Below are 137,978 nucleotides of genomic sequence, written 5' to 3' on the forward strand. Positions count from 1 at the left end.
CTTGTGCTGCCTGATGATCCCTTTGAAGTATCCAGTGAGGGCTCAGGATGCTTAAGATCAACACATTGCCCATTTTATTGTGTGTGTATTAGCAAGAGGCTATAAAATTCTGCTGATGAATAAATTTGACACACTCTTCTCTGGATAATGGAGAGGGGTCCCCTGTGCTTACCATTGTGTCTTCTCTTTCTTCCAGCTCCTCAGGGCCCTGTTTGACTTTGGGGCTGGACCCTACAGTTAATATGATGGCAAAAGCTATAATTGTAGAAGCTATAACTGAAAGTGGTCACGGGGGAGTTAATTATTCATGGATGAAAGAGACAATGGCTAGGCAAGCCATAGCGTGGACTGTGGTGACTCGAAATTGCTGACTATGGCTCTTCTATCAATAGTCTTTTGAATTCCCACCAAATAATTGAACAGGACCATGCAAATAGAGTGTGTGACACACTAGTAGAGGGAATTGGTCAATTTTGCCATTTTACCAGATATATAAGTGAGCCCTATCAGAAGTGGGACAAGAGGAATCCCCAGACTATCTAAAAAGAAGAGTCATATACTATTTTCAGATGATGTGATCCTATACATAGAAAATTCCAAAGGCCCAACAACAAAACAATGGTTGGAACTAATAGAAAGATTTGGCAACATGGCAGGGTATGAGACCAGCATACAAAAATTGATCAGATTCCTGTGTATTAACAAAAAAAGTGCTTAAAAGGAAATTAAGAAAATAATACCACTCACAATAGCTACCCAGAAGATGAATTACTTAGGAATAAATCTAACTAGAGAAGCAAAAGATTTATACAAAGAAAACTAGAGAATGCTTCTATTGAAAAAACAAAAAAGACCAACACAAATGGGAAAATATACCATGTTCAAGGATTGGAAGGCCTAACAGTGTGAAAGTGTCAATACTACCCAAAGTCCTCTGGAATGTGGTAGTTACACAATCTGGTGTAAACTTGAGACTTGAGAATGAAGGGATGGAGTTTAGCCTGCCAATCAGATCACAGTTTGATGACTTCATTTTGAGGTGAGAAGGAGATAACTAGCTCACTGGAAGCAGGACACATACTCAATCCCTAGGAGACATTGCAGATGACAAAACACACGGAGCTACACTAGAGCCCTGGAGCTGGAGATAACACCACTGGATCCACAAGTCTTCCCACCCACTGGTCTGTGATCTTCCCCCATTCAGCATGATAGCATATGCTGCCTGAGTTTGAAGAACACTTTATAGATTGGTATCAGACATATAGTCTATCTCAGACTGATAGACTTGATCTGGACTGGGCTGGGATGTTTTCTCAATATTTGATTGCTCTTGTATATAAAGCTTTTTCTTCTACACATGAGTGTCTATAAATTTTGTTCCCTAGTCTACCCAGACTAACACAGTAAATATAATGTGATTCTGATTCAGGTCCTAGGATTATTCTTTAAAGAGATGCAAAAATGAATCACTAACTTTATATGGAAATGAAAGAAACCCAGGATAAGTGAAACACTACTAAAGAAGAAGACAGTAAGAGGCCGCTCACTTTCAGATCTCAAAACCGACTTCACAGCTACAACAGTCAAAGCAGCCTGGTAAGGATACAACAGGAGATGCATAGACCAATGGAACAGAATCGATAACTCATAAATAAATCTACAGAAAACTAATTTTTTCTGTTTATCATGTTATTGCTTATGATCTATTTGTGAAGATTTTTTGTTTGTTTTTATTATTATTTTATTTTAGAAGACTAATTTTTGACAAAAGGACTGAAACACATTAAATGGAGAAGAGGTAGTCTTCAACAAATAGTGCTGGAAAAATTGGATATTATTTGTAGAAGAATGAGTCAGGACCCACACCTTACTCAATATAAAAACATAAACTCAAGATAGGTTAAAAACCTAAATGTAAACCCTAGAACTATAAATATCCTCAATAACAATATAGGAACAAAATAATTCAGAGATGATAAGAACAGGACTGATGGTTCCAGGGAGATATGGGAGAAGGGGAGGTGGGAGAAAGGAAGTGGGGGCGGGGGGAACCAACCCAGGGACAAGAGAACAACAAGTGAACTAAAATCAATGGAGAGAAGGGAGTAGGATGCCTAGTGGGACTTAATCAAGGGCAATGTAGCAGCAAGGAATTATTAAACCCAAATGAAGGCCAAACATGATGTTGGGACAAGAGGAAAGTAAAAGGAAATAGAGGAAAGAATGAGGAGGCAAAGGACATACAGAGTCTAAATACAGGCATATATAAAATGAGAGCAGAATAGATCTATGTACTTAAATCTATGTGTTAACAATTAAGGTTGCAGATGGACATTGGGTCTCAATTCTTGTACTCCCTCAACACAAGAACTCTTTGTTCGACTAATAAGGCATTCTGTGATGCTCACATTCCCATCACTGAAAAGAAAGCGGGTGTGTAAGTAAATGTGGTGAAGAACTTTAATGGTTGCCAGCTCTCAAAAGGGATAGCATCTGGGGTCTTAAAGGCTTGAAGGTAAACAAGCGGTCATCTAGCTGAGAAGCAACAAAGCTCACATGGAAGAAGCACACCAGCCTGTGTGATCATGAGGTGTCGATGGGATCAGGTATCAGGAATCTAAGACCCAGAACAAAATCACACCCAATGTGAATGTGTGTGTGTGTGGGGGGGGCAACGAGGAGTGGAGACCCAGTGCCCCTCTGTAGACAGTTTGACATCCCCTTACAGGAAGGGTCACAAGGAAGAGATGAGCCCGTCAGGGTGCAGTATAGCACCAACAAAGCACACAACGTTCCTCTAGTTCCTTAATGCTTCCTCCCCCGCTACAATCATGACTTAAATTCTACCTTACAAATCAGATTAGTGTAGAACATGCACACTGCTGCAGATAGGAGCCCCAACACAGGGAATGCAGGCTACAGAACCCCTATGGCCAACAAAGAGATGCCAGGAGGATAAGGGGAAGGTGGGGGAGAAAGGGGAATTGATTACAAGCATTAAAATATAACCACCCCCTCACAGGGCAACGAACAACAGAAAAGTGGGTGAAGGGCGACAGAGATGATGTAAGATATGAAAATAAGACAGCACTGAATCTGCAGCTCCGGGAGAAGGACATGTCTGATCAGAGCACACGGGAGCAAATGAAGGGCGAGGGAGAGAGATGGGAGCACATCCTGGTCCACCAAGCCTTGAGGACAATATTCCCGCTCAGAGCAGCCAATGCACAGAGAAGACCAAATAGCTGGCCCCACTATGAAATATGATATCCCTCACTGACCCATATCCCTACAGGGGACAACCCTGGAGACACATTGTGGGAATTCCACCTGATCTGATCCCAACACACCGAGGCAAAACACTAAGGATGTGCAACAGAACAGCAATGGGAACAGAGCAACAAAGTCCCCAGGAAATACCAAAAATAGACTTTGGGGCCAAGGCTTGGTGCCCCATCAGACTCAACTGGAAAACAGTCCTAAAGGCCAACAAAAAGTCCTTGAACTAACTACAAGCTTTTCTTCCTTGTTGTGTTTTGTTGTCATTGGTTTCTTATTGTTCTTCTTTTGTTTTATTTTGTTGCTTGGTTTTGTTCTGTCTTGTTTTTGTGCATGTTATCATCTCTGCAGGTCTGTCTAAATAAGTTGGCTGGATGAACAATCTGGAGGAGAAAACAACGGGACCAACAGTTCCGGGGGGACATGGGAGAGGGAAAGGGGGAGGGAAAGAAAGTGGTGTTAACAAACCCAGGGACAAGGGAAAAACAAGTGATCCAAATCTGGGTGCGGAAGGTGTAGGAGGCCTGGTAGGGCATGATCAAGGGTAAGGTAACCTAGAGGAAGTACTGAAACCCAAATGAAGACTGACCATGATAGTGGGACAAGAGGAAAGTAAAAGGAAATAGAGGAAAGAGCTAGGAGGCAAAGGGCATTTATAGAGGTCTAAATAAAGGCATGTACATATGTAAATATATTTATATATGAGGATGTAGAAATAGATCTATGTGCGTATATGTATAGGTTTAGTATTAAGATAGCAGATGAACATTGGGCCTCCACTCAAGTACTCCCTCAATGCAAGAATACTTTTTTCTATTAAACTGGCATTCCATGATGCTCACCTTCCCGACAAAATCGCTGAAGACAAAGCGATTGCATAAGACAAAGCGGGTGCATAAACAAATATGGTGAAGAACTTTGATGGTGCCCGGCTCTCAAAAGATACAGCATATGGGATCATAAAGGCTTGAAGGTAAACAAGCGGTCATGTTGCTGAGAAGCAACAAAGCCCACATGGAAGAACACACCAGCCTGCGTGAGCAGGAGGTGCAGAAGGGATCAGTTATCAGGCATCAAAGAACAAAAAAGTCATATCATTGTGTGCTCACTTCCCCACAATAGCTGAAGACAAATGGGTGCATAAGCAAATGTGATGAAGAAAACAGATGGTGCCCAGCTATCAAAAGGTATAGTGTCTGGGGTCTTAAAGGCTTGAAGGTAAACAAGTGGCCATCTAGCTCAGAAGCAACAAAGCCCACATGGAAGAAGCACGCCAGCCTGTGGGATCACGAGATGTCGAAGGGATCAGGTATCAGGCATCATCAGAACAAAAATCTTATCATTGCGAATAAGGGGGAGTGTGGAGTGGAAACCGAAAGCCCATTTGTAGGCCCCTGGACATCCCCTTACAGAAGGGTCTCTGGGAGAAGACCTGTCAGTCAGGGTGTGATGTGGCAACAATGAAACATACAACTTTCCTCTAGTTCCTAAATGCTTCCTCCTCACCCCACCCCCACTATCATGATCCCAATTCTATAAACCTGGCTTGACCAAAGGATGTACACTGGTATAGATAGGAACTGGAAACACAGGGAATCCAGGGCGGATGATCCCTTCAGGACCAGTGCTGAAAGTAGTGATTCTGGAAGGGTGGAGGGAGGGTGGGTTGGAAAGGAGGAACTGATTACAAGACTCTACATATAACCAACCTCCTCCCTGTGGGACAGACAACAGAAAAATGGGTGAAGTGAGGCATTGGACAGTGTAAGATATGACAGAATAATAATTTATAAATTATCAAGAGTTCATTAAGAGTATAAAGAAAAACCCAGACTGAAGGGTGTGTGTGGGGGGTGGGAGGGGGAGACAGTAATGACATATTGGACAGGGGACAAATCTCTAAAATCTGTAGAAAACTTCCATAGCTCAACAAGAAAAAGACAAATAATTGAATTAAAAATTGGACAAAGGAGAGAGGAGGGGAGGAAGGGGGACCTGATCACATGGACACATAATCACACCCTACCCCCAGGGGAATGAACAACAGAAACCATGGGGGAAGAGAGACAGCGGTTGGTGTCAGATACGAAAATAATAATAATTGATCATTTTCCAAGGGGTCACGAGGGTGGGGGGAATGGAAGGGGAAAAAGAAGAGCTGATACCAAGGGCTCAATAGAAAGTAAATGTCTAGAAAAGAATGATGGCAACATATGTACAAATGTGCTTGATACAATTGATGTGTGGATTGTTACAAGAGGTGTAAGAGTTTCTAATAAAATGATCTTTAAATTTTTTTAAATGGTTGTATTGGACAGGGTTCTCTAGAGAGACAAACCAGATTGCTAGTAATTATATATAAATATATTTATAAAGATAGATATATAATTCAAGAAATAAACCGTTAAATAATATACAGATAGATAATACAAGAAATTAAGAGTTAAATTATAAAGCAGTGAGACACTAGCAGTTCTTCAAGTTTTGAGAGCTGCCAGTTGCCAGTCCCCTTCTGTAGAGAGCTGGGCTATATATACTCAGGCAGCAAACAGCAAGGCAGGTCCCCAACTGTCATCAACTGTCAGTCCCCAGCTCCAGAGATGAACATTCCAATCGTGTGGGCTTAAAGGGACCTCAACTTACAGCGACACAGTCCACAGGCTAGGCATCCCACAGGTAGTGTACCCCTTTAAACTGAGGCACAGAACACGCAAGGTGAGGCTCACCGAGCCATTTATCCCTCTGCCCTTTAGTTAATCCTACTTGTGTTTATTGGCCAGGTTGACACAATAAACTATAGCAATGGTCAAAGGAAATGAATGGACAATTTTCCAAAAAAGTAGTTCAGGTAACCAATAAACACATAAAGCAATGCTTGCCAATGATAAGCCTTCAAAGAGATGCAATGAAAACAACCATGAGATACCATTTCACATCTCACTGATAGCCAAGTTCAGAGAAGCGGCAAACAACAAATGCAGGGAGTCTCATGCTCTGCTGCTGGGTCTGTGAAACAGACAGCGCCTGTGGACAACACTTCCTCAAGGAGGCAGTGGGCATTTATAGAGGTCTAGATAAAGACATGCACATATGCAAATAGATTTATGTATGAGGATGGGGAAATAGATCCATGTGCACCCATTTATAGGTTTAGCATTAAGGTAACAAAAGGACATTGGGCCTCCACTCAAGTACTCCCTCAATACAAGAATACTTTCTTCTATTAAACTGGCATTCTATGATGCTCACCTTCCTGACACAACCGCTGAAGACAAAGTGGGTGAATAAGCAAATGTGGTGAAGAAAGCTGATAGTTCCTAGCTATCAAAAGATATAGTGTCTGGGGTCTTAAAGGCTTGAAGGTAAATAAGCGGCCATCTAGTTCAGAAGCAACAAAACCCACGTGTAAGAAGCACACCAGCCTGTGTGATCGCGAGGTGTTGAAGGGATCAGGTATCAGGCATCATCAGAACAAAAAATCATATCATAGTGAAAGAGGGAGGAGTGAGGAGTGGAGACCCAAAGCCCATTTGTAGGTCACTGGACTTCCCTGTACAGAAGGGTCTCAGGGAGCAACGATGAAACACAACTTTCCTCTAGTTCCTTGACCACTATCAGAATCCCAATTCTACCTTGCAAATTTGGCTAGACCAGAGGATGTACACTGGTACAGATAGGAATTGGAAACAGGGAATCTAGGGCGGATGATCCCTTCAGGACCAGTGGTGTGAGGGGAGATACTGGGAGGGTAGAGGAAGGGTAGGTTGGAAAGGGGGAACTGATTACAAGGATCTACATGTGACCTCCTCCCTGGGGGACGGACGACAGAAAAGTGGGTGAAGGGAGATGTCTGACAGTGTAAGATATGACAAAATAATCATTTATAAATTATCAAGGGTTCATGAGGGAAGGGGGAGTGGGAAGGGAGCTGTTGCCAAGGGCTTAAGTGGAGAGCAAATGTTTTGAGAATGGTGAGGGCAATGAATGAACAAATGTGCTTTACATGGTTGATGTATGGATGGATTGTGATAAGAGTTGTATGAGCCCCTAATAAAATGATTTAAAAAAAGATTATCTAAATGAAGAACTAATGATAAAGAAAACTTGAATGCAGTGACTCAGAGGTGTCCTAGCAGCACCTGCCCTGCTCAAATGCCTTGGGCGAAAAGGAGTCATCAGGGCAGTTTCAGAAGCCGCCGGGGTCCTTGCAATCGTGATCTGAAACAAGATGTGTACAGATTTTGGGGGGAGGATAATTTACTCTGAACCTGCAGCCCAGTCACAATAAAAAGCTCAAAAAGAGGGGGGGGGTGTAGGGGTGGGGGTGGGGGGAACCTGCACACGTGCACAGGGAGAGACCAGTGAGACCAATGATCGACACCATGTCACTTCCCCTTGGTGGCCTTCTCCCCAGTCTCGGTGGGAACACTGCAGAGCCCTCCTCCTGGGGTTTAAGAAAACCTGCCAGGGCCTCCCTGGGCTCGGGGAGCAGCAAAGGAGTACAGACAGTTCTTTGGCTTCTGTGCCCAACTCCTACCTGAGTCCTTCCCTCCAGGGGGCCTGGGAAAGGCTGCTCTCAGGCCCAGCGGAGGCAGCAGTGAGGTTGGCACCAGTCCTCAGAGATCCTGAGGCTCCAGGGACTGGTCCCCTGCTGCTCTGTGCACCAGTAACAGGAAGCCCAGAGGCTGGGCTTGCCTCCCCTGCTGCTTGAACAGCCTTGGCAGGCAAAAGACCACAGCAGGCATCTCCGAAACGGGGCCCAGGAAGTCGCTCCCATCTTTTTTCTTTTTCTTTTTTGGAGTTGGGCGCATCCCTCCTCACCTTTTGCATTGTTCTCTGGCTGATCTACTGTCACCTTCCCCTCCCCCCCCACACGCACGTCACTGTGTTCTCCCTTCTCTACAGATGTGAGCAGCTCCCTAGCCTTCCCCCTCCTGCTGGCTGATTCAACTAGGTGGATGGGCTGGGACCCCTCTGGGGTGCAGGCTGGGGTGCCCTGCTGGTATGTGCCCTAACAGGTTTTCCTCTATCCGTCTGGAGATCAGCTTGGAGCCTGTCGGACCTGCCCCCTAGGGAGCGAGAGCCAGAGGCAGAGCCAGGTCAGAAACTGGACTTAGAGACCGAGACTGGTTCTCTGTGGACCCACCTGGCCCCACAGGGGCAGAAATGCACAAAGCCTCCTGTGTCTGCACCTAAGCTGCTGAGAAGCCGAGCGGCGTCCACTCAAGTGGGTTGAGGCCCAGCTCTTGGGAGGAGAGATGCGAGGTAGGCAGAAAGGTGTTGGTCTGTGGAACCTGGTACAGCCTGGTCCTCTCCCACACCTGGGAGGGGCCAGGGCTGGAGGCAACTGCTGGCCAGGTCTGCAAGGGAGGTCATCTGACTGGCTGCCCCGCCTGGGCTGCACAGCCCCCTTCCTCTCCAGGAGGCTTCACAGGAGCGACACCACCACCAGGCAGGCGTGAGGGGAGCCACCCAGCCAGCCCCGGCACCTCTGGGTAAGTGCTGGCCCCGGGTTCTCCCCTGGACGGGGTCTTGTTGATCGTTGCCTGCGTCCACTGCCCAGTACTCCCGTGTCCACAAGAACACATCCGTGCAGCAGCTCAGAGAGTGCACGGACTGAACTAACGATTCCAGCCCGAGGCTCCAAGGGCAAAAGGCAAACAGCAGGCAGGTGGTTGGATGGGCAGAGATCTGGGGCTTGCTAGTAGACTGGGGCTGCTAATCTTCTGCCTGCAGCTCGGCTACCCCACTCTGCCCCAGGGCAACTGAGAATCCTGTCAGGCCATGGAAGCAAGGGACGCGACCACAGGAGGAGAGCTACCATCTCAGACCAAGGATGGGGGCCCTGGAGTTGGAAGGGTTTGGGGGGGGGATGCAAGTCCTAGCGTCATCATGATCAACCCTTATCTCCTGAAGCCAGGGGCAAGGGTGAAGAAGGTGGAGGCTGGCCGCTGGCTCTCTACCTTAGCTCCGCTCTGGCTCCCAGACTCAGTCAAGCAGGCGGTCATGGTTGTACAGTTCTGTTTTTTTCTGAAACAGGGGAAAGGGCTAGTCTTAGGGCCCAGGGCCTGAGGGTCATAAAGATGCCTTGGAAGTTGGCCAGTTTACCTCAGTTGGCTTCTGTTTCCTTCCTCCGGGGAGCCAGTTGTACCATGTCTGTGACCGGCAGGACAGTGGTGCCATCCTTGACTCAGGAGATCCTTGGCTACCTGGGTCTTGCCCACAAGGTAAGGAACCGCTGGGATTTAAGGAATCTTTTTTTCTGTGTGTTTTTTTTTTAAATATCAACTTGAGGACTGGGAGAGAGTGAGGGAACAGGCCACAGGAGAGCATGTCCTACGGCTGCACAGATGCACAGGGGAGGGTGTGAACAGACCTGTGGTACCCCCATCCCCTCCAGTTACTCCCTCTGCTCTTACAGACTGCAGCATGGGGCACTCTGGGCACCCTTAGGACCTTCTTGAGCTTTGGTGTGGACAAGGATGTGCAGAGACTGCTGAGGGCCATTGGAGGACACGGTGAGCACCCCTATTGGTCCTGTGCCATCGACCTACGATAAACAGCTCTGTAGGCCGAGGAGTCCGATAGGAAGAACTAGCAATGCTCAACATACAAATATTTGTATGTCAACATGAATTGCTGTATGTCAAATAGGTGTGTCATCCTAGTCTCATAACACCCCTGTGAGGTCAGTCCTATTATTTCCATTGTACAGAGGTGGGAAACTGGGACTCAGGGAGGATAACAGCCTTGCCCAAGGAAATGCAGTCCGTAATGACTGTGCTAGGATTCTCAAGTCTATTGTTGTTGTTGTGACTGTTTGGTGCCGTGAAGTCAGGCCGGACTCATCTGTATACAACAGAAACACGGCTGGTCCTGTGCCTTCCTCCCACTTGTTCTTATGTTTGAGTCCATTGTCCCAGCCTCTGTGTCCATCCATCTTGTCAAGAGCCTTCCTCTTTTTCTCGGCGCCTCTGCCTTTACACCAAGCACGATGTCCTTTTCCAGGGACTGGTCTCTCCTGAGAACCTATCCAAAGTCGCACCATCCTTGCTTCTGAGGCGCACTCTGGCCAGACTTCTGCCAAGACAACTTTGCTTGTTCTTTGGGCAGCCCCTGCCACTTCCACGATTCTTCACCAGCACCGTCATCCAAACACATCAACTTTTAGTAGGTCTTCCTTATTCCATGTGCAACTTTCACAATTGTATGAGGCAATTAAAAATACTCTGGCCTGGGTCAGGCACAGTTTAGTCCTCAGAGTAACATCCTCGCTTGTCAGCATTTTGAAGAAATCTTGTACAGCAGATTCACTCACACAAAGCATCGTTGGATCTCCTGACTGCTGCTGCTTCCTGAACATGGTCTGTGGCTGCAAGCAAGAGGATGTTCTTTGCAACATCCATCTTTTCTCTGGTCATCGTGATGCGATTGAGGATTTTATGTCGAGTTCCTAAGTTAGGGTCAGATTTGTGTGTCCTTGTAGCATCTTTTTTTTTTGGAGATCAAATAGAAACGAGGGTTCAGGTAGCCATGGATCCATCCTTTCCCAGCTCTTGTTTGTTCTCCCCTCCTCTGGAAGCTCCGAGTCAGTCAAGGAGAAGGATCCCAGCCGTGGATCCTGCCCAGGTGGTAGCCCAGCTCCCCTCTTGATGTAGGCGTGGACCACACCACCATCATGGATGTACTGACCAATCGGAGCAGGGAACAAAGGCAACTCATCTCCAGGGCCTTCCAGGAGCGCACCCAGCAGGTGAGGGGCTGGCTTCTCAGGAGCTGTGGCCTGGGGGTAGGGGGGGTGAGAAGCCCCTTGGAAGACTCAGGTCATAGCTGAAGGCAGCCTCTGCTCTCTGCCAGAATGGGCTGGTGCTTCGGGTCTGTCTGGAAACTGGCCAGTGATCTTGGGAAGTGCCTAACCCTTCGCAAACCTCTGCACACTCTGGGCCTTCTCTTCATGTGGAGGCTTTCTCTCGCAGGACCTGCTGAAGTCCCTGCGGGCAGCTCTCTCCCACCGCCTTGAGAAGATCGTGGTGGCACTGATGCAGCCCGCAGCCCAAAACGATGCCCAGGAACTGAGGGCAGCTCTGAAGGTACCAAGAGATGAACCTTTCTGGGATGCCTGAGGGCACCCCTGAAGGAAGGAGAGGACTGACTGCCTCCGGGTGCCCTCTGCCCTTTACCCTTCCTCCCTTCCTTATTGGCTCAAGGGGCTTGGCCCGTGCCCCTGAGGAGTTGTCAGCGTCTGCTCGCTGTGCCTATGCCCGCCATCCTAATGACACCCAAACCAAAGCCCTGTGCCATCCAGCCGGGTCCCACTGAGAGCGACTCTCTGGGACAAAAGTGACCTGCTCCTTAGCTTTACCGAGAGTGGACATCTTTATGGGAGCAGACAGCCTCAGCTTTCTCCCGGGGGGTGGGGTGACCATGTGGTCAGCAGGCCAACGCCGACCCCACATTGCCACCAGGGCTCCTCCTAATGATACAGGGCCCTCAATTCCTCACAGGGCAGAGGTTCTCCTGAGGACACTGTGGCCATGGAAATTCTTGCCACCCGAGCTCCAAGCCGACTGCAGGAGTGTCTGGCAGTCTACAAGCGCGGTAAGCGGCAGCGAGAACTGGAGAGGAAGCCAGGGGATCGTCCACTCCTATGCCGCGCTCCTTAGGCAGCGAGCCATCTGGGAACCTATCTGCCAAGTTCTGTTCCCTTGGGGGCTCTCCTTCCTCCCCACCCAGAGCCTCCCTCCCTCCCGGGGAGACCTCCCATGTGGTGATGAAGGGAATGAGGGAACAGATGAATCATTGTAGTCTGGGGCTCCAGGCAGATTCCGAAAGTAATGACAATGTTGGGCTCTGGGACAGTCCCAAGGGTCCTCTCATCTCATCTCCTTTCTGGCTCCTTGGTGTCCCTGCTGTCGCACCACGTCCCAGCTGACTGGAGCCTCGTGCAGCCTGGGGGATGAAGGGAGCCAGCTCTCCAAGGCATGGGTGTCACCGCTCAGGCCTCTGGCTGAGGTCCCTGCCTGGCTGCCACCCACCACACCCACCTGCTGATAGCCAGTTTTCCTCCTCCATATCTCACCACCCTGCTCTCTCTTCTCTACCCCCATTCCCTGTTCTTTCCTTCCTTCCTCATATCCTACCTCTCTCACCGGTGTCCCTCGCCTCCAGCCTGTAGCCATCTGACCTTCGACCATGGCTCTCCCCACCCTCTCTTTCCTGTCTGGCCTCCTGCCTCGGGCAGGGTGTTTAGCACTGAGGACCCCACCCAGACTCCCACAGTGCATGAGTTAATCTCAGCAGAGAGATGTTTTTTCGGAATGGCCATGATGAATTCTACCTTACACCCAGGAGCCAGCAGCCACCAAGCTGCCACAAGCAGGAGCCGACAGAAGGGGCAGGGCACAGTAGCTTGGTCATTTGGGGGTCTTTTGTGTTGGGCTGCTAACCACAAAGTCAGCAGTTCCAAACCACCACCCCTCCTCAGGAGGAAGGAGAGGCTTTCTGTCCCATCAAGATGCTATGAGTCAGCGCTGACTCGATGGCAGCGAGTTTGTTTGTGTTGTTGTTGTTGAGAGACTGGGAAATGTCAGGAGGCTTCAGAGAGCTCTGGACTCCACCCCAGATTTCCAGGTGGAGGCTGAGGAGGACGTCAAGTCTGAGACCAGTGGCATCTTGCGGGACCTGCTCCTGGCTTTGGCCAAGGTGAGGAGGACGGGCTGTGGGGAAAGGAGCTGCCATTCCAGTACTGTGGTGCTGTAGACACGAGAGGGCTTGGGGTTTGCTGTCTTGGCCTGGAGATCAAAAACCGCCCCTCAAAGACCTTCTGAGAACAGTCTTTTCTCACAGGGGCGTCGTGAGAGCTACGCTGGGATCATTGACTACCACCTGGAGGACCAGGATGTTCAGGTGAGCAGAGGGCTTGGGGTGTGCACAGCCTTGCATAAGACCCCGTCCCCTGCCCTCTTGTGGAGCCAGGGACGTGAACACCTCTTTGTCCTGCAAACCAGTCCCTGCCTTCTGGAAGGCGTGCTCAGGGATTGGGATGGAAGTGTCAGCTGATGGCACACTCCAAGCCTTTTCTCCCATCTAGCCTCAGACTCCAGGAGCCCTGGAAGCACAAGGGCTACGCGGTGAGCTGCTAACCATGGGGTCAGTGGCTTAAACACCCACCGCCCTTGAGAGCTCCCCTTGGTAGAAAGAAGTGGCTGTCTGCACCTGTACAGATTTCAAGTCCCAGAATCCTTAAGGGGCAGTTCTGCTCCGTCACTGAGTCGGGATTGATGGCAGTGAGGGTTTAAGCCCCTGACTCCTGCGCTCACGGGACGTGAGCTCATCAACTGGCAGACTGGACTCTCCTGTCATGGCAGTTGAGGGGGTGGGGAGGACAGCCCTCCCCAGGCCTTTCTTAGAGATTATTCAACTCCTTGGATACCAGGACTTTTCCAATTTGAGGTCTCCAGCTTTAGGGGAAATGCTCCTCTTTCAGTCGTGACTCTTGGCTGTTGTTTTGAATCAACCTCAAATAAGCCAATGAAACCCACTGGTGTAGAGCTTCCAGCACCGTTCGCAACTGTTTAATTCCATTCCATTGTCAAGATGATGGCTCTGGGAACATAAGCAGCTCTCCTCAGTTCTCAACCAACGGTCTCACCAAATAATGACTATGAATTCAACGTCCGTCCCTCGGAGATGGCTTGGGCAGAACTAGGCATTTACAAAGGAAACGAAACCATTGTCTTTTATGCCCACTGGGTTAGGATAGGGCCCTCCCGCTCTACCTCACACCCTGTACCTCAAACCCCAGATCTATGTGATGTTCACTTCAGGGTCTTCCTCCTCATGAATGAAGGCTGCCAGCCTCCTTCCATCTCTAGTTCCTCTGCTTCAGCCTGGGAGAAACATCAGGGCTTGATGGGGAAAGGTAGTGGGGCAGAGCGGTTCGGTCAGCGTGGTCGGAGAGGTCAAGAGACATGGCCAAGAGGCAGATCAGGGACCTGGACTGACGGTGGCTGGGGCAGAGCTCTGAGTCCCAAACGCCAGCGCTTCCGACTTGTCTCCAAGCACCGCGAGAATTGGAGGGTGTGTTGGAAGAATCCACAAGCAGAACAGGCTTTCCCCCTGATGGCCACCTAGGCTGAGGGGGACCCTGACCTGGGAGAGTGGCCCGTGCCTAAACACTCTTTCCTGTCAGGCATTACAGCAGGCTGGAGAAGCTGGCGCACCGGGCACGTGGATCCTACTTCTCACCCAGAGAAATGTGGAACACCTGGCTCGAGGTATGGTACGGGCACAGCCCCTTCTCCAGGTGTGCTGCAGGGATGAGGCTGGGCTGAGGGACGCAGGGAATGGCCCATCCTGCTCCGAGATAACTAACCCCGCCCCTCCTCCCGCCTCCCGCGCTCGCTCGCTCCCATCACACCACAAGTCTTTGAGCAGTACCAGCGGCGCACCGGGCAAACGGTGGAGGATGCTGTCCGGAGCCGTTTCCAGGGCGAGGCCCAGGCGGCACTACTCAGTCTCGGTAAGGGCTTGCTCGGGACACGTGGCGGGCAGGGCTGGAGAAAGTTGCCCCGCAGCCATTTCTCCCATCTTTCCCTTTCTGCTGGCAGCCTCGGTGATCAGGAACACACCACTGTACTTTGCTGACAAGCTTCATCAAGCCCTCCAGGTGAGAGGAGAGGAACGTTCTTTCCCACGCCCTTTCTAACCAAAAACCTGAACAATGGACGATTCCAGGCTGCTGCGAATGGCACAACCTGGGGTGTTCTTTGCAAACACAGCGCTTCTCCTTCGGCGGGCTTACAGTGGTGTCTGGCAGCGCTTTGGCCTCCTTAATGTGGAGGTGTGAATGTGGGCTGGAAGCGGCCCCTGGCCTGGTTTCGGTTGTTGCTAGAAGGATGGTGACAACAGTAGTTAAGACTCAGCGCCACCCACTCCTGGAGTTCACCTTTCAACAATAGACACTGCCACCCGTGAGGAGGGGCACGCTCCCCAGAACGCTCGGCCATTGACTCCAAATGCCAAGTTCAGGCCGCATGAAGGGGCAAGGAAGATGGGCGGGTGCAGGGAGAGCAAGAACCCAGGGAGGAAGTGGGCACTGAGGCCATGGAAACGAAGGGAATGGGAAGCGAAGGGGCTTCTCACACTTGACCCAGACCATCATGGAAGGTTACAAAGAAACAGGAAGGGCCACTGACAGGCGCCAGCACATCTCAGGTGCTCACTGTGTGTTGGGCCTGCGGGAGCTTGTTCCACACATGCCCATCACTCCCCACAACCACACTCCAGCAGGTCAAGAGCCCCACTCTCATTTCTATAGATGGAAACACGAAAACACAGAGGAGGGACGTTGGTTGCCCAAGGTCACACAGCGGGCAAGTCAAACAGTTTCTCTTCCCAGATGTGGGCATTCCACTGTCATGTGTCCATCCCTAGTCGGCTGCTAGGCTATCATGCTCTGAGTCCCCGGGGTCACCCTTCCATACTATGATCAGAATTTGTCTCGTATTCTCAAGCAAACTCACTGCCATCAAGTTGATGCCCACTCAGGACAGGGCTGAACTGCCCCTGTGAGTTTACGAGACGGTAACTCTGTAGGGAAGTAGAAAGCCTCACCTTCTCCTGTGTTCCATATCAGCTGTCTTTACACTGGAGACCTGGGTTAGAGTGGCTTCATCAGAAGGACACAGTTATTGTGTTCATTGAACTGCATGTCCCAAATAGAACTATCCTCAAACCTAAACATAAAAAATTTTAAAAATTTAAACCCTCACCAATTTCGAGGATACGTAAACTTTGAAGATTAAAGTAGGTTTCAATTGACAGTAGTTGTTTCTGTATGAACCAAACTCACTGCCATCGAGTCGATGCTGACTCATAATGATCCTACTGCACAAGGTAGAACTGCCCCTGAGAGTTTCAGAGACTGTAACCCTTTTAAAAAACATTTTATTGGGGGCTCTTACATTACAGCTCTTCTAACATTCCATACCTCCATTTGTACATATGTTGCCATCATTCTTCTCAAAACATTTTCTTTCTACTAGAGCCCCAGGTATCGGCTCCTCAATTTTTCCCTCCTTCCCCCACCTCCCACCCTCATAAACCCTTGATAAATTATAAATTATTATTATTTTCATATCTTACACCATCCGCTGTCTCCCTTCACCCATGTTTCTGTTGTTCATCACCTTGGGCAGGTGGCAGGGGGTTTATACATTGATCATTTCAATCCATTCCAGACAAACTCTTTACAGGAGTAGAAAGCCCTGTCTTTCTCCTAAAGAGGAACGGCTATTGAGTTCAAACTGCTGACCTTGCAGTTAGCAGCCCAGTGTATAACTATGCCAACTAAGTGTTTTCTTTATGTGAGCTGAGAAACCATCATGACTTGTGGACAGCTTTTCGGAAGAGAGTACATACAAGCATTTGTCTTGTCACCCAAAGACTGCCATCATGACAGTAGCTGATTTTACTTACCCAATAAGCCTGTGCTATTCAACATGAGGCAACATTAAGTTCTCTTGAAAGTTATGGCTATTTGTCCAAATTTCTGTCATCAAAACAAATTTGCAATCCAGCAATAAGTGGTTGAAGTGTATCTGGGTTATACCACACCCTTGGGTATAAACAGCAGATTTATTTTAGGATCCAGAATAATAATATAAATCCACTTACTTTAAATTCATTTTAAAAGCTGAAGCTCAATCAAGATACTTCTGTACTATTATTTTTCCTTTTATTATTATCATTATTATTATTGGTGCTAATTTTTCACGAGGAGCCACAGTGGCATAGTGGTTTGCATTAGCTTGCTAACTGCTAGGTCAGCAGTTCAAAACCAACAGTCACTCCAAAGGTGAAAGATGCGGCTTTCTACTCCTATAAAGAGTTACAGCTTTGGGAACCCACAGGGTCAGTTCTACCCTGTTCTACAGAGTCACTATAAATCAGCGTTGACAGGATGTCAGTGAGTTTGGGGTGGGGTTTTTTTTGTTTTGTTTTGTGCTTTTTTTAATGTTTTATTGACACTTCCCTCACATATCATACAATTCAATAGCTCAACTATATGAAGAAAAGTAGTACAATCTTTACCACAATCAATTTTAGAACATTTTGTTTTTCCCCTTACTCGTTGTTATTCATGTAATTATTTATCATTTTGATATTCTTTCATGAGATCTGTGGGAAAACAGGTTATGTCAGATATTTTTTCAGAATAATAACCTCCAACAAAGGTGAGCTCAGGGTAAATGTGGGCTAAATGAACCATTTACTACGTGTTCCAAGTGCATTCTGAAGAATCAAACAGATCTTGTTTAATGCAGCTTTGTGTGTTGTTAGTTGTTGTCCAGTCGATGCTGACTCCTGATGACATCATGTGTTGCACAGAACCAATCCATAGGCTTTCCTTGGCTTTAATCTCAATGGAAGCAGGTCACCAGGCCTTCTCTTCTGCATACCCCTGGGTACGCAGGGATTGGTTTGAACCACCAATCTAAGGTTAGCAATAGTGCGCAATCTGTACCACCTAAGGACCTAGCTTGAGGGGCCCTGGTGGCATAGTGGTCATTCATTGGTGTGCCAACTGCCAAGGTCAGTAGTTCGAAGCACCAGCTGCTCCCAGGGAGAAAGACAGGGTTTCCTACTCCCATAGGAAGAGTTACAGTCTGGGGAATTCACAGGGCCAGTTCTACCCTGTCCTAGAGGGTCACCATGAGTTGGCATTGGCTCAATGGCAGTGCATTTTGTTTTTGAAGGACCTAGCTTAAGGGGTTAGGAACTGGGCAGCTTACCATGAGATTGGCAGTTCAAACCCAGTAGCTGCTCCAAGGGAGAAGGATAAAGCTATCTGATCCCATAAAGATGTCGCCTCGGCAGCACTGCACAGGGCCACGGTGACTCAGAATGGACAGCATGGCAGTGAGTTTAGGGACCTAGCTGTGGTGTAGAGGGAATTTCATTTTACTCAAAGCCTTTGATAATGGATCTCCTGAAGAAGGTATAGATGAGAAGTCCACCAGTAAATGAATTCAGTTAATGAATGATTCCTTCTCCAATTACACAACTTTGGAGTTACACAACTTGGAAGAGAAGACTGGATATTGTGGAACAATTAGCAACCTCTAGCACAAGATGAAATTGATATATAAACTCTAAAATGAAGTAACCATCAGGTCTATTGACAATGAGCTAGAATGAAATAACAGCACCCTAGTTTTCACCTCCTCCTTTCCCCTAGTTTCTTCTTGGGAGTTGATATGTGGGCAGGCCCCAAGAGTGGGTTACAGGCAGTGATGGGAAGAATCTGACAAGTCAGGACACTCGGCACATTTCATGATCCAAATGGAATTTCCACAGCCATGTTCAGTGAGGCCCAGTGATCAGAACATTGCTAAAGGGGAAACACTCAATCAGGACACTTCTGCCCTATCCTTGTATGAGGAACATGGAAAAACATAGATGATGTAGAATATTATTTGGAAAGCCTTCGTAGTATCACTACATATTGTAAGTCATGATTTGATCATTGCTCAGTGATTTCTAAACTGAACCTTCCTTCCTTGACTTCCACCAAAAGGCCGGGGGTGGGTTGGTAGAGGTACAGCGGGAAGAAACCTCAAGGGTTCAGCCAGGAGGAGCAAATATGTAAAGATGGTGATGTGACATGAGCCCAGTGGGTCAGGATAAGAGCAGAAGTCGCCTGGCACTAGCCTTGAGGCAGTTTGGGGGCAGCGTACTTGTATCTTCCTTGGGCACTCACTGGGAAGTTAGGCGTCTTGCTGGTTTGCACACAGCTAATCTTTTCTAACCTTTTCAACATACCTGCCTTTGGCGCTAGCTGAGCTCCAGTGAAACTCTACGCCAGTAACAGGGTCAAATGCCACAGGGGAAGGGGTGAGAGAAGCACTATCGCAGCCCACCCCCTCCATCCCCACCCCCACCTCACCCCGGAACGGTTTTCCTCCCTGTTATCCGGTTCTAGACAGGGGCGATTGTCCCATCGTTTCAGGTATATTTCTCTTTCCCTTCCGTCCCACCACCCCCTCACTTCCCAGAATGATTCATCGGGCCACCCCATCCCGAGTCTCAGGGAGAATCTCCCCTCAACCCCTTCCTTCCTCTGCCAGCAAACAGAGCCCAGTTACCAGGTCCTGATACGCATCCTCATCTCTCGAAGTGAGACGGACCTCCTGAGCATCCGGGCCGAGTTCAAGAAGAAATTTGGGAAGTCCCTTTACTCTTCTCTCCAGGTGAGCTTTGCACATTCCTGGCCTGCAGCTCCAGAGCTGCGCCTCCCCGTTCCCCACTCCCACTCCTTGCCTCCGCAGAGCCTCCGACTAGAGAACTAAGGCTTTCCTCCCAGACAAATGGCAGAGTTCTGGGGCCCTGGTAGTGATGGGTCTTCCTAATGTTAGGTGTCTGGGGTGGTCTACCTTGGTTCTTGCTCTGACCCGCTGAAAGAATTCACGCTATGGAAGCACTTTTGTAAATCCAAGTTTTGTGAGGGAGAGGGAAGTTTCGGGTAGTACATCCTCAGACTGTGTATGCTATCCCTGGAAAGCCTGCAAGGCCTCCTGGAAGGGGGCCGTGGGAAAGTTCACGACCGAAAATGGCCACTTCAGGGGAGAGCTCGGGGCAGAAAGTGAGGGGGCCCAAGGACCTGCGCTACGTGCACACAGAGGAGAGATCCCACACATCCACCTGCAAGGGAACACCTGGAAAGGGGGTGGCTGGCCCTCAGTCTGCTATGAATTCCCTCCAATCCCCACTTGGGGGCGGGGACAGGGTTGAGGGTATTGGCCAATCTTAGTGGCTGAGTTCAGGCACACCTGTGTGATGACCATAATGTCACTGGTATCTGATGTGTGCCCGCCCAGGTTGATCACCTGGGCCTAGGTGACCTGGGTCTGAGCATGCTCAGCTTTGGCTCGTCCCCACAGGTGTCTACTACGTGCCTAATTTCTTTGCAACCCCGTTATTGTGGCACAGCCAGCTAATTTTCATTTAGCTAGGCATTTGGTGGAGACAATCCCCTTTATCCCAGATCTTTCTACCTGTCATTAATACAGACCTCTCTTGTCTGCAGGATGTAGTGAAGGGGGATTGCCGGTCAGCTCTCCTAGCCCTGTGCAGAGCTGAAGACATTTGAGCCCCCTCTGCCAGCCCCCCACATGACATTCAAGGACCGGAGTCTCCACAGTTTGGCTGAACCCTGCTGACTAACTGCTGGGTCTCCAGACAGGCTGCCCCACCCTGAGCATCCCAAACTCTGGCTTCTGATTGAGGCTGAAAGGCCACATTTCATTTAAGGTCCATAACCTCTCATCCCAAAGTGATGTCCCCTGGCTCTATCTTGAGTGTGGGTCATGGAATCTCAAGTTTCCCATTCCCCTGAGGCCAGTACATTGGACCGGTACTTGAACTCTTTTGGCAAGCATCCCTGTAGTTTGTGTTCCCTGCTGGGGAGTCTGGGTGGGGCAGGACATGGGTGGGGAGGGGCCTTGGCCTTGGAGTGCCTTTGATGTTCACTTGGTCGATCAGAAGGAATGCTGTGTGGGGCCTATTACAGCAGCGCCGTCGGCATCACCCCCTCCGCTGCCCACTCTTCTATTACTGTCTCTTCTCCAGGAAACTTCAGGCAATATAACTGAGAAAGCAAGCACCAGGGTGAATTCAGGAACCAGGAAAAATGGTTAAAATGAGAGGCAGGCCCAAATCTGCAAAGGCCGATATGTATGAAGTGGGAGCAGCGGTGGCCTCCCTAGCCCTGTGGGCTAGCAGGAAGCACAGCCCCAAATTCACCTGTTCAAAGGGAGGGCTTGGAACCCCGCCCCAAATTAGAACAGGATTTCCCAGAGGAGGGGCCCTGGTGGTGTGATGGGCAAGGTAACAGCTCAGCTCTTCACCCAAAGGTCAAGCGTTCTAACCCACCAGCTGCTCACGGGGGGGGGGGGGGGGGGGGCGGGGAAAGCCCTGGAGGAAGATCTTCCCTAAAGGGTTCGGCCCCAGAAACCCTGGTGGGGGGAGGGGCAGTTCTTCTCTGTCGAACCAACCCAACACACACAAGAACTATCCAAAAACCCGGAAACACTGGCTTTGGGGCAGGCTGAAGGAGGTGGGGGAAGGGAGTGGGCTTTGGTTCCTCCCGCTGGCTCTATTGGAAATGACAAGCAACCCAGCAGACCTGTGAGACAACCACAGCCAGGTCACAGGGCCACCCGACAGCCCTTCACAGGGATGCCTACTCACAGGTCAGCGAACTGCCCTGGCCGTACATGTACCGCCGCATCATTCTCCCACAGAGCAGCTGGTACACAAACCACAGCCCTCCCTCTCCCCACTCCACTCCCCATACCCCTGGGACCCTATGGGCATTCCAGGTGGGTCACACTTTTACCCCGAACGCCGTGGAGACCGGCAAACACTAAGTCTCAGGAAAGCAGTTTTATTTCCAAACCCAGAGGAAGACATTACAAATAATGGAGCTAGAAATCGACATCAGACCCTGAAACCCACAGCCCCATTAGCCAGGGCCCTGACCCTGGCACCTGAGTCTGCATAGTAGTGTGACTATTCTGGGGCAAAGGGGTCGGGGAGCAGAACTCCTCACCCCACCAACCCCAGTGTTGCCCTGTGTGGTTGGGGGCGGGGAGAGAAGGTCGCAGCACGTGAGGGCAAGGACTTGACCAAGCCCGCCTGCTCTAGTCCATAAATAAATACCCCTCCCATGGGGGGCGTGGTGGGCCAGCAAGCAGTAGGATGGTGAAAAGCTTCTGAGAGAAGGGGCAGGTGGGCCTGGTGCTGGCCGCCGGGCTAGAGGAGAACGCAGTCTGACTCCTGCTTCGCCCTGGGCCGCCGCTCCGGGGCTGGGCGTCCGGCCGTGGCTCCTCTGCCCTGGGGTGGATCCCACCATGGTTACCTACCAGCCCGGGAAGAGGATGGGGCCCCTCCAGGTGGGGTGGGAAGGATAGGATGGGGATGGATGGGAGAAGGGTCCCCAACTGTAGGAGCAAGAGCCAAGGAAGCATGCATGGGCTGACCCACTGGGGACAAGGGAGCAGGCCCCGGAAGTAGGGCAAAGGGGCAAGGCCAACAGCAGGCTCACCTGTGGCGATGGGGCGCGCACCTCTGCGGGCTGGCCCACCTGCTGCTGCTGATACTCCTCTTCCTGAAGCTGCTGGGCCAGCTCCAAGTCACTAAGGCCCAAGGTGCCCTGTGGCTGCTGCTGTTGCTGCAGGGATAAGGCGATCAGGTAGTCCTGGGGGGGCGGGGGGTACGGAGAATGAGCACGGGGAGGTAAGCTGAGGCCTGCGGGCACATTCACGTCAAATTTCCAAACCAGTCTTCAAATTCTCCAGAGCCTTCTCCCTCCAGGATCAAACACAGAGGCTGTTGTCTTGTCCCACCCGACCCCTCCACCCCCCAGAGCACACAGCCAGCACCTGAGGGGAAGGTAACAGGGAGTGTAAGGGGCCTGGATGTGGGAGGTAATAGTCCCCAGAGGACTGAATGCTGCCCACACACCTGGTCTACCTGCCGCTGCTTCTCTGGGGAGTCACTCCCCCCTGCTGCTGCAGGCTCCTTGACCAGCGAAGGACTTAGATGGAAGTCGGAGTCACAAAAGCAGCTGTCTCCATCCACGTTGTGCAGGCTCTCCCACACTACTTGCTCCTCCTGGAGAAAGCCCTGGTCAGTGACCAGGAGGTAGAGGTGGCTCTGCAAAGAGGAGACTTTAGACAGGTGACGTGGAAGCAGTTTCTGACCAGAAACTGAGCAGCATCGTTAAAGGGTATTTAAATCAGCTGGTAACATGTGTGAGTGTGTGTGTGAGGTTGGTGGGGGGGCTGTCCTTGAGTGTGTGTCCAGATGGGTATGAGGATGGTGGGAGCTGAGGTCAAGTTCCTACTTTACACGCTACTTCCAATGGTTCTCTGGGCTCACCTGATGGCTCTGAGGACACCGCCGCCCTCACCCCCCCAACCAATGCCTTCACTGTCTTCCTACACCATTCCCAGAACGTTTGAATAGTCTTTAACCGTGGCAGACTGAAGTATTGTTTTAAAAATAATTCAACGGCACATGGCTTAGCCCTGTGGCTTGTTCTGACCAATGAGATTGAGCAGAAATGACATGTGCCACTTCAGGGCAGCAGCACTAAGAGCTACTGCCGGTGGGGGGGTGGTGGTGGTGTGTGTGTGTGTGTGTGTCTTCATTCATCTCGCCTACAGAAAGGGGGTTCTGTCAGCCTGGATCCCAGAGCAGAGCAGATGGAAGCAAGGTGCTGCCAACCCCCACTGGGCATGCAGCACTGCCAAGAAACAGCCTTTGTGGTCGTAAACCACAGGCATGTTCGGCCTCTTTACCGACCACAGCTTATTCGAGAGAGGGAGCCTTGAGGAAGTGATAGCATGCCAACTACCGCCCCCCACCAAACCTTCATCACCTTGTGCTTAGTCATGGTGCTGAAGTGGTTGTTCCGGAAGAAGACGCTCAGCTCCCCCTCCTTGGCAGCTGCCGTGAGCTCACACAGCCCGTGGTAGGTCAGCTGTGCCGCGGTGGTCTCCAGGAACTGCTCTGCGATCAGGCCTGCGAGAAGGGCACAAGAGGGGCCAGAATTGGCTTAAATCCAAGTCCACGGTAGGAAAGATCCTCCAGAGAATCCCTGTCAAAGGTCCTCGGGGTCAGTCCCCCCTTCCGAAGTCTGATGTAGTCACTCAACCAGTTCTTAGGAACACTGCCTGGTGCCAGACACAGCGAGAGCCCGGGGCATACAATCAGTACGCAGCACAGAAGAAGCGGAGCTTCCATTCGAGTGGGTCTGAGTGGGAGGAGGCGGATAATAACTCACAATCATTAGCATCCAGCTTCCCTCCATCTAAGATAATAGTAATAAAAACCAGACCCGTCCCAGGAAAGTTGACTTCGACTGATGGAGACCCCTTGTGTTACAAAGTAAACTGCCCCACAGGGGGCTCTTGGTTGTAATCTTGAAGGAAGCAGATCAGCAGCAGCCCTTCTGCCATGCCACTGGATGGGTTCGAACCGCCAACCTTTAGCAGTCAAGGGAAAACCACGAGCACCACCCAGGGGCCACCCTCCACAGAGAGCAAAAGGGTAGAAGTTCCTTGGGGAGGGAGGAGCACCATCACCTTCTGTCACAAGGTTGGTGTCACTGGAGTGCTTGCAAGTGATGATCTTTTCTACCAGCTGGTTGTAACTCAATTTCCCCACTGCGCTCACAGCCTCAGGACTCTGCAGGGGTGGGTGAGGCAGGGTAGGAAGCAAGTGAATCAGGTCCATCAGGATGGCAACCCTCTGACCACAGGTGCCTGCATTTATGACGATTGAAGAACTATCCCTGTCTCTGTGTCTTCCTTACATTACATTAGAATCTCACTCAAAAGGAAGGGATTTGTGGGAGAATAGGAAGAGAGTGCATATGGATGAATCCTTTATCGTGTATCAAGAAGCCTGGCAGGTTGGGTTTCTGGGGTGGAAGAAGGCCTTCCCCCTTGGGAGTTGGAGGTGAGTCCCAATCACATTCTCATCATAAATATTGTTCCTCCCTGTATCCTCCCATAATAGTACAAGCCCATGGCTGACTGCTGTGTACCTCCAGCTTTATCTATAGGAGCAGACACGTGCTATTGCTCTCTAGGCTCTGAAGACAGCCACTCCCCCTTACCTGCCTGGACACTGGTGTTAGGTTACTCCAATAGACTCAGGGACCTTTAGAGTTAGGGTACAACCCACTTTGTTACCTATGTGGTTACCTGTAATTAGGGGGCTTGCACTCCCCCCGAACATATATAAACCTTAGTTGGAAATATATTCTCTTTCTCTGCGCAGACCTGGCTCCTGAAGTCATGGCAGCCCCTGAGGTGAGCCCTTGCATGCTTTATCTTGTCTGATGTCTCTTTAATTTTACCCCTCAGTTACACAACCGCCCCTTGGAGCCATTGCATTGTGAAGGCTGATGCCCCCAGGAATTCTGCACTAGGTTCATCCTTTAAGCCAGGCATCTTCAAACTACAGCCCGCCAAGGACATTGATCCGGCTCGCCAGGTGTTTTTGCCCTGTTTGTTTTTTTTTACTTCAAATTAAGATATGTGCAGTGTACATAGGAATTAGTTCATAGTTTTTTTTAAAACTATAGTCCGGCCCTCCAATAGGTCTGAGGGACTGTGAACTGGCCCCCTGTTTACAAAGTGTGAGGACCCCTGCTTTATACCCTCCACCTCTTGTAACTCAACTCTAATCACTATTCCCACCCCCATGCAAGTCTGCCTCTCACGTGAGCTGAAGTCGGCTGTGCCTAACCTCACCTGTGGGTCAACGAGCCAGCCATGGTACAGAGGGATGCCAAGCAGGTCGAAGACACTACACTCAGGCGTGTACTCAAAGTCAGAGACGCCCGTGAAACGCACATTGACATCCAGACCAGTAGCCAGTTTAGGCAGCACTGTCATCGCATCATCTACATTCTGGGGACAGAAAGAAAATCACAGATGTTCTAGCTTCCCCTCACCCCACCCCAGTCCGCACCATTCCACTCCCACCTCCAGCAACAAAGAAATAAATCCTGTCGCTTTTCTTCCCTGGTCCTCTTACAAGCCATTCCAGTCCCTCCTCCACGCAGCCTTTTTATGCCACACACCACATGGACATACTTTCCAGGACAGTGACGTCCCACTGCCTCCGGCAGAAAGGGCTCCTGATTCAATTGCAGAGAGCCTTCTGTCCGTAACTCTGGGTGGCCCTTTATAAATCTGCAAACCCTTATGTTTGGAGACCTTTGACCTCCCTCACCTGCTGAAAATTGAGTTGAAGTCCCTCTGACTTCTCCTGGGGCTTGATGGACAGGAGGCAGTCTCCTACAAGACAGGGTCCCTTATCAACAAAGGCCCCCAACCATCTTCAAACCTCAGCTCCTTCTGCCCTGGAAGAGACTCATGCAGCGCCCTCATTTCTCAGACTCCTATAGGTGAAGGGCCCAAGTGTAAATGGCTTGAATTGTGTACCACCACCCCACCCTACATAGGTGTGGCAAATTCCAACCTCTGTGCTGGGATATCTTTGTTATGTGAATGAGATGGGTGTAGGATATTATTCAGTCTACCACTTTGAGGTTTAAAACACTGAATAAGAAAAACCGGGAGAGAGGGGCAGAGGGTATGCCACTGGAAGATCTGCAAAGAGCCAAGGAACAAGGATCAACTCCCTGAGCCAACGGAGGAAAAACCTTTTGGGGCTTGCACCTGGGTTTGGGTTTCTGGACTCCTGGAATAAATCAATGTGCTTGTTAAAGCCACCTATTATGGTATTGCTGTTGGATGGAGTTGTACTAAATAACAAAGACAAAAGGTCACGTGGGAAAACTAAGGGCAGAGCTGGTCTTACAACATCCCAGAATTCGACATCATGACTTCTGCTTGTCATTTAGAGAAGTTCTATGGGCCCCTCAGCTTCCCTGCCAGGTCAGAGCCCCAAATGGGGAGTCCCTCAACACTCTGGATTTCTGGTTACACAGAAAGCTCTGGGACCCCTGGGGTAATCCCTCTTCAAGGCCCAGTCACTCACCCAGATGGGCCATGAGCTCAGCTGATGTGATCACTTCCTTCTGAGGCGGCAGCTTCACCTGGAGGCAGCAGAGGTGATCAAAGCGTTAGCCCCATGTGTGTGCTGTCCCTCAGGAATGATGGAGGCAGAGCCCAGAGAAAGAACGTCAGGTCAGGGTGGGCTGAGCAAGTGGTGGAAGAATGTGCACTCTGCATGACAGTCAGTTCCTCCCATCTTGCCAGGGACTAGACACTGGGCTAAGAAAAGAGCCCTGGTGGTGAAGCGGGCTCACATTGGACTGCTAACCGCAAGGGCGTTCTGCTCTGTACCCAGTACAGTCTCAGAAACCCACAGGGGCAGCCCTGCCCCGGCCTACGGGGTCGCGATGGGTCCCGATCCACAAGTTTGGAGCTTTGGTTTTGGAGGAAGGAAAAGAAAGTTTTTATTTTGTTCTTAAGAATATCTTAACTTCTAAAAAAAAAGAAAGAATTTAGGGTTAGGGTTAGGGTTAGGGTTAGGGCTAGGGCTAGGGCTAGGGTTAGGGTTAGGGTTAGGGTTAGGGTATAAAAAAGAAAAAAAAAAAGAAAGAATATCTTAACTTCTTTGTTCAAGCTGAAGGGATAGAGAGGATCATCTAGGGGTTCCCTCCCTAGTTTGTGCAAATCAGCATGATCAAAGAAGTGGGTGAGGGACAGGAAGAGCACACTTCCCAATATTTCTCTCTCTCTCTTTTTAAATTTAAATTAATTTATTTTAAAATGTATTTTTAATCAGGAGTCAATACATCTATTACTCCACAGTTCAATCATGTCCAGCTGAATCGCACAATTCCAGTGTTCTCTGAGCCCTCATGCCAACCTGCTCTTACCTTCCACTGCAGAAACAGGATGTTCATGATGGCAAGGAGAGGGCACGGGCCATTTGCATTCTGGGTGATGATGGGTGTCCGCTCTTCCTTCCAAGAGATCCACTTCACACAGTAGAAATCTAGTTCTGGCTGTAGGGCCCTGGGAGACTGGGGAGGCTCCTGGGAGCCGTGGCTTGCCCCTACTGTCTCACCTTCAGCCTGAGCCCCACAGACTGTCTCCCCTTGGCTTGAGCTGGCTTCAGGTGGAGGGGACTCTAAGTTTTCCTGGCCCTGAGCAGACAGTGAAGCTTGATCTGTTGGATCCTGCTCTCCAGCCACCCCGTTAACATCTCCTCCATTCTTGTCCTCTGGTTCTAACAGGACCTCATGATTTTCAGGGCTATCTGCCTCTGCCGTCTGGGCCTCCTCAGAGTTTGGCTGCGTAGGTGTGTGGTGCTCCATCGTCAGAAGGGAGTAAACAGTAGTCAACTAACAATGTTTCTGAACCTCAGGGAGTTGCCTAAGGCAGGCTTGGGCTTCCAAAGAGGAGAAAGCCCAGGATGAAGGAAATCATGGAGGTGGGACACAAAAGGATCCCCCGAGAGTCTTGGGGAAAGAATGCACTGTGGGAAGCTAGACAGCTTGTGGGTTCTCACGCTGCCCAAGAGTAGCACAGGTTGTTCTCAGCTAGTGTAAACAGAAGGGCCTCCGGTCCAGCTCTTTCCACCTCAGACTTGCTGTGACCAGATAGAACCAAGGAAGGTGTAGGCGTGGGAGGGCTGGTCCTGTGAGATTGAAGACACTGGGCGTAGTCAACTTTCCTGAAACAGACAACACAGGAATGAAACAGAAGTGAAAGACAGGAGGGAAAGAGATAGAGAAATAAATAATCTAAATAAATGTTCAAATTAAACCTACAGGTATAGATTGCTTGTATGTGGCTTGCTCACATGGTCTTATAACTCCCACCAAATGACAGGGTAGGATAATACAAATAAAGGGCTACCAGTAATGTAAATAAGGTGCATGACAGCCTTGGGGAGGTGGTGCAAATAATAATGCTATTGAAGGGATCGATCACTTGTGCCAACCTGCTAGGCTTAAAAAGGAGAGTCAACCCTAGTGGGGCACATTCTGGGAATAGAGCGCATCCTTAGGACCTAGGGTTCCTGCCCTGAGGGTGTCCTAGACCCAAGAGACATCAAGGGAGTTGTAACCTCAGAGATGGTTTGAAGAGGTGAAAAACAGCAGCCAGAAGACTGATGGAGAAAGGCACAGTGGCTTTCCCAGCCCACTGAGTGACATGGCTACAGTGGGTATGACAACCCATAAAGCCAAAGCAAGGGACCCGAGTGCCTTTGGGTACGAAGCTTTCTAGCAGAGTGGGGTAGCTCTGGAAACTTACTAGCAGAGCTAAAGAACTTTGTACCAGTGTCCCAGAGCTGTGCAGAGGCTGGGCCCAAGGGCCTAGGTACCAAAGGCGAAGATGCCTGAAGCCACAGCTGCAGTTATTCTGATTGAAGAACTGTATCTTGAATGGTTCCTGATCCTGAATTGTAGCCTTTTGCTTCCCCCATAAACCCCCTAATTGTGAATATGACCTGTAAATTGTGCAATAAATTACGTAACCCAGCAGAGCACTGTGGGAAGAGTAGATGTCAGAAATGGTCAAAAGATTGGACTGAGGAGTTCTGTCTGACCTCTACCTCATGGGAATCAGCATTAGGCTCTTGATCTCAATTTCCCTTTCCCTTTGTGAAATTCCATGATTCAGCCCCGACACTATTTTTAAAAACAACAACAAAACAAAGATCTTTAATCTTTAGTTCATCCTATACTTGGTATCATGTCAGGAATTCCCACCATAGTTGGGTCTTCAGTAATCTCTCTGCCCTTCACCAAATCCCACCTCAGACTACTCACAGAACATCCAGAGCACAGACTCCTGGTATCCTCTGGAATAGCTTCTTGTTGCCTTGTCCCAAGGGGCCAAAAGATTAGTAGTTACATAGTGCTTGGGGTGAAGGGTAGTGACCCAGAATTAGTAACTCCATGGCCCTAAAGACCAAACACTGGTAGGAAGTATTTTTCTTCAAAGAACTTCACTAAACCTTACACAATCCCAAACCACAGCACAAAGATCTTGGGAGGGGCTTCCTGTTGGCAGAGAGGGGGAAATGTGGGCTATGTTGTTAGTTGTCATCCAATCAGGTCAGGCTCCAACTCACAGGAACCCCCAGGGTGCAGAACAGACCGCTCCAGCAAGTTTTCAAGGCTGTAAGCAAACACAATTGGGGCCTTTCTCCCCTTGTACCTTTGGGTGGTTCAAACCAGCAACCTTTTGCCTAGGAACCCTAAGGGTAACCATTCACACCCTGGGGCTCTGGGGACTGAGTCAGAGACTGTTTCTGATAAATAACCTCAGATGAGGCACAAACACCACTCCCTTCAAATTCCTGCAGGAGCACATCTGACTGCTGGAATTCAGGTGGCCCCTGCCCTTCAGCTCAGTGATTCTTTGTCCCAAGCTGGCCTCAACCTGACATGCTCTCTTCCCCTCTGTCTATGAAACACAACAACGCCGGTTTTACTTTACTTAAAAAGCACTTCCTCAACATTTATCGGCCTGTAGGTACATTCTTTATCTTTACCTCATCAGAGAAGCCCTGGTGGCGCTGTGGATTAGGCATGGGGCTGCCAACTGCAAGGTTGGTGGTGCAGCCATACAGGCTGCTGCTCTTCTGGAGAAAGATGGGGCTGTCTGCTCCCTTAAAGATTTACAGGCTTGGGTCACTGAGTGAGTCAAGCTACTGGCTAGCATTGGGTCATGTGTTGTTATTCCCAAGTAGCTATCTGGATCGTTTAGGTCTGAACCTGCTTAACCTGTTCTCTACCAGCATTAAGCCCCAGTCAAGCAAGTACAGACACTGAAATAATGCTATCATGGTTCAAGATGAGAAGGCAGAAACCCTGCCCTCTAGAAAACATTTCCTTTGAACCTCCTAGTTCAGGGTGAAAAAGGAGGAGAGGAGCTAAACTTAGAAATGTAGTATTCCCCTCAAGACCAATAATGAGAGTAGCACCAGGAAGGTAAGGGGAAGGTAGGGGAGAAAGAGGGAATGGATCACAATTATCTACATAGAACCCCCTCCCAGGGGGATGGACAACAGAAAAATGGGTGAAGGGAGACAGTGGCTGGTGTAAGACATGAAAAACAAATTAGCAAGGGTTCATGATGGAGGGGGAGGGAGGGAGAATGAGCTGATACCAAGGGCTAAAGAAGAAAGAAAATGTTTTGAAAATGATGATGGCAACATATGTACAATGTGCTGGACACAATGGATGTATGTATGGATTATGATAAGAGCTGTACAAGCCCCAAATAAAATGTTGGGTTTTTTTTAAAATGTAGCCTTTTCTTCACCCCAAGACTCTACTTGCCTCTGGTAAAGGGACAGGAGTTTGGGGCTAGAGGCAGGTCCTGAAGACAGAGTCAAGGAACCCCAAAGTTAGGAAATAAGCCTTGTCATCCAAATTGATCATCTTCTCGATTCAAATATCACCTGTGCTCACTGCATCTAATTTCCATGTTGTTAATTGAGAATCAGAGTGGCCCAAAAGTGCCTGCAGCTTGTACCTGTAAGTGGTGGCACTTCCAGGGGAGGTGGCCCTTGTGACTTGGGCCAGGGACATTTTCAAAAGCTTGGTGAGAAGCAGCGCTGGTGTTCTTACTTTTCTGTCCAGCACCAAGAATCATCAATAATTAAAAGGGGGTTGGGGAGCCGAGAGGTAGATGCCTGAGCCCAAAAGAAGCAGCAGCTGGACAGCCTAGGGCGCTGGGTCTGAAAGAGGTCGGCCAGGGCCAAGTGGGCTGAGTCAGGACAGGAAAGGTGATGGGCGTTTCCAGCAGGTGCGGTGGACACGGGCATTGAAAGTAGAAAGATGCATGCTTTCCCTCTTCCCCGCTCCATCTGGAATTATCCTCAGTCGTGGGTGAGGGAGTGAAAATAGCTCTGGCCCCTCCCTAGGCAGCGGCAGAAAATAGCCAAAAGAGGAAAGCGGAGAAGTGCGTAAATCGGACATGTAGCTTCAAGAAGCCCCTCCAGGTAGCTTCCCGGCTCTCCCCAAGGCCTGCCCTGTCCCCGCCTAAGCTCCTGCTCCGCCGGACCAAACCCTCCCTCCCTCGTGCAAACAATGGTTTGGATTTTCCCTTCCAAGTCCGCCACCACCGCTCTGTCCTGTCTACTGGTTCCTATGAAAGAGGGAGGACAGGAAGGCATCGGACAGCACCCCGATTACACCCCCCCCCACTGCCTCGCTGCGCCTCTGGGGGCGGGGGGCAGTCAGAGGCAACTCCCCAGAGCCGGGGAGGAAGAAGAGGGGGAAGTGGGCGAGGAGGTGAAGAGACTGCCTCACCAAGTTTGTACCTTAACGAAGCGGGTGCTGCTCCAGGACTGAAAGGAGGTTCGAGCCCAGCAACAGTGAGGGGCGCCGCCCCGCCTCGCAGCTGTCAGCGCGGAGCGTCCCCGCGTCCCCGCTGGGTTGCGGCCGCTTCCGGACTCGCCCACGCCGGGCGGGGGCGGCGGGGGGCACAGCCCGGGTGCTCGGGGCGACTGCCCGCCTCCTCGGGATTCCGGGCGCCGAGGCCGGGCGGGCGCTCCAGGCCGGGAGCACGGGCGGCCGGGCGGGCTTTCAGAGGAAGTTTGCGGGCTTGGCGTCTTTCCTCTTGCTCAGCCTCTCCCTCTCCGCCTCCATCGGGACAAAGGGAGATCAGTCAAGGACGAGCGCCCCGCGGCTGGGGGGCCGGCCCGGCGCTGGAAGGTGGCCTTCAGGGCTGGCCGACCGGGTCAGCAGCTGGGAGGTCCGCAGGGATGGGCCGGGACCGGCAGAGATCGGCAGAGGGAGGGAGAGGGAGAGCAGGGCGAGAGGACAACCACAGAGCCCTTCTCTTTGGCCGCCTGCCGCGGGAGGGACGGGGCACTTGTGCCTCTCTGGTGAGAACGGGAAGAGCAAGGCCTCGCGGAGCCGGGCTGGACAGCAAGCAGCGTGTCCTCCTCGGCACGCTCAGGGCCCTCCTTGCATGGACGGCAGGTCCTTAGCCCCGGATCGCCGAGGCCGGGCCACGGAGCCCGCTCCTGGCGCCTCCACGCCCTGAGTCCACGCTGCATCCTGCGCCTTTCCCCTCGGAGCCCTCAAAGGGCTCCTGGTCAAGCCCCAGTGTAACTTAGGAAGCGGACCCCATCCCTGGCGATGCGGGAGGCTGTGAAGGACGGCCCGGGACCTGGGAGCCCCAGAGCCAGCACCCCTGGGTTCGGGTCCTCGTTCCCACCCCAGGCCTCGGCTTTGCCGCGGTCTCCTTCCCTCACGTCTCCGCGGGGGAGTTGGACAAGCTGGCGGGAGGCCGGCAGGGACTAGGGGAGGGGTTGAAATGACAGTCCCTTTCTCGGCAGCCCTTGGTGCCGCTCTAGGACCGGCCAGGTGGCAGTTAAGGGAGTTGGAACCGAGCGCGACATTCCGAAGGGCCTTCCCAAACCACGGGCAGGGCAGGGCGGCCGCCATTGGCCAGGAAAGGGATGGATAGGCCACCCGGTTTGTAGCAGAGGCATCACAAGTTGTCGAGAGAGCGCTGGCATGAAGTTGGGAGGACACAGGTGTTCTCATGTTTGGGGCTTTTAAATTTTTTTCCCAGCGTGGGCAACCACAAAATTCGGGCTAATAGCGGAGAATTTCAGTCAGGAGACTGAAGAGCGGTTTCGCCCCGAGTATTTTAAAATGTCAACAGGATGCTCGGTGAAATGAGTATAACAGGACGAGAAGAAAGAAGCTTCCGAAGTTTCGAAGATGGGCTTCTGTGACACATAGGTGTCCAAGGAGCCAGCCCTCAGAAAGTCGTCCGCCCCTCAGGGTGGCGCACGTTTGCCCAGCAGCCGGACTACACTTCCCAGAACTCCTTGCGCCGCGAGTCACTTCGCGCCTCCAGAGTCTCGGGGCGCAAATGGTAGTGTCCACCGCTTGGGGGCGGGGCGACGTGGGACAACGGGAGCGTCCGCTTACGCACTTCCTGCCAGGTCGGGGCCCGAATCATCGTGTGGCGGGTTCGAGTCCCGCCTCTTGACTCTCGCCTCTTGGCCCGGAGTCCGGGGCGGGGCTCAGTGGCGGAGTAACCTCGCCTCCGCGAGAGGCAGCGGCGCAGCTTCGGCGTCGCCATGGAGGAATACCTGCAGGGTTGTCGAGCCGCTCTGCAGGTAACTGATCTCTCCTGCGGCTGTAAGGACAGGCGCGTGGGTCCTGGAGGGACGGAGTCGTGGGACCTGGAGAGCCCCGAAGTCCCTATGGAGTCGTGGGGAGGGGGCGTGGACGATGATTCGGCAGGGGCCTGAGGAACGAGCACCCGGGTTTGAAGGGTGAGAATGTCCCTCGTTGCCCCCGGTTAGGCTCCCGCCTTGGGGATCCGCCTGAAGACGGGGAGAAGGGGTGGGGCTGGGTCCTGCGGTGGAGCCCCAATTCCGCGAAAGGACCAGGCTGAGCCGCCACCAACCATACCCCGGGAGGTGTTCCTCCCCGCCCCTCTCAGGTCTCCGCGAACGAGGCTTCTGTGGCCCACGGGCCTCAGGTGAACCCCGGGGGTACCGAGGGAACTTGCGTCCACGGACGTCTTTCCCTAGGGCGGCGGTTTCCCTCCGTCGGGCCCCGCACACAGCCTCGGTACGAGATGGCGATGGCGTTTTGTTTAGTAAGCCTCTGTATTTAAGCTAACCATACGCAATACATCAGGCATATCGGCTGGTCCCAATCGGCATTGTTTGCCTCCAGGTTTTTTCTTTGGCCCGAACACACAAAACTACACAGAAACCCCCTGCCGGGAAGGGATAGGCACGGAGCGTGTCTGGAATCCAACTGTAAGCATGGCTCCCGAGTGCTTTGTGGTTTATTTTTGGTACTCGCCCGGCCAGTTGGACGCCCCCGCCCGCCGTGCTGACAGGTCGGGCAGCATTAGGCTGCCATCCCGGCTTATCAGCAACCACCTGGCCCGGCCCAGTGGGGGCGGCCCCCAGCGGTTACACTGCTCCCCAGAAATCCTAGACAGATGGGTTGGCTCCGCTTCTTTTTTAAAATGTCATGAACTCTTCAAATGCCCCTAGGCAAGAGACTCTGGGTTTAGTAGATGTAAAAAGTCTCCTCATTGGAGCAGTGGGGATAAATGAATGGCTTCATTTTTGGACATCAGTTACCGCGTACCACATTTTTTTCTCGTGACATGCAAATGTGGGGGAAATTGCCCTAATTCGTCAAGTGTTACGGTTTTGATTCCTGGGATTCCACCCCAGCTCTTTAGAGGACTTTGGGGCACTATTCTAAGTGCCAATCAGTTGCATTCCTCCCACCCCCACTCCAGTAGACCCAAAGGACTAGTCATTGTTCCACTGTTTGAACCTGAATACTTGGACCTGAAACCTTCAAAAGCACCTTTCTTTGTTTGCCGGAGCTTAACCATGTAGCTGCCACATCACAAGCAGGCTCTGTGGGGTGAAACTCAAGAACATTATGGGTTGCTGGGCTCCTGGCCTTTCAGTCCCTATAGGAATCCCCCCGGTGCAAGATCTAGGTCTTCCTTTCTGTAAACTTGAGAATTTCTCTCTGGAAGTTCTCATCACACAGCAGGCCCAAGAGAAACGAGAAAACTTCACCCTAGGAGAGTTAACAGGGGAAATTGGTGGCAGGATTTACAAATACACAGCAATAATTTGGATCACTTGTAATTATTTGAAGTAGTAAGTGCACATAGGGGGGAAATACAAATACAAAGAGAGTCTAAAACACAAATAAACAAACAAAAAATCCTTTCCCCCGCCCCATATTTCCCCATCTAATTCCCTAGAGGCTACCAATGTTCAGATTCTTGTAAAGAAAGGTGATTTAGACAGAGATACTGTTAAATTTTGAGAGCTTTCTGTTAGCTCATCTATATATAGTGTAGCTTTCAGAGCATCGTGTCTTTTGTATGGGTTAGAGACAGCTGATATTCCAGCCAAGTCTGCTGGTCATCATATTTTTAGCATTTGCTGCCAGAGGAACTCTGCCAGTGACAATACAATGTTCTATTAAAAAAAAAAAGGGGGGGTAGTCCGTTTAACTGAATGTCCTATTTGAGGTGACTTGTCTTTCAGTTACAGAGAAATCTTTGTGGTGGCACTGCATCCAAGTGTACATATTCCCCCTGGAGACTTTGGGTAATGTGTAGTTTCTTTGCCTCTCAGGCTTGAGGCAGGAGTTTAGCAGTGGCCCGCTATTCTTAGAAATTTGAGGCCCTGGCATCGTTCCTATTTTTTCTGGCGGATGACTTCTTAGTTTCTCGCACCCTGACTCCTTTTTTCCCCCTCTCCCTCATTCACTATATTCAGACCACATTCAGCTTCAGACAAGAAATGGTTTTCTTAGCCAGCTCTCTGATCATCCCGACCTCCCAGGGAGGGCACAAAGAAAAAACTGAGCAGGAGTCATTTAAACTACGGGGTACACGTGATACACATACACACATGTATATTTTAAAGAATCGTTCCTATTTAATTGTTCTCAGATTGCATTTCTCACATCTGCAGCTCAGATTTCCTCATGTAACTAAGTATAGCTATATTTGTTCTGAACGCTTCCACGGATGGCCCGCGCTCCGGGGCGGTTTGGCTCATGATTTCCCCTGTGGGGAGATGAGTTGGGAATGAAGAGTTATATGTGTTTTGGAAAATGAAGAAATGAGGGATGCTGTATAAGTTGGGCAATCAGACACCTGATTTGCCCAAAACAGTCGGCTTACTTACAATCACTACTAGTACTCCATTTGACTCTCAAAAGTGTCCTACTTTGAAAGACAAGTAGATAGTCACCCAACCCTAAAGTCACGTTAAGGATAAGGAATACAAAAACAAATCCCAAACTCACTGCCATGGAGAGAGGCTGACCTTGCAGATGGCAGTGCACTCAGAAGGATGTGGTCTACACACCTGGAAAAAGGTAGTGCGCTCCTTCAGGTAGAAGTGAAGTTCTACCTGGCAGCTACAAATGGTGGCCGCTGGAGGGGAGCGGAGGAGGATTGCTCTGACTTGGGTGGTCAGAGAAGGCTTCTCAGAGAAACAGGATCTGGGTCCTGCTCGAATGGACAGAAGGAACCTAGGTGACACAACAGTTAAAGCATGTGACCACTAATCAAAAGGTCAGTGGTTTGAACCCACCTGCTGCTCTGTAGGCAAAAGATGTGGCAACCTGTCTCAGGATCGCTTCCCCTCTGCCATGTGGGGTCCCTGTGAGTCAGAACCAGTTCATTGGTGGGCTGAGGACTAGGGGTGAGTTTGAACGAACAGGGATGGGCAAAGAAAGGAGAAATGGAAAGGACCTACTATTTTTGGAGTAGACACTTATGTGTTATTGCATCTCATTCTCTACTCCACGAAACTGGTTATAGAATTATCCTCATTTTCTCCTGAGGAAGTGTAGGCCGGCAAAGCCACAACACAAGTAAGAAGCAGGGCAGGGACTCAACCCCAGCACCTGTGTTCTTTGCAGACTGAGCCTCAGCTGCCATCAGAAAGGGAAGAACAGAGAACGCAAAAGGGTGGAGCTGGGAAGGTGCTGTGGGGGCAGCGAAAAGAGCAGCCAGAGTCAGACTGGGTGCAGGGTGGGTGCTGGCGCAGGTCCTCCTTTGGTCACCCCCATTTCCAAACTTGCTAGGAGTCCCTCGTGTGTTCCTTCTGCACTGTGTCCTTGAGCTTGCTGAAAGGGTTTGCTGAGCACAAGGGGAAAGGCAGTTAGGTGCTCAATTTGCAGAGATCCCGTCTCTTCACCGGAGAGCCGAGTTGTAGTTTGGTGCCGACGTTCTGCTTAGCCTTCTCTCTCTTTAAAAATTCATTTTAATTTGTGTCTATATCAACATAATTATTTAAGATTCATTTTGAGCTATAGCGAGTGTACCACACAGTTCACTAGTTGAGTCATATAAGAAGGAGCTGTCATGACCACCATCACCCTTGGAACCTTTTCTTCCTTTGTGTACCCAGTGCTGTTGACTCCTCAGTTCCTCCACCGTCCCCTTCAACGCCCCCTGGTAATTATTATTTCAGTGACTGTCTTCATAAATCCAATTATCCTCGCTTCCCTATAGAGAAGAGCATTTTTATTTTTCAGAGACCATTGATTATAGTCCTAAACTGGACAAGTGGAAAACAGAGAGCAAGATGTGTTATCCAGGTTGAGGGGGGACCATTGTGATAGGGTACAATGGTGTCCAAGGCTTGTTGAGATACAGAACTTTAGAAAGGACATGGGAGGGTCGAGGAAAACTCTTGCACATGCATGGCAGGTAGCAGGTCAAAAGATCATGGTTACATGCAGGGCGACCTGAGCGGGACTGGGACCGTGAATGGAGTATGCACAATAAGGTAGACAGATAGCTTCCGAGATGGGCACAGGGGGCTCTCCAAGGCAGTCAAGGGCATGTCTCATGTCTGTGTGACAGCCCAGTACGATGGGGTCCATCAAGGACATACCCAGGCAAGCCCCAAGGGAGACTGCCCCTCCACAGTTTAGCCTTCTCTTGATCTTGGATATCCGACTCACCCTCATTCTCCAGCCACTTGGAATGCAGAGCATGGATCTAAATGAGTCTGGGGTAGGTCCTCTCTGTGCCCAGTAAGAGGTCTCTTGCCCTTGCCCTGCCTTTTCTCTGTTCCTCTGACCTTCTTTCTCTAGTACCAGGGGCACTTGTCCCCTCATGTTTATATAGTTACCTTCTACCCCCACTTACTGCTTCAGTGAGCACATTATCTCTGCAGCCACTTATCTCAAGTGCTTTGCTGTCACTTTGGTCCACAGCCCTTCTGGGCAGTTGTTGGTGTCCTGGAAACAGAGCCTTCTCTCGTATCAGGAGCAGAAATTGCAAGTGAGGTGGGGGTTGGGGGACTGTAGGGCTGGGACCTTGGGTACAGAATTCGCTTATGTTGGAAAAAGAGTTTAACATTGACAAACAACAATCTGTCCTTTCCTGTATGAATGGTCCATGACTGTCCCGCTCATAGAGAAATGGGTGCATGGGAGAGCCGAGAGGCAAATTCCTCCCGGGCCCTCTGCCCAAACCTGCAGCACATGACCTCTGCCATTTCTCCTCGAGAGCGACAGGAATAGGGGCTGAGTACGAGGGTGGTTTCTAAACAGAAAGCTGCCTAGTAACTAGATAGGGCGATTTTAGAAGAAATTTTAGAAGGCTCCTAGTGGTATCAATTGCCCTTTCTGGCAGGGGCTGCTTGGTTTGGGGATGAGAGGTGGCCTACAAGAGAAGAGGATTTTAGGTTTCTCTAGATTCGCCTTTTTCTAAAGTTATATTACTTGGTTGTTTTCTTTTTAAAAATTTTAAAAAACTTCTTAATCATTTTATTAGGGGCTCATACAACTCTTATCACAATCCATACCTACATCAATTGTGTAAAGCACATCTGTACATTCACTGCCCTCATCATTCTCAAAACATTTGCTCTCCACTTAAGACCCTGGCATCAGCTCCTCATTTTCCCCCTCCTTCCCTGTTCTCCCCTCCCTCATGAGCCCTTCATAATTTATAAATTATTATTTTGTCATATCTTGCCCTGTCTGATGTCTCCCTTCACCCACTTTTCAGTTGTCCATCCCCCAGGGAGGAGGTCACATGTAGAGCCTTATAATCGGTTTCCCCTTTGCAGCCCACTCTCTCTCTCTACCCTTCCAGTATCGCCACTCACACCACTGGTCCTGAAGGGATCATCCACCACTGGTCCTGAAGGGATTCCCTGTGTTTCCAGTTCCTGTCTGTACCAGTGTACATCCTCAGGTCTAGCCAGAGTTGCAAGGTAGAATTGGGATCATGATAATGGGGGTCGGGGGGAGGAGGCATTTAGGAACTAGGGAAAGTTGTATTTTTCATCGTTGCTACATCGCACCTTGACTGGCTAGCCTAGACCCTTCTGCAAGGGGATCTCCAGTGGCCTACAAATGGGCCTTGGGTTTCTACTCTGCACTCCCCCCCTCATTCACCATGGTAAGAGTTTTTTGTTCCGATTATGCCTGATACCTGATCCCTGACACCTCAGGATCACACAGGCTGGTGTGCTTCTTCCATGTGGGCTTGTTGCTTCTCAGCTAGATGGCCGCTTGTTTACCTTCAAGCCTTTAAGACCTCAGATGCTATACCTTTTGATAGCCGGCCACCATCAGCTTTCTTCGCCACATTTGCTTACGTACCCATTTGTCTTCAGCAATCGTATCAGTGAGGTGTGTAGCCAATGATATGATTTTTTGTTCTTTGATGCCTGATAACTGATCCCTTCGGCACCTCATGATCACTCAAGCTGGTGTGTTCTTCCATGTGGGCTTTGTTGCTTCTCAGCTACATGGCTGCTTGTTTACCCTCAATCTTTTAAAGACCCCAGACACTATATCTTTTGATAGCTGGGCACCATCAGCTTTCTTGACCACATTTGCTTATTCACCTGCTTTGTCTTCAGCAGTTGTATTGGGAAGGTGAGCATCATAGAATGCCAATTTAATAGAAGAAAGTATTCTTGTATTGAGGGAGTACTTGAGTGGAGGCCCAATGGCCTTCTGCTACCTTAATACTAAACCTATAAATATATGCACAAGATCTATTTCCCCATCCTCATATATAAATATATTTGCATATGTACATGTCTTTATGTAGACCTCTATAAATGCCCTTTGCCTCCCAGCTCTTTCCTCTATTTCCCTTAACTTTCCTCCTGTCCCACTATCATGCTCAGTCCTCACCTGGGTTTCAGCAATTCCTCTTTGTTACATTACCCTTGATCATGCCCTACCAGGCCTGCCACACCCACCTCACCACCAATTTGGATCACTTGTTGTTCCCTTGTCCCTGGGTTTGTTAACACCACTTCCTTTCCCCCCACCTCCCTTCTCCCATGTCCCCCCAGAATTGTTGGTCCCGTTGTTTTCTCCTCCAGATTGTTCATCCAGCCTATTTTATTTAGACAGATCTGCGGAGATAATAATATGCACAAAACAAGACAGCAAAACCAAGCAACAATATACAACAAAACAACAACAAACCAATGACACAGAACAAAACAGAACACAAGAGAGAAAAGTTTGTAGTTAGTTCAAGGATCATTTGTTGGCCTTTAGGGGTGTTTTCCAGTCCAGTTTGTTGGGGTATCATGCCCTGGCCCAAAGTCCACCTTCAGCATTCCCTGGGGACCTTGTCTTTCCATTCCCTTGCTGTTCCGCTACACTCCCTTAATGTTTTGCCTTGGTGTGGCAGGATCAGATGGAGCGCAATTCCCACACTGTGTCTCTGGTGCTGTCCCCCGCAGGGCTATGGGTCAGTGAGGGGCATCATGTCTCATAGTGGGGCTGGCCATGTGGTCCTCTCTGTGGTCTGGCTGCTCTAATTGGGTCATCGTCCTCAAGGCCTGGTTACTTTGCTGTTTTCACTGCTCTTTTTCTAAAGTGTTCCATCTAGAGAACCTTCCCCGGAAGGGACCTACTAAACATCACGCTGAGTAAAGCAAGTCATCACAGAAGGCCCCCACTCACAGAGGCACCTAGAACAGGCGCAGGTGCCAGAGTTTATTAGTGGCCCCCAAGGCAGGAGAAAGGGCAAAAGGAGAGGCAAGGCTTAGGAAGGACATCGTTTCTGTTTATGGGTTGGCAGCAGATATTGGTGATGATTGCCCAGCATGACTGACGCATTGGTGTCAACTGAATTGTACACGGGAGGGGTGTTGAGTCGACAGATACTGTGGTTTACATTTTACAACCATTAAAAAATTATAAAAGAGAGGATGCTTGTACAACAAGCCAAGTCAGAGACTTTAGGTTCTCTTTCCACCCAGCGGAACGCCCCTGCTTTGAATATAACTAAAATTCTTAACGAACCTGCCTTGTTGAGTTGTTTTGAGGATTGACTTGAAGGTGAGGCATGAGAAAATATCAAAGCAGTACCTGGTACACTGGATAAATGTTTAAAAGCAAAACAGAAACCGTAGCTGCTGCTGTGGGCACTGCAGGTTTCCACGCTTGATTTGGCAGTGCTCGATACCCAGAGAGACACAAGCCTAACCCTAGCAGCAGGGTCCCTCCCTCTTCAGAGCTTTCAAAGTTGTCAGAATCAGAGTTTCTGCAGCAATGACCTGCCTTCCCAACCACCATGGCATCTGAAACCGCTGGGGCAAGAGTCTGTTCTTGGGTTATGAGAGGTATTGGTGATGGGCACTTCGCAGGCTAGGGGGATTTTCATGGACCAGATCTTATTTTCACCTCTACAGTCTCTTCACCTTCTCATATTTCGAATGATAAGGATTCATTCCTTTCATTTTGAAAATGAGGAAAGCCAAAATTAATTTGCCCACGAGTCTGGCTCTACCACACCAGCTACCCCAGATGCTTTAGCTTTGACTTCTCGTCCTGTGTCCCAAGACGCAGACGTATTGTTGCCAGGAGCAATTGATTCTGTCCCAGCCCCTAGTAACTGTGTGTGCAATGGAACAAAACACCGTCCGCTCCTGCATCATCTTCTCATTTGTCCTTAGTTTGAGCCCACTGGGGGAGCCACTGTGTCAACCCAACTCTTCAAGGGTCTTCCCCACGCTGCCCTCTACTTTCCTTTATTACGCTTTACCGAAGCGGAAGGAATCATGCAATTATTGACACCTGTTCGTCTGTACGTTAGCATTTGAGGAGACTATAATTGAGAGAAAATAACCCTTTTGACTGGATATGTGACTTCATTAAACTGCTTATGTTTAGTTTCTATATACACTCTTGGTGGCTTTAGAATAACATATTACGGGGATATCTTCATTCATAAAATAAAGACTCGTGGGATTCTTCTAGCTCCTCCAGGAAGATCAATGGGAGGATGAGTGTGGAGCCTCACACCCTATAAGGATGAGTATAAATCTCTCCGCCCCCCCAAAACCTCACTGCTATCAAGTTGATTCTGACCCATAGCAAACACTATATAGGGTTTCCAAAACTGTACATCTTCACAGGCCAAATTCATCTCTCTCCAGCGGCGTCGCTGGTGGGTTGGAACCATTGACGTTGTGGTTAGCAGCCTAAGGCCTAATACTCACTGCCACCTAGGCACCTTCCATAAGTGAGTAGAAATGAGTAGACACGCTTTTGTAAGTTTCCCACTCTCCTTTCTCCCCAGGAGTCTCGATCGCTGCATATTGTCCTGGGCAATGAGGCCTGTGACCTGGACTCCATGGTGTCTGCTCTAGCACTGGCTTTTTACCTATCAAAGGTGAGTGCCAAGGAGCAGGTCCCTTAGAATGAAAGCATGTAGATTCAACACCCAGCTCGGCCACTGGGAGCGGTGGGTAAGTTAGATCCCTTCACTGTGCTGAGTCTCCTGCCACCATCTATCAAATCTGAAAGGATAATATTTCATAGTGTTATTGTGCAGCTCAAATGAAGAACTGCATCTCGAAGGATTTGTAAGCTGCGAAGCAGTATTCCATTGGTTATTGAGTACCTTCTGGGTGTCAGAGTTCTAGGGTGTGTTCCTCTTGCCCAGATCAACTCCTGAGGATCACGCTTTGCACACTATCTAGAACGAGATCTTTTCTCTGTGTCATCTGTTGGCCTCCGTGTTGTTCCTAAGAAGGATGGAGGACACAAGTGGCCCTTTGCATTTTTTTTAGACTGGCTAATCGTGTCTCCGAGAAGGACACTAAATTGCCCGAGATCCAGGACTCACTTGGTCCTCAGAGTCTTGTGCCTTTCCCACAATTTCCCAGTACCTTCTTCTCATTTTCATCTCCAGACTACCGAAGCTGAGGAGGTGTTTGTGCCAGTTTTAAATATAAAGCGTTCTGAGCTGCCTCTACGGGGTGACAACGTCTTCATGCTTCAGAAGGTGAACATTCCGCAGTCCATTTTGATTTTCCGGGATGAGATTGACCTCCAGGCACTGCAACAGGCTGGCCAACTCATCCTCACCCTTGTTGACCACCATGTCCTACCCAAGTAAGTGGAAGAAAGCTGATGGTTCCCGTGGGTCCGGCAGGGGTCTGATGAGTTACATGTAGAGGAAGGCGAGGAGGAGGGAAGGGCGAGCTTATTTATTTATTTTGAACTTCTTGTTGTGATTTGGGTGCAAGTTACAGAGCAAATTCGCTTTTCATTAAGCAGCACTTATATTTTGTGTCGTGGTATTGGGCATAATCCCCCGTGAAGAGCATTCTCCCCCTTGGAAGGAGGAAAGGCTGTTTGCTCTCAGGGATGCACAGAATGGTTGTGATCGGTGGGTGGTAGCAGATACAGAAAACATTGTCAGTTCTCCAGTTCCTCAAGTAATAAAATAACAAACCTGCTGAGTTCAAATGAAAGGAGAATTTAGAAACCATTTTTAAAATTTATAATCATTTTACTGGGGGCTCATAGAGCTCTTATCACAGTCCACACATCAATTGTATCAAGCATATTTGTACATATTGTCATCATTATTTTCTAAATATTTACTATTTGAGTCTTTGGTATCAACTCCTCATTTTTCCCTCCCTCCCCCTACCTCCTACCCTCATGACCCCTTGATAAATTTAAATTATTATTATTTTCATATCTTACACTGACCACTGTCTCCCTTCCCCCATGGGGGGGTGGGAGTGGTTATGTGTAGATCATTGTGATTGGTTCCCCTTCCTCCCCTCCTCTCTCCGCCTTACCCCAACCCTCCTGGTATCAAGACTCCCATTCTTGTTCCTGAGGGGTTTATCTGAGCTAGATTTTGTGTGTCCTGAGTTCTTATCTGTAGCAGTGCACATGCTCCGGTCTAGCCTGAAGTGGAAGGCAGGACTGAGGTCATGATAGTAGGGGGTGAGGAAGCCTCAAGGAACCAGAGAAATAGTGTGTGTTTTATCGGTGCTATACTGCACCCTGCGTGACTCGTCCCTTCCTAGTGACCCTTCTGTGAGGGGATGTCCTATTGTCGACAGATGGATTTTGGGAATTCAGAAACCATTTGAGTCAACTTTGAATATCATTATTTTTAAGATTTTGCAATAGATTGATTATAATTGAAACCCCTCATTAAGAATTACAACCCTTTAGTTTTAAAAAAAGTTAAAAGTATTTTCTATGTAAATTCTTGGTGACTATATAATAATATGTGTAACATTCATATACAACTTTCCTAAGCATGTCTCACTCCTGCTGAGGTTAAGATGCAATTTTGTTTTTGCAGTTAACTGTGGTTATAGCAGAACATTGGCAGAGAATAGCCTCTAAGTACATTAACCCGTCCATCCATTTACTCATTAATAAACTATTAGTTAGAGGATAAAAGTGGGACAGTGTCCCTGTCCCTCTGAGGGAGTTAGGTGACAGAACAGTGAGTGTCCCTTTAAGGGATAGACAGTAGTAGGTTCCCAAAGGATGGAATAGTTAATTTTGCCAGAAAGGGGCAGGGTAGTCCTGGCAGAGTTGACCCTTGATCTCAGTCCTGCAAGTGATCTAGGTGTTTGCTCAGTGATTGGGGGAGAGGCAGTATTTAGAAAAGGCATTCCAGGCAGAGTTAGTGATTCATATCAGCAAAGTCAGACAGGCATGAAATAGCCTGGTAAGTTAGGACAACTCCCATGGTTGGGGCAGAAATGTGAAGGAGAAATAGAACACAGAAAAAAGATAAGACTCCAGGGACTAGGATGGGCACATCACGGAGGCCTTGTAGAGCCTTCTAAGGAGATTGAACGTTATACTCTGATTGAACATTATATATTGGGGAACGACTGCTATTAATCAGAGTCCTAACAGAATCGAATTTGTAATTTCAAATGATTACTTGGTTAGCTTTGTGGAGGGCCGCTTTAAAGAGTCCAAAATGCCCCACTATGAGACATGATGCCCCTCAGTGACCAAGGGCGATACAGGGGACAGCACCGGAGACACAGTGTGGGAATTGCACCTGACCTGATCCCACCACACCGAGGCAAAGCACTGGGGGAGTGCAGCGGAACACCAAGGGAATGGAGTGGCAAGGTCCCCAGGGAATGCTGAAAGTGGACTTTGGGGCCAGGGCACGGTGCCCCAACAGACTGGACTGGAAAACACTCCTCAGGGCCAACAAACAGTCCTTGAACTAACTACAAGCTTTTCTTTCTTGATGTGGTTTGTTTTGTTCTTTGTCAGTGGTTTGTAGTTGTTGTTTTGTTGTCTGGTTGTATACTGTTGCTTGTTTTCCTCTGTCTTGTTTTTGTGCATGTTAGTGACTCCACAGGTCTGTCTGAATAGGACAGGCTGGATGAACTATCTGGAGGAAAAACAACGGGACCGACAGTTCCGGGGGACTTGGGATAGGGGGAGGTGGGGCTAAGGAAGTGGTATTAACAAAAACAGGGACAAGGGAACAACATGGGACCCAAAATGGTAGTGAGGGGGGAATGGCAGGCCTTGTAGGGAATGATCAAGGGTAAGGTTACGTGAAGAAGAGGTATAGCTGTAACTCAGGTGGGGACGGAGCATGGTAGTAGGGCAGGAGGAAAGTCAAGGGAGATGGAGGAAAGAGCTAGGAGTCAAAGGGCATTTATAGAGGTCTAGACAAAGACATTTACATGCAAAAATATATATATATGAATGGGAAAATAGATCTATGTGTCTATAGGTTTAGTATTAAGGTGGCGGAAGGACCTTGGACTTCTACTCAAACACTCCCTCAATGCATGAATACTTTCTTTTATTAAATTGGCACTCTACGATGCTCACCCTCCTGACACAACCGCTGAAGACAAACCGGGTGAACAAGTAAATGTGGTGAAGAAAGCTGGTAGTGCCCGGCTATAAAAAGAGATCGTGTCTGGGGTCTTAAAGGCTTGAAGATAAACAAGCCATCTAGCTCAGAAGCAACAAAGCCCACATGGAAGAACACACCAGCCTGTGTGATCATGTGGTCCGAAAGGGATCAGTTATCAGGCATCAAAGAACAAAAAATCATATCTTTGGATGCACACATCCATGATACGATCGCCGAAGACAAACAGGTGCATAAACAAATGTGGCGAAGAAAGCTGATGGTGCCCGGCTATCAAAAGAGATAGTGTTTGGGGTCTTAAAGGCTTGAAGGTGAACAAGCGGCCATCTAGCTCAGAAGCAACAAAGCCCACATGAAAGAAGCACACCAGCTTCTGCTATCACGAGGTGCCAAAGGGACCAGGTATAAGGCATCATGCAATATATATATATGCCATAGTGAATGAAGGGGGAAGTGCAGAGTGGAGACCCAAAGCCCATTTGTCGGCCACTGGAGATCTCCTCACAGAGGGGTTTAGGAGAGGATATGGGTCAGTCAGAGTGCGATGTAGTACCGATGAAGAACATAGCTTTCCCCCAGATCCTGGATGCTTCCTCCCCCCAACTGCCATGATCCGAATTCTACCTTGCAAGGCTGGATAGGGCAGAGGTTGTACACTGGTGCATATGGGAGCTGGAGGCACAGGGAATCCAGGGTGGATGATACCTTCAGGACCAGGGGTGTGAGGGGCGTTACAGGGAGAGTAGAGGGTGAGTGGGTTGGAAAGGGGGAACCGATTACAAGGATCCACATGTGACCTCCTCCCTGGGGGACGGACGGCAGAGAAGGGGGGGAAGGGAGACTCCGGATAGGGCAAGATATGACCAAATAACAATCTATAAATTATCAGGGGCTCTTGAGGGAGGGGGGAGCAGGGAGGAAGGGGGAAACAAAAAAGACCTGATGCAAAGGGCTTAAGTGTAGAGCAAATGCTTTGAAAATGATTAGGGCAAAGAATGTACTATGTGCTTTATACAATTGATGTATGTATATGTATGGATTGTGATAAGAGTTGTATGAGCCCCTAATAAAATGTAAAAAAAAAAAAAAGCCCAAAACTGGAAGCAGATAATGGATTTTGAGATTACTAGAATGTTCTATATAAGCTATAGTAAGCACCGGAATAAGGCAGTATCTGAGGGATGTAAAGGATCGAATATAGGAGTTGATAAGGAGAAAGAAGCTTGTGGATTTGAGGAAAGAGGAAGGATTTGGGGTGTTGGGTGTGAAGAGAATGCAGTTTGGGATGATATTTGCAGTTGATACATTATCAAGTTCACTTACGTGCTACTGAAAAGTGATTTCAGTTGTAACCCTAAAGACTCGAGAGGTAGAAGTGACCAGGGTCTAGGTGCTGGTCTAAGCCGGTCTGCTTTTCCTTAATGGGATGGAGAGTGGTTGCAGGCACCTGAAGTAGTGCCTTATGGATTTTTCTTTCTCTTCTCTTCCCTCCTGCCTTCCCCTGCCTCCAACAGAAGTGATGCCAGCCTAGAAGAGGCAGTCATAGAGGTGCTAGACCACCGGCCCATAGAACACAAACACTGCCCTCCCTGCCATGTGTCTGTGGAGCTTGTGGGGTCCTGCGCTACCCTGGTGACGGAGAGAATCCTGCAGGGGGCACCAGAGATCCTGGACTGGCAAACTGCATTCCTTCTGCATGGTGAGGGTGGCATCGGGCTTGGGACCTAATTCCTCCACGTCTGTCCCAGGAAAGGGACAGTCTAGACTCTTCCAGTCTGAACATACCTTGTCAGGCCATCCAGCCAAAGGATGGGATTTCCTTCAGACAACAAGCAGGCAGTGGATTCGAGTTGGACACGGCTGTCTCCTCCAACTCATTAAGGTTCCTTTCTGGACTTGTTCATCTCTCTGAAGCATCTCCAAAGATTGAGACACCTAGGCTTCCTTTCTACCTCCTGCTCATCGTCCTGCTGCCTCTCGAGTAGCACTCGCAAGGTTCATTCAGCACAGTCAGGCCCAGGGTTTTGTGCTGTCTTGGTTGAGTGTGCCATGTAGCCTCCTTTGTCCTGCGTCCACTTGGTGGGAGGGCTGTCTGTATCGCGGTGGGTGTGAGCGGAGCGCCACAGGACGTCGCTTCTGTAATCCTCCTCCTCCACAGGAACCATCATCCTGGACTGCGTCAACATGGACCTTAGAATTGGAAAAGCAACCCTTAAGGACAGCAGATACGTGGAAAAACTGGAGGTCATCTTTCCAGATTTACCCAACAGAAATGACATCTTTGATGCCCTGCAGAAGGCAAAGTTTGATGTGTCAGGTATGGGGTGTCAAAATGACTGCCCTCCCCAGCATCTGAGCTGACAGGTGGGCAAGCCTTGTGTATTCATTATGTCCCCGAAGCCCATCAGAACCACCGCGGAGCGTGCACTGCGCGTTGTAGTCACAGAGAAGCTAGAGAGAAAGCAGATGGCACGTGAGGCTGATATGAACTAACCTGCCACTTACTGGATTCTCAGCAGGCTCTGGAGTAAGTTGAGGAGAAATATACCAAGAGTCTCAGAGGTTTCCAGTGGAATCAGAGAATAGGGGCATAAAAATAAAATATACTGAGGGAATCCTGAAGTATCAGAGTGAGATCAGGGAGGTAGAAGAAACATTCGGTGTGAGCTTCCAAAGGCTAAAAGAAGAGAGCAAAAAACAATCTTCCATAAATGTCTACCCAGCCTACCAATAATTAACATAAAAATATATGAAAAAGCACATTATAGTAATACGCACTAAAATAATGTGAAAGGATAAAGGTGAAAACCTCTTTTATTCCTTCTGTTCTTATCTCTTTTTTATTTTAACAATTTATTGGGGCTCATACAACTCTTATCACAGTTCATACATATACATACATCAATTGTATAAAGCACATCTGTACAATCTTTGCCCTAATCATTTTTTCTCCTTTTTTCTTTTTTTACATTTTATTTTTTATTTTATTAAAAAACATTTTATTAGAGGCTCATACAACTCTTATCACAATCCATACATATACATACATCAATTGTATAAAACACATCTGTACATTCTTTGCCCTAATCATTTTCTTTTTTTAAAAAATTTTTTTTTAATTTTAACAATTTATTAGGGACTCATACAACTCTTATCACAGTTCATACATATACATACATCAATTGTATAAAGCACATCCATACATTCCCTGCCCCAATCATTCTCAAAGCATTTGCTCTCCACTTAAGCCCTTTGCATCAGGTCCTCTTTTTTTTTCCCCTCCCTCCCCTCTCCCCCCTCCCTCATGTGCCCTTGGTAATTTATACATTGTTATTTTGTCATATCTTGCCCTATCCGGAGTCTCTCTTCCCCCCCTTCTCTGCCGTCCATCTCCCAGGGAGGTATTTACAGTTACTTAAAGTCGTTATAGAATCATGTTTTCCTGGATCTCCCTCCCATTGATTACGCCATTATTTCCCCTCCTCTTTGACCCACCTTGCTGCCCTCAGCTTCCTGGTCTCGGGGCCCTGGCTCTCCCGTGTGATTGCTCGTCTCATGTCCACTTTCTAGGACTGACCACCGAGCAGATGCTGAGGAAGGACCAGAAGACCATCTATAAAGAAGGCATCAAGGTGGCCATTAGTGCAATATATATGGATTTGGAGGTACGCGCAAGGGGTGGGTAAGGGTTAGGAGAGAAATCATGCGATCACGCTGGTAACCTCACCCCTCCTTTCAAATGTCTCAACAAATCCTGCCAGCTCACCTCCAAAACAGACCTTGTACCTCTTTCCTTTTCTCCGTCTGCACTTGAAGGCCCGCAGTCTGTCGTCTCCCCCTGCACGGCTGTAACAGCCTCCACGCTGGTTCGCCTGCTTCCCCTTCTGCACGCCCCAGACAGTTCTCTCCACAGTGTCCAGAGTGGTTCTTTGAAAGCTCTAAATGGGCTTCTGTCAGCCCGCCCCAGTTGCCTCACAGAACTGTGGTCACGCTTGTCTTCTTTGTGTTCCTCAGAGCCGCTGTGCTCATTCCACTCGGGGCTTTCGCACCTCTTTTTCCCTTTGCAAAGCTGACTTTTAGCATGCAGGTCTCTGCGCAGCTGTGTCTACTTTGGAGAGGTTTAAAGGCAGTTTTGTCTTGTTGACCGCCCTAACTAAAGTGATGTCCCTGCGCTAAGGAACATGCCCTCACGCTTCATCTGGTCTTCTTTTCTTTACAGCACTGAGCACCCTACAGTGGTCTTGTTTCATCCTTTTCTTTCTCCTTCCACTGATTTCGAGGTTCCCCCTGAGCAGTGACCCTGTTTCTCTGATTGCTGCCGTGTCCGGCAGACCTCTGACCATGCCTGCACATAGTGGGTGCTCGGTACGTTTTGTCAGATGGGTAAAGGAATGTGTGTGTTTGAAAACCATCAAGAGCTACATTGAATGAGAAAGTATATTAGAATCAGCCTAAAAGTTCTATGCGTGTGCTTAGTATGTTGTCAGTTTGAAAATGCACATAGGATGGTGATGGTGTCACCTCACGTCTACTGGGCATTTTCTATCTGCTGGACATTATGCTTTGTGCTTTACCTAGAGCAGCGGTTCTCAACCTGTGGTTCGCGACCCCTTTGAGGGGTCAAACAATCCTTTCACAGGGGTCGCCCGATTTATAACAGTAATGAAGTTACAGTTATGAAGTAGCAACAAAAATAATGTTATGGTTGAAAGTCACAACATGAGGAACTGTCCTAAGGGTCGTGGCATTAGGAAGGCTGAGAACCACTGACCCAGAACATCTCATTCAATTCTTCCAACAACATGTGTACTATTACTTCCAACCAAAAGAGTTTAGAGCTTTGCCCAGACGGCTGCAGCTAACCAGTGGAAAAGGTACCTGTTAACATGGCTTTAATATATATGAGAGCAAGTCACACATTTATTCTAAACAAAGCATGTTCAAACATGTCTCTGTCATCAGTGGATGGCTACAGACAAGTTCTCTCAGTCATACATCTAAATGTCTCTCTTTTTTTAAGTGGAGCAAAGATTTAATAAGCGAAGTGAGTTTCAGTCACCAAGCAGGTTACCTCATGAGTTGAGGAAGATGACCTCTTATTGTCTTTAAAAATAAAAAAAGGATGCTTTCTTTCTAAATCATTGACGCTTTCTCATAAGTTTCCAGGAATGCTACTCCGTCTAAAGCAGGTTTTTAGGTGTCTCACGCATCTTCAGGGAACGTCCAGAGATGAAGCCCACCAGCCCGAGCGCCTGGAGCAGCTGTGGCTGAAGTGCAGAAAGAAGACTGTCTGTAGAATTGACAGCTGCTTAATTTGGGATCCCACGTGGATCTCAGATTTTCAGTTTAATCAAACGTCGTGGGCTCAGCAAGCTTTCGGCTCAGTGTCTACCAAGAACATTCCACGCAGATCAGCTAACTCAAGGAGGTGATCTTCCCACAAGATGCAAGCTAGTGAAGAGGGTTTTATGCGATGAGTGGTAACCAGGGTGACTCTTGGATTTACCAGCACAGAGCGAGGGCCAATCACAGCAGAGGTTGTGGGCATCTGCTGGGCCAGTTTAATTGAAGGCAGAGAGGTCGCTCTTAAAGGTTATGGGGACTGGAGTTTTTTGAGATTCCAAAGGGTTGTTCTTGACATGTTTTCCAAAGGACACAGGGTGATCACAGGGACTTACTATGAAGAAGTCTAAGAACATTCAAAACTGCTTTGCCAAGAGAAAGGCCAGGAAAGTTGTGCTGGATAATTGGTTTTTCTACACCTGATGCACCTTGGTGTTCTTCCAGAAGAAGTAAATTGGCAAACCTCACCCCATCACCCTACTCAGCATTTCAGAGGACAAGGATTCCAGTCAGTCGAGGTCCCCAAACTGCTGTTTGTTTGGATGTGTGAATCCAAGCACAGAAATCTTCGGGGAAGGGTTTGAGAGAGGGAAGGACAGCCTTCAGAAGCGGATAGACCTAGAGAGAGAATCTGTTGAGAAACAATCACGTCACATTTTGATACTTTTCTCTTTAGTAATAGTTTCTTTTCATTCTATAGCAATACTTTGTTACTTACCTACATATTTTAACTGCAGAAGAGCTTATTAAAAAACGTTATCAGAGTAGCAACCCCCAAAGAAGCGTATCCCGCCTTGTGTTGAACCAGAAGCTGGAGGATGAAAGCGGGGAGTTGGGACTATCACAAAGCAGCATGCTGGCTCTGTGTCAAAATAAGAACAATGTGGCTGCTGCTGCTGCTGCTGCCAAACACTCGCTGTTGGGGCACTTTGCCCCACACTTTGTCGGAGAGTTCATGGCTCTAGGGTTTTAGCTCACCTCTTCCACTGCTAAGGGCGATTGAAACCAAACAAAACAGAAGCTTCCCATTGTAACTGAGGTACAGGTTTACAGAACGGTAAGACGCCTGGAGACCTGGTTTCATAGTGTATGGTAGGTGGTCCCTGGCAACCTGATCTAAGCACATGTGCTTTCATCCTTTGAAATGGTGTAGGAAAAATAAATAAAGTGGCTTGACTTCCTCCCTTAAGACTCTTCTAACTTGGGGAGGGGGGTGGCGGGCATTAAAGGCTGGCCAAGTACCTTAATCACTGGGGGAAATGATACATTCGAAATGCCATGTCATGATCCACAGAGGGGCTGTATCCTCCTTGGGGAAACCACTGTGGTAGATTTTGGAGTAGAGCTTGGCCAAGAAGGAGGAGCCAGAGGAACACTGAGCACAAGGCTGTTCTTACTGGTTTTCATACCCCATTGTTCTATTTGAGAATAAAAATAACCCAAGGCAGAGACCTTGCCTATTTGATTGCTAGAGCTGGAGAGCCAGGCACCTTACATGCATTATCATTTTAATCTGAAAACAATCCTTGTTTGGTCCTTGTTTTGCAGACAACTCGAGTAGGGTCCAGGGTCGTGACTAGCCTTCCCGATCAGATGAGTGGGCAGTGGAGCTGGTTTTAAACCCTTTCTGTCTGAATCCAAAGCCTTTGCTCTCCCCATGCTGCCACACTGCAGCCCAGCCCACCTAGGTACCTCCTAGGAAATACGAGGTCCCCAGGCCCCCTGGCTCTCCCAGGAAGAAAGCGTCCTGAGAGATTCCGCGAGGACAGTGACCAGGCGGGTTCCAGCTGCAGGCCTCAATGCACCTTTCGTGACCTCTCTGCCAGGTTTTTCTGAGGAGGCCCAACCTCATGGAGGATCTCGGTGCTTTCTGCCAGGCTCACGGTTGCGATGTCCTGGTCGCCATGACCATCTTTTTCAACCCGGACAAGGAGCCAGTGCGCCAGCTAGCTGTTTTCTGCCCACATAGAGCGCTCCGAATGATGGTGAGTGCCTGTCCCATACCAGGCTGAGGGCCCCACAGGCCTGCTCCCTGGGCCCTGCCCTCCCCTGCATGGCCTTCCTTTTATTCTTAGATGTGTACAGAGCTCCGTGGACCGTTCCCAGAACCTGCCCTCCCCCTTTCTCCCCCAGTCCCTGCATGTGTGACTAGCCTTAACCAGACTGCTGTTTGTCGGGAAAGGAGAATTTCGAAGGAGAATTAGGAACATAATTCTTACTTAGAAGGAAATGTTATCAATCTGGAATTAGTGCGTGATTCTTCATCAATTCCTCATCCCTGGAAACCAGTCCTGTACTTTCTTTCTACACGACTGCCCTCAACTGGAACCCCGGAGAAGCCTTGTCAACTCACCTTGCAGGGGCGAGAACGCTGTATAGCACAAACTCTGTGGAGAAGTGACCTAGTAGAAGTCATTTTCTTTTTTTTAAATTAATAAATCTTTTTATTGGGGCTCATACAGCTCTTATCACAATCCATACATACATCAATTGAGCAAAGCACTCGTCATTCTCATAATTCACCTTCCACTTGGGTTCCTGGAATCAGCTCGGTTTCCCTTCCCCCCCCCTCCCCCTCCCTCCCCACTCCCTCCTTCCCCCTGGTCCCTTGATAGTTTATAAATAATTATTATATCTTATCTTACACTCCCCGGCATCTCCCCTCACCCACCTCCCCATTGCCCATCTCCCAGAGAGGAGGTTACATATAGATCTCCAAGATCGGTTCTCCCTTTCTACACCCCCTTCCCTCCTGGTGTAGCCACTCCCATCGCTGGTGTTGAGGGGTTCGTCTGTCCTAGATTTCCTGTGTTTCCAGATCCCTACTGCACCGCTGCACATCCTCTGGTCTAACCAGGTCCGCAAGGTAGAATTGGGGTCATGATAATTGGGAGGGGAGGAAGCGTTCAGGAACTAGAGGAAGATTTTGAGTTTCATTGTTGCTACACTGAACCCTGAGTGACTCATCTCCTCCCACTACCCCTCTGGAAGGGGTGTCCAGCTGTCTACAGATGGGCATTGGGTCCCCATCACGCACTCCCCCTCATTCACGGTGATGTGATTCTCACCAACCCCGCCTTTGTTGTTTGAGACCTGGTCTCCTCTGCCCTTCACGATCACCTATGTTGGTGTGCTGCTTCTGTGTGGGCTTTGTTGTTTCTGGGCTAGATGGCCGCTTGTTTGCTTTCAAGCCTTTAAGTCCCCAGACGCTACATCTCTCAGTAGCCGGGCACCATCAGCCTTCTTCACCACACTTGCTTATGCACACTTTCGTCTTCAGCGATTATGTGAGGAAGGTGATCACACAATGATTGTTTTTGTTCCTTGGTGTCTGCTACATGGTCCATTCAACACCTTGTATTCGCTTAGGCCGTGTGCTTCTTCTCTGTGGGCTTTGTTGCTTCTGAGCTAGATGGCCGCTTGTTTGCCTTCAAGCCTTTAAGACCCCAGACGCTATATCTTTTTGATAGCCGGGCACCAGCAGCTTTCTTCACCACGTTTGCTTACACACACGTCTGTCTTCAGTGATCATGTTGGGAAGGTGGGTATCATACAATGACCGTTTATCAGAGCAAGATGCTATTGTATTTGGGGAAGAAGTCATTTTCTTTCCCAACCTATTTGACCACCTTTCCCACCTTCCTCCCTCTTCTGTTCCTCTGTTGATCACTGATCAACTCAGAGAAGAATTTTAAAGTGGAATTAAGGTTGTCCAGGGACTCTGGACTTCTTGGGCCAGTCTGACAGTCTTTTCCACCCACAAAAAGGATGCCTGTCCTTCCCCGCTTCTCGTTTCCTTTGTCTTTTTACTCAGGAAGCAAATGTAATTCCATTCCGTAGAAGGTAGTTTGGTATTGTGGGAAGAATGGCACTTGGTTATTTTTATTTTGTTTTTCAGAATGGCACCTTTTTAAAGTCACCAAGACTAACTTTTCCGTCCCAGATTTGTCGCTTCCTAGCCCTGAGTGTTAAGGCAAGTCAGTTAACCTCTGAGTCTATGTCCTCAACAATTAGTGATACTTCATTGGTCTGATAGGGTGATGCAGAATAACCCCTGGAAAGTATAGTTCTAGGTACGGAGTAAGCACCCTGTAAATGGTGGCAATTCCTGAGCATGTCAGGAAGGTAAAGGTGCTGAGCCCGCAAGGAATGCTCCTCCCTGCCTTCCTGAAGCGAAGTCTCCCTATACCGTCCCTCTGAAACTGTGTGGCCATCTGAGGACTCACCCGCTGCCCAGACTGCCGCTGTCTGTGCAGGAAACATAAATCTTGTTTGGCTGGTCTGCCCCACTGTCTCCTCTCCCCCCCTGAGGTCCAGTGAAAAACTAAACACAACAAACACTGTTCATGGCGCCACGTGTGTGTCAGAATAGAAGTGTGCTCCATAGGGTTCTCGTGGTGGATTTCTCCGGTCGATGGCCAGGCTTTTCTTCTAAGTGCTGCTGGTGGACATGTCCACCAGCCCTTTGGCTAGCAGTCCACTGTGTTTGTTGTTGTTGTTGTTGTTAGGTGCCATCGAGTCAGTCCTGACTCAGCAACCCTACGTAGAGCAGAATGAAACACTGTCCAGTCCTGCACCAGCCTCACCAGCCTTTTCGTGGGAGCCCCTTGTTGCAGCCACTGTGCCCACCCCATGTGTACAACAGAACTGAACCTGGCCTGGTCCTGTGCTAGCCTCCCACTTGGGGGGGTGTGAGCCGCTGTTGCTGCAGCCGTGTTATTTTAGGTGGTCGCTCGGAGCCATGGGGTGACCCTCTGCATAGCAATGCAAAACACGGCCTGGCCCCTCACTACCTCACCATTGTTAGATCGAGCCCACTGTTGGAGCCACTGTGCTGACCAAGCCTGACAGCATTGTTCAGAGACCGGTCTTTCCTGACTGGTTATGTGTTCAAAGCATGTCTGAGGAAAGCCTGCCACCCTCGCTTCTCAGGCACATTCTGGCCGTCCTTCCGAGAGAGATCTGCCTGTCCTGGCGGCCCATGGTGCTTGGATATTCTTCACCAGCACCAGCGTACACCGGCATCCCTTCATCTGTGATCTTCCTTGCTCACCGGCAGAGGAGGGGCTGGAAAGACGACAGTTTGGGTCAGGTGCGCGTTAGTCCTGAGAGCCATCCTTGCTCTTGTCACCACTTTTAAGAGGTCTGATACAACAGATCTGCCCAAGGGAATGTATCGTTTGATTTCTTGGATTGTGGATCCAGCAAAGTGAAATCCTGACAACGTCACTCTTTTTCTGAGGTGATCTGCATGTTGCTTATTGGTCCAGTTGTAAGGATTTCAGTTTTCTTTATATTGAATTATACTCCATACCGAAGGCTGCAGACCTTGATCTTCATCAGCAAAGTGCTTCACGTTCACTTCGCGTTCAGTAAGCCAGGTTGTGTCACCACATATTAATAAGTCTGCCTCCAATCCTGATGCTGCGTTCTTCTTCATATGGTCGAGTCTTCGATTATCTGCTCAGCGTACAGATGAAAAAGTGTGGTGAAGGGATACAATCCGGGTACACTTGTCCTGAGTTTAAACTACTCGGTATTTTTGTGTTCTGTTGAACAACTCTTTCTTGGTCCTGCTTTGAGCAAGCTACTCTTGCTCAGTTGAATCTTGGGGGACCCGTTTCTGGTGCTGTCTGATGGTGTTCTGCTGTTACCCTTCAGGTTTTCTTTGGCTAGTCGCCCAAAAGTGGACAGCCTGTTCTCTCTGCCTAGTCTCCTCCCAGTCTGCGGGCGCTCTCCACCGAAAGCAGTTCACATTGACTGACCCTGCTGGCAACCAGTGGCATGGTGTCTAGCGTCAGAGGGACACGCAAGCCACCACAGTATGCCAGACGAACACTCATAAGTCATGGAATGTTATGCTTGTGGTGGTGTAACAGAATGTTGTCAAGCACAGGTGTTGGTGACAGGCCTGGGACCGAATCTCAGCTGTATTTCATGATAACTAGGATTTAGGTGAGTTCCTTAAGCCTAGGTTTCTTCAGTTAGGAGTCTTAGTAATACCAGTCCTACGAAATAGCCTTGAAGGTTAAATGAGATAATATGTATCAACAGCTAGTCTTCATACCATGCCTGGTATAGTCAGTCAACTCTCCATATTATAGATCACCCACTCTCATTTTTGATTATTCATTATTGACTGCCTCTGCCCTTTCCCTGACGTCAAGCTAGGTCCTAGGCTTTTCCGGGCTAACGGAAGAGTTCGGGTTTTTAAGCACAGGAATGTTGTTGAAGAGACTGTATTAGGCACTGGGGACCTGGGTTCTGGTTCTGAACCCTGGGTTTCTCCCTTACACAATAAAATACCTGCTCTCAGATGTTTCTGAAATCTTGTGTGTGCTAGCTGCAGCTCCTGTGTGGTGGGCAATAAAATGGAACGCTGAGGATTTCGCCTTTGTAAGGGAAGCTTCTGATTTAAAAGCCTCAGCTCTTTGCTACTCCACCGCTGATGTCACTCCCCTGTTCTTGTTTCTGTTTTAGATCTGTGGAGTCCTGGAACGCTCTCACTCTCCATCCCTGAAGTTAACCTCTATCCCCAGCACCCATTCTAACCTGCAAGCCTATCTTCAAGGCAACACGCAGGTCTCGCGGAAGAAATTTCTGCCGCTGCTACAGGAAACCCTGTCAGCATATTTGGACTCCATGAAGATCCCTGCAGGGCAGCCTGAAATCATGGGTGTGCCCAGGCAGCAGGTGGACAAGGAAATGAACAGGGAAAGTAAATCCCTTAACCTTGGAATGAGCCAAGATGAGGAGGACCCGCCTTTGCCCCCAACGCCCATGAACAGCTTGGTGGATGACTGCCCCCTGGACCAGGGGCTGCCGAAGCTCTCAGCCGAGGCCATCTTTGAGAAATGCAATCAGATCTCACAGTTCCAGGCGACGACTTCCTCCCTCGCAAAGAAGTGACCCTTGGAATAGGAGGGGCGCGTAGGAGGGGGGCTCGAACCCACCACGCATGCATGCTGTGAGCTGTGTGGAGGTGTCCGCAGTAGTGTCTCCATTGCTCCAGGCGCTGGTGCTCTTCTCTCACCCGGCTGGGAGGAGGAGGATGTGCGAGAAAGATGTGTGTGAACAGCTCCCATCTGTCGATCAGACTGACTGATGTGGTTGTTTCACTTCACTCTCTACAGCCGCACTGACACTTCCCCTCATCCGTTTGCCAGGGCGCACAGTGCCAACACAATGGGGACAAAAAGAACGTGTACCCTAGAAGTGCTGTGGAACCCTACAACCATTAGTTCTCGCCATTGTGTTCATTTGTTCATGTCCTGGGAGAGTACTTCTTGATTGCCTGCATGGAGCAGGATAGAACGTAGGCTGGGCCGGGGCTACTCTTGCTCCAGTTCTGAGCCGTTAGCAGATTTCCCGTGCCACGACTCGCCTTTCTGCCCTCAGTTAGGTAATGGCAGACTTCCAGTTGAGAGCTGACGGTGACTATTTAAGTTCTTGTTGGGTAGCAGATTGGAGGCCATGATTTTACATCCGGACCAGGTGGTCTGACTCTCAGGTCCTTTGGGTCATCCCAGAGCCGCAGGCACCCTAGAGTAACCTCGGAGACCCCTGGTTCTTGAGGGTCCAGCAGGCACCCAGGAAGGCCGTTCCACTTCCCAGGCACCCGTCCCACAAGACAGCAACACTGGAATGAAAGCCTTGGCTCTGTGCCTGCCGTAGCAGGCCTAGCGCCCCCTTGCCCACCTCTTTCTCCCCTTGCCCATGTGACAGCATGAAGTACCTGGATTCACATACTGATTGCCGTGAACTGTGCGTCTTCAGGCAAGACATTTCACTTCTCTGGACCTCGCTTTGCCCGTCTATAAAGTTAAGAGTTGGATTAGATGTTCTCTGGACCTCGCTTTGGACCTCGCTTTGCCCGTCTCTGGACCTCGCTTTGCCCGTCTATAAAGTTAAGAGTTGGATTAGATGTTCTCTGGTGTTCTGTGATCTGCCTGTTACTGTCATCCTTTCTTCGTCTCCGCTGGGACTGGCCAGGGTCACTGGGCTGTCTGTAATTATGCGTGATTGTACCAAGAGACCTGGCCTCATGTAGCATGTACAGGGTTATGTCTCATACCGTAGTGACCCGCACCCTCCCACTGACTTGTGCATGTGGAAAGGCTCCCTTTCCGGTGGATTATGCCATTCTCCCTCTTCTTACCCCACACCTCTGTCCATGTAGGTGGCCAAGTACTTCCCTGAACATTGGTGTATGTGATGGTTTTGACATGACATCTTCTGTGAGTGGGACAGTCTGAGTTCACTTTGAGGGGATAATGTTTGCCATTTAGAAAGTAAAATAGTGTAATTGCTGAACCAAAGGAATTTATGTTTTGTAACTTGGGTACTTTATTTTGCATTTTGTTAAAGTATTAAATATTCTTTTCCTGTTTGGGGGTCTTCGTGTGTTGGGTTTTGTTTTTAGCTTCTAGAATAAGCCCTTTCCCTCTAATGACTGGCCTTATCAAGCCTTACACCTCCTCCTCCTGATGTGTTTGAAGCCATTCCCTTCCGACAACCCCTTTTGGGAATCAGGAGCAGCAGCTTCGGTCTCCCCTCGTCCTCAGCCTTTGATTTATTTCTGCTTCCAGAACTCTCCTTTCTCCCAAATTTTGCTTATGCTTGAAAAATTAGGCCTAAGGCAGTCTTACAACCAAATGTTTTCTACTCACTGAAAACAAAAAGAAAACTTCCCAGAAGGTGGTAAGGGATCTGGAAAGGAGAACAGCCTCCTTCCTAGACTTCCTTAAGATCAGCCATCGGAGCAAATGCACCTCCCCAATCCCGCCCCCACACAAGAGGCAGAGTTTTTCTTTTGGGCAAACCTTCTTGGGAGGGGAGGTGGCAAAACCTGTTTGAAGATGAGTTTGCCTTCCTTCCACACCTCCCTCCTTGGAGGCCATGGAGACAGCAGCCCAGACAGAGAAAGGGGGAAAAGAAGTGTTGGGGAGCTGGGATGACGACTCCACCTATTTCCAAGAGACAGGAAGACTTCTGAAGATGGGAACTATGCAGGAGGCAGGAGAAAAGGCACCAGCACTTCCGTAAGTTTGGCACTACGGGATGGGAAATAGGAAATGAGTACTCTGAGGGCCTTTCCTGCCAGGTCAGCTCTTAGGGGTTCCTGGGAGATGGCACCAGACGAATTCATTCTCGGGGAAGCCATCGAGGTGACTTTAGGTAGGGAATGCCAATACGCTGTTGGAACTGGGGTTCCCAGGATAATTCCCTGCTCAAAAGGGGGGGAAGGTTCTCTGTTTTGCCTGCTACATCTGCCCGGGTGGTTCATTTTCCAATCCCTACCTTCCAGAATGACTATCAAGAATACTGACCCTGAATCGAGTTTAGCTCCGGGTTCCCGGTACAGCAGCTCTTTCCCTCCTTAGCTGTGTTCTCCACCCTCGGGCCTGTGTCATGGTTTCTCCTAGCCACTCCCCAGCGAGGTGGAGGAAAGCAGGCCTGACCAGGTGCCATCTTCCCCAACTTTGCCCAGTGACAGCTAGGCAGGGCTGTGGATTCTAGCCAATTATAATGGGGAAGGTTGTGATAGGTGGAGCAACTGCCAGTGAAGTAAACAGGACTCGCGAGCCTCGCGTTGTGATTTTCCTCTGCTTCTAACCAGCCATAGGGGTGTTCTGCTTTCAGCCAGGAGTGAGCTGGGAGCAACTTCTGTGTAAGAGACAAGAGATGTGAGCTGTTTTGTTCTGAAGGCCTGCCCCCTGTCCCTTAGTTACTTACTCCGCTCCGATGTTCCCGGCCTACTCCCCAGGTCCAGGTTTTCTCACCATTGTCTTTTCTTCTTGGGGGGACTTCTTTAGGGGCGGGGAGCATGCAGAAGCCACAGGACTAGGAGCAGCTAAGAGACTTGGGGAACTGGAGCTGAAGGAAGAATGGCAGGATGAAGAATTCCCCCGGTGAGGAACCGGGAGGGAGTCTGGGAGGGATGGCCACAAATGGAGGACAGGCACGGTGGATTCATATTTGATGGAAAAAAGAAAATGAAGTTAGGGTGAGGAGAGAGTGATCGGGTTAATGCCTTCAGCCTCTATCTCTGCCCCCTTTTAATCAACTCCCCTCTAGATTGCTTTCTGAGGAAGCTGACCCGTCTGAAGACCCTGAAGACCCTACGGGACACTCACAGCCAGGTAGGGAACATCGAAGCTAGACCTTACGTTCCTGGTTCTGGTCCAGGAAGGGGCTATGCCACCCCTCTCCTTTGCAGTTCTAGCTCCTCTTTCCTACACATCCCCTGTATCCCTTCTTCCTTCCTCAGAGCTCCCACTTCCATATGCGGAATTCTATTCGTGCCCACTCTCACCAATTCCTAAATCCCACACCTTTCTCCTCCCGTCCCAGGTACATACCCCAGGACGTTAGCCCTTTGTGGCCAGCGCCCTATGCGCAAGCGTCTTTCTGCCTCAGAGTTGCGGCTGAATCTGACCGAAGGACCTGGGGATAATGGACCGTCTCCTGCCCACTCTGCACCTTCTTCTCTTGGTGGCAGTTCTGACCTGGCATTAGATGAACTGGAGACACCATCAGACTCGGAGCAGCTGGACAGTGGACATGAGTTTGAATGGGAAGGTGGGAACCAATCCTGAGGGTGGACCTGATTGATAGAAGTAGAAGCCAGTGTTCAAGTAGCCCAGCATGGATTTAATGGGAAATTAGAACTATTAGAATGAAGAAGGCGTGGACCAAGAGATAAAATCTGTTTCCTCAGGATGGAAAGGTAGAGTGTAGACCTAAGAGCAGTCAGTCGAGGCGAGAGGGTCTATTGTTTATTGAGGAATGACCAGCACATGCTCTCACTGAGCTAGAACTGGAGTTGTAAAGGAGTAAGACAGTCCCTTCTCTCAGAGACTCGTGTCTGGCAGGGAATAAACACATGCAGAAGTAGTGCCATTGAGGGTGGTGACTTAGGACCCACATAGCGAAGTAAGCAGTTCTTCCTGAAGTGTCAGGAGAGGCTTCACAGAGGAGGTGAAGCATTGAGAGCTATTGTTTTCCGGTGGAGAAAGGGCATTCTAGGTAGAGGTAGAAGACAGCAACGTGAGCGGTAGGATGGCATGTTGGGCAATGCTGAGTGTTACGTAAGATTGACTGTCTAGAGCAGGGGTCCTCAAACTTTTTTAATAGGGGGCCAGTTCACTGTCCCTCAGACCCATTGGATGGCTGGACTATAGTTTTTAAAAAACTGAACAAATTGCTATGCACACTGTTTTTTATTTTGAAGTAAAAAAACAAACGGGGCAAAAACACGCAGCGGGCTGGATAAATGTCCTCGAGGGGCTGCATGTGGCCCACGGGCTGTAGGTTGAGGACCCTGGTCTAGAGTGAGGGAGGTAAATGGACAATGACAAGAAGGTACAGCTGCGATCAGTGGGAGGGTGAAATCCAGGAGGCCCTGGCGGCCATGTGGAGGACTTTAGACTTTGTCCTGTAGACAAGGAGTCACTGACAATTTTCATCAAAGGCATAACATAACCAAATTTGATGGTTCTATAAAGATTGGAAACAATCTAAAGCAGTGGTTCTCAACCTTCCTAATGCCATGACCCTTTAATACAGTTGCTCATGTTGTGGTGACCCCCAACCATAAAATTACTTTTGTTGCTACTTCATAACTATAATTTTGCTACTGTTATGAATCAGGTGACCCCTGTGAAAGGTCATCTGCCCCCCACCCCCCCCCACACACACAGGTTGAGAACCCCTGCTCTAAAAGCTCATCGGTAGACTATTAATCCTATTATAGTATATCTGGAATAGCATGGAATTTCTTTTTTAATTAATTAATTAATTAATTTTTTTGTTTTGAATTTCTTTTTCAAATGAAGCCCCTCGTTCCATTTTTAAGGAAAGATCATGCAGATTCATGGGTACAGTGGATTAGCATTGTGAGTCAGAAAGGCAGGGTAGGAAAGAAAGCTTTCTCAGAAGATTGGAGGAGACTACAGGCAGGGAGGCGTCAGTGGCTCCTAGTACTAAGGCTGGGTGAGAGACCCCGAAAGCCCTGAGTAGGTAGTAGTGAAGACGACTATTGTGGAGGTGGGAGAAGGAGGATGTGAGGTGCAGTTGATTTCAGGGCTGACAAAGAACAAAGACTCTCAGCTGACACACACAGATCTCTCTCAGGCAGCCAGATGGACAGTGAGGTCACTCATCAAGATAAGAACTATAGGAGGGAGGAGAAAGAGAATGCATCCATGTTCTGGTTTAGGCCTGGGGAATCTGAGATTACAGAGAGAGAGTAGAGTAGAGAGAGAGAGTAGAGATTACAGAGAGAGAGTAGAGAGTAGAGTAGAGAGAGAGAGTAGAGATTACAGAGAGAGAGTAGAGAGTAGAGAGAGAGAGAGAGTAGAGATTACAGAGAGAGAGTAGAGAGTAGAGAGAGAGAGAGAGTAGAGATTACAGAGAGAGAGTAGAGAGTAGAGTAGAGAGAGAGAGTAGAGATTACAGAGAGAGAGTAGAGAGTAGAGAGAGAGAGAGAGTAGAGATTACAGAGAGAGAGTAGAGAGTACAGAGAGAGAGTAGAGAGTAGAGAGAGAGAGAGAGTAGAGATTACAGAGAGAGAGTAGAGAGTACAGAGAGAGAGTAGAGAGTAGAGAGAGAGAGAGAGTAGAGATTATAGAGAGAGAGTAGAGTAGAGAGAGAGAGTAGAGATTACAGAGAGAGAGTAGAGAGTTGTAGGCCTTTAGGGATAGGAGGCCTCCAGTTAGGAAGGAAGTTTGGGTTAAAGAGACAAATTAGAAGGTCATCACTGGTGGTAATTGCAGGTGTGTGCACAGATGATTTCACCCAGGAAAAAGCCTGAACAAAAAGGCAGGGAGTTACTGGCCAGGGCTGTGGACAAGGTCATGTCAGGCCTCTAGTCTACTGGAGACAAAGAGGGGACAATGAGACACAGGCAAGAGAGCCCAACAAGGGGTTGGGTTGATTGGACAGAATAACAGCTAAGGACTCAAGGAAAAAAATTGGAAAATGTGAAAATAGATTAAGAAGATCTAACCATGAGGTGAGTGGTTCACACCACTGGCCACTCCACAGGGAAAAGATGATGCTGTCTACTCCCATAAAGATTTACAGTCTCAAAAAAAAAAAAAAAGACAAAGATTTACAGTCTCAGAAACCCGTCGACTCTTCCAGGACTGACTTTTGATGTCAGCGGGTTGGGTTTTAGGAATCTGAGTAAGCGATGAGATCCAGAAGGTGGGAATTCCACAGATCCAGAAGGTGGGAATTCCACTTCATAGCTCTTTCTCTGTCCCTCCCTTTTAGATGAGCTGCCCCGGGCAGAAAGCCTGAGGGCCAGTGAGGCAGCGGAGAGGCTGGGTCGGGGCTGTATGTGGGACGTGGCTGGAGAAGATGGTCATCGCTGGAGGGTGTTCCGAACAGGACAGAGAGAGCAGCGAGTGGACATGACTGTCATCGAACCCTATAAGAAAGTCCTGTCTCACGGAGGTAATCCCAACCAGATTAACCAAACGCACTGCCATCGAGTCAGTGCTGCCTATAGCGACCCCTGTGGGTTTCCGGAGGAACTGTTTATCGGAGCGGAAACCCCGTCTTCCTCGTGGCGGCAATAAGTGAATGCAAGGGCAGGGACTGTGCCTTCTTGGACAAAATGCCTCAGCTAGAGACTCACTCGGTTAGCGAGTTAAAAGTCCTCCCTATGACTTGCAGGGACCCTGAGACGCTCAACCTCTACAAATGGACTGTTTATCAATACATACATATGTATTGACTAAATGAACTGTTCCGTGCCCCCCAGGTTACCATGGTGACGGCCTCAATGCTGTCATCCTCTTTGCTTCCTGTTACCTACCCAGAAGCAGCATCCCCAACTACACCTACGTCATGGAACACTTGTTTAGGTGAGGTGGAAGGCCTGAAGACACCCCATAGGGTGTTAGGGCGGGGACAGCAAACTGAACTCCTTCCACAATCTGCTGAGCAGATTACAGTGTCTACAGTCATCAGCCCACCTCACTCTCTGCAACCCCAAACCCACGTGCCCTGGCACTCTCATCCCCTGCAGGTACATGGTGGGAACCCTGGAGCTGCTGGTAGCTGAACATTATCTACTTGTTCACTTTAGCGGAGGCACATGTAGGGCCCAAGTGCCACCTCTGGGCTGGATCCGACAATGGTACCGTACCCTGGACCGAAGGTGAATCCCTAAGATGAGAGGGTAGTGACTCTGGATCTTATCTTTTTCTTTTCTATTGTTCATTTCTTTCTTCTAGCTAGTTCCTCCCTTTGCTTCTAGATCCTTCTATTTCCCTTTCTAGCTCTCACTTGTCTTTGGTCCACTCTCCTATTCCATATCCCACACTCACTGCCAATCATAATACCCCTATAGGACAGAGTAGGACTGCCCAGTAGGATTTCCAAGCCTGTAAACCTTTGAGAGTACAGACAGCTTCATCTTTCTTCCACTGGGTTTGAACCACAGACTTTGTGGTTAGCAGTCCACTCACTGCCATTGGGTCAATTCTGACTCATCATGAGCCTATACAGTATTTCCCAAACTGTAAATCCTTAGAGAAGCAGACAGCCTTTGTCCTACAGCAGCTGGTGGTTTTGAACTGCTAGCAGCTAACCTAACCTAACCCACCACAGCACCAAAGCTCCCTAACAGCCCGATACTAGTGTTAACATTTGCCTTTACTACTGACTCACTGTATGACCTTGTCATCTTGGACAAGTCACTTACTTTCCGGGTACAGATTCTTCATGTGTGAAATGGAACCGCTCAGCTCTGTCACCCAGGGTCACTGTGCGTCGGCACAGACTTGACCGCACAGAACAACAAAGTGGAATGAAGAGTCAGCTCAGCACCAAGTGGAGGCGGTGGGGTGGGTTTGGTCTCCTCTGGGTATTTGAGAACATCACGTGAATCGTGGTTGCATATTGCAGAGTTGTATCTTGCAGAATTCTCCCCGCATTGCCTTTGTCTTGCTGTCCACATCCCGATGTCTACTGGTCTCGGCCTTCCTCCCTCACCCCCCCCCCCAACCCCGCCAACATTCCTTCCTTTCTTTGTTTTCCCATCTTCCATTCCATCCCTTTTCCCTTTCTTCCTACTCTTCTCCCTCCCCCACTTTCCTTTTCTTCGACCTGGTCTTCTTCTCTCCAGAGTTTGTAATCATGGGGAATGGGCAAGTCAAAAAAGAAAGCTTACCCAAGGGGGTGAGGGGTAGCATGAGAGGGAGGCAAGGAGGTCAATATGATGTAGAACCTGAGGCTGAGGGACCCGGAGAGAAGTTTGTTACAGAGGAGCACAGCAGGCTGCACCAGATGGGAAGGGCTGAGACTGCAGCTGAAAGACTGGGGATTAAACCAAGTTGCCAGACAAATCTAGAAATGGGGGAATAAAGGAAGGTAAAGTGCAGAGCACTGCACTGTTCTGCCTGCTTTTCAGTCAAGAGGGGGAGGAGGAGGTCACTGCATTTTCTTCTGCAGGCTCCGGAAAAACCTACAAGCTCTGGTGGTCGTCCACGCCACGTGGTATGTGAAGGCGTTTCTGGCGCTGCTTCGACCCTTCATCAGGTACCACTGCCCCCTCCATCCTGCTTTTCCAATGGAACACTCCAAATGAAGAAGATATTGCCTGACACTGAGCCTTCAGCTCTCTCTGCTCATGATGTTTCTCTTTGCAAATATCTGCTGGAGGCCTCTTTTCAGTACAGAACTTACTTGAGTCTCTCTTTTCAGTTCCAAATTTACCCGAAAAATCCGGTTCTTGGACAGTCTGGGGGCTCTGGCCCAGCTCATCTCCCTGGATCAGCTCCACATCCCTGAAGCTGTCAGACAGTGAGTCCTGAGCTCAGGGGGAAGGTCTGGGTGGGGGGTATGAAGCCAGCTCATACTGTCTCCATGCCAAAGATGGAAGAGGAGACCCTGCTTCCACATGCTCCAGTGTATCTGGGGGCAACGCCACGCCAAGAGATGAATTGAAAGACACCACCACTGCACTTAACAAGAACACATTTTAACACTTGTATGGAAGAGGAGGTTTGAAAAAGTTCGTGGGAAAATCCCATTATCTTTTTTGGGGGAAATCTCTTTATCTTTTAATTCTACTTTTTCTTTTTTCTTTTTTTTAAATTTTAGCAATTTATTGGGGCTCATACAATTCTTTTCACAGTTCATGCATATACATACATCAATTGTATAAAGCACATCTGTACATTCTTTGCCCTAATCATTTTTTTCTCTTTTCTTCTTTTACATTTTATTAGGGACTCATACAACTCTTACCACAATCCATACATATACATACATCAATTGTATAAAGCACATCCATACATTCCCTGCCCCAATCGTTCTCAAGGCATTTGCTCTCCACTTAAGCCCCTTGCATCAGGTCCTCTTTTTTTTCCCCCCCTCCCTCCCCATTCCCCCCTCCCTCATATGCCCTTGGTAATTTATACATCGTTGTTTTGTCATATCTTGCCCTATCCGGAGTCTCCCTTCCCCCCTTCTCTGCTGTCCCTCTCCCAGGTAAGAGGTCACATGTGGATCCTTGTAATCAGTTCCCCCTTTCCAACCCACTCACCCTCCACTCTCCCAGCATCGTCCCTCACACCCTTGGTCCTGAAGGTATCATCCACTCTGGATTCCCTGTACCTCCAACCCTCATATGCACCAGTGTACAGCCTCTGTCCTATCCAGCCCTGCAAGGTAGAATTCGGATCATGGTAGTTGGGGGGAGGAAGCATCCAGGATCCGGGGGAAAGCTGTGTTCTTCATCGATACTACCTCACACCCTAATTAACCCATCTCCTCTCCTAAACCCCTCTATGAGGGGATCTCCATTGGTCGGCACTTGGGCCTTGGGTCTCCACTCTGCACTTCCCCCTCCATTTAATATGATATATATATATACATACACATACATACATACACATACATACATATATACATATACACATATATACACATGCATACACACACTTATATCTTTTTTTTTTTTGCATGATGCCTTATACCTGGTCCCTTGGGCACCTCGTGATCGCACTGGCCGGTGTGCTTCTTCCATGTGGGCTTATTTGCTTCTGAGCTAGATGGCCGCTTGTTCACCTTCAAGCCTTTAAGACCCCAGACGCTATCTCTTTTGATAGCCGGGCACCATCAGCTTTCTTCACCACATTTGCTTATGCACCCATTTGTCTTCAGCGATCCTATCATGGAGGTGTGCAGTCAATGATATGATTTTTTGTTCTTTGATGCCTGGTAACTGATCCCTTTGGGACCACTCGATCACACAGGCTGGTGTGTTCTTCCATGTGGACTTTGTTGCTTCTGAGCTAGATGGCCGCTTGTTTAGCTTCAAGCCTTTAAGACCCCAGTCACTATCTCTTTTGATAGCCGGGCACCATCAGCTTTCTTCACCACATTTACTTGTTCACCCACTTTGGCTCCAGCTGTTGTGTCGGGAGAGTGAGCATCATAGAGTTCCAATTTAATAAAAGAAGGTATTCATGCATTGAGGGAGTGTTTGAGTAGAGGCCCAAGGTCCTTCCGCCACCTTAATACTTGACCTATAAATATAGACACATAGATCTATTTCCCCATCCTCCTATATATATTTGCATGTACATGTCTTTGTCTAGACCTCCATGAATGCCCTTTGACTCCTAGCTCTTTCCTCCATCTCCCTTGACTTTCCTCCTGCCCTACTACCATGCTTCATCGCCACCTGGGCTAGAGTATACCTCTTCTCTAAGCAACCTTACCCTTGATCGTTTCCCACCAGGCCTACCACTCCCCCTTCTCTACTATTTGGGGTCCCATGTTTTTCCCTTGTCCCTGGGTTTGTTAACACCACTTCCTTACCCCCCCTTCCCCCCCACCCCAAGTCCCCCCAGAACTGTCGGTCCCGTTGTTTTTCCTCCAGATAGTTCATCCAGCCTATCCTATTCAGACAGACCTGTGGAGTCACTAACATGCACGAAAACTAGACAGAGGAAAACAAAGCAACAGTATACAACCAGACAACAAAACAACAAGAACAAACCACTGACAAAGAACAGAATAAAACAGTTCACAAGAGAAAAGCTTGTAGTTAGTTCAGGGATCGTTTGCTGGCCCTTAGGAGCGTTTTCCAGTCCAGTCTGTTGGGGCACCACGCCCTGGCCCCAAAGTCCACTTTCAGCATTCCCTGGGGACCTTGCCACTCCATTCCCTTGCTGTTCCGCTGCACTCCCCCAGTGATTTGCCTCGGTGTGGTGGGATCAGGTCAGGTGCAATTCCCACAGCCTGGCCCACCAGGCCGTGATGATGATGTTCCTGAGTAGAGCAGCCAGTCCACAGAGAGAACATGGCTGGCCCCACTATGAGACATGATGCCCCTCAGTGACTAAGGGCGATACAGGGGACAGCACCGGAGACACAGAGTGGTAATTCTACTTTTTCATAAGCTTTTTGAAACCTCCTCCTCTAAATGCTGCGGCAGCAAGGAATAAAGGAGTGAGTCATCACAAGGCATTTAGAGATAGACAAGTCCTACAAAATTAGGAAACGGTATTGGCAACACATACGTCCGTATGACTCATAGAGCGGCTACCGGTCGGAGAAGAACTGCTCCTTAGTGTTTCTGAGACTGTAAATCTTTATAGGAGCAGATAGCCTTCTCTTTCTCTGGCAGAGCAGCTGGTGGATTTGAACTGCTGGCCTTGTAGTTAGCAACTCAACACTTCAATGCAGTAACTAAAATTAAAAAAAAATAAAACCCTCTCACTGCTGCCCTTGAGGGTTTCTGAGACTCACTCTTTACAGGAGTAGAACACCTCATCTTCCTCTGGAGCATCTGGTGGTTTCAAACTGCTGACCTTGTGCTTAGCAGCCCAACCCCAACCCACCTCACCACCAGGGCTCCTGGCAACTACAGGGAACAGCACGGTGTGTTTGGTGAGAGAAGAGGGTCAGGGAGCACTGGATCCTAAGTGATGACTCAAGCTCACAGTCTTCTAGCTCTTCCAGTTGGCCTGGCTTCTCTCTGAAAGCCCGTCAGACCCTCATCACTTCTCCTATTCTGTCTTAGGCTGGACCAAGAGCTCTGTGGCCCAGGAAGGAGCTAGCACAAGACTGGATGGAGGGTGAAGATGTGATCCACGCCTGAAACGTTGAAGCAGCTTTGTAAATCACCTCACCCTCAACCTCCATGCTGCTGGCTCTTCACATCTCCATGGGGTGTCACTGCCACCCCTGCCCTGACCCGGCTTGCAGCAGGGCTTGGAGGCCTGGCACCGCAGTCTGCTGGGCATAGTGCAGTGAGGATAATAACAAAAAGCATTCTGGGAAAGTGGAGCTCCGCGTTAGCCGTGGAGGCATGGGCCACGCAACTCTGGGTCTCGTTTTCCGCCTGTAGAGGAAGGGGCTGAGGACTTCTCCACCTTGGCCATTGGAGTGACTGGGGGGTGGGGAGGGGGCGCAGGGGGAGAGGGAGGGGACGCTTGCGAAGGAGGAGGTAGAGTAAGGCTTAACTGACTGCAGCCAGCGGCAGCTAAGGCCTCAGGGTTGACCTGAACGGTGCACCCTAAATCTATGCCACGCTGCTTTCTTCGCAGGCCCGTCCGCCGCCTGGGAGCCGGGGAGGAGGGCTTTCGTATGTGTCTTTGCCCTAGTTGGCACATTCAAACGTGTAGCGTTTTAATAAACTGCCATGGGAGACGGGAGTTCCGCGTCTAGAAGTGAACGACTCTGTCTCTAACCCCTGACCCCACAGCCGACTCTCGTTCTGGTACCTGAAGTCCCGGGAGTTCAGCCAAGACTGGGACCAGGGTGGGGAGAGGCGTGGGGGGCGGGGGGAGTGGAGGGGAGGGCACGTGCGTGCGTGCGTGGGACGCCCCTCCCCCGGCCCGCGGGCCTCGATTCAAACGGGTGGAGAGTGGACAGGAGCCTGAAAAGATAGGAGCCGGGCCTCCTCACTGGCCTGCCTCCCAACCCTACGCCTCCCAGCCCCATGGCCCCCGCCGCCGCCAGCGCGCTGCTCTGGGCTGTGCTGCTGAGTCTGGGGGCCCGGGCGGCGGGGGCCCAAGACCAGACCCAGTCTTCCTTGACGGCCCTGCAGCGGAGCAGTACCCGCCTCGGGAGCCCCATGGCCAGCAGCTACCAGACCTCTGGCCGGACCAACAGACCCCGAAAGATGAAGGTAACCCTGGAAGATGAGGACGACGCCATAGCCACCGCCGACCACCTGGCTGGTCCGGCCGCCTCCGAGCTCTTGGCCTCTTCTGTGGCCACGGGCATCAGCCACCCCCGCGGGTCTGGGGAGGAGGAAGGGGTGCTGGAAAACGAAGTTCTGATTAATACCAGAAGGAATGGCAACATGGAAAGCCCCAGTACGGCCTCCAGTACAAGGTTTCCAGCGAATTCACAGGACCGGGAAATCCGGCTGACGACAAGCCTGGGGTCCTCGACCTTGAGGTCGACGGGGGAGCAGCCGGGCTCCGAGATCAATCTGAACCAGTGGTCGACACCCGGGTCCACCCCGAGCCAGTGGTCGCCCCCCTCTTTCACAGCCATGCCGCCAGCAGAAGATCTGCAGCTGGTGCTCATGCCCTGGGGCCCGTGGCACTGCCACTGCAAGTCGGGCACCATGAGCCGGAGCCGGGCCGGGAAGCTGCACGGCCTGGCGGGACGCCTTCGTGCGGGGGCACTCAGCCAGCTCCGCACGGAGCACCGGCCTTGTACCTACCACCAGTGCCCCTGCAACCGGGCTCGGGAGGAGTGCCCCCTGGACAACAAGTTCTGTGAGGACTGCACTTCTCAGGCCAGTACCAGGGAGACACCCACGAGCCACTTTCCCTCTACCAGCCCCACCCCCAGCCCCAGCCCCAGCCCCGCTCTTGCTTTCTGGAAACGAGTCAGGATCGGGCTTGAGGATATTTGGAACAGCCTGTCTTCCGTCTTCACGGAGATGCAACCAGTAAGTGTTTGTTGATGGATCTGAAAAGCCCTTCTTGCCAGCCGGTGTGCTTACTTTGTAGGATGTCTGGTTAAGCCAAACCCACCCCGCTGCCATCAAGCCGATTCTGACTCATAGCATTTCCGAGACAGTCAGTCTTTATGGGCGCAGTCTCACGGGCTGGTTTGATCAATGGAACCTTGTAGTTAGCAACCCAGCGTCCTGGCCAGTGCCTCTAGTGAGTCATCAATGCATGTTACTCATGTTACTGGTGACCATTAATTCCATCCTATTGTCTCTTCTACTATTACTGGTTGACCGGTTGGCCAAGCAACGTGGATTGGTCATTAGATGAGTACTGACCAGATAGCTAAGGTTGAAGCTCTGTAGCCTTAATACGTAATGGCTGTGAAAGGATGTGTTCATCTGCTAGCAGTTTTCAGCTAGTCCATGCAGTTGAATGTGAGGTCTTAGTAGGTCTACTTTCCCTGGCTCGATCCTCAACACCTATGAGTATGACCATCCCCACTTTACTAATTACATTTAGGACTAATTACAAAGCTGGCAAATGGCACAGCCACCGCTGGGACTCAAACCCAGGCTCAACACCAAAGCCCATGCCTTTGCCACCACTCGCTTCCCAACTCACTCCCCTGGGCTCTCCCGGTAACCAAAGCCTCAGGGATGGACAGTCGGCCACCAAGAGCGCTACTGGTGGTTCCAACTGACCTGAAGAAGCAGTCTATTGGCTCGAACGGCAGGACCTTTGGGGAAAGCGAAGAATAAAATGGGGGTGCAAGGGGTGGTTTTGCTGGTTTCCCTTGGTCTTTGGGGTCCAAATGGGGAAAGTAGGCTGAAGGAATGGGGGCATGTGGGAGAGGGGGTGAAGCAAGGAGACAGGAATGTTGCTATGGTTTTTAACTGCCCTTCGCTTTCCTTTCACAGTCAGAGCGGAACCGCAGGTAAAGGCCACTTCATCCACAGGAAGAGGAGGCGTCAGCATCTCCTCTCCTCCCCCCTGGAATCCACTGGATATTTTTAATACAGAAAAACAAAACTGAAAAAAGCATGGTTGAGCCTTGTGTTTCTTTTGCTTTTTACAGAGGTGTCTGAAGGCAGACACCTCCCAAACTGAACCAGGTAGCTAGCAACATCTGATGTGGACCCTCACCCTTTTCCCGAGGACAGTGATTTGGGCATTTCCCACAGTTCCAGTTTTTAAACAAGTCCTTCTCTATCAAGATTTTCCAAATCTCAGAAAAACACTAAGAACAGCATATAGGAACCTCCTTGCCTTCCCAATGTTTGATCGTCCTCAGGCTTGGCAGTGTTGGTACGCAATTCCATCTCCACCATTTGCAAGGAATTCTATCTACTCATTCACCCCACACACATCTATAGTGATTACTGTATCTCTTTTGCTTACAAATCCTTTTATTTGAAAAATTACTTAAAAGTCCAACGATTTTTCATATAAATTATGACTCAAACCCATTCCCATCACCTAGGAATTGCTGAAGTGATGGTAGCATCCACATTGGAGAAGGTGGCAAGAGCGCACACAGGGCAGAGCCGAGTCCAGAGAACAGCTACTGGAATGAGGTTGAAGTTCCGACTGAGCAGAGGCGCGGAGGGCATACCCTGCCCTCCATAGAACGCTCCAGCCATTGACCAGTGTAGGGTAACAAGATGGGCTACTTTGAGAGCAATGATCTTGACTGGATTTGAGAGTAAACCAGAATGTTCATCACCAATGTTAGACCGAAAATGACAGGAAATACACTGAAATCTGTTAAGTTAAAAACCTCACTCATGGTAGGTGGAAACAATCAGCAAAGTGGACTCCTATTCCTGCATTCCTGACCCCCCCCCATGCCTAGCATAGGGGTAACCCGAGACCCACCTTGTCTCAGGAAACTGCTCATTTATCTGGCGCTGCCTGCCTTCCTAATCACCCTGCAAGGCAGAAACTAGAACATAGGACACCTAGAAAAAACAATCTAAGATCCCGATTCTACATGGCTTTCCCACCTAAAGTAGACTCTTCAGTGTGGGCAGTGGGACCTGATTTTCATACAAAACTCCCTGAGTCTTATCCATGTCTGGTTCTAGGACTAGGGCACAGAAATAGAGCATAAATTTGGGGAGGACAAATGGGGGTGTGTCTAGCACTATTGCTTTTTCTTCTGCTCTCCACCAATCCCGCCACATCCTGTGTCTCTCCATACTCCCGGAGCCCATCCTCCAGCGAGCAAGAGTGTAGCATGATGGAGACTCGAACGCACACAAGAACACGTAACACTCCATGTTAACATCAAAACACCCTTTGAAGATAGTAAGTGCAGCATTGTAGGTCCTGCTTTGTAAGAGGTCTTAGCTAGTCCGTGGCTCAGCCTTACGATGGATAAGGGTGGTGGCAGTAAGGTGTGGCTATGACTTAAAAACACAGTGACTCTAGAGCTGTTCTTACCGAGGGGCACTTCTTGGAAGGTGTTTTGGCTGTCACGAGGGTGGGCCATGCACAGGACAGAGGAATTACAATGAATTGCCAAGCCCGAAACGTCCGAAGTGCCCAGAAAAGAGTAGGCTTGTTCCAGACTCGAGTCTCTCCCGATGAGGAACTGCAGACACCTCAACTCATAGGTCTGTGTGTTCAACCTGCTGGTCACCCCTGAGATAGATTGCCTGGTTTTGTTTAATTCTGGGTTGCTCTCCAGCCTCCTGTTCGTCACCTCACCTGGGCCAGCAGGGAGGTTAGCAGACAGTAAGACACGGGTCCCCAGGACTTGAATGGGTGATAGGAATGTTGCCAGACTAAGACCCACCTCTCTAACTTATTCAATGAGAAATGAAGGCTCCTAACAGTTTGGGCTAAGGACAGAGGTAGTAGTAGCATAGGCTAATTAAGAAAACACATCTTAAATTAATTCCCTAATTGAAAGTAGGAAAGGTGCGGAGGTGTTATAGTAAAGCTACAAAAATACAGGGCTAGAGGGGAACTAGAGAGAGACGCTGGTACTGGCGGAGAGAGATTGAGGCAGGAGACACTGACTGGTTAAGGTCTGAAATCTAAAGAAAAGGTGGGGATTTTACAGTGGTCCCCCTCTCAGCCTCTGCCTGGTATCTGCTTCCGTTCATTCCAGGAGGCGAGAGAGGACGAGCAGGTGGGCGGGGCGCGTCTCAGCAAAGCCAGCTTCAGCTTTGGCAGTCTCACCCACCTACCCCATCCCATTTAAGGAGTTCCAGGTTAAGAGTTTAAAAAACAGCTGGGCCCCAGACCATCATTCAGGAGAAGAGAACTCCTAGCTCAGATCTGCGGGTGTCCCGGACTTGAGCTGAGCTTCTTGGCCAACAGTAGTCACTTGATCAGTCCTGCTATCTTGACCCCATCTCCAGGAGGGGGATGCCAGAGGGAGTTGAGGGAGTCCAGCCCCCAAGTCTTCTGAGGCACTGTGAAGACAACAGACATAGAAAAGAGGGGCCCTGGGGCTACTGCTTTTAAGAGGGATCTGGAGAGGTCAGCCTATCTCCAGGGCTGGACAGAGGTGTGGGGGAGGGGGTTCAAGATGGCAGAACCTGGATTAAAAAAAGAAAAAGAAAAAGATAAGCTTCTTGAGGTCTTAGGGAGAAAGTATCACCTACTTGCTAAGTGCCATCGGGTGGGCTCTGACCCACAGTGACACTGAGCACAACAGTGACACACTGCACGATCTGCTTAACCATTTTTATCTACCTGCACCATTCCCCTCTGCCTCCCCTCTTCCTCTCTAGATGCTACATTTTTAACATTCTCCACTCAAATTCTCTCTTCTACTTCCTTGGCCATTCTAGCACCCATAGGGGCTCAGGGGCTGGAGGTACTCACCTTTTCTATTAGAGCTACAAGCCCCTTGAACTGCTCCAGGGCCTGTCTCGATTTCCCTTGGATCTCATTTGCTCCTGAACGGCACCTGTCTGTGAAAAAGCACAGGAGACTTTACGCTCCTACCCCACAGGAAGAGGCCTGCACCATTCTGAAAAGATGAAAACTAACGACCATTCTTCCCAGGAAGTCTCAATGTCTCCCCTCACACCGGCCATTTAGAAACACCTCACTCATGGCAACCCTATAGGACAGGGTAGAACTGCCCCTCTGGGTTTCTGAGACTGGAACTCTTTATGGGAGCAGAGAGCCCCGTCTTACTCCTGCTCAGAAGCTGGTGGTTTTGAACTGCTGACCTCTCAGTTAACAGCCCAACTCGTAACCACTACGCCACCAGGGCACTGACAGTAGTTCTTAATTGGGAGGAGAGAAGATTATGGCTTTTAGGTAAAGTCTTTCAACACCCCATTGAAGAGTAATCTAAGGAACCCAGGTCCAGACGACTGAAGGGAGAGAGCGAGTAACGTGGGCTAGGATCCCGGGTTCTTGCTTCTCCATCAAGTACTGTCTTCTGCCTGCCGCCTGGCCTTTCAAAAAGAATAGTTCTACACCACAGCCCCACGAGCCTCCACGCCAGCCCTTCCCTTGTTACCATGGCGAGCCCATCTCCAGCTCCCATCTCCCCAGAGCCAATGTGAGTCAGGTGGACGAAATTCATTGGTTCCCCAATCATAGTTCGGTCAATCCGTCTCCTCTTCTTTTTCTGTTTGAAGAAAATAAGGGAGTCATGTCTGAAATTCCCTTCTTCCATGTGACACGGAAGAGCGCCTTGAAAGGCACGGGGTGGGGGGCGTAGAGCTCAGGCCTGGGCTGGTGGTAGACGGGAATGTGTTGTTACAGCAAGGTGATCACCGGCGTGAAAGGCCGGGCCAGAGCACAGTCACAGAGAACATGGCCAGGCATGCAGAGGGCAGTGGCCTTCAGAGGGCATGCTGGACAGAGAAAGGCCAAGTCAAGGTCACCTCTGGCTGATGAGGAAACAATGGGCACAGCTGACAGGCACCAACTCCCACCCAACTCAGAGTAGATGAGAAGAGGGGGCAACAGCGACAACTGTTAACTTCCCATCCCCCAGTCCCTTGATTTAACGCGACCGCCGGTCTGGTCGGAGCAACTATCCCAACAGAGTAGGTGGCAAGGAGTGTGCTTTCGGAGGGCAGATCCTCCATGGTGTGTCTACTTCACAGTATACGGTAACTGATTTCGGTGCTAAGGGGGCGGGGGGGGGGCAGGGGGGGGGACAACCAAGACTCACCGGCTGGGGTTTCTCTACCACACAGCAGCCCAGTTTGTGCCAGAATTCACTCATGTTCCCGGATGGGTCCAGTTTCACGCCTCTGCCTGAGGCCCCACAGGGCTCTAGCTTGGTGCGTTGGCTGCCCACTCTCCTCGGGGTCACCTCAGCTGGGCCACCCTGGAACAAGTGGAGTCCTTGGGAGCCACAGACGTGGTGCAGTTGGGCACAAGGCCGTCTTCCTCAAACTCAGAACCCTGAATTAGGACAGCCCAGAGAGAGGAGGTGAATGACAGCGCTCTCCCCCTCTGAAAACCCCCGAGGGGCATCCACAGCTGCCCAATTCGCCTTGAGGCCCTAGCCCTGTACCCCAGGACTAACCCTCTACAAACATAAGGATCTCATGGTTCGACTCACAGAGAAAGAACAGACATCAAGGGGTTACAGGGCCCTAGCAGGAGGGGAAGGGGGCTGGAGGGGCCACAGCATGGTGGCAAGAATAAGGCAACTGCGGGTGCGACACACTGGAGCGCTGGGCTTGGGGTAGGAGGGGAGGGGCATTTAAAGCGACTCCAAAGAGGAAATGGTGGTTTTTCATTTTCACAAACAAGGCCTCCACCCGCCCCTTCCTTTAGCCTCAGATTGCTGTGAACACCTCGATCTTCTTAAAGAGCAAGAGAGGTCTCGGCCGCCACGTCTGTCCTAGGGGACTACCGATCCAGCAGAATGGGCTTCAGGAAGGCCTGTCTAGGGAGGAATTTCTGCCCTTTCAGTTCGCTGCCTTTGTTCCTCCTCAGTCCCCTCCCAGAAGCCAGTGAGCCGTTTCTTTATTACATGACCTTGAGTCTTGGGGAGGGTGCTGTGTATGGGCATCTGGTATCACTGTACACCGCTGTACGGGCGTGGAAAGGCCCTGTCTCCCATCATCTGGGGTAGTTGTAGGTCCATGTGCCAGGTATCCCCTGTTCCACGAGGCAACTTGCCCCAGTCTCCCCACCCTGGTTCACATGTTCCATCGTGTCCTGATCTGCTCTGCCTCATAGCTAGGCCACCCTCCCTACTCCTCTCATGCTGTGACCTGTCTGGCCTCCCTCTCCAGCACTTCCAATCCCCACCTTCACCAGCCAAGCAGCCACCGGGAACTTTCCAATCGCAAGAGAATATCCAACAAAGATGCACCTCCCCTTCACACCGCCAACCACCTGGGCTTCCTGGATCGATAGTCACTCCATTTCCCCAGTCTTAAGGTACAGGCAACCTCAAATAGATCACACAAGGCACCTTCCCTGGGAGCACAAAGAGGCACCTTCTTTTCTGGTCCTCTGGCATCCTCAACTGAGATGAGAGAGAAGCGTTAAAGGCTCAGGCGCCATGAAGGCCAAGGCTCAACTTCTGAGGCAGGGACGGACCGGACCGGGAGGCCGGGTCTCTGACTTCCCTTCCTCCCGCAGCAGAGGAGGGGCAACCAGACTGCGGAAGTCCGAACCCAGTTGTGCAGCGAGGGGAGCTGTGATCAGTGGGGGGTGGGGATGGGGTGTCACTCAGTCACCCCGTTTGTCATGATGGTGGTGGTGGCGGCAGCAGCGGGTGGTAAGGGTTGGAGTGGGGGCAATGGAGAAAACAATAAAGAATTAGAGGAAGCACCCCCCCCAGACTACAATGAGACTAGACTCTCCCCAACTGCCCCCCCCTCCACTGTTCAGAGCTGAGCAGACAGACCCGGATGGTGCTGGGAGGGGATGGGAGAGGAGAGAGGGAGGACGGGAAGGAGAGAGAGGGAAAGGGGCAGCCGAGGGAACAAGGGCTTTTCTGTTCCTTCCCCAGGGATCCGGCCAGAGCCGGGTGGAGGGAAAGTGTGTATGTGGGACTTGGCATGAAATGACCAATGATGCGGAGCCGTGACCAGGAAATTCCATTCCCCGGGACATCAGGGTCTCTGGAACTTGGGGGCGGGGTAGGAGTGCGGAGAAACCTAGGCAGGGTGAAGGTGTATTGGGGGGGGGTGTTGGGAAACAAGGCCAAAAAGGAAGTAAGAGCTCCTGGCCACACTTCTTTGGAGTGGCCAGCTAAGAGTGGTTTGAGGAAAAATGAAGTCTGAGCTGGTGAACGCAGCAGGAACACGCAGTCCATCCAGAAGACCACAGGGCCGCCTCCTGACAACCACGCTGGGCTTCGAACTTGGCTTCCCTGAGTCCCAACTCGGAAGAAGAGTGACAGAGAGCTGGGAAATAACACCCCACCACCATCAAGGTCACAACTCTCAAGCCCTGGCGCCCAGCCCAAGGCAGTTCCTCCTTCTGTGTGAGAAGATGGAAATGAGGTGGCCAGGCGGAGTTTTAGGAAAGCCAGACCCCCAAGGAAGCGCGCTCCCGGGCCTCGCGGGCCCCAAGATGTGGAGGACTCCCGGAAGGAGGGATGGAGAAGGGTAGTCCCAGGTCCGGTTCTAGTCCCAAACCGGTTTGCCAGGTCCCCGCGGCCTCCCGCCCCAAGGCCTCCAGCCGCTGCCAGACAAGCCTTCACAAGAAGCAGCTGGAGAGCCAGAGAGAAGAGGAGGGAGAACGAGTGAGAGAATGCAGGGGGCCATTCTGGCTACGAGCCCAGGGTTGCAGCTGGTCCCCCGTGACATGCCCCCCGAGACAGGGCGGGCTGCTAGGAAGCGGAAGAAGGGGGTCGGGGCTGGACCCCACGGTCACCAGTGACCGCCCTTTCCCCGGGCAAGGTCTTGTGGGGCCTTTGGGAGGAAGCACACCGAGCCCTCGAGAGCTCGGCCACCCCACACTGTTTCGGTCACGTCGCCTCCATTGGTCTCCCCCGCCATCGCTACCCAGGCAATCTCTGCTCCGCCCAACCTCCAAGTCCGCTCGCACGGCTGCGGGACCGCGCTCCGCCCGCGGCCTCCGGCACGCGCCGCCCCGGGGTCGGGGCAGGCTCAGGGGCCACTTTCCAACCTGCCCTCTCCCCCGCACCCCGGCCCTTCTATCTGGGACCGCGGCACCCCGCTTCCCACGAACCGGCACCCCCGCATCCGGTGCGTCTCCGCCGGGCCGGGCGGGGCCGGGGTCGGGGCCCTGCGCGGCAGGCCGTCCGGCCGTCTCACCTGCTCTGCGGCCCAGGGCGTCGGGCTGCAGCGGGGCTCGGCGCCGCGCCGGCCTGCGAGGGGATCCCGGCCGGCTCTCGGGCGCGCGGGGAGCGGAGGGCGGGCCGGCGGCAGAGGTGGGGCCGGCGGAGGGCGGAAACGGCCGCGACGCGATTACGAAACCCGCGCAGCTCGGCGCCGGGCGCGCGGCTCCTCCCGGCGGGGCGCGGGGCTGGGGGCCGCCCCGAGCTCCGCAGCCGGACGGGCGAGCCCGAGTGGTGGACGCCTCGCCCCGGGCGCCCAAGTCTCGCACTGTCCCTTTTCGTGCCACAGGCCCGCGGGCGCCAAAGCGAGCGGAGCGCCCAGTCCCCCAGGCCCAGCCGGGCGGTGCACAGTCTCCGCCCACTCGGGACGGGGCGACCCCGATGGACTCACGGGCTGGAGACCCGTGGAGAGGTTTTCCGCTTGTCCAAATGCCTCATCCCCTGTAATGTTTCATTTGGAGCAAACGACACCCTCCTTTTCATTGCTGTCTTCATCCCTGAGCCGACCGCTAAAGCACCAGACAACGAATTGCTCATTCATTGCCCCACCCAGCCTGAGGGTGCTAGGAGGGGCCGGCAGTCATTTTTCATTGTTGGGACCCCGAAGAAGACAGCGACGCGTTAGCCCTCGTCCTCCTCTACAGAGCTCGGCCACCTACCGTTTGAATTAGCCGAGTCAGGCCGGGAGGAGGCGGGGGCGGGGAGTCCTTCCGCCCTTCTTAGGAGGGGCTGCATTGCAGGGGGAGGCTGAGCAGGCGGACTGTCATTGAAGAGCGCGCGTGCGAAGACAAAGCCATCGAAGCCCACCAGCCTCCTCTGCCTCCAGCCCAGAGCTGATCCCGGAGCCCCAGCTGCAGTCTCTCTACCTTTGGCACACGCTAGTGATCAATTGATAACAGGTAAACCAAACTGAGGGGAGGGGGGCTTGCTAGGATGGAAGAGCAGCTTCCTAGGGTTAGGTTGAGAACCCCAAATAAGGATGAGGGTGGGGGACAACAGCTCAAGAGGGGCGAAGGGGGCGCTCTGAACAATGGGTGATAGTTATTTGATGGCTGTTCTACATCTCCACATCTCCATCCTTGCCTTGCTGTCTTCTACATAGACATTTCTAACCCTGGGCGTTTAGATAGCGCCTCTGAGCATGGTTACCTCTTCTTCCAAAGAGCTATTTATGACTCATTGTCCTGTATATTTTAATCACTGTGCTAGTTACACTTTTAATTTTAACTTATCGTAATTTGATCTACTAGGGTTTTGACAAATCTTTATTCCTGCTGTATCCTTTCTAGGATACATTTACAATTTTTTTTCCTCTCCATGCTTCATCGATGTCCCTACCCTCACGCCCAAACTTAATCTGTGTCCCTAGAAAGGAAGGTGAGGAGTATGGTATTTTGGGTAATGTCAGTGGTCTCCACTCCATCTCATACCTTTGCTCCAAAGAGGGAACTGGGGGGGGGGGTAGGTGAAGTGGGGGAGGGGAGCTTTGGTGTAGGGGAGAAACTGCCTGATTCCATATTGAAATCAATCGATATAGTCCTGGGTGCTAGAGATGGAGGCAGTCTTCTGAAAAGGAATATTTTGGGTTTTTTGTTTTGTTTTTTGCAGTCCAGTGAAATGGGGGGGGGGCAGATATGGCCAATAGGACAATCCAGGCTCAGGGCGAGGCATGTAAGATGGGAATCCTGCCAGCCGGAGAGCTGCCATTCCTTTTCCCAGCCCGCCCCGCCACCCTGGCCAGCACCATGGCAGCATGACACAGCAAGGCCTGTAGGTAGGCCTGGGTGTCCAGCAGACCCACAGAGGCTGGGGACAAAGGGTATTCCAGTAGAGTTCTGTGGCTCAGAGAGGGTGTGTCTTCCTAACATGTGTATGTTCTCATCGTGTACCTAAAAATATAGAGGGGTAGATTTAGAATTACCTTTGCCTAAAATATCTGGATAACTTTGAATGAAGGATTTTGAGAATACATTGTAGTACAGGGGACTGTGTGAGCCCAGTAAGTGAAGTGAATGGTGTTAGGTAGCACCCATACCACCGTGAGGTCTGGGGAGAGAGCATTCGGGGAGAGGAGGGAAAGCTAGTCGAAAAGAGATCTATGGTAAAATTTGGGTGGATTGGAAATTAAAAACACAACACATTAAATCAGAACTTCAATACTAAAGGGAATTTTAGCCTCAGCTGTGGCTGCTAACCTGCAAGGTCAGCAGTTCACAACCAGCCACTGCTCAAGAGGAAGAGGTAGCTGTCTCATACAGTCCCGGAAACTCAGAAGGGCAGTTCTACCCTGTCCTATAGGGTCACAATGAGCTGCCATTGATACAATGTCAGTGGGGTTAAGCTGTAACCTTACCTTACATTCCTGACTTAAGTTTAAATGCCACATCCGCTCATTGAAATGTCTTTCTAGAATGCATTTGCTACTCTATACATGTCTCTAGGCGAATGGAATGAGATTTTAGGACTGTAGCACTTTGTAAAAATTCCCTTTACCTGTTTTAATTGCAAGTTAAACTCTTCCAGACACGCTCAAGGATTTTTGGGCAGTATCTATGTGCAATATATTGCAAGGGGACCCGATTGGAAATTACAAAACACTGGTGGGGTTCGATCCGAACTGGCTGGAAGGTTTCATAAGCCACTAAGTAATTTCTAAGGTGGCTTCTACTTTTAAAATGTTGTAGGTTCCCCTCCTCACTAGGAGTCTTTCTTTTAGCCAGTATTATGCTAAGCCACTCTAAGAACTTTTCAGTAAGGGGCTATAAAGAAGCCAGTTGGCTGAGAAAATGCTGGTGCTGTTCTAAGAAAAAAGAAAAAGCCATAGGCAGAAGTGCACTCTGACTCCTGCACTTTGCTGCTTAGAGTTCCTATAGCCTAAGCAGAGATTAATAGCTACAGCCATTTTCTATTATCTTTCCGTGCACATGTCTCTGTAAATGGCTGGGAGATGATTCTATCATAGGATGATGAGATCATCTTTCCAACACGCCCCCTCCCTGCATCACCCTCCTTCCAAGCAGCTACTCTGCTGAGTAATGGTCCCTTCCCAGGGTTTTTGTCTTGTAGCTTGAGCAACTTAAAAATCACTCTTCATCTGAAAAACGTTCTCCCACGCCCAAAGCCCTTGCACTCTGAAAGCATAACACTGTTCTAGATGGTGGAGGCCTTTGTTTGCCTGCTTTTTGCCTCAATCGTGACATTTCTCCTTACGCAGGGGCATTTGGGAGCCTATTTAAGATGACTATGTCGGATTCTCATTCATTCTGAGGCGTGTGGAAGCCTGGGGCTTTATATTTGGAGGCAGGGCAGTGTTCTCTCTGCTGCTTTGGGAACCCTTCAACGAATGCTCCTTCCTCTTTCCCTTGGCTCTCAAGCAGCAAGGTGGAGGCTACAGGAAAATATAATAGCTGTGTAATATCAGGGTGGGGGTGAGTTGAGCAGAAAAGGTAATAGAATTAATCATTAAAATGATTATGGGAAAGTATCTGATTCTGTTGAGACTGTCCCCCCTTTTGATCTAAAATTTGCCTTTTTTACCCGACATTTTCAGTCCCTTTGCTCCCGCTACTGTCAGATAAATTTTTGCAGAGACTCAGGACCGTATTGTAGCCCAGGACAGTTTTGAACCTGGGTTTTGCACTGCAGGAACAGTAGTCAAGGGAGAGATAATCTCCTAGGCTATCTGTGGGCATTAGAGGGAGTGCAAGGTGTTCATTTGTACAAAGTAAATAGTGACCGACAATTAGTCAGCAGCCTTGAGTGTCACTGGAGTGCATAATTCAGCACTTGTGGAAAGAGTTCAGAGTCAGCAAGCGGGGACTGACTGTTGGAGAAATTCCCAGTCTGTAGATGGTGTCCAGACACACACACACACACACACACACACACACACACACACACACACACACCACAACCGCCACCTTTAACCCCCACGCAGATGTAGACAGGGTAAACCTCTATAGGAGTGTTGGGGGGAGTGCAGGAGAAAACAGGGGAGCTAGAGCTGAGAGTCTAAATACATCATCCATGAATAAGTCAGTTTCTAGTAGAGTTTAGAAGGCAGGGGGAAAAAAAAGCAGAACTGTCATGAAACAAATCTCTTCAGAGGTATTGACCTATTAGGCCAAGGCAGGAAGAGTCAAATATTTCTAAATCTAGTAGGAAAGATTCCTCTGGGGCTTCACAGTCTTGAAACTCAAGTAATATTTTAAGATAGAAAGAAGAGAGTTAAGCAAGCCAGGGGTGAACATACCTGGCAGAAGATGTGTACTGCAAGGAAGAGTGGGGCCCAGATCCAGGAAGGCCTTGGAAACCAACCTCAAGATTGACTTGATGCAGTAGGCGCCAAACTAAGTCATTCCAGAGGTGAGGAATAGGGTAGCAAATGGTCTTAGAGGAAGGGGCTCCTGAAGTGGATTGGATTATGTGCAGAAGTGATAGGGGTAGAGCTTATAAGCAAGGAAAGGCCACAAGGCGGCTGCGATGCATGAAAACTGACAAGTGGTTTCTTTCACAGGCAGCTATGAGGGAGCCTGTGAGTAGCCAGTACAGCTCCTTTCTCTTCTGGAGGATGCCCATTCCAGAACTGGACCTGTCGGAGCTGGAAGGCCTGGGTCTGTCAGACACGGCCACCTACAAGATCAAGAGCCCCAGTGATGGCCAAGCGACTGGCCAAGCGGCCAGAGCAGAGCGAGAGAAAACCCCGGATGGCGATGCCCTCCTAGAGTACAGCACCTTCAACTTCTGGAGAGCGCCCATCGCCAGCATCCACTCCTTTGAGTTGGACTTGCTCTAAGGCCAAGACTCCTCTCTCCTACCACCTTCTCCTCCTCATGGTTGTTTTCCCTTCCAGCCCCTTCCTTTCCTATTTTAATCTTGCTCTCTCCCCTCCATTGTGATGAGGTGGTGCTCATGAATCTGCCAGAATGTTATTTATGTATTTATTTATGTATTTATTCATCTATTTATCCTCCTGTTTATCTCAAAGGCCTTCACACCACACAGTAGACACTGAAGCAGTGGCGTGGCATGGCGTAGTGCAGGGTCACAGGGATTCCTTCCCTCCCTCCCCACCCCTATAGTCACTCCCAAAAGTAAGCCTGATTTTGGGGGGGGATCAGAGTAGTTCAAAATGGAGGACTGATTTCACTCCATTTTAATCAACCTCAGAGTGTTCAAACCTTCCAAGGACACCGTTCCAGTCAGCACACAAGGAAGGGGTTGATGATAAACGGCAAGCCTTGGGAGTCGTAGCGTGGGATATCTGTTACTGAAAAGGATTTCTTAAACACCAAGGCGATTAAAGGCTTGCTTTTCTGATCCTCCACATTCTTATACTTTTCCTCAGCGACATTGGGGTTTGATAAACATGTAATAAAAATCGGAGATAATCCATCATAGAAAAGGAAAATAGAGAAAAGCATGGAATCATTTCAGAAAGAGCAAAGCGTGTTCCCTCTCTCAAAAATAGTGCTCCTTCAAGCCTACTCATTCCACAACTATGCTCCAAACTGAGAGGAAAAGTCTAGCCAAGGAAAGTCAGATTTCAAAATTTATGATGCAGTTGTACTTTTAAGATAAATTGTAGCATTTTTGACTCCTTTTATAAGGCAAAGAATTTGGTGTTTCCTGTTTTAGTAGGGCCCTCCTGTTGGTCAATGGGCCTTAGGAACAGTTCTTCAGCCACCCTGAAACCATGAAATCAACAATCACACTCTAACCTTGTACCTCATTCTCCAGCCCTCCCAGAGATTGCTGCCATTCACTCATTTGTTTAATAAAGACATTCAATCCCAGAACTGAATTCTAGTTTTCTCTCTTCACAGGAAAGAATTCTAGGTCTCAGAAATTCACCTTATAATTTTACCTTTTAATATTCAGCATAAATAATCATTTGAATAACCTATGTAAAAATAGTGAACTTCAGGCTAACAAGGTAGAGAATAAGAAAAAGGGTGAAGTCAATTTAAAATTAGAAAGGAAAATCCACAACACGGGCCCCTGCTTGCTGATTGACTACCAAAAGGATTCTCCAAGTCTCAGGAGGCCCCTGTGGCTCCAAATCAGTTCATCATTACCTCCATCTAGACCCTAGGCTCCCAAACCTGGCTGGTCATTGGAATCACAGAGGCATCTGGTGAAAATACAGATTCCCTGAGCTCTTCCCCTTATGGATTCTGATTCTTTAACTTGCAAATAGACCCCAGGGATCTGAAGCTGCACCAGATCCTCAGATAATTCCAATGATCAGCCACGTTTGGAAATCTAGATTCTAGATGCCTCAGAATAATTCACCCAAAAGTAAGTGACTCATTTATAACGGATGTCAATTAAAATGTTTTAATCCTAACTTAGGAATTTTGTGTGCCTATGCTGGTATAGTTATCGTTTGGGCTGCCACGACCGGGTCAGCAATTCCACCAGCCGCTCAGTGGGAAAGAGATGAGGCTTTCTAAGAACAACTCAAGAATCCATAGGGGCAGCTCTACGAGTCCTGTAGGCCCAGGCCCGGTGGCAGTAAGTTGAGTTGGGTTTTTTTTGTTTGCATATGATTTTATTTATTTTATTGCTACATTAGCAATGTAAATAAATTGTGAGAGGCAGCAAAAGCATACAATGTCATGGACATTTTTGAGTAAAGGGGGTACCTGCTGGAGGTTGACAATGGCATATCCTGTAGGGTAAGCAGCAAACCGCCCCTCCCCCTCACACACAGCTCTTACATGCTGGATCTTGGACAGCATGGGTCATGTGAGATTGACACACCAAGGGGGAATTTTCAAACAAAGATCTGCCCTCAGCCAGAGAATATGGAGAAGACGTCAGAAATTTCTTAAAATCTCTACAAACAGGTTTACAAAATGAAGCCTATCAAACTAAGACAACACTCAAGCTATGTTGCAATTTGCTCCTGGGAGGACGTCCCCATTTTATGATTACACACATTCTTTCCCCTGTTGGAGGCTCCTTCCAGGGGAGAGAATTTTTCCTTCAGTTTTGACTTGTCAAACTTCTGCACTTCAGACACACCTGGCTTATTGCTCATCTTGCCTGAAGGCTTGAAGATCTGCTAAAGGATAAGCCCTGGGTTGACAAAGGATCTCACTCAGGGCGAGGTTAAGTTGAGTGGCTAGAGCTATTTATGTGTCATAGCATGGACGAAACACAACTTCTCTATAGTTCTTTCATGCTTCCTCGCCCCCACTATCATGATTCCAATTCTACCTTACAAATCCGGCTAGACCAGAGGATGTACGCTGGTACAGATAGCAACTGGAAAGACAGGGAATTCAGGACCTATAAATTCCTCAGGACCAATAATGAGAGTAGAGATACCAGGAAGGTAGGGGGGAAGGTGAGGGGAAAGAGGGGACACTGATCACAATGATCTACATATAACCCCCTCCCAGAGGGATAGATAGCAGGAAAGTGGGTGAAGGGAGACATTGGCCAGTGTAAGACATGAAATAATTTATAAATTATGAAAGGTTCATGAGGGAGGGAGGGTGAGAGAGGGAGAGAAAAAAAGAGGAACTGATATCAAGGGCTCAAGTAGAAAGCAAATGTTTTGAAAATGATGACAGCAAATGTACAAATGTGCTTGACAATGGATGGATGGATGGATGGATTGTGATAATTGTACGAAAAGAAACCGTGGTAATGACTGAGCTGCTAAACTCCAGGTGGGTCACTGTAACCAGCACATGCTCCGAGCAACTAAAATGAGGCTGACTGCTCTGGTAAAGTTACAAAGCTAAAAAAAAAAAGCAAAGATGTACAAAGTTTCAGAAACCCTTTAGAAGTGTTGTGGATGGCAGTGGGTTTTGGTGTTTTTTATTCCTTTTGGTTTTTGACTGTAAGAAAAGCAGGAAACCGTATAAAAGGATGTCAACAGAATGAATCCGTCCTACTCTCAAACTTGAAGGAAAGCTATGACCAATAGAATTCCTGAGTCGTGCAAACAATCCTGAAAGGCTGGTGGGGTTCTACCCCACTGAGAGGCTTTGGAAGTAAGAGCCTGGCTTTCTGCTTCCCAAAAGTCACAACTTCGAAGAACACACAGGGTCACCAACGGCGTTTCTAGGTGACAAATACTAATATGGATACTTAGCAGCATGCCACAAATACCTTTAAAATTACTCTTGCAGGGACCTAGAGACGTTCAGAGAAGGGGACAAATCTTCCTCCTTAGCGCACTAATAGCCAAAATAATTGAAGAGAGGAAGACTCAGTGGTGGCGTCTATTTTTAAGGGTTTCTGAACTGATGCCTAGCGGTTAAAACCAGGGCTGTCCTCTTGTCGGGGCATCTGGTTGGTTTGCACTCTGTAGCCTACGTTATTAGGGAGAAGGGGGAAAAAACTCAAACCCGTTGCCATGGAGTTGATTCACCCTCAGCGATCCTGGATGCCAGAGTAGAACTGCCCCCAAAGGGCTGTACGTCTTGACGGGGAAAGCGGCTACATCTTCTAGCCTTTTCCGGCCCCCCAAAAGAAGTTACCCAGGTTTTCACCGCACGCCTCGACACTGGCCCCGGGGTCCTTACATTTGGCGACAGGACCACAGGGCTAGGCACTGGACTCAATTCAGACGTAAACGAAGGAATGTCCACATCGGGAAGGGGCACCTCTAAAACCGGTCGCCCGGAGGGAGACGCGACCTCGGCAGGGCGGCCGCAGGACCGACGGAGGAGCCGGTTCTCGGCAGCGCCGAGTCCTTGGCGCCAAAACCACCGGGCCGGGCCGGCCCCCGCCGGAACTACACGACACGTCATCAAGTAATCCTACGCCGCCCGAGGAGCGCTGCTGGGAGCGCCCGGTGCGCACTCTCCCTCCAAAGGCCCTCCGTCCGCAGGAAATGAGCCGCGGAGGGGTGTCGGCCGTGCCCTCCAGCGCAGACGCGGGCTTTCGAATGATTTCCCTCCACGGATTCCTCCGCCAGAAACTGGCCTTGCCGCGCCTCCACTTCCGGGTCTGCCATTTTGTTGCCTCCATTTCTCCACGAGGGGGGGTAAGGCCCCCCAAAGACGCCTATGTGAAAAGGCCAAAAAGTAACCGTCAGTGACAGGGACTCTTCACTAGAGAAGCAAACGCGACCAAACTGGCGGGCTCGGCGGACACGCAGCCGGCAGCGCCCCGGACGCGGAGGTGAGGGGATGGGAGATGGCCGGTCTGTGGGGGGCGTCGGGCTGGAGGCAGGGCGCCCTGAGCGGGCTCCCTCCTTCCCGGGTAGCCCCGTGGGGCGGCGCCCCTCTCCGCCGCCGGGCGGCCGGGGATGGGACGGAGAGGAAGGGGAGGGGACTGGGAAGAGGTGAGGAAGGGGTGGGTGTAAGACCCGGGGCTGGGGAGCGGCTGGACCGCGGGGCGCCAAGCCGCCGAGGTGACCGCTAGGGGGCGGCGCGGCTCCGGGCCGGCGGCGTCCGTGACGCGGGGACCCTGACACGCAGCACCCCGGCGGTGGTTGGGGCGACCCCGTCTGACCTTCGGGGGCCCCGGCGTCTGAGGGCGAGCGCGGAGAAGCGTCCGGCCGCAAGCTGCGCGCAGGGTTGACACGCCGTCCCGAGCTCGCACCCTGAGTCCTGCGATCCCAACTCTCTTTTCCGTTAGCTTTTCCCGAGTCTCCCCAGAGCTCCCCGGAGCCCGCAGACGCCCGGGGAGCCCTTCCCCGAGGGACTGCTCTCCAGGGTCCCGCTCGCTTTTCTTTTTGACGCCAACGGAAAAGGTTTTCTTTGGCTGACGGTCAGCCATCTGACAACTGCTTCTGCCCCTTTGGGACCGTCCTTTCTGCATACCGTTTGAGCACCCAGTTCAGTAGCGGTGTTCTCCAGCGTGACCCCCCTGGAACCAGGAGAGCCGCCCCACCCACATTCTCATAGAAACAGCGAGCCTGGCCGTGAGAGTGCTCGGTGGTCAGGAGCTCAAGCCCTTCATAAGTGATCGAAAGCGCACGCAGTGTAAGTTCTTGTTTGGAAGGGGTTTTTCTTCGTTCCCCAAATCCCTAGGAGGCCAGTGTTTGTTTCCTGGTTTTTAAACAGGGAAAAGTGAAGGTACAATAACCTACGGGGGAGCGTTTTCCCCTCCCTCCGTGCAATCTGGGAGCTCCTAGTGACCAGACGGCCCTCTGGTCTGTTACACAGGGTTGGTCTGCCGGCCAGCGCTGCCATGGAGACTGGGAGAAAGGTCCCTAAGCTTACCACCACCCCCGCCCCCCAAAAAAGTGCTGTTACTTTACATGTACGTTTTGCTTTAACTTGGGATGGATGCTTCAGGCGAACTCAAAAGAAAAATATATATTAAAAAATAATAACAGGGTAGGGGCTAAAAAGAGCCCTGAAGAACACATTTGTGGGACATCTTTCATGTATCAAGGAAATGAGTATATTGCTTTGTTGACACTCTCAGAGTTAAACGGTGTCTTTGTGTAGTGGAAAGTAAGGTTTGGGGTGGGAGGTGGGTCAGCTATTGAAATAATAGTATGGCAAACTTGAAGTGATTACCACTCACTGGTACTAGAACACTGTCCACAAATACACGATTAAAGGAAAGTAATAAAACATGTATGAAAAAACCATGTATGAAGGTCGAAAATAGTGGGGGAAATTGACCAAAAATCTTTTGCAAGAGTTCAGGTGCTGAAGACACCAATTACATAGTGTAGAAGTCAATTTATTCAAAGTGTCTTGTTTCCCAAAAGTATCAACTTTTCAAGAACATGAAGCAAATGAGAGTTCTCTTTAAACAGATACTCTCCAACTGAACTGTTTGTGTGTGGGAGGGGGGCGGAGAGGGAAATGTCATTATTAGGATAGTTAAGTATTTGGGTCAGTATAAGGATCCTTGTGTTGAATATCCCTTCCTTTTGTGATCCTTCATTGTACAGATTATTGCTATATAATGATAATACCATTTGTGTAATGCATTTTGTGGAACTATGAAGGAGTCAGTTTTATTTAACCAATCAGAAAATTGTTCTTGTTTTTGCCTATTAAAAAAAAATCTCACTGCTATCAAGTAAATTCCAACTGTAGCAACCTTCTAGGACAGAGTAGAACTGTCTCTGTGGGTTTCCAAGCCTATAAGTATTAGCCTCATCTTTCTCCAGAGGAGTAGCTGGTGGTTTTGAACTGCACACCTGTGGTTAGCAGCCCCACATGTAACACACTATTGCCACCTGGGTTCCGTTTAACTCTTAGTAGTAAGATAATTAGGTTAAAACACAGGTGAAATTTTGAAATGAAGTTAACCATGGAAAAATATGAAGTCTCTGTGTTCTAAAAGAAGGTTTTGCAGGGTTTTTTTTTGGGGGGGGGGTTTGGTCTGGCATATTCTTGAATTCTAAAAACTAACGTTTGGATAGGTATATACAAGTTCATGCAAAAGAAGTTCACACTGTTCCCCTGAATATACCAATTATGAGACTGTACTGGATTCTCAGGTATATTCACTTCCCCTGTGATCTCCTGAACTCCAACTTTGAGCATAAAATCTATATTTAGATAAAAATCTAAATTGTAAAGTGTTACAAAATTTTGTTTAAGCCCGTAATTCTCAAATTTTCTGCTTTCAGGGCTCCTTTACACACATGAACATTGGTAGACCTCTAGTGTAACTGATAATGAATCTTTAATATCTAACATCTTTTTATGATGAATGTACTTTGAAAATTAGGAGAAAGATTGCTTTGTATTTTTATAAACCCTAAGTAGACAGCTGGGTTTTCATATATTCTGCAGCCAATTTGTTTTGACATGTACTTGGAAAAGGGAGGAACATTTTATTTATTTTCACAGTGCCATTATTATTTTAATCACTTTATTGAGGCCTCATACAATTCTTACTATAACCCATACACCATCCATCCATTGTGTCAAGTACATTTGTCCAGTGCTATTATTTCTATTAACAATTGGCACTTAAGCTACATATCACATAATTCAATAAGAATTGTACAATCATTACCACAAGCCATTTAGAGAACATTTTCCTTTTCCCCCCCATGATTAAATCGCTTAGTGTTTACTCCCCCTCCCACCTTCATTGTTACTCCCCAAATCCCCATGCCCATTTCCCTGCCCCTCAGACCTACACCCCTTAGAAACGCTTGTGTCAGTTATTACCTCTAAGCATCCTCTCCTGGGCTTCGCAAGCTGGGAAACCCAACAGAAACAATAAAGAACAAAAACGAAATGAAGTAAGGATAAAACAATAGTAATATAAAGGTAAAAATACAAACAATGAGTAAGAAAAAAAAGACCACCATCCATATTTTAAAAACCCAGGAAAAAGTTTTTGTCATGGGACAAACAAGAGACCCTGACACCTTGAACAAACTCAGGTCGGGTCTAGAGGGAGGGGTCAACTGACCAAGTATCAACTTTGATCCAGCAAATTCAGGATGATAGTGATCTATGTTTGATAGTAAGACTGTGCCAAAAAATAATATAAAAATAATTTAAAAGACTGTTCCTGAGCTTTGCCCATGGTTGGAGGGGATCTGCCAGCGGCTTAATCTGACTAGATAATTGGCAGCTGGGTTTGGGGCTCCTATTGTTAAGCTCACAGTTAGTGTAGGTTTCCTAAAATTCTAATTTTTGCTTGAGAGTTCGAATTAAAATTGATAAATGGCAATAAGTAATGTCGTGTGTTTTCCTGCGTGTGGCAGACTCTAATCACTCTAAAGAAAACAGTTGCCCTATGCCCAAGTTTCAGTATCTGGTTTGTCTGTTCATCCTTCTCTCATGTAAAACTGGTGTTCTGGGCAACTTAATCATAGTGTTTTCCCTCAAAAAAACCCTCTATTTTCCATAAATAAAATCAACATGCTTTATGTATATTTCCAGTGTTATCACAGAAATTGTAAAGACCTATACTCAAGGTTAAAAAGCTCAAAATAGACATTTTTAATACTTTTTAAAATAATTTTTACTACTTAAGCTGAACTGTTGTTTGATTTTAAGACAATGTAGGGAATGTTTTCATTTGACTATTTAAGGCTTAAAAATTAGCTCACTATGAGTTTTCACTGGTTTATCCAGATTCAGTGATTCCCAAATGTTTAGATTCCATGAAAATTTGAAATTCTTTTCTGCATGATTGGCATGCATGTTTTATTACTTTGCACTCTTTTCCTTTGAGTAATGTTCTACCAATGGACATGTCAAAGGGAGAAAAGTGTTGTTTTTAACGACTCCTTAAGAGTAAAAGCCAGTTAAAAAAAGGAGCCTGAAAACAAACAAACAAAAAAAGGAGCCTGATGACACTGTAGGTTAGGTATGGGACTGTTAACCTCCATGTTAGCAGTTCAAATCCACCAGCCGCTCTATGGAAGAAAGATGAGGCTGTCTGTTCCTGGAAAAGGCTTACATTCTCAGAAACCCTATGTAAGGTCACTGTGAGTTGGAATTGACTTGATAGTAGTGGATCTTTAAGAGTAAAACATAGAATCAGAATTGACTTGAGAGAGTGTGACACATTTTTGAAGTGTTTTTCTAGAGATGGAAAGTGAGAGAACTATTGTTTAGAATCTGAAACTTTTCCCAACATCTCATTGGGAAATATCTAGATGTTGGGGAGGGAAGGGGAAGAAATGGGGGAGGTGATATCAGGGGCTCAAGTGGAAAGAGAATGCTTTGAGAATGATGATGGTAGTAAATGTGCTTGACACGTGGATGAATGTATGGATTGTGATAAGAGATGTAAGAGCCCCTAATAAAAATATTTAATAATTAAATATAAAACATAATAATCAAAGAAATATCTAGATGAAGTAGAAAGGATGTGGCCTACCAACCTGTCAGCTGAAGAAGTATCTTATTATGTATACATTCAAGCTCACGAAATCTGAAAACATTTTATAGACAGCCTTCCTTGTGTTTGGGTTATAGCTTCCTAGAAACTTTTGTTCCTATGCATAAAGATGTCTTTGGTGGACTTGGGAAAGAGGCTGCTAGAAGCAGCAAGAAAAGGCCAAGATGGTGAAGTGAGAACGTTGATGGCAAATGGTGCCCCATTCACCACAGACTGGGTAAGCTCAGGGGAGGTCTCCTCATGATTCCGGAGTGTAATTTCCCCGCCTTTTCCCTAGAGGCGGAACAGACTGTAATAGGCTTTATTTTTTTGTCTCCTCAGCCTCATTCCCCTTACAAGTTTTATTTTCTTTGTCTCATGTGACTATTTGACTTTCTTTTTGTTTTCCTTTTCAAATGGAGTCTCCTGTGGATATATGGGTGATAATTTTAAGGTACTGTGTATTTGTAATTCTCTAGAATGCTTCTTAGAGTATTTTCTAAAGGTTTGATTTGCCCTGGAGTGCATTTTGGGTTATAGGCTTCTGTAATTAGCTGGAAATTCCACAAAATCGGTTTACAAAGAATGCATTTCCAAACTAGTAAACTTCTTAGATTTTGTCTCTTAAGATGTCTCGGTTCATGAGGAGTAGTCTAGCCATTTTGTTAAGGCACATTAAAGAGGACGGTGTCATTCATGAGCCTTGACAGCAGTTTGGAGAGCAGAGTGTCAGGAATGAAGGGCAAGTTATAATACGGACTTTCTGGGCACGCAGATTTTGTAAGCATTGACCACTTTTTAAAATTCAGGGAGAGACTCTTTTCTATTGGGGGTAATTAATTCATAACTTCAGAGGCCAGCAGGTTCTTAGCACTCAGAAAAATGAAGAAACGAAAACACAGGAGATTAGCATTTCTATAAATAGACCTGAAAGGAGCAATGTGAATTAAATCCAGTCAGGCAGAGAAGCTGAATGTATGAAAAGCAAAGAATAAACTACGTAGGCTTACAATCCAGAGCATAGCCCAAGAGAGTGCTCATCGATCATTTAAAAAATTTTCTGTTAGATTGCACAGGCTGGCTGGCTGCTCTTGGCACACTGTTGCTACATTTTTATAGCTCCTCCATCCCTGGGGCTTGTTTACTTTGCTTTCCTGTAGCAACTGACCTCTGTGCCAGCCAACCAAATTTGACCTCCAAATCCCATTGGGAACTTTCTGGTCTCTACTGTTTTGTAAAAGAATGTATTGAACTTGCTTCTTCCATTCCCTTTACCCCTGACACTGACTACTCTTGTGAATCTTTTTTTTTTAAATCTTTTTCTAAGCCCTACTTAAAATGCATGTCATTTATGGAATCTTATCTGATAAATATACCTGATTTAAATCCTTTCTACTTATCATTTATTTAGTTGGAATATACTTACTTGCCCGTACTGTACAGTTAATTTTTAAGTTCCGTTTAATTGGGAACCATAGGCTTCACCCCTTGTTCATTTGTGTATCTCCAGTAATGCTCCAGGGCTCTGCTCTTGGTGGATAGTCAATGCGTGTCGTTTCCCCACAGCTTGGCACATCACCCCTCCACCTTGCAGCCCAGTACGGTCATTACTCCACAGCAGAAGTGCTCCTTCGAGCTGGAGTTAGCAGGGATGCCCGGACCAAAGTGGACAGGACCCCCTTGCACATGGCTGCAGCTGACGGACACACACACATCGTGGAACTGCTTGTTAGGGTAAAGCAAGCAGCGTGGCGGGGCCGGGCTGGAAAAAAGACATCTGTCTCCCTGTTTTCTTCTTTGAGCAAGGGTAGGGAACTAGGCTGGGAAGGATTAAGTTAGGACCTCTTATGATACTGAGTGGTGTCTTCTTCCAGAGTCAGCCTGGCCAGGAGGAGTTTGTTTGCTACTCTCTTAAAGGGTAACCAGACTATTGCTTTTTCTCTGCAGGTGTTCTCTGCCCTTAGGCCTGTGTTACCAGGCACTCGGCTCTGTTAATAAATGCAACTGAAATCTGTTCTTCTCCTCTTGCTCGCCCATCTGTCACCATTTCTCAGTGATGTCCTTAAAAGACCCTCTCATTGAAGTCATTATGGTTGTCAGTATTCAGGAGAATTTCAGAAATGTTTCCCCTCTGATGCTCTGTAAACGTGATCTAAATCTGAATATGTGCAATCACTGTGGAAATCATCTATATTTGGTGATGGGATCTTGCAGCTGTGCTACTATAACCAGTGTCTATTGGAAACATTCGTTTTCTATGGCAGAATGGTGCAGACGTGAATGCCAAGGACATGTTGCAGATGACAGCTTTGCACTGGGCCACAGAGCACCGCCACCGCGATGTTGTAGAGCTGCTTATCAGGTCTGGAGCTGATGTCCGTGCCTTCAGCAAATTCGACAAATCTGCCTTTGACATAGCCCTGGAAAAAAACAATGCTGAGATACTGGTCCTTCTCCAGGTGTGCTTCCCTTTCTGTTCCCAGAGTGGATGCATCAATTGACATGAAGGGTTTTGTGTAAGAGCAGAATCAAAATGATCAAAGTAGTTCTTCTAGTATGCTTCTGTGGAGTCCTGAATGTTGTTTCCTAGTGATGGAAGAACAGTGTGTCCAGTCCAGTACTATTTGTTTGTTTCCTCGTGTGAAAACTCTCCATTGCCTGTTCTTGTTAGGCGTCAGTTGAGATCCTTTTAAAGGCTGCTTATGTTCTTTGTATGAACCTCAACTGACGTGAGATGGCATGTAGCTCTACAGCATATTAGGTCATAAATAAGCCATCTCAGGATCTAAAACTCACTAGCTGTGTTGCCTTTGTCCACTAATTTCACAAGCGGCCCTTGAATAGCAGCCACTCTTCTGGTTTGGGACAATAGGCTCGGGAATACAAAGATTGGAAGACATGGCCCTACTCTTGAAGTATTCACAGGGTCATGAAGATAAAAGATAGGAGGCAGATCATTATAATATTACATGATGAATATGTCGAGCAAGTGTCCCAAGAGTGCAGAAGCGAGGGAGCTTAACGGGAAGACAAAGTATATGTAACCCTTGAACTGTGTCTTAAAGGAGAAGTCGGCAGAGAGGTGAGAAATAACATGTGGTGTAAGGGAACAGCAGCGGTCGCCTACAACTTTAGAGTTAGCCTGGTCTGAATTGGAGGGGTGCTGATTGGCATGCTAAGGAGTTTGGACTATTTCTTAGTCGTGAGCATCCAAGAGTAGCTTTTTCTTTGAAGATAACTGATCAGGTTTTTGGTGGTTTTTTTTTTTTTTCCAGTTTCAGAAGCATGCTTTGTACAAACATGATCACAACGGAAAGAGATTTGTTTTTGAAAGCTGATTGTTGGTAGGGGGCTCACAGGCTGGAGAGAGGAGAGACGTAGGCTGAAGAACTCTTGAGTAACTTCCATTAGTCCAAGCAAAATCCATTGAAGCTTGAACTAAGGATGTGACAGTAGGTTAAAGGGACAGTCAAGGAAGAATGAGCAGTAACCAGAGAAGGGCTAATCTGTTTCCACTGAAGTTCTTTGCAAGGGGATAGTTATATATGGACATAGGTACTCTTTACAGTTGCATTTTCAGGTTTATTTGCCCTTACGAACAGTCTGTAGACGGGTTATGCTTTTCAACTTTCAATTCCTTATTTAGAGTGTTATAACTAGGCTTTTTTCGTAGTGATTATGTTTATTTAAAAAAAACCGCTTCTGAAACTACTGAAATAAATGCACACAAGGACTTTTTTTTTTCCTCCACCAAAATTGAGCAAATATTCCTGGAAACAGAATGCAGCATATGGAACTAGACTTTAAAATCTGGCACTCATTTATTTGCTTGTTATATATTCTCCCAGGAATTTCTTCAGTGGCAGAATGGAACAAGTAGTTGGACAAAACTCTGGAGAATACTGTTCTCTGCAGGGCATAAGAGATCTCCTGCCAGCATGTTGACTTGTAGATAATTGACCAGAGAATCATACTGCTGGAAATTATTTTATAGACTATTTAGGCCAAACTCCTTGTTTTTTTCAAATGAAAAACTATAGAAATAAACCCAAGATCTAAAGAGGTTAACTGAATTGTCTAGAAGTTTCTGCAAATAATGCACCTTTGTTTTTCTAAAGTAATAACAAACTTGGAAAAATAAGCTAACATCAAAACCTTATCAGGCAGTTCTGCTCTGACCTGTGGGGTCGTTATCAGTCAGAATCTCAGGGCTAGAGGTGGAGGACACTGTTCAATAACGGTATCATGCGGGATACTAAGTGTTCTGACTTGGAAATATCTTGCCTTGCTTGGTAGGAAGCAATGCAGAATCAAGTGACAGCTAATCCTGAGCGAGCCAGCCCTGTGACTAACCCTGCTCCGTTCCTCTTCACTTCAGGAGAAGTCGTCAGCCTCGCTAGCCTGCTTTCTTCAGCCAACACCAAAACAACCTCTGGTAATGTTCTGTTAATGTGGCCGTTATGTTAGACTTAAAAGTGAATGGAACCTATATGATGAATCTAGAATCTCTCTGGTACCCACGTCTTTATTAAAATACCCCCCCCCAGAAGATGGAGAATAGACTTTAAAGTTGACATATTTATTCTTCCTGGGAATAAATTTTACTTAAACTGAGGGGAGATCAAACATAGGGGTTACACATGGATACAAATTCTATTAAAAGCAAAATATTCTACAGTGTTTCACCTAAGTCCAAAATGAAGATGCAAGGTGGTCTCAATGTGTTACTGCTAAGAAAATCGTGACTTGTCCACAGTTTAAAGCAAACGAAACCTTAAGTGGAATAACAAAAGAGGTACCTGTGATTTTTAAATACAATTTGGTTTGCACATAAGTGTATTTAACAGGAAAGCAGGGAAAGTCACTTAAGTGTTGATCTTTTGCAACCTGTGGTGGTTTGTTTTTAAAACTTGATCTTGTGAATTAGGTGAATGTTTACAGAGTAGATCATCAGTTTCACAAACTTATCAAACCTCCCATTATCTTATTCTGTTTCTGTTGTTTGTTGCCCATCTCCCTCTTGCTCAAATATTATCTTTCACTTCACCCAAGTTTATACCTTTCTACCTTTTAGCCTTGAGTTTGGTTTGGTCTGACCCTTGTAGCTACCCTTCCTTCCCACCCCTAAGACCTATGTGCTTTTAACAGAAGCTTATATCTACAAAGGAGCCAAATTAGTTTGTTTTCAACATCTCCTTTTACAAATATTTGTTGATATAAAAAAATGGGAGCATCCTTATCTTCATTTAAATAATTTTTTCCCATCCACTCATTTCTTTTTATTTCTACTTTGGATTAAAAAGAAACAATTTCATTCCTAAAATCAGAAAAGGGCTTTGGGAGGCTTTGTGGTAAAGTACAAGGAACATATAGATAATATACATGGAATTTTGGATTTAGAACTGGGTTCAAGTACTGGTTTATTGTTTACACATTGGGCTGCTAACCTCAAGGTCAGTAGTTTGAAGCTACCAGCTGCTCCCAAAGAGACTTAGGCTTGCTTTCTACTCCTGTAAAGAGTTAATCTTGGTAATTCACAGCTGCAGCTCTACCCTAATCTGTAAGGTCGCTATGAGTTGGAATGGAGTTGATAGCCATGAGTTTAGTTTTTGTTTCAGTTTGACCTTGTGAAAACTACTTATTTCTCAGTGGCTTATTTACTTATTCATAAAATTTGGATATAAGATTGTTGTGAAGCCTTGGGAGTTTGTACATTAGTTCCAGTTTCATAGAAGGGCTTCCATAAAAATACAATAAATGTAAAAGCCATTGTTATCAAGTCAACTTATAGGGTAGAACTGCCCCATAGAATTTGCAAGGCTGTAGATCTCATCCTTTCCCATGGCGTGACTGGTAGCTTCTAATCAAAGACTTTTCTACTGGCAGCTGAGCATTTAGGACTCCTCCAGCTTCAATAATCTCCCTGCCACCGAGTTGACTGTAACTCACATAAGCCTCTAGGGCAAGGTAGAACTGTCCCTGTGGGTTTTTGAGACCATAAGGAGGAGAAAGCCGCCTCTTTCTCCTGTGGAGCGCCTGGTGGTTTCAAACTCCGGACCTTGCAGGTTGCAGCCCTACCCCTACCTACTACCCCACCAGGGCTCCAGCTTCAATACCTGTTGTTAAATGAAAATACACCTTCCCAATAAAGAGTGACTGTTGTGACCACAAGAGGGCAGTAGTGACTTTGGTTTATTTTAGGCCATCAACAATCATTTACAAAACCAACTATTAGGCTTCTACTGGATGTTTTAAAAACCTTTAGAGTGAATATCATATATGTCTCATCAGATCGTTGACAACCCTGTGCATTTGAAGTGGTTCAAGTCACAATGATTAGGACAAGTGCTTTAGTAATCCATCCCAGTGTCTTCAAAGTCCAGTAAAGGTTCACAAATGTGAAAAGCGCTAGAGTTGGTCTTTAGTATAATTCCTGAAATTCTCCATACCCTAATGTGGACGATTCCACAAAGCAGGCCACAGCCGGGTTAGAGCTCTCGGCGTGGTTCCCATGCGCCAGTACGTGCTGGTCACACTGGTTTTCGGGCAGACCTGCACCTCTCTCTCCTGTTACGTGGCACGGCTAAACCATTCACAGAACAGCTATCTCCCTCGTGTCATCTAATCACGGAGCAGCTCTACTCCACTACCCTGCCCCTCCAGCTTCATGGCCCACCTAATCCTTGGAGAGGAAAGCAGGCTCTTTCACCTCTGCACCACCAGGGTGCCTGTTTGTATGTCAGTACAAGCCTACTGTTCCACAAACCTTCCTTCTTCATTTTGCTGCCGAATGGAAACTAGGTAAGTGATCATGTGTGTCAGAGAAGCACCCTGAGACTGGACTTGTAAAATGCTAAAGCGCATGCAATGTCTTTCTCTGAAAACTTGTACCCAACCATCCTCCTACTTGATGCGTCACATGCTTGTACTTTAATTACAGCAGCCTTGCTTTTTGATTGCAAGTGATTTATAAACAACAACATAACCACCCAAACCCATATTGCAGGCTCCATCAGGGACATATCAGAGCATTGCCTGTCCCTTGTTTGTTTCATTTGAGGAGAGGGTGGTGGCTTCTCTGCCAGCATTTGGTGTGACAGACTGAGTGCTGAGAAGCTCAGGAACCGAGTGAGAGAACATGGTGTAGCTGGATCTCACTCTGCACTGGGGCCACTAGATCGTCTCCTTCTGACAGCCAGCCCTGTGTTCCACTCACACCATTTGTTCCTGGGGCTCTTGTGAAGGGATTGCAATAGAAGGGGGTGATCTCTACCCCCATCCCACTCCACAGTCATTACCCAGAGAGTGGATTAAACTGATTTGGAGCTGTGAGGAGTGCTATATAAGTGACTGACGAAATTTAAATTTAAAAATAGACGACCTACATCAGTTTTGCCAGAAAAAGGAGTCTCTGCTTTGTGGAAGGGTTCACTATAAAGAGTATTACCAAAAAAAGAATATTACATAGAAGCTTCCCTAAGTGTTTTACGGTGAACTTCTTGATAGAAGAAAGAGAGACTCTTTAAGCTTAGATGTGGGAAAACTTCAAAGTTGATAGTACAATTAAAAAGAAGGTAAGTTTATCCGTCAGAATTCAGTTAGGAGATGAAATTACACAGTCATTTATATACTCCACTGTTCTAGTTAGTAACTCTTATTTATATAAAAATGTTAAAGTTATAGATGTAGAAGATTTAGAAATCACATCTATATAAATGTATGACTATTTATTATTAAAAAGTTATATATGTAATTATACATATAATTTCTCAGTATATACTTTATACATTTATAGAAGATCTCAACTAGTAAAAATGGATGAACTGCGTGAGGAGAATGCTATAACAAATAATGGAAATATCAGATGTAGGCAGCAGTCTTGCTTTTGATACTGACCAGGCTTAATCTCATGCCAGCTGACAACAGAAGTATTGATCAGGTCCAGCTCCAGAATGACCACACAGGACAGAGAAGGGTAAATCCGGAACTGAAAGGCAATAACGCTTAAATAGTAACTAGTAAAGTTAGTGTCTCTGAAATTATAGTAAAAGATGTGTGGAAATCTAAGTCATAAAAGTTAGATTCATGCACTCCTTATTAGAAGTGTTTTTGGCTCACAGAGTTGAGCATGCCTGTTGCCAGAGCAAACACACTTCCCGTCGGGACTTACACTGTAAGTCTAGCACGCTGACACAAGGGGAAGTTAGAGCGCTTCATGACAGACAGAGCTGGAGTGGACAGTAGTTATTTTTGTTGTTGAAATTATACTGTCTTTGAAACGCAGCAGAGGAAACTTGACATTTTCACCTTTGCTTGCAGCAGACATGAGGCCTCTCCGTCCGATGCGGCTCATGAAGAAGAGGGTGCGGTGAAGCCCAGGTGGGGCCTGTCCCCTTGCCTGTGCTTCACTGGGAGGGCGGCATGCTTTGCAGGTGTGCTGCCTGCTGCCAAGCGAGCTCTGCACAGCCAGCCTCGGGAGGGGGCGGCCCGCCTGTTAGCTGCTAGTGCTCAACCGTGGCAATGCCAAGAGAAGGAGTGGATGGGTGTCGTGGCCCTATGTAAAGCACATAAATTTCATCTCCTTTAAGACAAAAACTTCATAAACCTTAAAAGAGATTTCACACTGATAAGTGGTTTGTACCTGTTTAGATTAAAAGACAGGATTAAGGACATATTAGAGGGATAAAGTTGGGGTTTGGGTTGAATAAGCTGTATTTAGTTCATCTCTATTTCCTCTCTGATGGACCTCACTTGCCTTTTTTTACTGAACTAGGTCACCCCCATGCCTCAACAGTACAGTTCTCAAATCCCCCCACCTCAGTGCTGGCCGCTCTTGCTGAGACATCAGCCGCCTCCAACTCTCCCAGAGCCACAGTAGGTCAGGGGTATCTGCTAGGCGAATCACCACCATCCTCTTTCCTTGTCAAAAAATCTCTGGCAGACTAAGTTTGTATGAAATAGGAAAGAATTGTGCTTAATCAGAGGCACCCAGTGATGTAGAAGCATTGCCCATCGGAAAGAAAATTTGCAAGTGCTAATGTCAGACAGCTGAATAATATCAGGATGACTGAGGTACTCCTTCTCATTTTTGCAGTTTCCCATTTGTTTGCCCTGACCCCAGTTGTTTCAGAGTGAAATATTTAGTCTTAGCAGATTTGGGGGAGATACTCTAGGCTGTGTTTTGACTGATGCGAACATAGAATGATTCAAAATCGCAGCCAAGATGTCCTCCAGGATCAAAATGTGAGGGACTGCTTCCCTCCCTCTGCGGTATGCCCAGTGCACTTCAGGTTGGCTGCCATTGGTTTTCACCCGAGGTGTCATCAGGAAATGCTGTACAGTGCTTTGCTGATATTTAAAACAAAAGATTTCAAGTCACTTAGCTGGAGTGAGGGGTGTCGGGGGCCAAGACTTCGCATAGACTCACTAGTCACTTGGGAATCTTTCGGAAACCCTTGGGAGTCCTCTCTGTCATCATTAAAAGCAGCTGGCCCTGATTCCTCTCTGTAGGTACATTTGGGTGGAGAGCTTCAAAACTCTCCCTTCTCAGGAAGAAGGAGCATTAGAATGGATTGTGATGATTTATGTACAGCTTTTTAAAAAGAGAGTGAACTATGGAAATGTAGGATATGCGATAGATCAAGAAAAGTGACCTGTGGTTGCCATGGGCGAAGGAGGAAGACTTTTTGCCCAGGGGGCATTGACTTTATGTTAATGGTGGTGGAACCATTTTGAAAAGGATGCTAATAATGGTGTGCATCACGAAGACTATCATCAGTGGCACTGAATTCTACCTGGAGAAGTTGTTGGATCAGAGAATGTTTCGTTGTATATATTTTTGCCATGATTTTAAAAATAATTACATGACCAACAGTGAGTGCAAGGAAGAAGAAAATGTCCTCGGATTGTGGTGGTGACTGTGACTCTTCTTGATGATTGAATTCTGTGACATGTGGATGAAGTGCCAATACAACTGTTAAAAACAAAAAGATGTCCACTCAGATGAGAAGGATGGACAAGATGGCAGAGGAAGAAGGGAGAATGGGTTCAGTGTGGCCTAACTGCCCTCTTGTTTGGCTTTCGATCTTGGGTAAATCACTCAATCCCTCCAGGTCTCATTCTCTTCATCTCTAGCATGAGGATTAAGTTAGGTGTTCTGTCTAGAACCTTTAAGCTACAGTAGTTTGCAGTGTGAATGCTCTTTCCATTGCACTACCTGAATGTATCCAATATGGATAGTCCAAATCCCATGATTAGGGCAACGTTTTACCTCCTCTTCAAGAGAGGGATTTCATAGTGGTTGGCACTGTTTCCCCTAATATCCCCTTGCCATCAAGTCAATTCTGACTCATTTTGACTGAGCAAAAACGGAGTGGAACTCCCCCACAGGGTTTCTGAGACTGAGCATGACAGAAGTCGACTGACACATCTTTCTGTCGAGGTAGCTGGTGGGTTTGAACTGCCAGCCCTTTGGTTAGCAGCCACGCCCCTAACCGCTGCCCCATCGGGGCTCTTCGTCCTAATCGTACTTAGTTTATTAAGGTTTTTATTGACTAACCAAACGGAAAATCTTTTTTTTAATCGTTTTATTAGGGGCTCGTATAACTCTTATCACAATCCATACATACATCACTTGTGGAAAGCACATTTGTTCTTTCATTGCCATCATCATTCTAAAAATATTTGCTCTCCACCTAAGTCCCTGGCATCAGCTCCTCATTTTTCCCCTCCCTCCCCGTTTTCCCCTCCCACATGAGCCCTTGATCATTTATGTTATTATTTTGTCATATCTTGCCCTGTCCAACGTCTCCCTTTACCTGATTTTCTGTTGTGCGTTCCCCAGGGAGGAGGTCACATGTAGATCTTTGTATTCAGTTGCCCCTTTCCAACCCACCCTCCCTCTACCCTACCACTCACACCGCTGGTCCTGAAGGGTTCATCCGCCCTGGGTTCCCTGCGTTTCCAGTTCCTATCTGTACCTACCAGTGTACATGCTCTGGTCTAGCCAGATTTGTAAGGTAGAATTGGGATCATGATAGTGGGGGAGGAGGAAGCCTTTAGGAACTAGAGGAAAGTTGTATGTTTTATCATTGCTACATTACACCCTGACTGGCTCGTCTCCTCCCCGAGACCCTTCTGTAAGGGGATGTCCAGTGGCCTACAAATGGGCTTTGGGTCTCCACTCTGCACTACCTACCTCATTCACTATGATAAGATTTTTTTATCTGATGATGCCTGATCCTGATCCTTTCGACACCTCGTGATCACACAGGCTGGTGTGCTTCCTCCATGTGGGCTTTGTTGCTTCTGAGCCAGATGGCCGCTTGTTTACCTTCAAGCCTTTAAGACCCCAGACGCTATGTCTTTTGAAAGCCGGCCACCATCAGCTTTCTTCACCACATTTGCTTATTCACCTATTTTGTCTTCAGTGGTTTTGTTGGGAAGGTGAGCATCATAGAATGCCAATTTAATAGAAAAAGGTATTCTTGCATTGAGGGAGTACTTGAGTGGAGGCCCAATGTCCTTCTGCGACCTTAATACTAAACCTATAAATAAATATATGCATGTAGATCTATTTCCCCATCCTCATATATAAATATATTTGCATATGTACATGCCTTTATTTAGACCTCTATAAAAACCCTTTGCCTCCTAGCTCTTTCCTCTATTTCCTTTGATTTTCCTCTTGTCCCACTATCATGCTCAGTCATCATTTGGATTTCAGTAATTCCTCTTGGTTACCTTACCCTTGATCACGCCCTACCAGGCCTCCTACACCCTCCTCACCACTGATTTGGATCACTTGTTGTTCCCTTGTCCCTGGGTTTGTTAATACCACTACTTTCTCTCCCCCCCCCCTCCCATGTCCCCTCGGAACTGTCAGTCCCATTGTTTTCTCCTCCAGACTGTTCATTCAGCCTGTCTTACTTAGACCTGCGGAGATAATAACATGCACAAAAACAAGACAGAGCAAAACCAAGCAATAATATACAACAAAACAACAACAACAAACCAATAAGAAAAAACTAAACACAACAAGAAAAGCTTGTAGTTCGTTCAAGGACTGTTTGTTGGCCTTTAGCAGTGTTTTCCAGTCCAGTCTGTTGGGGCACCACGCCCTGGACCAAATGGGAAATCTTGATTCAACATCGTACATGTAAAACACTTAGAAGGTAGTAGCTCTCAGCTGGCACTATTATTGTGGATATTGGATGTGAGCAGCCATGTCCCTTTTTTTAACCTATGAAAACTTCTTCAGTCCTTTGACTACCTAGACATGATATCAACTCACTACTGTCTCCATTTCCTTTAGCTATTCCAACTTCCCCTAAAGTTCCTCAGACTTTAATAATCCTCCCCCAACACAGGTTCTAAGATCAAGTATGTTTGGGAAAAATTGAACACAATCAACCTTCTCTGGAGAATCAGTGCTCATTAGTCTGTAAAGGTCTCTGATGTTTCCTACAAAACAAACAAGTTTTGAGCATACTTAGAGCTCATTTGTACATACAATCCATTTCTAGTGCAGGCTGTTCACATCTCACTAAGGACATTTTAGAAAATACTGTTCTCACGCCGCCCCTATTTTCTCTTTTCCTGTGATGTAGCTTTGTTCACAAGAGCTTGATTCTGTGAGCTGTTAACAAGTTTTCTTCTGTCCCTCAATGCTGTCAGTTTCATGGAAGTTAGATTTTTGTATCCATGATTTTGTTGTTAAAATTTTAATTTTATTTTTGTTATCTCTAGTCAATTCAGAGGAAATCTTAGAAGGAAATTCTGTTGATTCATCAATCCAGCAAATGGTGGGAAGTGGAGGCCAAAGAGTCATCACCATAGTGACGGATGGAGTCCCTCTGGGTAATCTACAAACTGCACTCCCTACTGCGGGCATTGGGCAGCCGTTGATTGTGACTGTGCAGGAGGGGCAGCAAGGTGAGGGCCCACTGAGGCAATTGTGTACTCAATCGCTTAGACCCTCCATATTCATTAAAGCGGAAGCAAATAGTGATGGTGGGAAAACACCAGGTCTAAGATGGGGCAAAGAAACCCTGCAAAAGAAAAAGAAGCCAGCCTGTCAGAGGTTAATTTCTCTTGTATGTATAAAATCTGAGAATGAAAACCAATAATGTGGTAGAAAAAGAATAAGTAAGAGGAACCAACAGAACACAGAAATTACTGATCGCTCTTAAAAATATATAAAAATGTGCTCAACCTACTTATCCATAATAAAAGAAATGCAAATAAATTCCGCCTTGAGACACCATTATCAACCTGATGTTGTCAAGCATGTTGGGAAGTAGGCACTCTCCTGTGTCACTGGTGAGAGCGTAAATTAATGCATCCACTAAGGAGCAAACTGGCAGGATCTGTCTGGATTATGGCTAACAAGTCTTTTTTTCCCTAGGAATTTATACTCACACCCAGAGAAATGACATCTATACCACTCACTAGCTATTTGGCTATTGAAACCGCCAAAGGGTAAAAAATAATCTACGTAAATGTCAGTAGGCGAGTGGATAGATGATGATACCTTGATACAGTGGAGGAATACTCTGCAGCTACACAGTAAAAAAGGAAAGCAGAACAAGGAAGCTTCTTGTCTACCAACATGGTCCAGCTGCCAAAATATATTGTTCAGTGACAAGAGCAAGATAGCACAGTGCGAGAGCAGTGTGCATCGTGTATTATTACATAGATTTAGGTCTCGCTTCCCAAGGTGGATGATGGGGTGGGGGCGGCACTGGAATGACCTTGGGTGGGATTAAAAAGCAGACAGTGACAATTTATCTTGGATTGTGGACTGTAGTGTAAAAGTTTTCCATTGTCAGAGGGGCTCTAGTAATTTTTTTTTTTCCCTGAAAAGGGGGCAGTAGGCCAATAAGGTTGGGAGCCTACAGTTTTGACAGTTTCTGGCAGAACATACAAGAAGATGAATGTAGGTTATTCCTGCAAGGGTGGGCACAGCTGGGAGTGGATTGGAAGATTTCACTGAATATGTTTATAGTTTTTAATTTTTGAACCATGTGAATATGTTATTTAAAATATTAACCATTAAGATGATTTTCACACGAAAATAAACTGAATAAGAAGTAAAAAGATCTAAGTAAAAAAATTTAAACAGGGAAACCATTCTGTCTTTATTCCCTAAAAATCTCCAATTGAAAAGAGAAGGATTGAAATAATTACCGTTATATCATCAGTTGTTGGCTTGGTTAAAATGATTATGAGTTTGTTTACAGTTTTTAAATTATTTAAGGTGATGAATATGAAGGGTAACCCCTCCCCCCAAAAAAGATTTTTTTTTCCAAAGCTATGTAAATTTTTTTACAAAACAACCTGATCACCTTCAAAGTACTCTCCATTACACCTAATACATTTGTCAAATCTGCGATTGCATTCTTGGAAACATTTTTCAAACTCTCTGTTTGGATGGCTGACAGCCCCTCCCTCATGTTTGTTTTTTTTTCTTGACCTCTTCTATATCATCAAATTGCTGTCCTTTCATGTCCTTCTGCAGTCTCGGAAACAAAAAGAAGTCGCATGGAGCAAGGTCAGGGAAGTAGGTGTGTGAGGCAAAAGAGGCATGCTGTTTTTTGCCAAAACTGGTGCACAGAGATGGCTGCATAAGCAGGTGCACTGTCATGGTGGCAAAACCATCTACCGCACCACCCCATCTGTCACAAATCAGGCCTATTTTTGTTGTACACAGTTATGCTATCTTTTCAGAACCTCTAAATCAATGGTTAACAACCTTCCTAATGCTGTGACCCTTTAATACAGTTCCTCATGTTGTGGTGACCCCCCAACCATAAAATTGTTTTCGCTGCTACTTCATCACTGTAATTTTGCTACTGTTATGAATCAGGTGGCCCCTGTGAAAGGGTCATTCAACCCCCCAAAGGGGTCGTGACCCATGGGTTGAGAACCACTGCTCTAAATGGAAAGCTTTATCAACAGTCTGACCGACTCCAAATGCATTACAAGTCGACTTTCCTACTTCTGGGAAATTGATGTGCATCCTGAATGAGGGTTGTCATCATTCGACATTTCATTTTTGAAACGAGAAAAGCACTCGTTCACTTGAGTTTTTCCCATAATGCTGACCTTGAAAGCTGTGTTCAACATCACAACAGTTTCTGCAGCATTTTCCCCCGAGCAGGAAACAAAATTTCACAGCTGCAAGCTGCTCTCTTAAATCAGCCATCACAAAAAATGAGGTTCCAGTGAAACTGCTTTTATGAAAAAGTTCACCGTGACCAGAGAGAGCCTTCCCGGGTGACACCTCTGGGTGCGCTCACTCGGCCAGTTGCTCCATGCTCACCTGGCAGGAAAGCGTGTACTACGAAGGCTCCATCCAGTGGAGCTTCTTCCCGTTGTTGGTTTTTCTTGGGGGGTGCCCCCCTCATATCTGCTGTATTGGAAGAGACTAGGAATTAAATATTTTCTGTCTAAGCTTTGGCAGTATCATTCTTAAGAGTTCTCTCTAAAAATACTACTTAAAAAAATAATACTGGTATTTTTAGGTTTTATTGGCATTTCATCCATATCAGACAATTCAAAAGCTCAGGCATATCAGAGAGTTGTACAGTCATTACCACAATTTTAAAACATTTTCTTCTTGTACTCGTTGTTATTAGTCTAACTTTCTAAATTATGGCAAAAATATACAGAACAAAACATTCTACAGTTCAACAACTTGTACGTGTATAATTCGGTGTCATTTGTTTATACGTTTCATGTTGTGTAATTGTTACTGCTGTTCTTTTCCCAATTACCCACCAACATAAAGTCAGTGCCCCTAGGCAAACAGTCTTCCTCCTTCACCCATGGTAACCATCGGTCAACTTTGTTTTCTTGCTCTCTTTTTTTTTAAACACCTGTCTTGATATAAAAACTATTGGTATTTTTGTGAACATGCTTAACATTTTAAGTTTGCAGCAGACTCACAAGGTACATGAAAGACTTTGTTTATAAATGAAAAATAAGTGAGAGCTGAGTTGCTTAGGAAAAAAAGAATAATTGAAGTTTTGCCTAGATGATCTACTTTTACAAATGTGTTTAACCAAATCCCAAACGAAAACAGATTTCCTGAATTACCTACAGCAGATTTTAAATCCCAGACTAAGCTCCAATTCTTTTTTTCCCTCCTTTTTAAAAAAATCATTTTTTGGGGGGGCTCTTATAACGTTCCATACATCCAATCGTATCAAGCATATTTGTACATATGTTGCCATCATCATTTCCAAACATTTTCTACTTAAGGCTTTGGTATCAGCTCCTCTTTTTACCCCTCCCACCCTTGTGAATACTTGATTAATTTTATGTTGTTATTATTTCCTATCTTACACTGTCCCTTGTCTCCCTTCACCTACATTTCTTTTATTTTTCCCCTTCACGGTTGGGGGGGGGGAGCTATACATCCAACCTTGTGATTAAGCTCCAATCTTTTTTTTTTTTTAAGCTCCAATCTTTACTCAACGTATATCAAGGCTGCTTTCCTCTGTCAGCAGTGGATGATTGTTTAAGGACTACACCCTAGTCTTTAAATCACCTCCACCATGCTTGTTGATGTGACTGAACTATTGAATTGCATGACATGTGAGTTATATGCCAATAAAACATTAAAAAAATCGACTCAACCATTCAACTAGGTAGCCTTTTCTGTTTTAGAAAAATCATGATCTTAAAACCTAATATTTGTTTTTAACCTTTCTAACTGTAGATTCGTGTGTAATTGTGAGAAACAGTACAGAGATATCTCATATACCCATCACCATTTTCTCCCAGTGTTGAAATTTTGCATAGCTATAGTATAGTACCACAACTGGGAAATTGTCATTTATAAAATCCATCAGCCCAACTGAGATTTTTCCAGTTTTATATGTACTTATTTGTGCATGCGATTTAATAAAAAGAAGGAGATTTCAAAAGGTTCATGGGTAAATTCACTTATCTTTTTGTTTCATTTTTCCACAAACTTTTAGGAGCCCCCCTGTATGTATGTAGACTTATAATGCATACCACCAGAATACAGATACAGAATAGTCTGTCACAAAGATCCCGAACGCCACCTTCCTTCCCACCCCATTCCTAACCCTCGATAACCACTAATATAATCTGTCCTGCTTCTCAGTATTTTGAAACTACAAGGATATTATATAAATGGAATCATACTGTGACCTTTTGATATTGACTTTTTACAACAGCATAATCCTGCTAAGATATATTAGAGTTGTGTGTCAATAGTTCATTCTTTGTTATTGCAGAGTATTATCCCAAAGTATGGCTGTTCTAGAGGTATTTAACCATGGAAAAATGTTTGAGTCATTTCCAAGTCTTTTGCCCGTTACTCATCAATTTGCTGTGAATAGTTGGGTATAGGTCTTTATGAATAGATTTTAATTTTCTGAGATAAATGATCAACAGAAACTGTCAAACTATATTTTAGTTTGGAAACACAGTACTGTATCTACCATTTTACATTCCTACTAGTAATGTTTAAACCATCTAATTTCTGTTATCCTCATCAGCATTTGGCAATTATTATCACTTTTCATTTTAGCCATTCTGATGGGTATGTAGTATATCTTGTATGTGTTGTTCTCATGTGTGTATGTGTTGACATCTGCCTCATTCATCTTTGAAAAGAGAAGCAACTTATTAGGTACAGTTAATGTATTTAAAAATACTTTTACTCAAAATCTTATTGTGTTAGGCTGGGTTGACTAGAGAAACGAATTCAGTAATGCTTGTGTATGTGTCAGAAAGAGCTTTATATCAAGAAGTAAATATAGACCAAGCAAACATCCCAGCCCAGTCCAGAGTAAGTCTGAAGTCCTTAAGTCCTTCTTCAGACTCAGAAGCCACATGCAGTGATGCAGAATGCAGGAAGATCACGGCCGGTAGCTGCAAAGTTAAGTGGATCCAAAGGCGATGGTCACATCACAGGGCTTGCTCCAGCCAGGTTCAGCCAGCAGGAAAGTGAAGGCAGAGGGGGTGGGCGGTTCCCAGGACCCTCCTTATGAGAAGGTCATGCCACAAGCATCACCACCAGATTGTGACCTGTTAACAGGCTAGATTCCACCCCTACACTTTTGTTATATCTTCAAGTGGACATGAACTTATGTAACTACCACACTTATATACTAAGACTCCGGACCTTAAGATATGTTATTCCTGCGGGGGAAAACAAACAAAATACATCTCTGCCATTGAGTCGGTTTCAACTTATAGCCAGCCCTATGCAGGGTTTCCAAGTCTGTACATCTTTACAGGAGCAGAGAGCTCAACTTTGTAGCTGGTGGATTTGAACCACCAACCTTGCAGTTAGCAGTTCAGTGCTTACCTGACAGCACTACCAAGGCTGCATTCCTGCAGATTCGATAAGACTAATTGATCATGGCTGCTGATTCCGAGTCAGACATCTCTTGTAAGAACCTCAGATACAAGACTGACTATAAAGCTTCCAGACCTGCAAAGCTGTCCTCTGGGTAGCCTTGTTCACGCACCCAGGTGCACACATCAAGTCATCGGTGTAGAACAGAGTAGAACTGCCCTGGGATTTCCGAGCAGAAAGCCTCATCTTTCTCCTGCAGAGCGGCTGGTGGATTGGAAGCACAGACTTTGTGGTTCGTAGTCTATTGTGTAACCCAGTGTACTGCTGGGGCGCCTTCTTAGTGCTTCTCTCATTCTTTATGTTTCTCAATGCAAAGCTATGCTTTACATATTCTAAAATTTGACCAAAATCAAACCCCACTGCTTTTGAGTTGCTTCTGACTTACAGTGAGTTCCTATATAGGCTTTCCAGGGCTGTAAATTTCTATAAGAGCAGATCTTTCTCCTTCAAAGTTGCTAGAGGGTTTTGAACCACGACCTTGTGGCTAGCAGTGCAGCCCATACCTCACAGCTCCTTTTGAAGTCCAGAGAGAGGTGAAAAATAAGAGTGGAGAACATTTCAATCTTTTTTTTTTTTTAACTAAAACCGAACAAAATCTCTTTGTTTTGCATTGTATTCATTACCTGCAATTGGTGTCTTTTGGCTTGCAGTTCTAACTGTACCTGCTGGTCAGGTTGCAGAGGAGACTGTAATTGAAGAAGGAGAAAAAGAAGCAGCAGAAAGGGCGCCACTGTCTAAGAAACCAAGGCTGGAAGAGATGACAAACAGGGTGGAGGAAAGTAAGGTAATGATTTTAGAGAAGATACGGGAAAGGATCAAAAGCCATAACTTTGCAGGCCTGCACCCGGCTCCTTTCTGTGTGCTCAGTGGACAGTCTGTGATGAGGAATTCTTACCTGGTGGTGACCTGGTTTATTTTTCCAGGGAGGCAGTGAGAGAGCACTACTGCAGCAGCAGCTCCAGGAGGCCAATCGCAAAGCTCAGGAATATCGGCACCAGCTCCTCAAGAAGGAGCGAGAGGCAGAACAGTACCGCCTCAAGCTCGAGGCCATGGCCCGGCAGCAGCCCAATGGAGTGGATCTCGCCCTGATTGAAGAGGTGGCCGAGGTAGATGCTGTAGAAGTCACAGAAGGGGAAGTCGAAGGGAGAGGAACACAAATGACCAGGGCACCAGAGACCATGGAGCCTCATCCTGGAGTTTCTATGGAAACCGTTTCATCTTAACGTGCAAGAGCCACAACTTGCACTGTGTCCACCTGTTTCACCTTATAAAAAATGCAAGGCCTAAAACGTCGAGAATGGCCTTCAGAAGAGAACGATGGCAGGGCTTGTGCGGCCTGAAAATTCATAACCTCATGTAGGCACCTTTCCCCGAGGGGCCAACAGCTTAAGGACCAGTTTATTCCGCTCACGGCATGCCTGTGAGAGTAGTGGTAAAAGCATACTGGACGGTGTGGACTCTTAAATAACTTGACTTTCTGTCCAGAGAGCTTTACAGTAGCGTCCCAGAGCCTTAATAATCGTACCATCCAGTGACCTGACAATTTGCCTTGAGTTTATGATGCATATCTGTAGGAGAAGAAAACTAACTGTGGGGAGGGAGGGAGGGAGGGGGGAGAGAGAAAGGGTGGAAGCCAGCTTTGGCCACTTAAGAAAGAAAATCACTGCCGAAGAGCTGCTTTGAACAGAAACCTGCGTGCAACCGCCTAGCAAATTGACATCATTGCAGGTCACAGCTAGCTCAGATGCCTAAGAAATTACAAGGGAGTTTTCAAAAACTGGAAGGAAAGAAAACGTGTTGATGTGGGAGGAGTGTATGTAAGACCCCACCTCCTCCAGCTTGTGCTCCCACAGTGCTGGGAAGCAGCCCGGAAGAGGCTCTCGGGCTTAGCAAACAGTCTGGTCGTCCTGAGACACAAACTTGACTCTGGCTGGGTTTTGTCAAATCGCAAACAGGAGGACAGTCTGTTGTCAGAACAACTTGCTTTCAGACATAATCTTTATGTGATTTTATGAATTTCTGTTTTACTTCCTCCTCCTCATCTGGGACACACGTGCCTTTCTGTGGGGTTTAGATGTTAGCCTCTCAAATGCAAAAAGAAAAAGAAGGGGAAAAAGCGAGAGATGACTCCTGAGGCTCTTGCTTGGTTTGGTTTCTGTTTGCTTTGGGGTGAGGACACTGCCCTGTTTCCAGAGCGTGGTCTGGTACAGAGCTCTGCCTCACAGTGCACGTTGGCAAGGGGAATGAGATCCACCAGGGCCATGGAGCGCAGAACCAAGGATTCTGGCCAGATACCGGTCTCCTCTTCTCCTTCCTCTCTGGCTCCCCTGCTTCCTTTTGTCCAGAGGCTTTGGGAAAGTGTTGCATTGTTGGTTTTCTCTGTGGGCGTGGAGAGTTCTCAGATGAAATTAACATGCATGGAGATGGAGCAGTTGGAGGAGGTTATGTTACAAGAGGTTATTGCCTTTGAAATTGGGCCCTCAGCATTCTAGACTTGCTTGCTTGCTTTGTTGTAAATTAGAAGAAGAAACCAGAGGGAGATGTGCCAAGTAAACAATTTGAATGACTGTTTAGAATTCGTTTTCTTAATAGTGATCATGGGAAAACATGCATTTTTAATTTGGAAAAAATAACTTGACAGTTAACATGGCTCCATTTACCTTGATTAGCAAAGTAATTTGCTGCAGTTTTCCAGAGGTGCAGAATCATTTTGGGCTCAAAATAGACTGAAGTCATAACTCCTTAAACCAAATTTAACAAACTGGATTGGCTATTAGAAGTTTATAGGCAAAAAAAAATCTATCAACTTTGAAGTTGGTCTTGGCCACTGGCCACCTTTGCTAGATTTTCTCCACCGACCTGCGGACCATTTTCTTCCCAGATGAGAAGGGCTTGCTCAGGGCTGTTGGGGATGGTGGGAGAACTGCAGCGGAGGCCCCAGGGAGGGGGAGGAGGAGAGTGTGACACCTGTTCTCAGCTCAGCCTGTCCCTGTCTGTGATGTTCTCCTCTGTTCCCTTTGGGAACCAGGTGCTAACAGTAAGCTGCTACGGGCGCCATGTCGGAGCCTCAGCTTTACTAGCGGGACCAAGTATCATTTTAGATGTCTTGTGTTCATGTTATTAGTTCATATGCCCTTCCCTTTTAAAAACAGATGTATACATACATGGTTTTTGAAAAGGGATCTCTGGGTAACAGCGTTGGCGGACAACTACAGAAGACACCAGGCCAGGCACAAACTCTAGGGGAGCGGGTGACTGCGGGCAGTCTCTCAGCAGTCAGGTTCCCACCTTTGGGCAGGGGGGGGATTGTGTGGTTATAACTCTTTCTAGGAGGCTGGTGCTCCTGCCCGCTGAGGAGTTTGTTAGGGGAGAAAGTAGAGAGGGAGCTGGGGAGAGCTGGCGAGGGGTAGACTCTCTTTACTCAAAGAATCCATTCTTGTTTACTTGGGGAGTAGACCTTCGAGCCCCTCAGACCAAGGAAATCAGTTTTGCTCTCCACCGGGGGTGTCATGAGTGACAGGTAGGTCGGGACACCTTGAAGTAGCTAGAAGATAAATAGCAAAGTGCATTGAGGGCAATCCCATTTCCCAGTTTTGCGTATTTTTCTGGATCAACCATGGAAATTGGGAAATGTTGAGATCTCTAATTTGTGGGATTCCGACTAACTTATTACCAGCTTTGATAATAGAGGAGCAGAAGAGTTCCCAGGCCCCGAACAAGTGTTTCAGAGTTGGTATGTGAGCAGGAGAAATCTGGAGTCTAGGATGACTGCCTGCTTTAAAGTAAAGCTGCTTTAACAATATCAGTATTAATGTCGGAGATTGTAGACTCTGCCGTTGCATTTTGGTCTTTAGCCTTTCCCCCAAAAAAGGAAAGAAAGCTTAATTTCTTGTTCCTAGCTCCAGGGAAATTAATTATAAACCTGAATTCCCTTCCCATCACTACCTCTGTGGGATCTCTAAATTGTCTTGCCAGAATTAGGGTCTTTTAATTACAATATGGGACAACTTGCTTTAGGGTTCCTATGTTTTCAACCCAGTGCCTTAAAAGTTGTTCTTTTATTCTGTCAGATCTGTGTTTAGTTTTGGTTCTTTCCTTTATCTTTTAACCTTAACGTTTTAGTGTGTGTGTGTGTGTGTGTGTGTGCGCGCGCGTTCAGTAATGTCAAAAATCGATGGTATTTGTGATTTTTTTCTCTCTGTTGATATAAAAGAGACTAATTTACAGAGGATTCTCCATCTGTAATAGCAGGTACTATGTGACTCGGGGTGTTTTTTAATACTTTGCTGAGTATATGAATTTATATATCCACAAAAATTCCCCTACCTTTCTCTTGGTTTGAGATTTGTCTCTAAAGGACCTGGAATAACCTGGAAATATTTTATTTTATTAAACACATAGAGAAAATTTTTTAGGATTGTGAGAAAACATGCACAACGTGGGATCTGATGAAGTATTTTTTCTTTTCCCCTCTCTCAGAGAGGTGTCTGCTAGCTGGTGCTCTAATAGTCAATGATGAGAAACCTGAGGAGTGAGGCCCCAGGGAGAGCCACCGCCTGGCTTTAAAGGGATTTGTTTGGCATATCATGTGATGACAGTATGTTCGCTGGCAGATTCAGAATGGTGTCAGAGGTAGGGATGGGGCTGCCCTTCCACAGGGCAGGAGGCCTCCTAGCCTGTCACTCCTCTGGCAGGTAAAGCCCGGGGGAAAGGCCATAGCGAAGGGGCAGACATTCTATGCCTCTACTACCCAGTTTAGGAATCTTATCATTTTAAGGTGGAAACATGTGTAGCTCTCTTCTGTAGACATTATGAGCCTCCAGATTCATGGCATAAAGTGAACTCTTATGAGGAATTTATTATTGAGTGGGAATCTTTTTTTCTTGGTCAGGCGTTACTGGAAAATGGCCTGCTCTTCTCCACTCCTGTAGGCAGAGTCCCATCTTGGTATTGCCAGAAAAAGAGCTTTGGAATGGATTTCATATCAAGACCACCTGTGCTAGTCTCTTACCTATTACTGTTTTATATGGTGAATCCCCTCCCTTCTGAGTTAGCACTCTATTTCCTATGCCAATGTAGTCAGTAGGAGACCCGGAACCAGAAGGCTGTGGATTGGATTCATACAGCTTTGAACTTCTGGTGCTGCCTTGTTCAGGCCTCGCTAAGATTGAGGGGGCGATAACATCCCTAGACTCTGCAGTAGCAGTTGGCTCTTAATGGCAAGCAATTGTGGCTCCCTGTCCCTATGTCTGCCAACAGCTTTTGCTGCTGTGGCCCCATTGTTCTTGTTTCCTTGGTTCTTTCCCAGGTACTAGGGCCTAGTAGGTCATTTCGGATCTGTGGGCTGCTTTTTCTCTCTCCACTCCCCACCTCCCCCACCACAAATTTTCTGCTTATTCTGAGATGGTTTCTGAGAATTAATCTAGGTCATACCCTGTACCCTATGCACCCCAGTGGGCGATGGTAGCAACCCCTTCCCCGGCTTTGTCCTGTGTAGTCTCCTCCTGTTTTCTGCCACATACCGTTTATGTGTGTGTGTGGATGGGTAGGGGGCTGCCTAGATTCTTCTCAGAATGCCCTCAGTTTTTCAGGTTGTCTGACAGCTTTATGTACAGTATGTTTTTAGGAAAGCTTAAATATAATTCCCTTTTTTATTTAGGAGTTTAATGAAATAAGGATTGGTTCTGATGTGTGTATGTGCAGGTGAGCATTTGTATGTGTATAACTATACAGATATATATTATATATGCAATTTTGTACTACATTTAAAATAAAAATATTTCTTAATAAAATGTCAAAGTCTTTACCATTTCAATTTGTCACTGAATTATTTTTAATCCCTTGAGAAAAAAATGTGTCGACTTTCCTGCCCACAGGTAAACCTCTAGAGCAAGTTTCCCTGCCCAATCGAGCAGCGTGGAGACCTCCCTGGGAGGCTTCCTCTAGCCTCCTGCCCGCTGCCTTCTGTTTAGCTTCTACCCAGGAGCCCTTGTGGCTTAGTGGTTTTGAGTTGGGCTGTGATCCTCAGTGTTGGCAGTTCAAAATCGCTAGCTGCTCCTTTAGAGATGGACTTTCTACTCCTATAAAGAATTAGTCTTGGAAACTCACAGGGGCAATTCTACCCTGTCTTATAGAGTTGCTATGAGTCGATAGAAACTCAATAGCAACACGTTTTTGTTTCGTTTCGTTTTTCTCAGCCTGAGCAAGGCAGAGAAAGTTGAGGTAAAAGCAGGTTAAAATAAAGTTTCTGGTTGTCTTATTAAATTTATATCTGCCTACTTCCTTTTTCACACCACCACCACCCTCCCTTTCTCTAAAAGTAAACAACCAAGGGAGGAAAGCAGTAGCTGAAGGAACTGATCCTGTGCCCTTGTGTGGGAGTAAAGCCAGTGCTGAGATAGAGGGGAACCAGCTCAGGGACGCTTGGAAATGGTGAATTTGCTCTGCTGACTACTCAGCTATTCTTAGCTAATAAGCTGCTTGCTTGTTATCTAAGCCCAATTCTGCACACATTTATTAAGCAAATACAAGTAGTAGCAAAATCACCATTGATAGCCAGTTAGCAGTGAAGATTCCTTTCTTAGGAGGGCGGGAAGGTAAACAAGCGGCCATCTAGCTCAGAAGCAACAAAGCCCACATGGAAGAAGCACACCGGTTTTTGCAATCACGAGGTGTCGAAGGAATCAGGTATCCGGCATCATCAGAACAAAAAATCATATTGTAAATGAGGGGGAGTACAGATTGGGGACCCAAGATCCATCTGTAGGCAACTGGACATCCCCTTACAGAAGGGTCTCGGGGAGATGAGCCAGTCAGGGTGCAGTATAGGAATGATGATACATACAACTTTCCTCTAGTTCCTAAATGCTTCCTCCCCCCAACTATCATGATCCCAATTCTACCTTACAAATCTGACTAGACCAGAGGACGTACACTGGTACAGATAGGAACTGGAAACAGGGAATCCAGGATAGATGATCCCTTCAGGACCAGTGGTGAGAGGGAAGGGTGAGGGTGGGGGGGGGTGGAAAGGGGTAGCTGATCGCAAGGATCTACATGTAACCTCCTCCCTGGGGGATGGACAACAGAAAAGTGGGTGAAAGACGTTGGACAGTGTAAGATATGACAAAATAATTTATAAATTATCAAGGGTTCATGAGGGAGGGGGAAGCAGGGAGAAAGGGAAAAAAATGAGCTGATACCAAGGGCTCAAGTAGAAAGCAAATGTTTTGAGAATGATGATGGCAACAAATGTCCAAAGTGCTTGACACGATGGATGGAGATGGATTGTGATAAGAATTGTATGAGCCTCCAAAAAATGATTTAAAAAATTACACTAATGAGTACAAGGAATAAAATGTTCTAAAATGGATTGTGGTAATGATTGTATAATACTTATTGATATGACTGAACTATTGACTTTTATGATACGTGGATAAAGTGCCAGTAAAACTTAAAAAAAAAAACCAAAAAATGATCAATGAGAGAAATTATTCTGAAGATAGGAAAAATGTGAAAGAATTGGATAGGAATGTTGGGCTTTCTGAAAGGTAAGGTTCTTGAACCCTGGAGAAACATGAATAAGAGCAGCTACCATTTTTTCCCCTGTCACAGTGTGCCTTCTATCGATGCATTAGGTAGAAAATGCACATGAAGTCTGAAGTGGGAGCAACCTAGTGATCACTACACCTATGCAGGGTTTGTGCAATATGATATGTAACGGTAAAATGTAGTTTAGGGGACTGTGGTCAGCTGAGAAACCTGGTGGCCTAGTAGGTTAAGGACTGGGCAACTAACCTAGTGGTTCAAACCCACTAGCCACTCTTTGGGAGAAAGATGAGGCTGTCTGCTTCCAAAAAGATTTACAATCTTGGAAACCCAATAGAGTAATTCTACGCTGCCTTATAGACAGACTCAATAACAACTGATTTCTTACAAAGCTGCTAAATCCAGAGGATGAACCAAAAGAGTCTCTTCAGTAATTGGCATTGGACCCTTTCCTATGGGGCGGGGAAGAGGAGCTGTCAGCAAAAGACAAAGAGAAGGGGAATTTGTTCATATAATTAAAGGCATATATGCAAACCAACAGCAACATTATTCTCAATGGGTAAAGAGCATTCCCCTTGAGAATGGGAATGAGACATGAATGCCCTTCTTATTCAGTAACAGTAAGGCCAGAAAGGTAAACGGGCATACAAATCGGCATAAGTAAAACTACCCTTCCAGGTAACATACAGAGACTATCCAAGAAAGATACGGAACCTACTAAGAGGATTAGCAAAGGGGCAGAGCACAAAGCCAACACGCAAAAATCAATGGCGTCCCCTTTAACACAAGCATTCAGAAAAAGGAGAGAAAAAAACCCCAAAACTTTTACAATAGCTACCAGAAGTATAAAATACCTAGGAATAAGTGTAACCAGAGATGTGAAAATTGACAGATACCACCTCACTTACAATTAAAAATTGTTATTTAAATAAACAAATGCAAGAACAAAAACCTTATGTGCAAGAAACTAAAAATGATCTACAGAAACAGAAAAATATCTATGCTCATGTATTGGAAGAGTTAATATTGTGAAAATGTCAATACTGCTCAAACATGTATAAATATTCAATCCTAATCCAAATCCCAACCATGCTCTTTAGTAAAATGGAGACACTAAATTCCAAGCAAAAAAAAGAAAATACTCCAAACTCATTGTCACTGAGTTGATGCTGATTCATAGTGACCCTATGGGATAGGATAGAACTGCCCAGCCAGTTTCCTGGACTGTAACTTTCTATGTACAGGAGTAGAAAGCCCCATTTTTCTCCCAAAGAGCAGCTGATGGTTTCAAACTGCTGACCTTGTGGTTAGCAGCCCAATCCTACAGCACCAGGGCTCCAGAGAAAGAAAGGAGACCCCAGTATTGAAGAACAACAACAAAATCAGAGGCCTCACACTTCCTGATACCAAGATTTACTGTGCAGCCACACTAATCCAAACAGCCTGGTAGTGTTTAATAGCAGACATAGGCTGATGGAGTGGAATTAAGTGCCCAGAGGTAATTCACCTAGGGCAGGGGTTCTCAAGCTTCCTAGTACCGTGACCCTTTCATACAGCTCCTCATAGTGACCCCCCCAACACAAAATTATTTTCGTTGCTACTTCATCACTGTCATTTTGCTACTGTGATGAGTTGGGCGACCCTGTGAGAGGGTCGTTTGACCCCCAAAGGGGTCTCGACACATAGGGCACCTATCTTTGACAAAGGGTCAAAGTATATTCAATGACAAAGAAACAGGATCCATACTTCACGTGGTGAAAAACTAACCCAAAATGGATCTAAACAGACAAATACCTACATATTAAAGCCAAAATTATAAAGCACCTGAGAGATAACAGGGACAAAAGCGGGGAACCAAACCCAACTGAAAACACATGAACAGCAGAAAATAGAGATCTCATTGCCACCAAGTCGAACCCAGTTCACAGCAACACTCTAGAGCAGAGAAGTTGCGTCCGTGGGTTTGACTAAAATTTTAAAGGAAAAGAAAGCTTCCTCTTTCTCCTGAGGAGTAGCTGGTTGGTTTGCCCTTGCAGTGAGCAGCCCAGCGCTTAACCCACTGTGCTTCCAGGGCCCCTTATTCACTGTTGTCGTTAGGTGCCATGGAGTCGCTTCTGTGCCAACACAACAGAACATGGCCCTCCCTGCTCTGCACCATCCTTCCATTGCTCCAAAGCTGAGCCATTGTGGCAGAAGGGTGTCAGTTCATCGCTCTGAGGGCCTTGCTCCTGTTTGCTGCTTCTCTTCCAAATACGATGCCCTTCTCAAGGAGCTGGCCTCTCCTGACAAAGTATGTCAGTTGAAATCGTACCATCCCGGCCTCTAAGAAGTACTCTGGCCATACTTTGTCCACAGCCGCTTTGTCCTTTCCGCGGTCCATGGCACTGCCAAAAATCTTATCCAGCTCCACAATGCAGACGCCTCGGTTCTTCCCCAGCCTTCTTTAGTCGATGAGCAGCCTCCACAGGCGCCTGGAGTAGTGAACCACGGGACGTGGCTCAGGCGCGCCTCAGTCCTCAACATTGCTAGCCTTGCTTTTCTCCTTTTTTCCCCGTTTGGTTTTGGTGTCCTGGATTTTCGGTACTCTAACAAGGTCCTGGGCAGCACACTTACCTAACAGCATATCTCTTGCTCTCTTAGATATTGCTTCCATGAGCGTTGATTGTGGATCTGAGCAAAACTAAGTTTTGACAACTTCAACCTTTTCTCCGTTGACCATGATTTTTCCTGTTGGTCCAGCTGTGGGGATTTTGGTTTTCTTTACATTGAGTTGTAATTCATACCGATCACTGCAATCCTTGATCTTCGTCAGCAGGGTGCTTCAAGCTCTCACTTTCAGCAAGTAAGGTGGTGTCATCTGCATATCACAGGTTGTTAATAAACTGATGCTATATCAAGATTGGACCCTTAGTCATTAGCTAAAAATCAAAACAAATGAGATACCATTTCCCACTGCCATCAAATTGATCCCAACTCATAGCAACCCAATATAGGGTTTCTGAGGCTTTGAAACTGACAGCTTCATCTCTCTCTCTCTCTCTCTCCAGGAAAAGCTGGTGCATTTGAACTCCCAACCCTATGTTAGTAGACCAAAGCCTCTCTATCAGCACCACCAGGGCTCCTAGTTTAAATTAATGGATACCATAATCATAAGGGACAACTTAGTCAATTGGCATAACATAGTTCATAATGTTCCATATCGTAGTTTAGTGAGTAGCAGGTAGGGTCTTAAAATCTTGGGAGTGGCCATCTAAGATAGAACTATTGGTCTAGACTAGTATGAAGTAAGAGAGAATAAAGGAAACCAAAGTCTTGGAGAAGAAACTAGTGCATAGGACTAAGGGCCACAGACACCATGGCCCCTTCTAACCTAAGGCTCGATGGTACCTGGCTACAACTACCGACGGTTCCGACCAGGGACACACTAGAAGCTCTCGCACAGACTGGGAGAAAAATGTAAAACAAAATTCAGATTCTCTAAAGAGGTCAGACCTATGGAACTACTAGAATTTAAAGGAACACCCAAGACTGTTGCCCTAAGATACCCTTTGAGCTTGGAACTGAAGCAGTTTCTGAAGGTCACTGTGTTAGACATGGTTCTCTAGAGAAACAAAACCAGGACACTTATGGTTTTATATATGTATTAGATAGATAGATAGATAGATAGAGATATATACAGCATGAAGGAATATAACAGCTAATTAGTCCATGCATCAGTACAGAGAGCTCAGTTCAACTCACTTCCATGAACCAGTTAATATACTGGAAGTGCTTCAACTCACAACTCAGTTAATATACTGGAAGTCCTTCAACTCACAACTCCAAGGTCAAGGAAGCTGACAGCAGTCTTCCATAGAGCAATGCAGGCAGTCCAGCCACAGGCAGCAAGCAGCAGGGCGGGTCACCAAGTCAGCCAGATGACAGGATCTGACAGTCCCCAGCTCAAGTGATATGTACACCAGCAGTGTGGCGAAGTTTGAAGGAACCTCAAGTTCTAGCTACACGATCCACAAGTTGGGTGTCCCACAGGTAGTGTAGCTCTCAAGTTGATACAGAGAACTTGCTAAGGCAGCCGCACACTAGTCCGATCACCAGTGAGCAAGAGAGACAGGTGGGGCTTGCCAAGCCATTTATCTCTTTGCCCTCCAATCAAACTGCGACCCTATTAATCACACATGTTCTTATTGGCCAGGTTGGCACAATAAACCTACCTACCACAGTCACCTTTCAACCAATTAATAGATTAGCTTATAACATTTAAAATGTCTGGTAGTGCTGTGGGTGTTAGACTGGTAACCACAAGGTTGGCGGCTCAAACCCAAAAGGCATTCCGAGAGAAAAACAAGGCGGGCGGTCTGCTTCTGTAAAGATTCATAACCTCAGATAGTCTATGTAGGTCACTTTGAGTTGGATTGGCTCGATGGTAGTGGGTTGGTTGGTGAGTAATGTACTGTCTTAAACAATCAACTACATGAGCCCAAACACTCAGCATTTGCTCTAAAGCAAAAGTGGAAGATAAAGGGGGTGGGGGGTAGGGATGATAGGGATGCCAGATCAATGGAAATGGAACAAATAGAAATACTGAAAATGCCTACATATGAAAATTATAACCAATGTCAGTGAACAATTTGTGTAAAAATTATTGAGAGCCTAATTAAACAGTTTGTTAAATGGGATTCTGTGTCGGCTTTGACCTAAAACAATAAAATGGGATAATTGGATTCCCACATGCAAGAAAATAAAACAGGATCCATCCCTCACATTATACACAAAAATTCAAATTCAAAATGGTTTAAAGACTGAAATGTAAAAACCTAAATCATAACGTTCTTAGAAGAGAATGCCTGGGACACTGGTGTTGGGCCTCATTTTTAACAATTATCTAATAGAATAAACAAAACCACAGACCGCTTCCACCGGTGCCACCATGGACGAGTAGCAACTATGGCTAGGTGCTACCCTCTGGCCATGGACCTCAACAAGGGCCACCAGGTGGCAAGGATTGTGGGAGATTGGAGCCCTCATCCATTGTTGGTGGACATGCAATGTAAAAAACAGTGGTTTTTTCTGAAAACTAAAAATAGAACTGCCAAATAAATGACCCAACAATTCTAATCTTAAGTATATATGCAGAAGACAGGAAAACGGAGACTCAAACAAGACTTACACATCTATGTTCATTAAAGCATTATTGACAATAGTCAACCGTTGAAAACAAATGTCCATCAACAGACGAATGACTAAACAAACCATGATGCCTATGTACAACGGTATGCTATTGTTAGGTGAGGCCAAGTCAGTTCCGATTCCCAATCGCCCTGTGTACAACAGAGCTCAGCACTGTCTGCCCCTCTTCCAGCCCCACAGCTGACATGGGGGAGCGTGCCGATTCATCATGCCCGGGGGTTTCCTCTGTTCAACTCTACCAAGCATGATGTCCATTTTCAGGGACTTGTCTCTCCTTATACCATGTTCAAAGTATGTGAGACAAAGTCTTGCTATCCTCCCCTCTGAGAAGCATTCTGGTTGTACTTCTTCCAAGACAAATTTGTTTGCTTTTCTGGTAGCCCGTGGCACTTTCAATATTCTTCGCCATCACAACTCAAATGCATCAATTCTTCTAAGGTCTTCCTTGCTCACTGTCCAACTTTCACATACGTATGGAGGGAATCCTGGGTGGATGATACCTTCAGAACCAGGGGGTGAGGGACGATACTGGGAGAGTAGAGGGTGAGTGGTTTGGAAAGAGGGAACTGATTATAAGGATCTACATGGGACCTCCTCCCTGGGGGACAGACAACAGAGAAGGGGGTGAAGGGAGACGCCGGATAGGGCAAGATATGACAAAATAATAATCTATAAATTATCAAGGACTCATGAGGGAGAGGGGAGCTGGGAGGGACCCCTGAAAGAAAAAAAAAAGAGGACCTGATGCAAAGGGCTTAAGTGGAGAGCAAATGCTTTGAAAATGATTAGGGCAAAGAATGTGCAGATGTGCTTTAACAATTGATGTATGTATATGTATGGATTGTGGTAAGAGTTGTATGAGCCCCTAATAAAATGTTTAAAAAAGAAAGACGAGGGCTTGACACATGCTACAATATGGTTGGGCTTGAAAACAAACTGAGTGACATACGTAAATCATCAAAGGTCCTATAATGTATGACCTCACTTTCATAAAAATGCAAGAACAAGCCAATGCATAGTGACCAAAGCTGATTAGTGGTTACCAGGGGTAGGAGCGAGGGGAAAGCAGCTATTGCTTATGGAGTACTGAATTGGGGTTTACAGTGATGGGAAATTGCATTGATTACAAAATCTACCCAGGCAATTAATGTGATTATTGTTAATAAATTGCACACCTCATGGAAAAGTCAAACTAGCAAAAAAATAGAAGCTGCTTATGTACAACCAAGCACCTCATGGAATTTGGTTCCTTGGTTTGGAGGTTTAGGATCATGACTTCATGGGACAGTCAAGCTAATTGGCCTAATAACAGTGAGGGGGATTTCTATGTTCTAGTTCACTATAGTGCCAGGGGTCTTAAGAGCTAGCAAGCAGTCATCCAAGGTACAATAAGACTATCTTTGCCTGGTGCAACAGAGGAAGGAGGGAAGTCTGTAGAAGGCTAACTGCCTCCACGATCATAGGAGGCTGAAGACCTCCCTTCCCAGAACTGGATGGCACCTACTTACCATAACTGAACATTTTGATCAAAAACATTTTGATAGAAAAATACTGATCAATAGGAAAAAGGATGCAGATTAGAATCTTAAATTCTCATGGTATCCAGACTTCCTAGGACCAGGGAGGATGGACAAACCCCTAAAACTACTGTCCTGAGATAATCCTCACAACTTAACCCCAAAATATCCCCCGAAGTCTTCTTGAAACCATACAGTAGTTTCACAAGAATATCTGCCTTGGGCATCCGGCTCTTTAAGATCTATGTATTTGAGATCAAACTGATAACAGCAACTGGGAACACTAGGAACCTGCCTGGTTTCGGGGTCTGGGAGTCTGGTCACGGGGGAGGAACAACTCAGAAGAGGGTGAGAATGGCCACACAACTTGAAGAATGGCATCACTCCCACCGATGACGCAGGCAGTGACACAGACAGAGTGACGCAGACAGAGTGACGCAGGCAGAGTGACGCAGGCTGAGTTTGACAGAGGACCCTGAGCGAAAGTGTGGGGCTGCACGTTGCTCCTATAACCCTTCTTTACGTTCCTCAGTGTGAAGGGAGGGGAGGGGCCAGTCAGAGTAGCTACTATGCTCTACACCCGTGTTGGCTATGCGCTAGACACCTTGCATACACAAATATGTACCTGTCTTGAAAAGGTGGGCATTATCTTCACTGGATACTTTCATAAACAGGCAGAGTCACAGTTCATACACATTGTTTTCCTCTTTTCTAAAACTATAGGTCCCACAGTGAATCAAGAGTGTTTTGCCTCTGTAGCTTCTTCTTTAACTAGCATGCTATCATATTTTCTTGGCTTTGGGCAGTTTAATGCATCTTCTAAAGTTTGCTTTTCCAAGTGGCCTTTCTGCAAGCTCTCCAAAGTATATTTTACACCAAAATGAATCCAGGAAGCACCTTCACAGTTACTGGTCACTCGGGCAAGGAGAGTCAAAGAAAATCCCTCTGGGTGCAATGAATGGGGTTTTCCACTCCAGGTCTGCCATCTTCCAGATTGCCCTCCTCTCTCCAGGCCCCTGCTCTTTCTCCTGGGAGGTTAGCCTATAATAGGAACTACAGCAATGGGCTTCCCTATGCTTTGGCTTCTGGTTATATTCAGCCAATAGGGAAGCCCGCCAGGAGATCAGAGGCAGGGAGAACAGTGAGGCAGGTGTATTGATTTTTCAGGGATCCTTCCTTGGCGTGGGGAGGCCTGGTAGCATCAAGGAAAGACAGTAATAGCTCCAGCCTCTGTGACTCAGCCCCCAAAGAGCCCAAGATGCTGAACAGCATTTCAAGTGGTGTGACTCTGTCTCAGGTCCCCAAAGCCTTATACAAGCATTGGGTGATGTAGTGTTTAAGCGTTGGCCTGCGATCCACATGGTTGGTAGTTCGAAACTGTCAGCAGCTCTGTGGGAGAAAGACTGGGTTGTCTACTCCCGTAGACAGTTACCATCATGGAAGCAGGTGGCTAGGAGTCAGCACTGACTCGATGGCAATGAGTTTGGTATTGGTCCTTGGGGTCACCTGGCCTGGCTGTGCCTTGATTGAAGGACATTGCTCTTCTCAAAGCAGCTCTTCGGTTCCAGTTCCTAGTAGCCACTACCCCCTCCTTTGTCCAGCCTCAGGCTCAGACCTCAGGTGGTCACTAGACTACATTTACTAGTCTATGGTCTATTCATGCTTTTTGAAAGAGTAGCCTTTCAAAAAAAAAAAAAAGAGTAGGCTTTCGTGATTTTGAGCATATTATTACTTCCTTTTCAAGCCAAGTCATTGCCATTGAGTCGATGCCGACTCACAGCGATGCTAGAGAACAAGGCAGAATGGCCCCTGTGAGTTTTCGAGACTTAACTTTTCACAGCATTTTCCTGAGGAGCTGGTGGTGTTGAAATACAGAGCTTTGTGGTTAGCAGCCCAACGTCACCAGTAGGGCATTTTGGATTCATAAACTTCCTATTTTATCCATGTACTTGAACTTTATTCTCATGCAATTAACCTTAATTGCTTATAAGTCAACAGTTCTGGAGGGTCAACTGCTCAATGAAGCAGCAGAGAGTGACTCATGACTCATTGCTGTTCCCCAGTGTGGGATGGTGGCATCAAGGAAAGACAGTAATAGCTCAGGCCTCTGTGACTCAGCCCCCAAAGAGCCCAAGATGCTGAACAGCTTTTCAAGCGTTGTGACCGTGGAACCTTCTGTGTCTCAGGTCCCCAAAGCCTTATATAAGCTGACAGACTCCGCCTGCCGGGACCCTGGTTTCTCCATAACCTCCCAGGACGCCTCTAAGAAATCAGCTTAGAAATCCCTGAGGACAATGATTCTATCCTCTTGTTGGCACATTCTAGCTTTCCTACGCTAGATAGGTTTGATCAGGCTTGAACTAATAAGGTTTTTAAAGACTAAAAATATATGAAGAAGAGGGCATTAGGATTGGAGGAAGACTCATTAATAATCTTCAATATGCATGAGACACAAGGTTATCTGTTGTAAGTGAAGAGGCTTGGAACACCGATGAAGATCAAGACATATAACAATGCCACAGAAAGAAAGTGAAAACCCTTACAACTGGACCAATAAGTCACATGATAAACGGAGAAAAGACTGAAGTGGTCAAGTTCATTTTATTTGGAAACACATTCAACAGCAATGGAGGCAGCAGTCAAGAAATCAAACGATGTATTGCACTGGGCAAATCTGCTGTAAGACTTTTCTTAATTATTAAAAAGTAAAGATGTCACTTTGAGAAATAAAGTATGCTGTGATATTTTCAATAGTCTCATGTGCATATAAAACCTGGACAAAGAATTAGGAAGACCAAAGAAAAAATTGATGCTCCTGAATTATGAGGTTGGAGGAAAATATCCACTGTCCCATTGACTGCCAGCAGATGCACATCCTGTGTTGGAGGAAGAACAGCCAGAGCTCTGCCCTGCAGAGAGGATGGCGAGACTTTGGTTTAAGTTCATGTTATCAGAAGGGACCACGCCCTGGAAGACATGCTTGGTAAAGTGGGTCAGAGCAAATGAGGAAGACCTTCAATAAGATGGACTGACTGACATTACAAGACTGGCCAGTGCTCTTCTTCCTGTGTTGCACATGGGATCCCGATGAGTGGAACCAAGTCGGTGGCACCTTAGAACACGAGCTGCTGGTTCCTTAATTAGGGTCACGTTCACTAAACTCACTCCCTTAATTTGTTGTTCTCTACTATCTCAAGGCAAAAGAGTTTTGGTGGCATAGTGAGTTAAGTTTGGGAGCTATTGACTGCAAAGTCAGCAAGGAGTTCAAGCCCACCACCATCTCCACCACCACCATCTCCTAGGGAGGAGATTGTCTGCTCCTGTAAATATTTATAGTTTCAGAAAGCAAAGGGGGCAGTTCTACTGTCCTATAAGGTTGCTGAGTTGAAATAAATTTTATGGCAATGAATTTTTCTAGTTTGTTTTATTTTTAAGGGGGGTTACTCTATCAGGACGAGGTATTTTATAAGTATTTATTAATTGCATACTTGGTAGCAGTCTATTTTACTTTGGGCAAGTAACATTTCCCCACAAATCACTTTATTTAAACCTATATATCTGTATGGTGTTTTATAAATGCCCTTCCACGCGTTCTGTCCGTTCTTTACAAAAGAAAGCAACAACAAAAATTCTGCTACTGAGTAGATTCTGACTTATGAGGACCCTGTGTAGAGGTTTTGAGACTGTAAATCTTTATGAGAGCAGACAGCCTCATCTTTCTCTTGAGGAGCAGCTGGTGGGTTTGAATTAGCAACCTTGCAGGAAGCAGCCCACCAGAGCTTGGGACACAGCAGGTGCTAATCAGTGAAGTCATTGCTAATAAGAACACACCTATTACGTGGTGGAGCTGATGTACATTGTTCTGTTTACATGACAGGAGTTGAGTCCAGCTCAGAAAAATTCATTGAATGGCCCAAGGTCACACATGCCCACCAGTAGGTGGCAGCATGGCAGAGTTCCAGGACCGCTGTTCCCACCGCAATATAGTTTGCTTCCAGTAGCCCTGGAAAGTTCCTCAAGAGTACGGCTTACACACTATTGGCTATATGTCTTAAAAACATAAATAAACGAACATCCAGGACTTTAACCTGCCAACTGCTGCTGCCTGCAAAGGGCCACAAGGTTAAGTTTCTATTGCAGACGGTATGGACCGCTTTTTGGGGTTTGCACTTAAACCAGAAAATCACTTAGACCTTTTGCTCCTGACCACCTTCGCGATAAGAAGTCTTTATGAGATTTGACTCTCAGAGGGCGATGAAAGGATACAGCCTTGAAATTTTGCTTACTACCTTGGTCTGAAGAAGTCAGTCATTGGAGAGATTCCCCACTCCTTCCCTCACTATCTAGCAAACAAGAAATGGTCTCAAAACGTTTGGTCTATATAAAATATCCAATAAAGGATTAAAAAAAATGAAAGAACCACTCTAAATCACTGAAACAAGCTCCCAGGAAAAAAGGGTTAGAATCTGGAGGACACCCAAAGTTGGACAAATAACGTGGAGGTGTGAAGAACGTTCAGAGGGCACTGAAAACCCTTGAGATCTACAAATGAAGACTGTTGTTAGGTGCCAACTGCTGAGTCGGCTCTGACCCACGGCGACCCAACAGAACAAAACAATGTGCGGTTGGAAGGATGCAAACCAAAAGGGCTTGCTTAGAAAAAAGCAGATCTCCTAAAACAAAGTTAGGAATCATCTAAACGTGAATTTGGAAGAATCACCGAGTACCATACTTGCTCTTGTAGAAAACGTTTTCATTAAACATCGGCCTGGAGCCTTCCAACAACCCATTTTTCAGATGAGAAAGCAGGGACTCAGGGCAGGGTTTTGAGTTTTAACGACCACCAGCGGTAAAGACAGCAGGAAGCAACTGCAGAGTTCTTGACCAGCTTGTTCTCCGCAGCCCACGCGGAAGGCTTCTCCAAAGGCAGGTTTGTCTGGATTCCAGGCGGCGCCAGCGGGAAGGTGGCCTGGGGCTCGAACTGGGCGGGCCCGCTCACCACGCGCAGACACAAAAACCTTAGTGGTAAACCCACAGGAGCGGCCACCGCCCGCGCGAGGCCGTAGTGGCCTTACCGCAAGGGGTGGTGGGCGGGGCAAGCGGTCCTGTTCGCCCCTCCTATTGGTCCCCGGGGTTACGGGCAGCAAACCACAGCCAGCCGCAGCCCGGGGAAGGGACGCACACGACCGCCACTTTCTAGTTGCCCCGAGTCCAGCCCGGAGGCCCCTGGCGAGGCAGCTGCTACGCATGCGTGAGGCCGAAGGCCAGCTCTCGACCCTCCCCGCCCTCCATCTGCAGGGAAAAGGATCCCCAGGGCTTTGCTGGGCCAACCCGTCTTCAGCAGGGCCTGCAGCCTTGCGCGGTTTCTGCATTTACCAGCTGCTGCCCCTACCCCTCCTGCGACCCGAGAGAGACTCTTCCGGCCAAATTCTCCTTAGGCCAAGATTTTTCTGGTGTGCAACACACAGACACATGTACACACACGCACGCACGCTAGCTAGCATCGATTACGAAACCCCGAATCCCTTCTTTCTCGGCCCAGAAACGTGCTGCGTGCCCTCCCGCTAAACTCCACTGTGGATCTCCTGGGCCCTCGCTCATCTCCACACACCACATCGTAGCTGGCCTCCTTCAGGAAACCTTTCCTGATTAAGCCCGCTGGGACGGCAGCCATCCCAATTACTCTGGAGAGCGCTCAAGGCCGCGCAGAAGGCAGGTTCAGGGGCCAAGCCGCGCCGAGGATCCCCGCGCCGCCCTTCCGCCCCTCCGAGTAAAGGCAGGCCGGGGCTCGGGACACAGCTGTATTGGGAAGCCGAGGCTCCTACACAGTAGGAGGAGGGACGTCCTGGGAGGCCGGGGACTGTGCACTAGGCGCGTGGCCCCCGCCCGTCAGTCAGTCAGTCCGCCACGCGGCCCGCCCGGGGCCGGTCCATGGGGGAAACCCGGAGGAGCGAGTTAAGGCAGCTTGGCTCTTAAGGAGGGGGGAGTGGGAGTCGCCAGTTGCCCCTCGAAAAGCTGGCTCACTGAGGGGACGGGCTTCTCACCTCCCACTCCTCTCTCGAGGGCAGGGGAAAGACGGTCAATAAATAAACCCGAGCCGGGGAGGCGCCCCGGAGACTCTCAGAGTCCAGGATGGCTGGCGGTGCGCAACCGGGGAGGCCGGGAGCGGGGTGCAGTCCTTGGCCAGGCGTCCACGCCCACGGCCGTGGGGGGTGCGCCCCCACTGGAGGCCGGCGGGCGCCGCCCTTCAAAAGTTAAAATGGCTGCCATTCGTCAGGGCCGGCTGGGAGGAGGGGCTGACGAGGGGCGACTTCGGGGGCAACTGAGGCTTCTCGACGGCATCCACCCTCTTCAGGGCTCGGCCCCGGTAGCCCTCGGGCCGGCCCAGGTACAGCAGGTGCCTCCCGAGACCCCCGGAGTACCTGGAGGGGCCTCCCGAGGGGACTCGCGTGAGCAGGCCGGGTGGTGCGCGCTGAGGGGTAAAGGGCAACCTCCGCGTGCCCCCGACCCCGAGCCGCGGGGCGGGGGCGGAGAGCGCGGGCCGGCCGGTGGGGGGCGCCTTGCTCTTCCCTTCCGGGGGCACGTCGAGCCTCAGGGGCGGGGCGCACTCCCGGGGGAGGGGGCTGGAGCCGGCGAAGGGGGCGGGGCCGGGCTCGGGCGGGAGCGGCCTGGAGGTGAAGGGCGCGGGCGGCGGGGGCTCAGCCCGCTTCCGCGCCGCCTGCGGGCCGTGCAGGTAGCGCAGCAGTTCCTCCAGGGTGGTGACCTCCACGGCCTGCCCCGGGCAGCCGGGCGGCGGCGGCCTCACCAGCACGCGCGGCGCGGGGCCGCCCGTCGGATTCCCGCCCCGCGCGCGGACCGGGCCCTCCTTGGCGTTGTTGCCGTTCTGGTTCCACTCCCAGGGGCCCCCGGCAGCGGCGGCGCGGAGGTGCTTGACTGGCAGCTCGGGGGTGGACTCCGGGGTGGGCAGGCAGGCCAGCTCCGGCGGGGGCACGCCCTCGGGGGGAGGCAGGAAAGTGGTGTAGAGCTGGGGCGTCTGGGCCGCGTCTCCGTCCTTGGACGGCGGCGGGGGGTCTGGGCCCCCGCCGTGCAGCCGGGCCAAACTGCGGAGGGAGAGAGGGCGCGGGAGCCCTGGGGTCTCGATGTCCTTGCTCCGGCGTCGGTGGGCGCGGCGGCAGGCGCAGGAGACCAGGAGGGCTGAGGCCGCGGCGCCCAGGGCGAAGGCTGCGGCCACGCTGGCCAGGAGGAGTGGGACGGGGACGGAAGGGGAGGCCGAGGCTGGGAGGAGGTCCCGGCGCACGCCTGCCGACCGAGAGGGAGGAGGGAGGCTCAGCGGGAGGCGGAGGGTACGCAGTCCGCTGAAGGGCGCTGGGCCTAGCCGGCGCCCAGGCAAGTTGGGAAGACATCTAACCTTGCTCTTGGGCTCAGCGACACTCCAGAGCCTGGACCTTCCCCCGGACTCGGGGCCCGCCTCTGCCCCCTCCCGCCACCCCCCAACACACACAGCCCATCACACTCTGCCTCACACAGGCTAGAGCTTGGACTGGGGAGGGCGGGTGCAGGCCCCCATCTCAGCTCGGGCCTTGTCGCCGGGGCGGGAGGTAGAGCTGAGATGGTCACATCTGTTTGGGGAGGGGATGCTCTAAAAGGTCGTTAGTGAGCACCGCACACCAGGCAGTCAGTGGAAGGGCTTAGGATTCTCCCAAGAATCAGCAGCCACACACTTCACTTCCCTCCCAGCCAGCCCCCTTACCCTGAGTGTGAGCTCCAAGAGTGGAAGACTGGGGCCGGGGGTGGGCATCACTGAGGGGGCTGGGGGTCTCAGGGGAAGGGCCAGGACCCAGAAGCACTGGTGACAGAGACCAGGTCAGAGCCAGTGAGGCCCGTGCTTGCACCCCCTGACACCCATGCAGGATCCTCCCTTCTCCCCCACCTTGCACAACCCAGGCCTCTTGAACTCTCGCTGCCGGTGGGTGTGGGGGAGGGTTCGTCATGCAGGAGAGGAACTCACTTCGTTGTTCAAAAGCTATTTATTAAGCACCCTACTATGTGCCCAGCTCATCTGGAGGATGCAGACCCATGTCCTGCGATTTCTCTCAGGGGGTCCGGTGTGCTGGCCTGCTGCCAGCGTGGAGCCCAAACTCGGGTGAGTGGAAACTGAGTAAGGGAAGGGAAAGCAGAGACAAGAGGACTTACCATACGCAGGATCCCCTGGGCCAGACTGACTCCCAGTAGCTCCATCTGTAAAGCAGGGAGAGGGGGAGGGAAACTTCATGAAGAACTGCTGGGGCCACTGTACCACAGGAGAGCTTTAAAGGCATGAGTTCCTGAAGGCCAAGATGGTGGCTGTCCTATGGACTGATGGGAGTCTCGCCCAAATATTTGTAAATCCTAACCTCTATGCTTGTGGTCAGTTACCAGCCTGCTGGGAAAGGGGTTGTGTTTATTATGTTAAATGAATCAGATTTGAGTCTGGTGTATCTTGAGTCAATCTCTTGAGATGTAAAAGATTTAAATGCAAACTAGAAAGCAGACATGGGGGAAGAGAGGCCCCAAGCCACCTGAAGACTGCCCAGGAGCCAAAGCTAAAAGTGACAAGGGTCTTTCACGAGACCCACCACCCTGAACTGCTAAACTGGGGAAACAAATGTTTAAGCCATCCACTTGTGGCACTTCTGTTACAGCAAACAGTCCTAGATAAAACAGCGGCCACCTGAACCATTTGCCATCTGCAGCTACCCCTTAAGTTTACCTTGGCAGTCACCATCGTCTGTGGCTTCCTGGTCCCCAACCCGAATGACATCAGTGCTAAGAGGAAAGGGAAATGGCTCAGTGCAGTTCTTTCTTGCCCCATCCCCCTACCTTAGCCCTCAGTGTATCCTTAGTGATGGGGACGTTTCTCCTCAGGAGATCCAGGGGTCCCTCACTTACCTACCAGGTCCCCGAATATCCACACAGCCTCGGGACCTATGCCAACCACAGTATGGGTCCTGAGAAGCCAGGCAGCTCCTAGGGAAAAGTCATGTGAGACTGGGAACCCCACCACTCTAATCCCGTTGTACCCCCGTCTCTCTCACTCTCACCTGACACCAAGAGGCTCCTAGCCCTAGATTCCCAGTGCATTTACTCCAGTCCCCACATGCTTGAGGCAGAAACAGCCCCTTCCTTGGCTTCCCCTGAGACCTGTGTTCCTGGGGGTCCCAGGGAGCTTGTCCAGGAAGGGTCTGGGCTCGGATCCCTCTCACCTTTGGCAGGCCCCATGCCTGGTGCAGCGGCTGAGAGGGAGGTAGATCATGCAGCCAGAAAATGCCACAAAAAGCCTGTGACCCTCAGTGTCCAGCTCGAGCCCCAGGACCCGCCGTGCTGTCTTGGATGACCGCTTCCCACTGCACCTGGGGTGAGGCCAGGAGTCAGGTGGGTGAGTTGACAACAGAAGATGAGCAATAGCAGCTGAGCACAATCCACGGGGCCCCCCTGCCCCACCAGCCTCCAGTCTTGCCAAGCGCCAGCCCCCATCCCACTACAAGAAGTCAGCGCTGGAGTTCTCAGGCCACCGCCACCATCTCACCAGCCATCTCCCATCCCACTCTTGCCTTAGGGAGAGCTGTCCCCATAAGCCTCACCGAGAGGAGCTGTAGGCATCAATCTCCTCCAATAGGATGGGCTCAGTTCCCCCAGGTCGCCCCCCTGGGGGCAGCACCTTCAGTACTGTCCCATCGTTGGAGCCAAGGAACAGGACTGTGGTATTACTGTGGGGACCGGCCATCCCATCCACAGCTACCTGGGTCAGCAGGGCCCTGCAGGGAAAAGTCTCAGTCAGGGGAAAGTGAGGTGTCGGCCCCGGCCCCATCCCCATCCCCACATCCCAGTGTTTCCTTCTCAGCTCTTTCCTGGCGCTTTCATAAGTTCTTCCTTCACCGGTGCCACCGACCTTTTGGGGTGAGAGATGGAAGAATGGGGCTAGGGGGCAGAGGGCCACCTGTACCTGCTGGTGAGGGTGAGCAGCGGCTGATGGGTGGCAGGTGGCACGGCAGGGTCAAGCAGCGGGTGGGCCTTGATGAAGGTCAGCACGGCATCGGGGAGGTCTCGAGAAGTGGAGAACGAGGCAGCTCCACCCACTCCTGCACAGGACCCCGGCCTGGTGGGCACATGAGAAGGGGGCAGCGTTAGAGCCCTGGCTTGAGTCATCTCTGCCCACCCCATTCCAACTCCCAAACATGATCGAAACCCTTGGTCCTCCTATCCACAGGCACCCCACCCTTCCCTTCTCTATGGCAGCCCTCCAGTCCATTGCCCACCCCTTCTCAGGACCTAACCTTGGAAGTGGGGCTGGGCTCTCCTCATGTTAACCCAATACAGCCCTCTCCCTAGGCCTTGTATACCATACCCCTTCTTCACAATCCCCCTTTGGGAACGGATTCTGTTTCTGTCCCCAAGCCCAGCCCATCCTAGGTACCTGGGTGAGGGGACCCTATCCTCAGACACAGGGGTCCAGGCCCCATCCAGACTTCTCTGTTC

The 137,978-nt window shown here is 48.2% G+C and overlaps 9 protein-coding genes across 23 annotated transcripts in view; 6 read left to right on the plus strand and 3 right to left on the minus strand.

Moving 5' to 3' along the window:
• Positions 1 to 9,434: 9,434 nt before the first annotated feature.
• ANXA9 (annexin A9) lies at positions 9,435 to 20,434 on the plus strand. Its single transcript, XM_075561676.1, has 12 exons — positions 9,435 to 9,509; positions 9,704 to 9,800; positions 10,941 to 11,035; positions 11,259 to 11,372; positions 11,787 to 11,880; positions 12,905 to 12,984; positions 13,129 to 13,188; positions 14,474 to 14,558; positions 14,708 to 14,803; positions 14,892 to 14,950; positions 19,413 to 19,535; positions 20,372 to 20,434. Exons 1-12 carry the CDS (start codon positions 9,435 to 9,437, stop codon positions 20,432 to 20,434), a joined length of 1,041 nt encoding a protein of 346 aa, XP_075417791.1.
• On the minus strand, positions 19,816 to 32,659 carry MINDY1 (MINDY lysine 48 deubiquitinase 1). 3 transcript variants are annotated; one of them, XM_075561544.1, is made up of 10 exons: positions 32,119 to 32,659; positions 27,713 to 28,512; positions 26,866 to 26,923; positions 26,095 to 26,159; positions 25,611 to 25,769; positions 24,435 to 24,537; positions 23,729 to 23,871; positions 22,810 to 23,001; positions 22,391 to 22,543; positions 19,816 to 20,932 (listed from the first exon to the last, which is right to left on the minus strand). In XM_075561544.1, exons 2-10 carry the CDS (start codon positions 28,151 to 28,153, stop codon positions 20,849 to 20,851), a joined length of 1,398 nt encoding a protein of 465 aa, XP_075417659.1. In that variant the 5' UTR covers positions 28,154 to 28,512; positions 32,119 to 32,659; the 3' UTR covers positions 19,816 to 20,848. The 3 variants fall into 3 exon arrangements, with proteins under 3 accessions (XP_075417659.1, XP_075417667.1, XP_075417676.1); XM_075561552.1 differs by having other exon boundaries at positions 32,108 to 32,659; XM_075561561.1 differs by lacking the exon at positions 19,816 to 20,932 and adding an exon at positions 21,715 to 22,179 and having other exon boundaries at positions 32,119 to 32,657.
• A 586-nt stretch (positions 32,660 to 33,245) lies between these two features.
• Positions 33,246 to 60,231, plus strand: PRUNE1 (prune exopolyphosphatase 1). Of its 3 annotated transcripts, none has more exons than XM_075561584.1 (8): positions 33,246 to 33,936; positions 42,903 to 42,995; positions 43,518 to 43,720; positions 48,014 to 48,198; positions 48,658 to 48,816; positions 50,070 to 50,164; positions 53,720 to 53,827; positions 58,323 to 60,231. In XM_075561584.1, the coding sequence occupies exons 1-8, from the start codon at positions 33,898 to 33,900 to the stop codon at positions 58,749 to 58,751; spliced, it is 1,311 nt and encodes a 436-aa protein (XP_075417699.1). In that variant the 5' UTR covers positions 33,246 to 33,897; the 3' UTR covers positions 58,752 to 60,231. The 3 variants fall into 3 exon arrangements, with proteins under 3 accessions (XP_075417699.1, XP_075417689.1, XP_075417707.1); XM_075561574.1 differs by having other exon boundaries at positions 33,250 to 33,936; positions 53,669 to 53,827; XM_075561592.1 differs by lacking the exon at positions 33,246 to 33,936 and adding an exon at positions 34,051 to 34,095 and having other exon boundaries at positions 53,669 to 53,827.
• A 1,964-nt stretch (positions 60,232 to 62,195) lies between these two features.
• BNIPL (BCL2 interacting protein like) lies at positions 62,196 to 71,258 on the plus strand. The gene is made up of 7 exons (XM_075561724.1): positions 62,196 to 62,423; positions 65,121 to 65,303; positions 65,614 to 65,716; positions 65,881 to 66,012; positions 67,308 to 67,394; positions 67,560 to 67,658; positions 70,891 to 71,258. The coding sequence occupies exons 1-7, from the start codon at positions 62,237 to 62,239 to the stop codon at positions 70,925 to 70,927; spliced, it is 828 nt and encodes a 275-aa protein (XP_075417839.1). The 5' UTR covers positions 62,196 to 62,236; the 3' UTR covers positions 70,928 to 71,258.
• A 472-nt stretch (positions 71,259 to 71,730) lies between these two features.
• C1H1orf56 (chromosome 1 C1orf56 homolog) lies at positions 71,731 to 73,799 on the plus strand. The gene is made up of 2 exons (XM_075561664.1): positions 71,731 to 72,777; positions 73,702 to 73,799. Exons 1-2 carry the CDS (start codon positions 71,812 to 71,814, stop codon positions 73,720 to 73,722), a joined length of 987 nt encoding a protein of 328 aa, XP_075417779.1. The 5' UTR covers positions 71,731 to 71,811; the 3' UTR covers positions 73,723 to 73,799.
• A 1,215-nt stretch (positions 73,800 to 75,014) lies between these two features.
• Positions 75,015 to 81,713, minus strand: CDC42SE1 (CDC42 small effector 1). Of its 2 annotated transcripts, none has more exons than XM_075561711.1 (5): positions 81,692 to 81,713; positions 77,934 to 78,169; positions 77,271 to 77,381; positions 76,622 to 76,710; positions 75,015 to 76,332 (listed from the first exon to the last, which is right to left on the minus strand). In XM_075561711.1, the coding sequence occupies exons 2-4, from the start codon at positions 77,985 to 77,987 to the stop codon at positions 76,636 to 76,638; spliced, it is 240 nt and encodes a 79-aa protein (XP_075417826.1). In that variant the 5' UTR covers positions 77,988 to 78,169; positions 81,692 to 81,713; the 3' UTR covers positions 75,015 to 76,332; positions 76,622 to 76,635. The 2 variants fall into 2 exon arrangements, with proteins under 2 accessions (XP_075417826.1, XP_075417818.1); XM_075561703.1 differs by lacking the exon at positions 81,692 to 81,713 and adding an exon at positions 81,010 to 81,689.
• MLLT11 (MLLT11 transcription factor 7 cofactor) lies at positions 81,197 to 86,830 on the plus strand. Its single transcript, XM_075561689.1, has 2 exons — positions 81,197 to 81,931; positions 85,549 to 86,830. Exon 2 carries the CDS (start codon positions 85,555 to 85,557, stop codon positions 85,825 to 85,827), a length of 273 nt encoding a protein of 90 aa, XP_075417804.1. The 5' UTR covers positions 81,197 to 81,931; positions 85,549 to 85,554; the 3' UTR covers positions 85,828 to 86,830.
• A 2,686-nt stretch (positions 86,831 to 89,516) lies between these two features.
• Positions 89,517 to 119,011, plus strand: GABPB2 (GA binding protein transcription factor subunit beta 2). Of its 6 annotated transcripts, XM_075561650.1 has the most exons (9): positions 89,517 to 90,176; positions 94,913 to 95,052; positions 96,381 to 96,548; positions 97,079 to 97,273; positions 99,111 to 99,249; positions 103,588 to 103,692; positions 107,562 to 107,747; positions 113,862 to 113,995; positions 114,135 to 119,011. In XM_075561650.1, exons 2-9 carry the CDS (start codon positions 94,945 to 94,947, stop codon positions 114,432 to 114,434), a joined length of 1,335 nt encoding a protein of 444 aa, XP_075417765.1. In that variant the 5' UTR covers positions 89,517 to 90,176; positions 94,913 to 94,944; the 3' UTR covers positions 114,435 to 119,011. The 6 variants fall into 6 exon arrangements, with proteins under 6 accessions (XP_075417765.1, XP_075417747.1, XP_075417739.1 ...); XM_075561624.1 differs by lacking the exons at positions 94,913 to 95,052; positions 103,588 to 103,692 and adding an exon at positions 95,237 to 95,268 and having other exon boundaries at positions 89,525 to 90,176; positions 114,135 to 119,010; XM_075561604.1 differs by lacking the exon at positions 103,588 to 103,692 and having other exon boundaries at positions 89,527 to 90,176; positions 114,135 to 119,009.
• A 14,169-nt stretch (positions 119,012 to 133,180) lies between these two features.
• The window catches only part of SEMA6C (semaphorin 6C), a 13,143-nt gene continuing 8,345 nt past the window's right edge, over positions 133,181 to 137,978 (minus strand). For 3 of the 5 annotated variants that reach the window (XM_075561746.1, XM_075561737.1, XM_075561760.1), the window contains 9 exons: positions 137,917 to 137,978; positions 137,446 to 137,598; positions 137,084 to 137,257; positions 136,706 to 136,852; positions 136,392 to 136,469; positions 136,213 to 136,268; positions 135,657 to 135,701; positions 135,214 to 135,309; positions 133,181 to 134,762 (listed from right to left, as the gene is read on the minus strand). The exon at positions 137,917 to 137,978 is cut by the window's right edge and continues 70 nt beyond it. In XM_075561746.1, coding sequence (XP_075417861.1) covers positions 133,711 to 134,762; positions 135,214 to 135,309; positions 135,657 to 135,701; positions 136,213 to 136,268; positions 136,392 to 136,469; positions 136,706 to 136,852; positions 137,084 to 137,257; positions 137,446 to 137,598; positions 137,917 to 137,978 — 1,863 coding nt within the window. In that variant the 3' untranslated portion in view covers positions 133,181 to 133,710. The remainder of the gene's footprint in view (positions 134,763 to 135,213; positions 135,310 to 135,656; positions 135,702 to 136,212; positions 136,269 to 136,391; positions 136,470 to 136,705; positions 136,853 to 137,083; positions 137,258 to 137,445; positions 137,599 to 137,916) is intronic. The other 2 variants (XM_075561768.1, XM_075561754.1) reach the window with 2 other exon arrangements.

The sequence above is a fragment of the Tenrec ecaudatus genome, chromosome 1 (assembly GCF_050624435.1).
Source record: "Tenrec ecaudatus isolate mTenEca1 chromosome 1, mTenEca1.hap1, whole genome shotgun sequence".
Lineage (NCBI taxonomy): Eukaryota > Metazoa > Chordata > Mammalia > Afrosoricida > Tenrecidae > Tenrec > Tenrec ecaudatus.

Coding starts and splice junctions, on each gene's coding strand:
- ANXA9 (XM_075561676.1), top strand. CDS start 9,435: ATGTCTGTGACCGGCAGGACAGTGGTGCCATCCTTGACTCAGGAGATC. Junction 14,559..14,707: donor TGTGGAACACCTGGCTCGAG/GTATGGTACGGG, acceptor TCACACCACAAG/TCTTTGAGCAGTACCAGCGG. Junction 14,804..14,891: donor GGCGGCACTACTCAGTCTCG/GTAAGGGCTTGC, acceptor TTCTGCTGGCAG/CCTCGGTGATCAGGAACACA.
- MINDY1 (XM_075561544.1), bottom strand. CDS start 28,153: ATGGAGCACCACACACCTACGCAGCCAAACTCTGAGGAGGCCCAGACG. Junction 23,872..24,434: donor CACCAACCTTGTGACAGAAG/GTGATGGTGCTC, acceptor CCCTTCTCGCAG/GCCTGATCGCAGAGCAGTTC. Junction 22,544..22,809: donor AGCAGCGGCAGGTAGACCAG/GTGTGTGGGCAG, acceptor CCGCCCCCCCAG/GACTACCTGATCGCCTTATC.
- PRUNE1 (XM_075561574.1), top strand. CDS start 33,898: ATGGAGGAATACCTGCAGGGTTGTCGAGCCGCTCTGCAG. Junction 48,817..50,069: donor GGCAAAGTTTGATGTGTCAG/GTATGGGGTGTC, acceptor TCCACTTTCTAG/GACTGACCACCGAGCAGATG. Junction 53,828..58,322: donor ATAGAGCGCTCCGAATGATG/GTGAGTGCCTGT, acceptor TTTCTGTTTTAG/ATCTGTGGAGTCCTGGAACG.
- BNIPL (XM_075561724.1), top strand. CDS start 62,237: ATGCGCAAGCGTCTTTCTGCCTCAGAGTTGCGGCTGAATCTGACCGAA. Junction 62,424..65,120: donor ACATGAGTTTGAATGGGAAG/GTGGGAACCAAT, acceptor CCTCCCTTTTAG/ATGAGCTGCCCCGGGCAGAA. Junction 65,304..65,613: donor GAAAGTCCTGTCTCACGGAG/GTAATCCCAACC, acceptor CGTGCCCCCCAG/GTTACCATGGTGACGGCCTC.
- C1H1orf56 (XM_075561664.1), top strand. CDS start 71,812: ATGGCCCCCGCCGCCGCCAGCGCGCTGCTCTGGGCTGTGCTGCTGAGT. Junction 72,778..73,701: donor TCTTCACGGAGATGCAACCA/GTAAGTGTTTGT, acceptor TTCCTTTCACAG/TCAGAGCGGAACCGCAGGTA.
- CDC42SE1 (XM_075561711.1), bottom strand. CDS start 77,987: ATGAGTGAATTCTGGCACAAACTGGGCTGCTGTGTGGTAGAGAAACCC. Junction 77,382..77,933: donor TGGTAGAGAAACCCCAGCCG/GTGAGTCTTGGT, acceptor TTCTTCAAACAG/AAAAAGAAGAGGAGACGGAT. Junction 76,711..77,270: donor CTGGAGATGGGCTCGCCATG/GTAACAAGGGAA, acceptor GCTTTTTCACAG/ACAGGTGCCGTTCAGGAGCA.
- MLLT11 (XM_075561689.1), top strand. CDS start 85,555: ATGAGGGAGCCTGTGAGTAGCCAGTACAGCTCCTTTCTCTTCTGGAGG.
- GABPB2 (XM_075561650.1), top strand. CDS start 94,945: ATGTCTTTGGTGGACTTGGGAAAGAGGCTGCTAGAAGCAGCAAGAAAA. Junction 103,693..107,561: donor CTCTCCCAGAGCCACAGTAG/GTCAGGGGTATC, acceptor TGTTATCTCTAG/TCAATTCAGAGGAAATCTTA. Junction 107,748..113,861: donor TGTGCAGGAGGGGCAGCAAG/GTGAGGGCCCAC, acceptor TTTGGCTTGCAG/TTCTAACTGTACCTGCTGGT.